Raw genomic sequence first — 144,179 nt, 5'->3', positions numbered from 1 at the left:
AGCCCTTTAATCCCAGATTTGGGACAACACAGCCACTCCACTGAATAGCAGGCTAGTGATTGCTTTGCAATGCTTGCAGTTAGCCACTGTCACTGATTCCTTCCAAACCACTCATTGTTGAATTTGCGATTTCCAACTTGTGTAATGTATATGTCCAATGGCCGATGACCACCAATACGTTTTATCTACAATTTCTCTTCATTATTTCTCTTCGTGTGGCAAGGATTGAAAAGGATTTGCCAGTAGATTGTCGACGTGATTCATGATGATGACTGCTAGCTAGATTTTGAAAGTATGATGTTGACATGATCAGTCCAATAAAAGGTACATATAATGTGATTTGATGTCATTTTATCTGTGGCCAATGACATTGAGCCTTCTTGGATGGGCACTTCTAATGTAACCCTTTGGCAGCACCCAAGGGGCTAACATTTTCTAGCTCTACCCTTAGACTTGGCGGTGAAGTAGTGTCCCCATGAGTGACAGAACACTGGGTGAATCACGCCGCAATGCTCCGTATTTTCTGCTGCCTTGCCCCACCACCACAGAAAGCACTGAGCTAGGCTGACACACCTGCATTTTGGAGCTGCCTTACTCAAGAAACTATAAAAGAGACCATGTTTGTAAGTGGCTTTATTTACTCAATTATATATATTTTTTCTTTATATTGTTTCCAAAGTAACATTCAAAACAGGAAAGCCACCCGTCTTCTTGGGTATGACGCTACAAGCTTGACACACCTTGTGTGCCTTTTAGGGAGTTTCTCCCATTCTTTTTCATTAACGTTTTTTTTAAGTTTTTTTTTTGCCCCTTTTTCTCCCCAATTTCGTGGTATCCAATTGTTAGTAGTTACTAACTTGTCTCATCGCTACTCCCACACGGACTCGGGAGAGGCAAAGGTCGAGAGCCATGCGTCCTCTGAAACACAAACACCGTACACCTAGCGACCTGGTCAGCGTGCACTGCGCCCAGGCCCGCCACAGGAGTCGCTAGTGCGCGATGAGACAAGGATATCACTGCCAGCCAAACTCTCCCTAATCCGGACGACGCTAGGCCAATTGTGCGCCGCCCCATGGGCCTCCCGGTCGCGGCCAGCTGCGACAGAGTCTGGGCTCGAACCCAGAGTCTCTGGTGGCACAGCTGGCACTGTGATGCAGTGCCTTAGACCGCTGCGCCACCCGGGAGGCCTGTTTCTCCCATTCTTCTCTGCAGATCCTCTCAAGCTCTGTCAGGTTGGATGGGCAGCGTCGCTTTTCAGCTATTTTCAGGTCTCTCCAGAGATGTTCGATCGGGTTCAAGTTCGGGCTCTGGCTGGGCCACTCAAGGACATTCAGAGACTTGTCCCAAAGCCACTCTTGCGTTGTCTTGGCTGTGTGCTTAGTGTTGTTATCCTGTTGGAAAGTGAACCTTCGCCCTAGTCTGAGGTCCTGAGCGCTCTGGAGCAGGTTTTCATCAAGTATCTCTCTGTACTTTGCGCCATTCATCTTTCCCTCGATCCTGACTAGTCTGCCTGTCTCTGCCGCTGAAAACCACGTCTACATGGTGCCAGGTTTCCTCAAGACGTGACGCTTGGCATTCAGGCCAAAGTTAATTCTTGGTTTCATCAGACCAGAGAATCTTGACCAGACCAGATAATATTGAGTCCTTTAGGTGCCTAGCTTGTGCCTTTTACTGAGGAGAGGCCGCCGTCTGGCCACTCTACCATAAAGGCCTGATTGGGGGAGTGCTGCAGAGATGGTTGTCCTTCTGAAAGATTATCCCATCTCCACAGAGGAACTCTGAATCTCTGTCAGAGTGACCATTGGGTTCTTGGTCACCTACATGACCAAGGCCCTTCTCCTGTGATTGCTCAGTTTGGCCGGGTGGCCAGCTCTAGGAAGAGTCTTGTTGGTTACAAACTTTTTCAAGAATGATGGAGGCCACTGTGTGCCTCGACACAATCATGTCTCGGAGCTCTACGGACAGTTCCTTCGACCTCATGTCTTGCTTTTAGCTCTGACATGCACTGTCAACTGTGGGACCTTATATAGACACGTGTGTGCCTTTCCAAATCATGTCCAATCAATTGAATTTACCACAGGTGGACTCCAATCAAGTTGTAGGAACACCTCAATGATGATCAATGGAAACAGGATACACCTGAGCTCAATTTCGAGTCTCATAGCAAAAGGTCTGAATACTAACAGTACAGTTTTTAATTTTTAATACATTTGCAAAAATGTCTAAAAACCTGTTGTAACTTTTTCATTATGGGGTGTTGCGTGTAGATTGATGAGAAAAAATATATATTTTATACATTTTAGAATAAGACTCTAATGTAGCAAAATGTGGAAAAGGGAAGGGGTCTGAATACTTTACGAATGCATTCACATCTTCTGTAGAATTGTGGAATAGGATGTTTTCAACTTCTATCTGTCCATTCAGCAATTGCTAAAGATACTCAGATTGTCATTAAACCTGCTGATCAGGGAGGAGCTATAGTTGTTCAGACTACTTTATAAGGCATAGGCCTATCGCCCGCTTGATGATGATCATTTCTATAGGAAAATCAGAACTTACTCTACATCTGACTTCCAGACAAAGATAACCAACTATCTGACATTTGATCTTGATCAGAACTGGATCTCTATGCATGAATTGAACTACCTTTATTGGACATTCCCTGTCATACCTGTTTTCTATAGACTACCTAAGATCCATAAGAGCCTATGCTAAGAAAAGGGCAGAACCATCATTGCCAGTATTGCCTCTGTTCTAGAGACTTTCCAACTTTGTTGATTCTTTCATTAAGCCTATTGTGCAAAAACTCACAGCATTTGTCAACGGTTCTACAGATGTGATTAACAAAATATCAGAACTGTCTAATCTGCCTGACAACATCCTATTGGCTACATTTGATCTAGAGAGCCTCTGCACCCTTCAAACTCAACTCTGTACCTTGAAGCCAGTTCCACTGCATGTTTTCGTTGTTCTCAGCTAATCAGGGACTGATTTAGACCTGGGACAAAAGGTGTGTACAATTAATTATCAGGTAGAACAGAAAACCAGGAGGCTTCGGACCTCGTAGGTTAAGAGTTGACATCCCCTGTTCTGCACGAATATCTCTCATGAAAAGGCTAGACGCACTGGAACATATTACCTACAGGATTCAGTGCTCTCACAGTGTGTCTTCTCTACAATTCCATGGCATTGAGAAGGTGGAAGTGTCACCAAGAGGAGGCGGCAACGGCCGTAAACTCTGCCAGAGAGAACTCTTCTATATTCATCCTTTAGGCGCCCTATAGCCGTTAGGACTTTTTTTGATATGAGGGTCATGTTGTAATTCCTCATTTTAGCTTCACAAACACACCCTGGTATTAGGATGTCCTGTATTCACCTCTATCTAGTTGTTTTCTAGATTTCTCCTGGCTCTATAGTATATAGTGTTGTATATATTTCACACCCTGGTATTAGGATGTCCTGTATTCACCTCTATCTAGTTGTTTTCTAGATTTCTCCTGGCTCTATAGTATATAGTGTTGTATATATTTCACACCCTGGTATTAGGATGTCCTGTATTCACCTCTATCTAGTTGTTTTCTAGATTTCTCCTGGCTCTATAGTATATAGTGTTGTATATATTTCACACCCTGGTATTAGGATGTCCTGTATTCACCTCTATCTAGTTGTTTTCTAGATTTCTCCTGGCTCTATAGTATATAGTGTTGTATATATTTCACACCCTGGTATTAGGATGTCCTGTATTCACCTCTATCTAGTTGTTTTCTAGATTTCTCCTGGCTCTATAGTATATAGTGTTGTATATATTTCACACCCTGGTATTAGGATGTCCTCTATCTAGTTGTTTTCTAGATTTCTCCTGGCTCTATAGTATATAGTGTTGTATATATTTCACACCCTGGTATTAGGATGTCCTCTGTCTAGTTGTTTTCTAGATTTCTCCTGGCTCTATAGTATATAGTGTTGTATATATTTCACACCCTGGTATTAGGATGTCCTGTATTCACCTCTATCTAGTTGTTTTCTAGATTTCTCCTGGCTCTATAGTATATAGTGTTGTATATATTTCACGCCCTGGTATTAGGATGTCCTCTATCTAGTTGTTTTCTAGATTTCTCCTGGCTCTATAGTATATAGTGTTGTATATATTTCACACCCTGGTATTAGGATGTACTCTATCTAGTTGTTTTCTAGATTTCTCCTGGCTCTATAGTATATAGTGTTGTATATAATTCACACCCTGGTATTAGGATGTCCTGTATTCACCTCTATCTAGTTGTTTTCTAGATTTCTCCTGGCTCTATAGTATATAGTGTTGTATATATTTCACACCCTGGTATTAGGATGTCCTGTATTCACCTCTATCTAGTTGTTTTCTAGATTTCTCCTGGCTCTATAGTATATAGTGTTGTATATATTTCACACCCTGGTATTATGATGTCCTGTATTCACCTCTATCTAGTTGTTTTCTAGATTTCTCCTGGCTCTATAGTATATAGTGTTGTATATATTTCACACCCTGGTATTAGGATGTCCTGTATTCACCTCTATCTAGTTGTTTTCTAGATTTCTCCTGGCTCTATAGTATATAGTGTTGTATATATTTCACACCCTGGTATTAGGATGTCCTGTATTCACCTCTATCTAGTTGTTTTCTAGATTTCTCCTGGCTCTATAGTATATAGTGTTGTATATATTTCACGCCCTGGTATTAGGATGTCCTCTATCTAGTTGTTTTCTAGATTTCTCCTGGCTCTATAGTATATAGTGTTGTATATATTTCACACCCTGGTATTAGGATGTCCTCTATCTAGTTGTTTTCTAGATTTCTCCTGGCTCTATAGTATATAGTGTTGTATATATTTCACACCCTGGTATTAGGATGTCCTCTATCTAGTTGTTTTCTAGATTTCTCCTGGCTCTATAGTATATAGTGTTGTATATATTTCACACCCTGGTATTAGGATGTCCTGTATTCACCTCTATCTAGTTGTTTTCTAGATTTCTCCTGGCTCTATAGTATATAGTGTTGTATATATTTCACACCCTGGTATTAGGATGTCCTGTATTCACCTCTATCTAGTTGTTTTCTAGATTTCTCCTGGCTCTATAGTATATAGTGTTGTATATATTTCACACCCTGGTATTAGGATGTCCTGTATTCACCTCTATCTAGTTGTTTTCTAGATTTCTCCTGGCTCTATAGTATATAGTGTTGTATATATTTCACACCCTGGTATTAGGATGTCCTGTATTCACCTCTATCTAGTTGTTTTCTAGATTTCTCCTGGCTCTATAGTATATAGTGTTGTATATATTTCACACCCTGGTATTAGGATGTCCTGTATTCACCTCTATCTAGTTGTTTTCTAGATTTCTCCTGGCTCTATAGTATATAGTGTTGTATATATTTCACGCCTGGTATTAGGATGTCCTCTATCTAGTTGTTTTCTAGATTTCTCCTGGCTCTATAGTATATAGTGTTGTATATATTTCACACCCTGGTATTAGGATGTCCTCTATCTAGTTGTTTTCTAGATTTCTCCTGGCTCTATAGTATATAGTGTTGTATATATTTCACACCCTGGTATTAGGATGTCCTCTATCTAGTTGTTTTCTATATTTCTCCTGGCTCTATAGTATATAGTGTTGTATATATTTCACACCCTGGTATTAGGATGTCCTCTATCTAGTTGTTTTCTAGATTTCTCCTGGCTCTATAGTATATAGTGTTGTATATATTTTCCTTTTCTTTATTTCTCTCTCTTTGAGACTATGGGTTCCTTCTACTAACACCACATTCCCTGTGTACATGTGTTTTGTTCTAGTAGAAATACATCTATAACATGTTCTTTTCTATCCTGTATTTCTAACTGATATTATGATATCTAGAGGCCCTTTTTGGTACTTGAGATCACCACAAGTATCTGCAATTACCTCTAGCTCACTAGGTGGCATTACCTGCCCGCTATTGTTTGTGGAGATATGCTCTGATGAAGGTCAACTGACCAAAAACTCAGCTATAATTAATTTTAATTTGCATCTGACTGGAAGTGTGACTTTTTCCAGTTTCTCCAGTTTTGCCTTTTGCCTCCAGCACCAAATCAGCTTTGGGTGTGCGATAGTCTATTGTCTGCCCCATTGTAAAATGTGTAGAATTGCAGGAAATTTGCTTTAAATCAGCACATTTTTGCTCAGCCTCATGGCAAAATGTGTAAAATAGCATGAGATGAGCTATACAACTGAACATGTTCATCTCTGCACCATGACAAATATGTTAGAACTGCAGGAAGTTAGCCGTTTTCCCAACAAACTAAAAAATCCCTGGGTGGGGCCTGTCGTGCCAAATAGTGTCCCCCTCTACGTCACAATTGGATTCGACGAGCTCGACTTTATGTTGCTAGGGCTGATGCTAGAATTTGCAATATATATATATTTTTTTTTTTGAATTTGCAATATTATGACCGATTTACAAATGAGCCAAAGCGTCCGTTGCTATGCTGGTTGCTTGGTTACCTCGTAGCGGTCTCGCAGGACGCAGGACCCCAGCAGTTTTAGTTCAATTGAACCTCAGAAGCGCTCACTCAGCCCGCGCAAGATTATTACCTCAGTATTGCTCTCCAAGAACTGTTTTTGACGGTGACAACCTGCTAACGACCTGCTGCTTCAGAGGACCGAAAAGACTGGAAAGAGAACACTCTTTCTTTACCATATATTTGTCTTCATATAAGAACATATTGTTAAACAGGAAGAAATCACTGAAGCTGTTTTTAGATATATATTGACATTGCTAACGTTTGTTGCTTATTTACCTCATCCAGTTTTATTTGGCTAACGTTATCTGTTAACTGTTATTGTAGGTGCTTTATGTTTATCTAGCAAGCTAACTGTTATTGTACTAAAGTAGCTGCTTTCTGTTTGTATGTACTAGAGTTTGCACTTCAATGGCATCTCTTGTTGAACACATGACAGAGATTTTCTTTTATCTTTCCAACCAGGCAAAGTACTGTAATGAAACAGGCAGGGAGCAGGTCTCGAACCCTCGACCTTCGAGCCCGAGGTCCGGCGCGCTATCCACTGTGCCGCAAAAACAGGCTCAGGCAGGAGAGTCGACATCCGCGCTTATAAACCTAGGGTCGTTACAGTACTATGGAGGCACCACTGATCCCGACAAGAGGCGCAACATTCGTAGAGGGGCAGAGAAATTCACAATTCAGGGTAACGTTAAGCAGTTCATTTCTATTACTGTTAGATGGCTCTGACTTAGAATACGTGGACAACTACAAATACTTATGTGTCTGGTTAGACTGTAAACTCTCCTTCCAGACCAATATCAAACATCTCCAATCCAAAGTTAAATCTAGAATTGGCTTCCTATTTCGCAACAAAGCATCCTTCACTCATGCTGCCAAACATACCCTTGTAAAACTGACCATCCTACCAATCCTCGACTTTGGCGATGTCATTTACAAAATAGCCTCCAATACCCTACTCAACAAATTGGATGCAGTCTATCACAGTGCAATCCGTTTTGTCACCAAAGCCCCATATACTATCCACCATTGCGACCTGTACGCTCTCGTTGGCTGGCCCTCGCTTCATACTCGTCGCCAAACCCACTGGCTCCATGTCATCTACAAGACCCTGCTAGGCAAAGTCCCCCCTTATCTCAGCTCGCTGGTCACCATAGCATCTCCCACCTGTAGCACACGCTCCAGCAGGTATATCTCTCTAGTCACCCCCAAAACCAATTCTTTCTTTGGCCGCCTCTCCTTCCAGTTCTCTGCTGCCAATGACTGGAACGAACTACAAAAATCTCTGAAACTGGAAACACTTATCTCCCTCCCTAGCTTTAAGCACCAACTGTCAGAGCAGCTCACAGATTACTGAGCCTGTACATAGCCCACCTATAATTTAGCCCAAGCAACTACCTCTTTCCCAACTGTATTTAATTTTATTTATTTATTTATTTTGCTCCTTTGCACCCCATTATTTTATTTCTATTTTGCACATTCTTCCATTGCAAAACTACCATTCCAGTGTTTTACTTGCTATATTGTATTTACTTTGCCACCATGGCCTTTTTGCCTTTACCTCCCTTCCCACCTCATTTGCTCACATTGTATATAGACTTGTTTATACTGTATTATTGACTGTATGTCTGTTTTACTCCATGTGTAACTCTGTGTCGTTGTATCTGTCGAACTGCTTTGCTTTATCTTGGCCAGGTCGCAATTGTAAATGAGAACTTGTTCTCAACTTGCCTACCTGGTTAAATAAAGGTGTTCTCAACTTGCCTACCTGGTTAAATAAAGGTGTTCTCAACTTGCCTACCTGGTTAAATAAAGGTGTTCTCAACTTGCCTACCTGGTTAAATAAAGGTAAAAAAAAAAAAAAAAAAAGATAACTGGAAGGATTTATGTATGATCATTTAACAACCATTTTTCATCTAGCTAACGTTAGTCATCTACATGTCGCAACGCTAGCTGACGTTATACATTTAGTTATTTCTGACACATTGAGGTACCTAGCTATAAGTTAACCCAGATCAATCAAATGGATAGGTGTAAACAATTATGATAACTCCAACTGCCCTTAACTAGGTGTCACTAGGTGACAGAGAGACCCATACAGAAAGAGAGAGAGGAAGAAAGTGACAGAGGGAGAGAGAGAGGTGGGAAGAGAGTGAAAGCCCTGACGCCCTACATTTCGGTGAAGCCCGTGAGACAACGTATGTTAAGCTTTGGTTGATATCGATCTACCATTCGATCTACCATTCCAGTGTTTAATTGCTATATTCTAATTACTTTGCCACCATGGCCTATTTATTTCCTTATCTTACCTCATTTGCACTCACTGTATATAGACTTTTTGTTTTCTTTTGTTCTACTGTATCATTGACTATGTTTTGTTTATTCCATGTGTAACTCTATGCTGTTGTATGTGTCAAATTGCACTGCCATATCTTGGCCAGGTCGCAGTTGCAAATGGGAACTTGTTCTCAACTAGCAAACCTGATTAAATAAAGGTGAAATAAATACAAATATTTGAGAAATCAAGAAATGGTAGTTATGCTGAGCTCATAAAAAATGTACCTCTTCAATTTCTCTCTCCAAATGACTTTAGGATCGTCAACTGTCCGAGCCCCCCAGGAGGTATCCCATCCACCAGAGCAAGTGAGTTCGGATCAGTCTGATTCTCTGTGCTCTGAGTCGGAAGGGGACCAGCTTGAGGTAGGCTATACTTTCAAAAGCTGTTGAAAAGTACATATCTCCTCTTCCATAACACTGCACTAATCCATCAAATGTTCTCACATGTGGCTTGTGTCGGACTGGAGGTACAGGTAAGGCCAGTCACTGGACTAGAAGACACTAGTGAGGTTCTCATCACTAGTGTCCAACAGGGACAGGTAAGGCCAGTCACTGGACTAGAAGACACTAGTGAGGTTCTCATCACTAGTGTCCAACAGGGACAGGTAAGGCCAGTCACTGGACTAGAAGACACTAGTGAGGTTCTCATCACTAGTGTCCAACAGGGACAAGTAAGGCCAGTCACTGGACTAGAAGACACTAGTGAGGTTCTCATCACTAGTGTCCAACAGGGACAGGTAAGGCCAGTCACTGGACTAGAAGACACTAGTGAGGTTCTCATCACTAGTGTCCAACAGGGACAGGTAAGGCCAGTCCCTGGACTAGAAGACACTAGTGAGGTTCTCATCACTAGTGTCCAACAGGGACAGGTAAGGCCAGTCCCTGGACTAGAAGACACTAGTGAGGTTCTCATCACTAGTGTCCAACAGGGACAGGTAAGGCCAGTCACTGGACTAGAAGACACTAGTGAGGTTCTCATCATCATGATGTTTTAAAATCTTACATAATGCCAGGTTGGTTTTCACAGCTGTTTCATAAGGTGTTCATTATTGTAAGCTGTAAAGTATCATTTGATGGTATGTATTTGTTCCACATTATTTCCTGTTGTATCCTAGGACCTACAAGGGTGTACCAATGAGCTATGCAAGATAAAACATTTTTTATCAGAATAAACTCAGCAAAAAAAGAAATGTCCCTTTTTCAGGACCCTGTCTTTCAAGATAATTCGTAAAAATCCAAATAACTTCACAGATCTTCATTGTAAAGGGTTTAAACACTGTTTCCCATGCTTGTTCAATGAACCATAAACAATTAATGAACATGCACCCGTTGAACGGTCGTGAAGACACCAACAGCTTACAGACGGTAAGCAAATAAGGTCACAGTTATGAAAACATAGGACACTAAAGAGGACTTTCTACTGACTCTGAAAAACACCAAAAGAAAAATGCCCAGGGTCCCTGCTCATCTGTGTGAACGTGCCTTAATGCATGCTGCAAGGAGGCATGAGGACTGCAGATGTGGCCAGGGCAATACATCTCTATGTCCGTACTGTGAGACGCCTGAGACAGCGCTACAGAGAGACAGGACAGCTGATCGTCCTCGCAGTGGCAGACCACATGTAACAACACCTGCACAGGATCGGTACATCCCAACATCACACCTGCAGGACAGGTATAGGATGGCAACAACAACTGCCCGAGTTACACCAGGAATGCACAATCCCTTCATTAGTACTCAGACTGTCCGCAATAGGCTGAGAGAGGTTGTACGTTCAAACCCCCGAGGTGACAAGGTACAAATCTGTCATTCTGCCCCTGAACAGGCAGTTAACCCACTGTTCCTAGGCCGTCATTGAAAATAAGAATTTGTTCTTAACTGACTTGCCTAGTTAAATAAAGGTCAAATAAAAAAGAGAGGCTGGACTGAGGGCCTGTAGGCTTGTTGTAAGGCAGGTCCTCACCAGACATCACTCGCAACAACGTTGCCTATGGGCACAAATCCACCATCACTGGACCAGACAGGACTGGCAAAAAGTGCTCTTCACTGACGAGTCGCGGTTTTGTCTCAGCAGGGGTGATGGTCGGATTCACATTTATCGTCGAAAGACTGAGCGTTACACCAAGGCCTGTGCTCTGGAGCGGGATCGATTTGGAGGTGGAGGGTCCGTCGTGGTCTGGGGCGGTGTGTCACAGCATCATCGGACTGAGCTTGTTGTCAATGCAGGCAATCTCAACGCTGTGCATTACAGGGAAGACTGTAATGTGGTACCCTTCCTGCAGGCTCATCCTGAAATGACCCTCCAGCATGACAATGCCACCAGCCATACTGCTCGTTCTGTGCGTGATTTCCTGCAAGACAGGAATGTTAGTGTTCTGCCATGGCCAGCGAAGAACCCGGATCGCAATCCCATTGAGCACGACTGGGACCTGTTGGATCTGAGGGTGAGGGTCGTTCCCCCCAGAAATGGGAACTTGCAGGTGCCTTGGTGGAAGAGTGGGGTAACATCTCACAGCAATAACTGGCAAATCTGGTGCAGTCCATGAGGAGGAGATGCACTGCAGTACTTAATGCAGCTGGTGGCCACACCAGATACTGACTGTTACTTTTGATTTTGACCCCCCCTTTGTTCAGGGACACATTATTCCATTTCTGTTTGTCACATGTCTGTGGAACTTGTTCAGTTTATGTCTCAGTTGTTGAATCTTGTTATGTTCATACAAATATTTACACATGTTACATTTGCTGAAAATAAACACAGTTGACAGTGAGAGGACGTTTCTTTTTTTGCTGAGTTTAGAGGACTACTGAAATGATATTATTTCAGTGTAGACAAGGGAAGGGCAGGTTAAATGACATGACAGCCAGACAAGCCAGTGTATGAGTCAAACGGATTTGCATATGAATGGAGTGGAAATTAGCTGACTTCCTGATCTGTAAGGTAAGTAACTTTAATGTGTCAAGCAGATTACAGGTTTTCTTTGACATTTCCGACATGGGTTTCATGTAACGTTAACAAGGTACCAAAAAGTTGTTAGAATAATGTTTACATTTTCTTAGCTAAACAAATCTTGTTGAAAATAGCGAAATTTTTGCGGAAATCAGCCTTGCTTGCATATTGATGATGAAAATAACGTAATTTAGGCTGTAGTGATCTCCAAAATTCTAATCATTAGGTCATCACACCATTGATAAAGCAACAGACGCTAATAGTTTATCAAATCCCATTGTGACGTAGAGGGGGACCCTATTTGGCCGAGGGACATTATTTGGCATGACAGCCAAAGGTAGATGCCCCGGGGCCCCAGATGCGGTAGTCCGGCCCTGATAGTAGATCAAATCATCTCCTGTCATTAACTTTTCTTTGTCTTTTATACCGAACACTTCCGTGAGGTCATTGGTGAGTGTTTTGCATCCTCTGTAATCATCATTCTACACTGTGCGAAAGAGGTGAACCATGCACATGTTGTATTTGGCCTGATCCTGTATTTAGGTTCAGTGGTCAGATGCATGTGTCAATCGTCCTTATAATAATATATGCTAAAGTCAGAAAATGAGGTTGCCATCATTTTGAATTGGAGAGATAAGAAATAAACCATCCGTAGAATCTGGCTCATCGTTTATGATTTGAATATCAGTGAATGTACCTGGCTTTTGCTTCGCAACCATCCCAGCACAGTCCAATGGCAGAAGTTCTGAGACTTCTTCATTATCTGTAAGGAATTATTGCCACCCTGTGGCATATGATGGTTAGTACAAGTTCTGTATATCACTAAGTCTGAGAAAGAGAGAGGAAGAACACAAAATATAAAATAAATATTGAAGTCTTTGTAATGTGGAATACACCTCAATATACCTCAGCCACGCTCAAGGTCCTAAACGATATCTTAAGCACCATCGATAAGAAACAATACTGTGCAGCCGTATTCATTGGCCTGACCAAGGCTTTCGTCTCTTTCAATCACCACATCCTCATAAGCAGACTCGATAGCCTTGGTTTCTCAAATGATTGCCTCGCCTGGTTCACCAACTACTTCTCTGATAGAGTTCAGTGTGTCAAATCAGAGGGCCTGTTGTCCGGGCCTCTGGCAGTCTCTATGGGGGTGCCACAGGGTTCAATTCTTGGGCCGACTCTCTTCTCTGTATACACCAATGATGTCGCTCTTGCTGCTGGTGAGTCTCTGATCCACCTCTACGCAGACGACACCATTCTGTATACTTCTGGCCCTCCTTTGGACACTGTGTTAACAACCCTCCAGACGAGCTTCAATGCCATTACGACTCTCCTTCCGTGGCCTCCAACTGCTCTTAAATACAAGTAAAACTAAATGCATGCTCTTCAACCGATTGCTGCCTGCACCTGCCCGCCCGTCCAGCATCACTACTCTGGACGGTTCTGACTTAGAATATGTGGACAACTACAAATACCTAGGTGTCTGGTTAGACTGTAAACTCTCCTCCCAGACTCACATCAAACATCTCCAATCCAAAGTTAAATCTAGAATTGGCTTCCTATTTCGCAACAAAGCATCCTTCACTCATGCTGCCAAACATACCCTCGTAAAACTGACCATCCACCGATCCTCGACTTCGGCGATGTCATTTACAAAATAGCCTCCAATACCCTACTCAATAAATTGGATGCAGTCTATCACAGTGCCATCCGTTTTGTCACCAAAGCCCCATATTACTACCCATCACTGCGACCTGTACGCTCTCGTTGGCTGGCCCTCGCTTCATACTCGTCGCCAAACCCATTGGCTCCAGGTCATCTACAAGACCCTGCTAGGTAAAGTACCCCCTTATCTCAGCTCGCTGGTCACCATAGCAGCACCCACCTGTAGCACGCGCTCCAGCAGGTATATCGCTCTGGTCACCCCCAAAACCAATTCTTCCTTTGACCGCCTCTCCTTCCAGTTCTCTGCTGCCAATGACTGGAACGAACTACAAAAATCTCTGAAACTGGAAACACTTATCTCCCTCACTAGTTTTAAGCACCAGCTGTCAGAGCAGCTCACTAATTACTGCACCTGTACATAGCCCATCTATAATTTAGCCCAAACAACTATCTCTTCCCCAAATCTACCATTCCAGTGTTTTACTTGCTATGTTATATTTACTTCACCACCATGGCCTTCTTTGCCTTTACCTCCATTATCTCACCTCATTTGCTCACATTGTATATAGACTTATTTTTCTAATGTATTATTGACTGTATGTTTGTTTTACTCCATGTGTAACTTTGTGTTGTTGTATGTGTCGAACTGCTTTACTTTATCTTGGCCAGGTAGCAATTGTAAATGAGAACTTGTTCTCAACTTGCCTACCTGGTTAAATAAAGGTGAAATAAAATGTTTAAAAAATAAAACACTTGCTCTATATGAGAAAGATGATAGTTTCAGGCTAGTGACAAAGACTATGGAATGGTTTGAAGGAGGATATCGCATGAGCCAGATCTTCAAGACTACATCACATCTCCAAAAGAGGGCAGTAGCAAACTTCGTACCAGTGTGCTGTTATTGCATTGTTGCTACTAATGTCTAGCTGCAGAATCTCAGAACTCTATCTTACCACTAGTATGATGTCTTTCCACCAACTTTTAAAAAAAGCTGATAACTGGTTAAAAAATAAGGAAAGCTGATTTTGTAACCAGTTACTCCCCCCCCCCCAACACACACAAACAAACAATCCAACCAGTTTGTGCATGTCCATACTCACCCATGTTAACTGAGAGGAGTTAGTCAACATGGATTCAAGTTGCTGCTAAATCAATAAGTAAATGATTAGGGTTAATGCAATGTCAGGATGCAGCCCCTGACACCACTTGACCCTTCCTCACCCCTGTCATAGTGATTATACCAGCAGAGGGACACCTCCCTAAATAGACCCCTACAGCAAAATATACACTCCCCTCTGTATTTATTTGGACAGTGAAGCAAAAATGTGTACGTTTGTCTCTGTACTCCAGCATTTTGGATTTGAGATCAAATGTTTCATAGGAAGCAAGGCGACAGTACAGAATGTCACCTTTTATTTGAGGGTATTTTCACACATAGCTGTTTACAGTTTAGAAATGAAACCACTTTATCTATCTAGTCCCACCATTGGAAAACATGTTTTTGCTCCAGTATTTGGACTATAGTGTGGATGATAACATGATTATGAATTGTGAATAATGATGAATCAGAAAGTTAAAAGAACAAAGCCCCCCCTCCTCACCATTACTAATGCTAACCTCTCACCATTACCAATAACAGGGGAGGTTAGCATTTTTTGAGCAATATGATCTTTGTTCCTCCGTAACTTTCTCACATATTAATTCACGATAATCACGGTAGCATCCAAATTAATATAGAAGTGTAGAGAAACATCTTCTATTCTTATTTTACAATAAAAGTGACTCCAAAATGATACAATACATTAGTCACCATTCAGTTACTACTGGCCAAAACATAATCTGAAACACACACAACCAAAAAAAACTACTGCAAATAAATCCATTTGTAGAGTCACAAGCGTGATGTAGTCATTTCGTGCTAGGAATATGGGACCAAATACTACACGTTTTACTCCTTAATTACACTAAGTGAATTTGTCCAAAATCTTTAAATAGGGGGACTAGTGCTTTCATTTCTAAATGGTAAAACAGATATATATGAAAACACCCTAATAAAAGATTTGACATTATGTACTGCCACCTTATATGAATCATTTGATCACAAATCCAGAATGCTGGAGTACAGAGCCAACTGTACACATTTTAGCGTCACTGCCAAAATAAATAAGGATGGAGTGTACACAGAGGTTTGGGTTACTAAAATGTGGATTTGGTACACAATTTCTAAATGTATTTTAGTTTATTTAATTGATTTAAAAAAAATAGGGATTACACTTCTTAAATATGAAAGGGCTCTATACATTGTGTAAAAGCAAGGTGTCACTCACAAACCACAGTGCACCAAAAAGGGACAAGAAATCAGCTAAACTGGCACTTGAAGAGGCTGTTTTCTTTGTTGTTAAGTGATTGTTTCCTGTTTGCCCATACCAGCTGTACTGGGCTCTATGCCCTGTTGTTGGGACAGACTGACTGACCGACCGACGACACAGACTTGCCCTTAGGGTGTTTTCTGTTTGCGTTCCAAAATGCACAGTGACCACTCAATACAATTACTCCCGTGATATCCAGAGAAGATCTAGAACACAAGTGCTCCAAGATGCATGGCATGGCCAGGTCTGGTTCAGGGCCAGTGTTCGTACGCTCAGTGCACCCTGTGCGCGCACACACACACACACACACCTTTCTGGCCTTTGATTGGCTTCCAGTTGGGTTGTTGAGGGTTTGCGGTGGAGGTTCAGAATGGGCTGGCGGGTGGATTTCAGTACACAGACGAATCAATGATAAAGATCTCTGGTGGAGAAATTTCAAGCAGATACAGACAGATGTGAACAACTCAGGAGGTCAGCACCTGCACTCCTTTGCCTCGCTCTTTCTTTTCATTCAGTTTGGGGTTTTCATTGTACCCCCCCCCCCTTTTGTGTTTGTGGAAAATGTCAGACAGCTTCAAATGTGTGTGGAGATTCTTATCAGTGGAGTTGGTAACATATTGAGTGTAGTTTGTGACCATATGAGGAAAAGTGAGTGAGGGTGTTTGTGGTGTGTGCCAAACACAAACGACGCTGGGCCAATTGTGCGCCGCCCTCTGGGACACCCAATCATGGCCGGATGTGATACAGCCTGGATTCGAACCAGGGACGATCCCTACTGTGACTAAGAGTCAAGTGGAACTTAACATGTCTTGTGTCTTATTTTAACACAAGCACCTTTATGCTTTAACATTTGAAGAGGTTATTTCCAAAACCTCTACCCACCAATTTTTTCACATTTGTGTTTTCACAAATGATTGCTACATACAGATCTCATATTACTGTATTGATTCATAAAAAATAAAAAACATTTGTACAGTTATCATTTGTGTAGTTATTTCTTACAATTGACTGTGTAAATCCTAGCTGTACTACTTATTTATCTGAGTGATGCAGATATACAGTGGTTCCTCCTGTATAGCCTTTTGCAACAAAAAAACATGATTATTCGTCCCTCTGAAATGAAACCATTAAGTCATAGATTTTGAAACATTGAACTACCCCATGCCATGATTAGATAGTGAAAAAAAACACACCAATCTCTTTCACAAGTTATTTAAACAATAAATGCTAATTTTCGAAATTTCTGAAAATGGATATATGGCGATTTGTAAAGAATCTCTTAATTTACAATGAGAGAAACAGGCAGTAACACAGCACTTCCAACAGGTACAAACCAACAACAGCAATGTGGATTAAAGGAGGTGTTTGACTGTTAATACATCAAATAATGTCTTTTGTACAAAATCTATTGGCATGTTCAAAACAAATAAACAACAACTCTAGATCAACAGTTATAATATCCCTCATGTGGATTACTCAATTCACTAATTACAAACTTTTAAACAAAACTGGAATAACGTGCATATTCGTTTACTTGTATGCATAATGTATTACTGGCAATAAAGATTAGTATAGGTGTTAGCTAATGTATACATATATTATATTTAACAGGATGTAAAAAAGTGACCATGTTCTAATGTGGCCTTGATCATCAACATTACATCACATTAACATGTACAGGTGATTACTATGTTCTAATGTGGCCTTGATCATCAACATTACATCACATCAACATGTACAGGTGATTACTATGTTCTAATGTGGCCTTGATCATCAACATTACATCACATCAACATGTACAGGTGATTACTATGTTCTAATGGGGCCTTGATCATCAACATTACATCACATTAACATGTACAGGTGATTACTATGTTCTAATGTGGCCTTGATCATCAACATTACATCACATCAACATGTACAGGTGATTACTATGTTCTAATGTGGCCTTGATCATCAACATTACATCACATCAACATTTACAGGTGATTACTCAGACAAAACACAGCATGCATGAGTTCTGCAAGAACAATGAGCAATCATTAGCTAATTATAACAGCAAGCCTTCTAAAGCGTTCTCACATCAAGTATGATAAAGTATAGTAGCCTACAAAACACAGCATACATGAGTTCTGCAAGAACAATGAGCAATCATTAGCTAATTATAACAGCAAGCCTTCTAAAGCGTTCTCACATCAAGTATGATAAAGTATAGTAGCCTACAAAACACAGCATACATGAGTTCTGCAAGAACAATGAGCAATCATTAGCTAATTATAACAGCAAGCCTTCTAAAGCGTTCTCACATCAAGTATGATAAAGTATAGTAGCCTACAAAACACAGCATACATGAGTTCTGCAAGAACAATGAGCAATCATTAGCTAATTATAACAGCAAGCCTTCTAAAGCGTTCTCACATCAAGTATGATAAAGTATAGTAGCCTACAAAACACAGCATACATGAGTTCTGCAAGAACAATGAGCAATCATTAGCTAATTATAACAGCAAGCCTTCTAAAGCGTTCTCACATCAAGTATGATAAAGTATAGTAGCCTACAAAACACAGCATACATGAGTTCTGCAAGAACAATGAGCAATCATTAGCTAATTATAACAGCAAGCCTTCTAAAGCGTTCTCACATCAAGTATGATAAAGTATAGTAGCCTACAAAACACAGCATACATGAGTTCTGCAAGAACAATGAGCAATCATTAGCTAATTATAACAGCAAGCCTTCTAAAGCGTTCTCACATCAAGTATGATCAAGTATAGTAGCCTACAAAACATAAAATACCAAGTAGTACAAATTCAACAATAGGACAAAGAACAAAATGATTGTTCCTTCAGACCCCTTCATTTTATGTGTCCATAGTCAAAACGTCTGAGATTCAGCAACATTGAATTCCTTAAAAATGTTCTTTTGAAAAACTCTCAGTAAATATTGGGTGCGACTGAGAGCTATTGTTTGAGCAGCGAAACACAAGACAATAATTATACACTCCTATGATCCCGCGATAATGTGATTGTAATCTGTTTGTTTTGAAAGGAAGGCATAAAACCAGAATTGCTCAGCTTTACTTGATTTGGCAACATTAAGTTTGGCGGATATGCATTATTCCATTGTTGTTGAATGTAGAATTTGTATATCCATATTACATCTCTTTTTCATGTACTGAATGCACTTGAAGGACTTTGCTTTAGGGAATAATTCTCAGTAGTACGCCTAAAAGTTGAATAAAATAGATAAGGCAATCATCACTTGAATAGAAAGACTAATATTTGAGCGATCACAGAACAACTCGGTAAAACAACAATGACAGAGAATGCATATGTGTGTGTGTGTGTGTGTGTGTTGTATGTCAAATGAAAACGATAGACATTCTTTATTTATTTGATTGTGTAATAGAATAGAATAATGAAGTATGATACTATTTTAACAGGACTAGCAGTGAGCAGCAGGAGAAAAAGATTCGTTAAAACAGAAGCTGTTTTTATTAGTAGTAGTAGTAGTATTCTTCCTTTTATAATTATAATTATTATGTAAATATAGAGGGCTATTAGGCCTACTTGGTCAATGGATGACAAAAATGTTATATTTTTGGGGGCCAGGTTATTGGAAAAAGATTGACAATAAGATTGACATTTATTTGGGAAGAAATTATGTGAATGGAATAAAACACCTCCAACAGGCAAGTATTGCTTTAAAAAAAATAGTTTGTTTGACAATATCCTGCACCACAGTGGATAGGCTGTGAGGGGCAAGCGCACGTCAGCCCACACCTTCACCTTCAGACAGAACAGGTAAGATGATTCTCTTTTTTTTTCACTCAACGGTTCGTTCACCATACATTTCAGCACTTTAAAGTTGCTGATCAATATGCAAAACAGCAACGATGAATATGCACGAGCCCGAGGGGTCTGGTAATTGCACGTCAGGGTGGCAGCACCGTAATTTGGCGGCTCCGGAATCCTGCAATCAGCGTTCTATTCATTAACGCGGGAGCCATTTCATACGCGGCCACTCGAGCCTGCCAATCACCCCCGCAGACACATGACATTAAAAAAAGCCAAATGAAAAGTTTCAATTACCAGCCAGGCCCGCGCGTGGTGTAATAACTCTAAACACTATATTTAGGCCCGCTTTATGTTGCTGAATGGTTCTTACCGCATCGTGAAAGGAGAAGGGGAGACAAACTTAATGAAACAACATCATCTCATACATTTACATAGACACCTTTATCTTCTTGCTGCGCTGCGGGGGTGCAACGGAGAATGTTATTTGGCCTGTGACGTGCATGGCCTACTATTTTTCTTAAACCAATACAACAATTGCCTCATAGCACACAGGAAATATGAAGAAAAAAACGAAAGGGTTGAGTGAAAGCTGGCACTCAAGGCTATTGTCTCAGGCGAGAGAGGGACATTCGACACTCTGTTGTTGGGGGGTGCCAGAGGGCAAGGAGGGTGAAGGCCAGCTTCTCTCCTTACAACTAGATTGGGTGAAGTAGTCCACTGTACCAACATAATCTCCATAATAAGATTTTGATTTCTATTATATCTTGAACTGTGGTCTATTTAAAAACCGTCTTGCTGATCTGCTGGTGGCTGCTCAATGCTCCTGTAGGAGCCTATATACACACATGTAGCATGTGTCCATGTTGACTCTCCCCATGGCAAGAAAACAGACCCCTCCTCTTTTCTGGCCTTCCTTATACGTCCAGTCTAAATGCCTCTCTCTGACCAAGAGACACTTGAGAGAAAGGGGAAGCCTGTAGTTGACATGCAGTCTGATGAAGGAGAGGAGAGGGCAGCGAACTCCCCTATCCTCTGCCTGCCAATAGCAACCCCAGAGTGGGCTGCGGCTGGGGGCGTGCTCTGCACCACAACCCCATGGACCAGAGCTCTGGTCAAAAGTAGTGCCCTATGTAAGGGAATAGGGTGTCCTTTGGGGACACAGGCTCTGCCTTTGCTCTGGAGGCTCCATAATGTGGAGGGAGGCTGCTAAAGCTATGTCTCAGAGTCTGATGGCATGCAGGCGTGTGCTGGGTAGTCTGGGCCTCAGCCCTACGTCAGAGGTGAAACACCTTCGCTCCCTCTGCCCGCTGAACAGGGGGTTGTACACCGGTCTTTTCTGTTCCTGCCAACACTGCAGCAGGTCAGGAAGGGAGTTCCCTCCCAACGGGCCCGGCGGTAGGAGAGGAAGAGAGGAGTTTTCAGGAGTGTAAGCTACAGACCAGGGGACGTGGGGCGCGCTGTGAATCCTCTATTGTTCCCTCTCCTCTGACACCGGGACCCACATTTCCTCCCTCATAAATCTGCCCCAGCGAGCGACCCTGGAGGTGTCCCCCCCCCCCCCATTGTCTCTGAAGAGGAAACCTGTATTGAAGGAGGAGGCCTGCCCTGGATGGACTTGTCTTCAGCCCCGTCAAAGGGCAGGGGAGCAGGGGGGTCGGCCGGAGAGAAAACAGGACAGGAGAAGTGACTTATAAGACATATAGGTGGAGGAGGCTTCTCCGAATGAGATAAGACATATAGGTGGAGGAGGCTTCTCCGAATGAGATAAGACATATAGGTGGAGGAGGCTTCTCCGAATGAGATAAGACATATAGGTGGAGGAGGCTTCTCCGAATGAGATAAGACATATAGGTGGAGGAGGCTTCTCCGAATGAGATAAGACATATAGGTGGAGGAGGCTTCTCCGAATGAGATAAGACATATAGGTGGAGGAGGCTTCTCCGAATGAGATAAGACATATAGGTGGAGGAGGCTTCTCCGAATGAGATAAGACATATAGGTGGAGGAGGCTTCTCCGAATGAGATAAGACATATAGGTGGAGGAGGCTTCTCCGAATGAGATAAGACATATAGGTGGAGGAGGCTTCTCCGAATGAGATAAGACATATAGGTGGAGGAGGCTTCTCCGAATGAGATAAGACATATAGGTGGAGGAGGCTTCTCCGAATGAGATAAGATACTGTCGATAGCTGGTGACTTACTGATTTTAAAAAAAAGAGTCACTGACTGAAATCACTGCTGAGATGAAGTTGTCGGAGTTTATGCTTGGATGTCAACCCCAATATACTGTATGTTCATGCAGTGGTGGAAAAAGTACTCAATTGTCATACTTGAGTAAAAGTAAAGATACCTTAATAGAAAATGACTCAAGTAAAAGTGAAGTTCACCCAGTAAAATACTACTTGAGTAAAACTCAAAGTATTCGGTTTTAAATATACTTAAGTATCAAAAGTAAAAAATAAATGTATGAATAATTAAAAATTCCTTATGTTACAGGTGCATTATGCAGAAATCAGTCCGCCATTTTCTGGAGCGGATGGTCGGGGGCCGGAATACAATTACAAATCATTTGTAGACTGCAAATTGACCGCAAGAAGCTCAAACAGGTATGTTTGACTAAAACATAATCATTTTAAACCTTGCTTACATTTGTATACGATCACATACTTGGGAACAGATTTGTTAAATGTAAATCACTTGGAGCTGATTTCCTGGTGTTTTCACAGTCTTTTATGTCCAACAGTGCAGATTCCACACCAAAAAATATTACTACATATCTTTTTTTTTGCTCAGAAAACTTGGGGGTCCAAATAAAATCACCATTGGTGCGTGGACCATTTTCCTGCCCTGCCAAGCACTCAAAATGTAACAAGTACTTTTGGGTGTCAGAGAAAGTACATTATTTTCTTCGGGAATGGAGTGAAGTAAAAGTTGTCAAAAATATAAATAGTAAAGTACAGATACCCCAATAAACTACTTAAGTAGTACTTCAAAGTATTGTTATTTAAGTACTGTGTTCAGGTTAGCAACCAATCAACTGCATTACACTTAAAAGCAGCTTCAACTACCACCACCGATTTCAATATGGCTAGCTGTGCTATCAGCTTGTACAAAAGGGAGTTAGCATTTCTAATCCTGAAAAAGACCATTTCTAATTATTATGCCGCGAAAACAATCAAATATGCTGAACAAAAATATAAAACGCCACAATTTCAAAGATTTTTTACCCTTGTTACAGTTCATATATATGGAAATCAGTCCATTTAAATAAATTCATTAGGCCTTAATCTATGGATTTCACATGACCGGGAAAACAGATATTTAAAAAAAAGTTGAACCTTTATTTACCTAGGCAAGTCAGATAAGATCAAATTTTTATTTCCAATGACAGCCTAGGATCAGTGGGTTAACTGCCTTGTTCAGGGGCAGATCAACAGATTTCTCCTTGTCAGCTCAGAGATTCGATCTAGCAACCTTTCAGTTACTTGCCCAACGCTCTAACCACTAGGCTACCTGCCTGCCCATACCTTAAATACCTTAAAAAGACACCTTCAAAAAAAGGTAGGGTCAGAAAATGAATCAGTATCTCATGTGACCACCATTTGCCTCTTGCAGCGTGACACATCTCCTTTGGAAAAGATTTGATCAGATTTGGTTGTGGTATGTTGTCCCACTTCTCTTTAACGGCTGTGCGAAGTTGTTGGATATGGGCCAGAACAGGAACACGCTGTCATAAACGTTGATCCAGAGTATGCTCAATGGGGGACATGTCTGGCGAGTATGCAGGCTATGGAAGAACTGGGACATTTTCAGCTTCCGGTAATTGTGTACAGATCCTTCCATCATGGGGCCGTGCATTATCATGCTGAAACATGAGATGATGGCGGTGGATGAATGGCACAACAATGGGCCTCACGATCTTGTCATGGTATCTCAATTTGCATTCAAATTGCCATAGATGAAATGCAATTGTGTTCGTTGTCCATAGCTTATGCCTGCCCATACCATAACCCCACCAGTACCACGGAGCACTCTTTTCACAACGATGACATCAGAACACCGCTTACCCACACAACACTATACACGTGGTCTGCAGTTGTGAAGCCAGTTGGACGTACTGCCAAATTCTTTAAAACAACGAAGGAGGCGGCTTATGGTAGAGAAATGAACATTAAATTATCTGGCAACAGCTCTGGTGAACATTCTTGCAGTCAGCATGCTAATTGCACACTCCCTCAAAACTTAAGGCATCTGTGGCATTGTGTTGTGTGACAAAACTGCACATTTTAGAGTGGTCTTTTATTGTCCCCGGCACAAGGTGCACCTGTGTAATGATCATGGTGTTTAATCAGCTCGATATGCCACACCTGTCAGGTAGATGGATTATCTTGGCAAAGGAGTAATGCTCACTAACAGGGATGTAATCAAATTTGTACACAAAATATGAGAGAAATATTTGTTTTGTGCATATGGAACATTTCTGTGATCTTTTATTTCAGCTCATGAAACATGGGAAGAACAGTTTACATGTTGCATTATATTTTTGTTCAGTGTATATCCAAATCAGATTTTAGTAACCACATTGTGGGCCTGTTAGACTACATAAATCATGACAGATTTTTACGAATATCCATTTTGTTAGATCAGATTTTTTTAATGGCTGTCAATGAAGTCATCCTTGCGCTTTCACCCACACACGGTCTGTGTTCCATTGACCTCTTAATTAACATTGACCTCTTTACCGCATACATAGATGGATTTCAACAAGCGCATATTGTGCAAATGTATTTATGTTTTCAATAAACGTTTGTAGACTATAGTAGACTACAGGGGGAGTACCAGGGAGACTATAGACAGGTGTGTTGTTTAGCAACAAAGCATCTTTGGGGCAAAACAGACGGGGATGGCTTCGATATAAGAATCATATCATATTGACAACATGTAAGTCTTCCACCCTGCCCTCCTCCTGTACCGCTCAACATGCCAGGGTACTACAGTCTAAGAGCAGGAGTGCTTATTAAGAATCAGTATTGTTTTCAGAACACAATGAATAAGGATACAGGGTACCACAGTCTAAGAGCAGGAGTGCTGATTAAGAATCAGTATTGTTTTCAGAACACAATGAATAAGGATACATGGGCAGGAGGGGGGGGGGGATCTGATTCTAGATCAGCACTCCTACTCTGACAAGCCCTCCATGGTAGTATTGACACAGTCCTCCTGCTGTACTTTTCAGCCTCAACCAGCCTGGCTACAGTTTAATCATGGCTCCCCTCTGGAAACCATCAACGGGAGCCAGGCCCCTCAATCATCCTCTAAATCATGCCCTTGTTCCACGTCACCGTACTGTAGCCACCGGGGCCTCAACCGGTGGCCTCTGAGAAAGAACTCAAAGTAAACAATACAGACATCAACAGAGAGGGAGAATGCTCACGGTAGCGATTGGAGGCCAGCAGGAAAGCAGGCAGTCTGGATGAAAAACTATTAAGATACTAATTAGGTGTATGGACGGAGTTGAGGTATTGAGGTCGTTGCCCACTAAAGTCAGATGTTGTGATGGGAGGGTTTATAAATGTTGTGTCTTTCTGTGGACAGGAAGGACTTGTCTCTCATTATCGGTTGTAGCTGATTAAAGAAGCCACTTAAGTTAGATTATTTTGATTTATGTGAACACAAATGTTTATTGTAGAAGGAATTGAGGAGCAGCATGCGTGATATTTACTGAATGGCACACGTGTGGGCCCTACAGTTTACAATACAGTAATCTGTTTGATGAATTTGTCTGTTGTGAATTATAAGGGCTATTTCAAGAGTAACTTTCATGAAGAAAAAAAAGTTTATAATTCTCCATCAAATCTGATGTTTTAGGCTTAGTTATAGTGAAACACATCAATTCTGATGTTTTAGGCTTAGTTATAGTGAAACACATCAATTCTGGCAGTTGGGCAGTTCATTTTGACAGTTCGTTGCAAAAGTGATATTTTGGTCTTTTAGTAGTAAATCTAGCTATTTTTGGCACTAGCGGTTCACACTCTACCATTGAAATCATGAAGTTGTGGCACCTTGAGAAGTTTCCTCTAGGTCATCTCAAGGAAGGGGTTCAGTATGAAATACACTCCCTTCTAGATGTGCTGGGTGGTACCACCTCCAGGCTTACTATAAAAGCAGGGAGGGGTTCGGTATGAAATACACTCCCTTCTAGATGTGCTGGGTGGTACCACCTCCAGGCTTACTATAAAAGCAGGGAGGGGTTCGGTATGAAATACACTCCCTTCTAGATGTGCTGGGTGGTACCACCTCCAGGCTTACTATAAAAGTGAGTGACAGCACACCTTATTTGGTAATGGTCTCTGTAAGTGGATTGTGCCAATATATTTTGCATGATGCTTCCTTGACTAGACAACTGACCTTACACAACATTCAAAAGGCAGTAAGGCACTTACCGTTTCATACACATCTACAGTATGTGCTTTTACGAAGAAAAACACATGTAGGCTATTGGGATTATATGTTTATATTCATAGCTACATCCATTGTAACAAGAAATAGATCATGGTGGCCATGTCAAAAAAAATAAAAAATCCCCCAACTGCTATGACTGATTACTGGCGCTCCATGGGGGATTCGAATTTAAACCGCAAGTGGCAATAGATATCAGAAACTCGGTGCATTACCACTGTGAGCTAAATCTTCAGAGTCGTATTTGATCGCGATGAGACAGAGCGTGCCAGAGCGTGCCAGTGGGCTTCCGGTAAGTATGCTTTAGTGAGAAAATGTTGGGATCAGGTACAACTACGTTCACCCATGCCCAAAATGAATATTTATGAGCAATTCCCCCCCATCAACAACTTCTCATCTGAAAACATTTTTTGAAACTTTGAAGGTGTTGGGCAAAGGCTGAAATTGGGCTCGAGTTATCCTTTAAACGATTGAATACACTGAGTGTACAAAACATTCCATGACCTAGTCAGACCAGGTGAATCCAGGTGAAAGCTATGATCCCTTATTGATGCTAAATCCACCGCAGTCAGTGTAGATAGATGAAGGGGAGGAGACGGGTTAAAGAAGGATTTTTAAGCCTTGATACAATTGAGACATGGATTGTGTATTGAGAGGGTGAATGGGCAAGACAAAATATTTAAGTGCCTTTCAACAGGGTATGGTAAGTAGGTGCCAGGCGCATCAGTTTGACTGTGTCAAGAACTGCAACGCTGCTGGGTTTTTACACTCAACAGTTTCCCGTGTGTATCAAGAGTGGTCCACCACCCAAAGGACATCCAGCCAAATTGACATAACCGTGGGAGGCATTGGAGTCAACATGGGCCAGCGTCCCTGTGGAACGCTTTCACCACCTTGTCCATGCCCAACAAATTGAGGCTGTTCTGAGGGCAAAAGGGGGTGCAACTCAATATTAGGAAAGTGTTCCTAATGTTTTGTACACTCAGTGTATACTTATGAGGGTATTTTGGGTGATTCTGGGTGATTTTGGGTGACCCCCCCCACATTCATGTGTGTGTGTGTGGTCACTGCACACGGACACAACTCTGTGTGTGTGCCACTGCACACGGACAACAACTCTCTTTATAAATCAAAAACACCATGACTATCCCTTCCACTTCAGTTGTGTCTGTGTCATTGGGAACCAGACTGGCAGCTGTCAGAACTCCACAATAAGGAGGTGTTTGAAAAGACTCCCTCCAGACGAGAGGAAAGGTGAGTTCCAGAAAAAGTGGGAATTTGTGACATTCCTTGTCCGTGAGTAACAAGCAGTACCCGAAATGTGTGTGAACAGCATGCCAGCTGTGTCGCAATACCTGGACGTGAATGAGAGCGCCTGCCGTGTCCACCACTGTACCTGTGGCAACCAGCTAGCCCTAGGCCCCTCCCACTGACACGCCCCGACTACCTACCTGTCATTCTCACCCAGCACAGTGGGTGGCAGTGGAAAAGGATTATTTCATTTGACAGCAGCTATTTCACTAATTCAAAACAACAGCTGTAAGGTAGGAATGAGTGTGCGAGGGAGGGTAGAGGGGGTTATGGGGGGGAGTTAGAGAGGTGAGGTGTGGGGAGGCACATGTAGGCCTAAGGGAATAGAACCTAACACTTGTATAAAAAAATTGACAGGGCAGACGAAGAAAAAAAATGTATGTGAAGTGTGAGAGAGAGAGAGAGAGAGAGAGAGAGAGACAGAGAGAGAGACAGAGAGAGAGAGAGACAGAGACAGAGAGAGAGAGAGAGAGAGAGAGACAGAGAGAGAGAGAGAGAGAGAGAGAGAGACAGAGAGAGAGAGAGACAGAGAGAGAGAGACAGAGAGAGAGAGAGAGAGAGACCCCACATTGGACCTTTCCTTGCAGCCAGTGAGATGTACCATAGCTCAGGTCCAAGAACCACACTTATAACATAAGTGTATGTATGTGCATGCGTGTGTGTGTGCTCTGTAGACCAGGTGAGGTCCGTGGTCAACCGACAGGGTTGCTGCTCATATTAGCATTTAGCCTCGGACACCGGAGACTGTATCAGAACAGGTGAAAATAATTACACTATCCGCACCGAACACTGAGGAGAGGGTCATTATACATCTGGTTAAGTTTTGGGAGAGAAATATTTTGTGGGGTGGTCTTCCTGTACAATACGCCTGCCCTGTTAACACAACAGGCCTCTGGAAGTCAAAGTGCAAGGTTGGATATTAGCATCCCGAAGGAAACCATGGCATTCAGTTCATTGTAGGCTGAATCCCTCTGAACCATGGGGTTCAATCCAACGTATTGTAGGCTATAATCACATTCACTCTATAGATAAGAGGTCATAAACACTGTATGATTCCAGAAATGGTTGCACATACTGCAGTGCCTAATACTGTATGCCTCTGTAGTATTCAAGAATATGTCTGCTTTGTCGTCCCATGGAGGATGTTCCTGATTGTAACTCTGATTCAACGATATAACAACTAGGTTTTTATCTGCGTGTGTGTGTGTGTTCATTCAGTTACTTTGACAGGTATCGGATTGTATAAACTGAGGTTGACTTGGGCGCTATTTGGCCAACATGGACAGCATCACTGAGTATTATAAAGTTAAATTTGGGACCACTGCAAGGCTGCAATATCGCACTATTCCCAGCCAGCACAGTGAACCTAGGAGGTTATTGTACTATGGAGCTGTGGTTTTTGAAGGCTTATGATACAGTGTATTCTATCAGTTTCCAATTAAAGATGATCTCCATGGCTTGAACTTCAAGGAAAGAAATGATGCCATTTGCGGTAATCCAACAGTTCCATGCCTTCCATGTTCCATCCAATTCCTCCCAATGACCTGTCTGAACCACAAGGTTCTCTAGCTCTACATTCCACTACACCGCTGCACAGACTCCGCTTCTCTGTAAGGTCTCTTCGGCCAAGAGCCGTTAACCTGAGAGTCTGTCTGGCTTTGAGACTTGGCTGTGAAGACTGGTTCCTGTTGGTTTGGGCTGGAGAAAACATTTCCAGAATGTTCCCTGACCATGTCTGGCTTCTTTCATCTTGGGTACTCAATGTCTTTTCAGATTCCCATAGTAATGAGACAAATTTCTGTTTCCTTTTTCATTGATGAAGTTTGCTGATGAGGGCAGGTAAACTCCATGTTTGGTCATGAATGCAGGCTGTCTTTGCCAAAAGAGACTAGTCTGCAAGGTAATGGACAGTGACAGTTTAAAACACAGCGATGTGAGTGATTGGTAGCCGAAGCCTTAAAGGGCTCGTCTCCGGTAACCGACAACGTCTCGACAGCATTACTCAGGTAACTCCTAAAAAGTTTCCCCTGAACACTCTGAGGTTCCAAAGTTCCAAGTTACAACAAACAGTCATGTGACCTGGGGATCTTTTGAAGACTGCCATTCAGATCTGATTGCGGGGGCTCAGTTGCCCGGGCAACCCACACAAAGCTAAGCAGCTAGTCCCTGCCTCGCCAGCGTCTTGACTCAGAGACGTAAGTAGCAACAGATGGCGATGTAGGGCTGACCTCCAGTCGCTTCCTGGAAACGCAAATTTGTCAAAATGGGGAAAGAAAAAAGGGGAGCAGTTAGTTAGGTTAATGCAGTCAGTAAAGGCTGAGGCTCCCTCTCAGAGTCGGGGTATATGAGCAGAGCAAGGTCACAGCAGTCCTGTGCTGTGTAGTTTAACTCGACATGTAGCTACATTTCTTCCATGTAGCACTGAGAGCGAAAAATCTAGACGCACTAAACTGCACTGTTAGTATAGTCCTTTATTTGACTTAAGGACCAGCCAAATAGACAGAAGGGCTTGTTTCTGTTTAGTGCATGAAAACCTTGCTCACCCCTGGAAATGCTTGGAATTGCCAACAAACCACACTCTCATTGAGTTTTATCTAGAAAAGATGTGATCTTACCATGTCTAATATAGTCCAATTTCCTGGTTGTGTAATATAAATGACAAAAAAACCACAGGATTGTAGAATGCTATTGTTTAGGTGGCTCACGTCCAGGGGTAGTTTGTCATAGGCTAGCGATAACACCATGTTTTGATGTGCAGTGTATGTTTGCACATTATTTAATGCTGTAATGCTTTGCGGAATCTACCACCGTCTTCCGATTCCGGAAGCAATCACGGTATCACAAGAACACTCCGACCACAGCATGATATCACCTTCTAAAATGCAGGAGGAGGAAACACCAGTACATTCATATGAGATCAATTATTTAACAGGAACGTATAGCAGAAGGACATTTGTGGAGCCATTAGCTCCCAGAGCTGGGTATCATACTAGGGATAATAGCAACCTCATAGAATAAACACATTTGGCTAATAGGTCACCAGGACCTGCTGTGTCTCAAATGGCACCCTATTCTAAGGAACCCTGCCTGATACAGTGCAATGGTCTGGTCAAACGTAGTGCACTATATAGGGAATAGGGTGCCATTTGAGAGGGTTGAAAAGGTGCAGTGGTTATAGGGAGGTTAAGGGGAGGGGAAGTGTCACTTTAGAGTTGCTAGTCTACACCCCCCAAGCGTGTGGCAGAATGAGACTCAAATCACCTCTTATTAACAGAAGTCAAAGTTTCTCCCCCCTAATTTCATGACCTTTAACCCTTGACGAAGTGCCTGCTACAAGCCATAACCCCCACAGCTATTGCAGTGCTATTGCAAACACAAAGCCACAGAACAGAAACTCCATTGAGATAGCCAGGTAATCTAGTAGTGTTAACTGCCTCTTTCCTGAAAGAACAGGTTTTGACTAAAAAAGGGACCCCTGGTCTGCGGGTGTGAGGTGGGTTGGACGTACTGCCAAATTCTCTAAAACAACGTTGGAGGTGGAAATTAACATTAAATTCTCTGGCAACATCTCTGGATGACATTCCTGTAGTCAGCAGGCCAATTACACAATTGTTGTGTGACAAAACTGGACATTTTAGAGTGGCCTTTTATTGTCCCCAGCACAAGGTGCACCTGTGTAATGATCATGCTGTTTAATCATCTTTTTGATATGCCACACCTGATGGATGGATTATCTTGGCAGATTTCTGCACAAAATGAGAGAAATACGCTTTTTGTGCGTATGAAACATTTCTGGGATCATTTATTTCAGCTCATGAAATATGGGACCAACACTTTATATGTTGCATTTATAATTTTGTTCATTATATATATTCGCCCACTCAAAAAGACAGCCATAATGTACTTGCATTTCCTATGTGTTATCACTATGCTTTCAACCATCTAAAACCACAACCAAATTCCAATGGAAAAACCACCCAAATGTCACTGCGCTTTCAACCACTTAAAAGCACAACAAAATTAAAAATGGGAATACGTCAGATATTGTTTCTTTATAAAACAGATGAATGCGTTATCACTGTGCTTCGTCTAATAGCAGAACTAAATCACCTCGATTGCAGTTGAGATTAAATTAAAATACATGGTCGAACGGATTAATGCCATATCCAGATTCTGCGACGATTTATGCATGCTAATTTGAATATGCACGCTTTGTATGACGACACATTTATAGTTACAGTAGCCTAAATGTGGCCATGGAAGTGTTACACATTTTCTCAAGGTTGAATGTATTACATTCTCACAAAACAAAAACAAAAAAAATGCTCACAACAAAGGGAACTAACAAAGAAAATGACTGACAACCAAACAAAACAGAAAGGGGTTCAAAAGAGTTTCTGAAAGGCAGCCATGTGGGTGCCCACCGAAAGTTGGCAAAGCTACTAGTAAGGGGTTTCTAAAAGACCGTGTATGCCCACTAGATTTGCCTCCGAAAAGACAAACTAAAAGAAAAACCCACAACAATTTAGGAAAGAGAGTAAAAAAGAAAATGGAGCAAAACAAATAGGAGAAGCGCCAACACTCAGGCTTCTTTCAAACTTAAAACAGGTTGAGTTTGAAAATCGCATCACAGCTGCCAGCGTGTAGCTCTCCCGCGACATCTCTCAAGCTCCAGTGGAACACTGGGCCAGCTACCCCTAAATAGCACCTGGGCCAACACAGGTGAAACACCTTCCCACTAATGAGATGGCAACTAGCACAGGTGTAAGAGATACTGACTGACGAGGTGACACCAATCGGTACGTGCTAACGAGCTATGCGCGCTAAAGTCCAACCTCAAAACGTAAATGGAAAATCAAAGCTCGTAACAAATGTTACATTAGATTGTAACATACACTATTTATTCTAATACAAAACTGTATTACAATTATGTTTTGGTTGTCAACCAAACATCAACATTTGAAGGAGATGGATCTTCTGCTTGGATAGTTCCATCTGTGCCACTGATTTAGGGCTGGATTCAATCTGTATTACAAGTACTGTAGCTCAATTGAAATTTAAAGGCAATGTTTCCATGTTCGCTGAAACTATATTCACGGGAAACCGCTGCATATCTGAAATTACCTTTACCTTTTAATGCGGATCTTCCTCGAGTCTGGCTTTAATTCCAGTCTACAAATTAATAATTGATATGTTGGATTCAAAAATCTAAGTTAAAGAATAGGTCTAAATCAAATCAAACTTGAAATGCACTTTAAATAAAGTCTGATTTAGTCCTGTTCTTTAACTTAGATGTTAGGTTGAGATGGAGACGTGAACACGTCAATTATTCATTTGTAGACCAACTGGAATTAAAGCCAGACTAAGTCAGTAGCACAGGTGAAACTATTATAAAGATAAATCTCCTTCAAATGTTGACAGCTGGTTCTGTTGACAACCAAACACAATTCAATATCACTGAATATCATTACATTTGAAATCACCCAGAGCTTGAAATCCTAGGTCTCTGTATTGTCTATTTCTAGTTGAATCCAGGGTTGAATTGAAACAATAGCTTTTGATGACTTTGAAAATGCTATATAGGCCTAAATAGCATCATTGATGATATGAGTGAATATTTATTCTCTAAAACCTTCTGTGTTATTAGGTGGAGATCTCTCACAATATTTACTTTTTAAATTGAGCATGTTTCTTGGCTCAAGCAAGTCTCTTCTTCTTATTGGTGTCCTTTAGTAGTGGTTTCTTTGCATCAATTTGACCATGAAGGCCTAATTCATGCAGTCTCCTCTGAATAGTTGATGTTGAGATGTGTCTGTTACTCTGTGAAAAATGTATTTCGCCTGAGGCTGGTAACTCTAATGAACTTATCCTCTGCAGCAGAGGTAACTCTGGGTCTTCCTTTCCTGTGGCGGTCCTCGTGAGAGCCAGTTTCATCATAGCGCTTGATGGTTTTTGTGACTGCACTTGAAGAAACTTTCAAAGTTCTTGAAAAGGTTCAAATTACTGACCTTCATGTCTTTAAAGTAATTGACTGTCGTTTCTCTTTGCTTATTTGAGCTGTTCTTGCCATAATATGGACTTGGTCGTTAACTAACTAAATAGGGCTATCTTCTGTATACCACAACACAACTGATTGGCTAAAACACCTTAAGGGAAGAAATTCCAAAAAATTACTTTTAACATGGCACACCTGTTAATTGAAATGCATTCCAGGTGACTACCTCATGAAGCTAGTTTAGAGGCCTAAGAATACCAAGAGTGTGCAAAGCTATTATCAAGGCAAAGTGTGGCTACTTTGAAGAATCTCAAATATAAAATATATTTTGATTTATTTAACACTTTTTTGGTTACTACATGATTCCAAATGTGTTATTTCATAGTGTTGATGTCTTCACTACTATTCTACAATGTAGAAAATCCTTGAATGAGTAGGTGTGTCCAAACTTTTGACTCGTACTGTATATACACACAGTGTGTATATATATATATATATATATATATATATATATATATATATATATATAAGTTAATTTTACTCAGAAAACTAGAGGGGCCAAATAAAATCAACTGCAGGACAAATTTGGACACCGGCCATCAGTTGGGGAACCCTGCTCTATGGCACTTGGAAACAATTGTACAGTGAAGCCTTATCATTACAACAATTGTTTTCTGGGAGATTTTTTTTCAAACTCCTGGTTGCACAGCAAAATATTTCATCCCACCTTGTGAGCAAAACATTTTTTAGTGGCCTCCCTCGTGACAGCGAAGAGAGGGGTAAAATGTGTTAAAGTTAATTTCCTGTAATTCTTCACATTTTGGGGTGAGGTTTTGCCATTTTTAAACTATACTGAACTAAAAAATATAAACGCAACATGTCAATGTTGGTCCCATGTTTCATGAGCTGAAATAAAAGATGAAAGGCCGAAACGTTTGTGTTATGTTTTTATTTATGCACTTTCTTGCACTATGATATATTCTTTGGGCACCATGATGTTTCAATAAACATCTTTATTTTGCATTCAAGCTGCAGTTTTTTTTGACAGTGTGCGGGTCTCTATTTCTTCCTTTCTTCCACACAAAAAGCTTATTTCTCTCATATTTTGTGCAGAAATTTGTTTACATCCGTTAGTGAACATTTCTCCTTTGCCAAAATAATCCATCCACCTGACAGGTGTGGCATATCAAGAATCTGATTAAGCAGCATGATCATTACACAGGTGCACCTTGTGGGAAAATAAAAGGCCATTCTATAATATGCAGTTTTGTCACATAACAAAATGCCGCAGATGTCCACCAGAGCTGCTGCCAGAGAACTGAATGTTAAGTTCTCTACCCTAAGCCACCTCCAACGTTGTTTTAGAGAATTTGGCAGTACGTCCAACCGGCCTCACAACCCCAGACCGCGTGTAACCACGCCAGCCCAGGACCTCCACCTGCGGGATCGTCTGAGACCAGCCACCTGGACAGCTGATGAAACTGAGGAGTATGTCTGTAATAAAGCCCTTTTGTGGGGAAAAACTCATTCTGATTGGCTGGGCCTGGCTCCCCAGTGGATGGGTCTAAGTCCTCCCAGGCCCACACCCCTGCCCAGTCATGTGAAATCCATAGATTAGTGTCTAATAAATGTATTTCAATTGACTGATTTCCTTATATGAACTGTAAAGCAGTAAAATCATTGACATGTTCATATATTTTTGTTCTGTATAATTTCCTGCGAGTCTACACATTTTTCCATAAGGCGGAGGCAAATGTTTGCAGTTTTTAATATGATACCTGATGTTCAAGGGGCCTCACCTCAGTCGGTATTTCGACCATGCTTACTACAAGTTTAGATAGCTGCCCACTAGACTAATTTACCAAGCTAAAAAAATGCTTTCTGACATGGGCTAATTGAGTGACTGCTGATGCACAACCAAATGTCGAAATTGCACCTAATGTATTGTATTATTCTAACTCTTAACAGTATGTTCAGACCCCGACTGAGTTCCAAAATAATAAATATATCATTATTTTAAGAAATTAAATACAAATTCACACTACTGAACTCTGCAAAACCAAGCAGAGCCAAGCTGAACTGCACTACCCTGGTTACACATCCACCATATGTTAGTTGCTGAAACTGCACTGAAAAGGACAACAACATGAAAGGAAAACTAACCCAGCCAGCACATTATGGTTTGGTCGGCACACTGGGGTAATGGGGATAATTCAATGATTCCCTGGTAAGTGCAGTAGGCTTCAGCTCAGCTTGGCCCAACTGGGCTCAGTAGTGTGAAAAGGGTAAAAGTGTATTGCGGTGCCCTGATCTTCAGGTCACATGACATAGCCCAGGCCTATAGCTGCAGGCCTGTGGACTGGAGCACTGGGCCCGTCCCAATATCCTGTCGTCTCGTCCTGTTTCTCTGTCTGTTTTTTCTTCTAGCAGCTCGGCCAACCCCCAGGCCCAAAGGAGCAGCGTTCTCATGCACAGACCAATTCTCCACAGAGTTAATATCAAAATAGTTTAAAAGGGAATCGTTCTGATAGTTCCCAGCGAACTGAGCCTGCGAAACGCTTCCAGATTCTCTTTGAAGGAAAATGTAAACACACTAGCAATGCTGGGAGAGAAAATAACAGAGTGACAGAGGGTAGTGAACCTGTTGTGTTCCCCTGTCCACAAATGGAGGGGATCCACGCCACTGGATAGAACCGCAGGTCACCTGGTTACACACACACACACATACACAGATCACCATCACATTAGCCCGGTTCCAGATCAGTTTGTGCTGTCTCACCAACTCCTATGGTCATTGCCATATGACAATGACAATAGGACTTGGCAAGACAGCATAAACAGATCTGGAACCAGGCTACCATCACATAACATGATGGTATATTTCCGCTTCAGCATTTTCAAGTAATTCTTATCAACAAAATCAAATCAATTCTTATGTCACATGCGCCGAATACAACAGACCTTACAGCGAAATGCTTACTTACAAGCCATAAACCAACAATGCAGTTTTCAGAAAATACCACAAAAAAAAAGTAAGAGATCAAAGTAAGAAATAATTAAAGAGCAGCAGTATAATAACAATAGCGAGGCTATATACAGGGGGTACCGGTACATAGTCGGGGCACCAGTGTTGAGGTAACATGCACACTAATGTTCAAAAGTTTAGTCAATTAGAAAATGTCCTTGTTTTTTGGTCCATTAAAATAACATCAGATTGAACAGAAATACAGTGTAGACATTGTTAATGTTGTAAATGACTATTGTAGCTGGAAACGGCTGATTTTTTAAATGGAATATCTACATAGGCGTACAGAGGCCCATGTATCAGCAACCATCACTCCTGTGTTCCAATGGCACATTGTGTTAGCTAATCCAAGTTTATCATTTTTAAAAGGCTAATTGGTCATTAGAAAACAATTTGGCAATTGAACTGGCAGCTTCATCAAATAGTAACGATGTAATGATGCTGGCCTTCTAGGCAGAGTTGCAAAGAAAAAGCCATATCTCAGACTGGTCAATGAAAAGAGAAGATTAAGATGGGCAGAATAACACAGACACTGGACAGAGGAACTCTGCCTAGAAGGCCAGCATGCCGGAGTCGCTTCTTCACTGTTGACGTTGAGACTGGTGTTTTGCAGGTACTATTAAATGAAGCAGCCAGTTGAGGACTTGTGAGGCGTCTGTTTCTCAAACTAGACACTCTAATGTACTTGTCCTCTTGTTCAGTTGTGCACCGGGGCCTCCCACTCCTCTGTCTATTCTGATTAGAGCCAGTTTGCGCTGTTCTGTGAAGGGAGTAGTACACAGCATTGTACGAGATCTTCAGTTTCTTGGCAATTTCTCACATGGAATAGCCTTAATTTCTCAGAAAAAGAACAGACTGACAAGTTTCAGAAGAACGTTTGTTGTTTCTGGACATTTTGAGCCTGTAATCTAACCCACAAATGCTGATGCTCCAAATACTCAACTAGTCTAAAGAAGGACGGTTTAATTGCTTCTTTAATCAGGACAACAGTTTTCACGACTGCCTTGGTGTGCCTGGAACATGTTTGTTTGTTGGTGATGTGGACGCCAAGGAACTTGAAGCCCTCAACCTGCACCACTACAGCCACGTCGATGAGAATGGGGGCGTGTTCGGTCCTCCTTTTCCTGTAGTCCACAATCATCTCCTGTAACGATGTTCTTCATCTGATGAGGAGTATGTAAGATCGGACCAAAACGCAGGGTGGTAAGTGTCTATTTTAATGAAATATAACTGAACACTGAAATACAAAAATAACCAAAGTGAAACAATGAAAATTGAAACGGGGAGTTGGCTCAGGTCTATCGCCTGACTCCGCCAATATCCCCGTGTGCCCCCCCTCTTGTGCCTGTTGCGCTGCCTTACCTCATGTCGCCGCCGCTCAGCTTTCGCTGCCTCCAGTTCTTCCTTGGTGCGGCGATATTCCCCAGCCTGTGCCCAGGGTCCCTTGCCGTCCAATATCTCCTCCCAAGTCCAGGAGTCCAGAACCCTCTGCTCCTGGTTACCACGCTGCTTGGTCCAGTTGTGGTGGGTAGTTCTGTAACAGCTGTTGTCGAGAGAAGAAGGTGAGGACCAAGGTGCAGCGTGGTAAGTGTTCATCATCATCAGACAGATGGGAGGGGTTGAGTGGAGCTGAAGGGTGGGACTAATAACAAGAACCAATGTAAAACATACAGGGTCTGTAAAATGTATATAGGTTCAGAACTGTTGTGAAATAGCACAGTTACAAATAGAAATCAAACTGGATGGACATCAGAAATAGAGGAAGGACTAAAACAAACAAGAGAGAACTATTGTAAAGTAGACTGTGTCTGTAGAATGTGTATAAGATGTATGGATTGAAGGTAAAAGCAGAAGTGTTTATTAGTTTACTCCAATTGGGGGATCGGCAGTAGGGTTTGCGGGGAATAATAAAGGTATATTCTTTAAAAAAGTATGTATGTCTATATAGGTATGTGTATGTATATATGTGTGTATGTATGTCTATATAGGTATGTGTATGTGATTGTGATTGGTCCGCACTCAAAAAATGTCTAATATAAATTAATATAACCATTTGAAAAAGAGACCTGTCCATAATAACCATTCAGAAGGTATTCCAGCCTGGGGGCCTCCCGAATGGCGCAGTGGTCCAAGGCACTGTATCGCAGTGCTAGCTGTGCCACTAGTAGAACCTGGTGTGAGTCCAGGCTCTGTTATAGCCAGCTGAGACCGGGAGACCCATGAGGCAGCACACAAATGTCCCAGCATCATCTGGGTTAGGGGAGGGTTTGGCCAGCAGGGATGTTCCTGTCCCATTGTGACGCCTGTGGCAGGCCAGACAGATGAAATGCATGATGACATAGTGTTTCTGCTGACACATTGGTGTAGCTGGCTTCCAGGCTAAGCAGGCACTGTGTCAAGAAAAAGTGTGGCTTGGCTGGTTTGTGTTTCAGAGGATGCATGTCTGTACAAGAGTTTCAGCAATGGGACAGGACTGTAACTACCAATTGGGGAGAAAAAGGGGTAAAAAATAATATCTAAATATTCATAATTATTGCATAAAACACTGTATGCAAGTGTAGCAATTTAGTCCAAGTTTATTTTTCCCTTTGTTAAAGCACATGTGAATGCTAACAACAAACATTTAGCTTACTGCAGCCAGCAAAATTAGGTATGCTCTTCTGCAGCATCCCATTTAACAGCCTGGTCTCATAGACTAGAGCCAACATGGGCGGCAGGTAGCCTAGTGGTTAGAGTGTTGGGACAGTAACCAAAAGGTTAGATTGAATCCCCGAGCTGACAAAGTACAAATCTGCCATTCTGCCCCTGAGCAAGGCAGTTAACCCACTGTTCTCAGGCCGTCATTGTAAATAAGAATTTGTTCTTAAATGACTTGCCTTTTAAATAAAAAAACATAGTAAATGTAAATCCTGGACACTCAAATTAGTTTGGTATGGTTACATGAGGCAATAACGAAAGAAGGGTGGGGTGGATGGGTCGGCATATAACATGAATGTCTAGCAACCCAAAGGTTGAATGTTTGAATCTCGTGGACAACTTTAGCTACTTTGCATCTACTTACTACTTTTTAGGTAGTACTAACCCCTAAAGCTAGCTAACGTTAGCGTTATCCACCTAGCTAACGTTAGCAACAGCCAATTGGAATTTGTAACATATCACAGGCTACGTTTGCAAATTCGTAACATATTGTACATTTCTCAAATTAGTAACAAATTTTATAAATTGCAATTGGTAACATACAGTGCCTTGCGAAAGTATTCGGCCCCCTTGAACTTTGCGACCTTTTGCCACATTTCAGGCTTCAAACAAAGATATAAAACCATCTAAATCACTGTGATTATATATATGTGTATATTTACAATAACAAAAAAATAGAACTTTTTCTGCCGTTTGAAGCTGGTGGACCAACATTGAAAGTACAAGGCTCAAGCATGAGTCTCTGTCACATTATGGGGAAATGGGATGTGAAGGAGGGGGAGATTTGTTTTGCATGCAGCCTAGTGCGGATGCATTTCACTGAGCTTCCACACCGGAGAAAATCGGAGAAATTCTAGGATAGCATTTGTCTCTCTACTCCAGCATTTTGGATTTGAGATCAATTGTTTTACATAAGGCGACAGTACAGAATGTTTTGTTTTATTTGAGGGTATTTTCGTACACGTTTTACCGTTTAGAATTGAAAGCACTTTATGTATCTAGTCACCCCATTTGAAAGTGTCATTCATATTTGGACAAATTCACTTACAGTGTATTTCATTTAGTCAAAAGTTGAGTGTTTGGTCCCATATTTCTAGCACATAATGACTACATCAAGCCTGTGACCGTTCAAACTTTTTGGATGAATTTTCAGTTTGTTTTGATTTTGTTTCTGATTATGCTGTGTCCAATAGAAATGAAAAATGTAAATAATGTATTGTGTCATTTTGGAATCACTTTTATTGTAAAGAATATAATGTGTTTCTGAACACTTCTACATTAATGTGGATGCACCCATTATTACAGATAATCATGAATGATGAGTGAGAGAGTTACTGATACACAAAAGAGCCCCCAAAACATGCTAACCTCTCACCATTACCAATAGTCCAGCGGATAGGTGAAATAATTGTTCCATTTTATGATACAAGTATCAAACTTGGTACACTTATCCGTGTTAGTGTGTACTGGAGACTAGTACACACTAACATGGAGGGTTAAAAAAAACTCATAATTATCAGCTTCCATTCAATAAGTGCATAAAACCGTTTCGTCAGACCAAATACAGTTGAAGTCGGAAGTTTACAAACACTTTGGTTGGAGTCATTAAAACTTTTTTTTCAACCACACCACAAATTTCTTATTAACAAACTATAGTTTTGGCAAGTCGGTTAGGACATCTACTTTGTGCAAGACACAAGTATTTCTTTCCAACAATTTTTTTACAGAAAGATTATTGCACTTATAATTCACTGTATCACAATTCCAGTGGGTCAGAAGTTTACATACACTAAGTTGACTGTGCCTTTAAACAGCTTGGAAAAGTCCAGAAAACTATGTCATGGCTTTAAAAGCTTCTGATAGGCTAATTGACATCATTTGAGTCAATTGGAGGTGTACCTGTGGATGTATTTCAAGGCCTACCTTCAGACTCATTGCCTCTTTGCTTGACATCATGGGAAAATCACCTCAGAAAAATATTTGTAGAGTCTGGATCATCATTGGGAGCAATTTCCAAATGCCTGAAGCTACCACATTCATATGTACAAAGTATAAACACCATGGGACCACGCAGCCTTCATACCGCTCAGGAAGGAGATGCGTTCTGTCTCCTAGAGATGAACGCACTTTGGTGCGAAAAGTGCAAATCAATCCCAGAACAACAGCAAAGGACCTTGTGAAGATGCTGGAGGAAACAGGTACAAAAGTATCTATATCCACAGTAAAACAAGTCCTATATCGACATAGCCTGAAAGGCTGATCAGCAAGGAAGAAGCCACTGCTTCAAAACTGCCATAAAAAAGCCAGACTACGGTTTTCAACTGCACATGGGGACAAAGATCGTACTTTTTAGAGTAATGTCCTCTGGTCAGATGAAACAAAAATAGAACTGTTTGGCCATAATGACCATCGTTATGTTTGGAGGAATAAGGGGAAGGCTTGCAAGCCGAAGAACACCATCCCAACCGTGAAGCACGGGGGTGGCAACATCATGTTGTGGGGGTGCTTTGCTGCAGAAGGGACTGGGGCACTTCACAAAATAGATGGCATCATGACGCAGGACAATTATGTGGATATATTGAAGCAACATCTCAAGACATCAGTCAGGAAGTTAAAGCTTGGTCGCAAATGGGTCTTCCAAATGGACAATGAACCCCACCATACTTCCGAAGTTGTGGCAAAATGGCTTAAGGACAACAAAGTCAAGAAATTATAGGGGCCATCACAAAGCCCTGACCTCAATCCCATAGAAAATGTGTGGGCAGAACTGAAAAAACAGGTGCGAGCAAGGAGGTCTACAAACCTGACTCAGTTACACCAGCTCTGTCAGGAGGAATGGGCCAAAATTCACCCAATTTATTGTGGGAAGCTTGTGGAAGGCTACCCGAAACGTTTGACCCAAGTAAACCATTTAAAGGCAATGCTACCTACTAATTAAGTGTATGTAAACTTCTGACCCACTGGGAATGTGATGGAAGAAATAAAAGCTGAAATAAATCATTCTCTCTACAATTTATTCTGACATTTCACATTCTTAAAATAAAGTGGCGATCCTAACTGACCTAAGACAGGGCATTTTTACTAGGATTAAATGTCAGGATTTAAATTTTTACTTGGAAATGTATTTGACGTATTTGTATTAGGTGTATGTAAACTTCCGACTTCAACCGTACATACGCTCCTTTCTTGAAACATTAACATCTTAGCAGCCTTTATATCTACAGTGCCTTGCGAAAGTATTCGGCCCCCTTGAACATTGCGACCTTTTGCCACATTTCAGGCTTCAAACATAAAGATATAAAACTGTATTTTTTTGTGAAGAATCAACAACAAGTGGGACACAATCATGAAGTGGAACGACATTTATTGGCTTTTCAAACTTTTTTAACAAATCAAAAACTGAAAAATTGGGCGTGCAAAATTATTCAGCCCCCTTAAGTTAATACTTTGTAGCGCCACCTTTTGCTGCGATTACAGCTGTAAGTCGCTTGGGGTATGTCTCTATCAGTTTTGCACATCGAGAGACTGAAATTCTTTCCCATTCCTCCTTGCAAAACAGCTCGAGCTCAGTGAGGTTGGATGGAGAGCATTTGTGAACAGCAGTTTTCAGTTCTTTCCACAGATTCTCGATTGGATTCAGGTCTGGACTTTGACTTGGCCATTCTAACACCTGGATATGTTTATTTTTGAACCATTCCATTGTAGATTTTGCTTTATGTTTTGGATCATTGTCTTGTTGGAAGACAAATCTCCGTCCCAGTCTCAGGTCTTTTGCAGACTCCATCAGGTTCTCTTCCAGAATGGTCCTGTATTTGGCTCCATCCATCTTCCCATCAATTTTAACCATCTTCCCTGTCCCTGCTGAAGAAAAGCAGGCCCATACCATGATGCTGCCACCACCATGTTTGACAGTGGGGATGGTGTGGTCAGGGTGATGAGCTGTGTTGCTTTTACGCCAAACATAACGTTTTGCATTGTTGCCAAAAAGTTCAATTTTGGTTTCATCTGACCGGAGCACCTTCTTCCACATGTTTGGTGTGTCTCTGATCATAAAGTACTCAAGACCTTAATAGGGGTCATATTGAGGACATTTTGACCATTGTCCAGCAGCTATGTGACATTTTTTGACTTTGTGATAGAGCCACCATATTTCACAAGGCTAGGGCATGTCTAAATAAGTATTTTTGACTATTTTGTTTTTATTTAACTAGGCAGGTCAGTTAACAACAGACTCGATTTACAATGACGAAAATAGGCAAAGAAACCCAGTATATGTAACTAGTTGGATAGATGTAACCAGGGGTACTCGCCTGGGCGCGAAGTCCAGAAAACTGAGAGAGTCAACAGGTGAAATCAACTTGGTTGATCAAGTTAATCTGAGTAGTGTGTTGCTCCACTCCGAGGGTTTTTGTACAGCTGCCAACCAGCTGCATGGGGCTGTATTGGACACGATTCAAATGGGCAAATCTCCATCAATATTTGCTACAGACAGCCCGATGATGACTTTAAATGTTTGAGAGGGTCTAGAAAACACACAAATGGCCCAAAGATGCCACATAATGCCTTCAGAAAACATCCCTGGACATATTCCACATTTTGTTGCGTTACAGCCTGAATTCAAAATGGGTAAAGAAAATGAAGAAACAAACCTCTCCCATCTACACACATTACTCCATAATGGCAAAGGGAAAACATGTTCTTAGACATTTTAGCATGTCTGTTGTAAATGAAATACAGAAACATCTCATTTACATAAGGACTCACACCCCGAGTCAATACTTTGTAGAAACAGCTTTGGAGGCGATTACATAGATATGTCAGTTTTGCACATCTGGATTCGCTTAACCCGGAAGCCAACCGTACCAATGTGTCGGAGGAAAACACCATACACCTGTCAGCGTGCACTGCACCCGGCCTGCCACAGGAGTTGCGAGAGCGTGATGGGACAAGGACATCCCGGCCGGCCAAACCCTCCCATAACCCGGACGATGCTGGGCCAATTGTGTGCTGCCTCATGGCCGGCCGGTCACAGCCGGCCGCGACACAGCCTGGAATCGAACAAGGATCTGTAGTGACACAGCTAGCACTGCGATTCAGTGCCTTAGACCGTTGCGCCACTCGGTAGACCCGAGCTGTGCCTGGTTTTCTCCAGGCATAGCGCTTGGCATTCTGGCCAAAGAGTTATATTTGTGTCTCATCAGATCTTTTGCCTTATGCTCTGAGTTCTTCACGTGCCTTTTTGCAAACTCTAAGTGGGCTGTCATGTGCCTTTTTCTCAGGAGTGGCTTCCATCTGGCCACTCTCCCATAAATCCCAGATTGGTGAAATACTGTAGAGACTATTGTCCTTCTTGCAGGCTCTCCCCTCAGTCAAGGAACTCTGTAGTGCTCATTGGCTTCTTGGTCACTTCCCTGACCAAGGTCCTTCTTGCCCGGTTGCTCAGTTTGGTCAGACAGCCAGCTCTAGGCAGAGTCTGTTCCATATTTGTTCAATTTTCCATGATGGAGACCACTGTGCTCTTGAAAACCTTCCACACTCTAGAAATGGTTTCATACCCTTCCCCAGATATGCCTCATCACAATTATATCTCGGAGATCTACGGACAGTTCATTGTACTTCATGGTATAGTTTTCTGCTCGGACATGCGCTGTCAACTGTGGGACCTTATATAGACAGGTGTGTTTCTTTTTCAATCATGTCCAAATAATTGAATTGGCCACAGGTGGACTCAAATAAAGTTGTAGTGACATCTAAAGGATGATCAAAATCAATTGGATGCACCTGAGCTCAATTTGGAGTGTCGTAGCAAAGGGGTGTGAATACTTATGTAAATGAGATCATTCTGTACTAAAATGTCTTACCGTGTTTTCTCTTTGTCATTCTGGGGTATTGTGTGTAGATGGGTGAGAGTGAAACATCAATTTAATCCATCTTGAATTCAGGCTGAAACAATAAAATGTGGGATATGTTAATCATTCCTTAAATAAGCTCCAGCAGCCCTACACCCCAGATTATACTCAGTTTTCCAAAATGACCAACAACTAGCTCCATAGGGCCATATTGGAAAGGATTTGCAATGGCCATATCTCCATAAATAATTGGCCCAATGACTGCTTCAAATGTTTGTGGGGGTCTGGAGCACACAATACAATTGCCCAAATATGCCATATACACAGAGTACACCAAACATTAGGAATACCTTCCAGATATTGCAATACCTTCCAGATATTGCGTCCCCTCCTTTTGTCGGCGCATGGATTCCCTGCGTTCCACAGGGATGCTGGCCCATGTTGACTCCAATGCTTCTTACAGTTGTGACCATTCTTGATATACACAGGAAACTGTTGAGCATGAAAAACCCAGCAGCGGGTGAACTTAGCACCTACTTCCATACCCCGTTCAAAGGCACTTGAATCTTTTGTCTTTCCCATTCACCCTCTGAATGGTACACATACACAATCCATGCCTCAATTGTCTCGAGGCTTAAACCCTGCCTCCTCCCCTTCATGTTCATCACTGGACGAAGTTGATTTAACAAGTGACGGCAATAAGAGATCATAGCTTTCACCTGGATTCACCTGGTCAGTCTGTCAGGGAAAGAAGCATATGTATCCTTTAAATATTTGTTTTGTAAAGTGGTGAACATTTTCAGTATTTTACATTTAAACACTGTCAAATGGTTGTTCCAGTCTATCAATTACAATGACATAAAATAAGATATTAGAAATGTGACAATAAACATCCCCTGTACTTAGAATGTTATTTATTACTTATGAAGAATGTCATTTATTATTTGTGTTATTTATGAATTATTTATGAAGATATGGCCATGTGAATCATGTCCAAATAGAGTGTAGCTGGTTTTGGCGGTCATTTAGGAAAACTTTTCTTTCAGAGTATAGGGTTATTAAAGGTTATTAAAGGTTATTAAATCTGCAATGGCATTATAGCCATTAGTAGTTGGCTCACTTTGTGTAAAGACTGAAAGGTACCATCATAATGGGTTACCTGTCTCTCTGCTGGACATAATACATTCCTATGGGACAAAATGTAGGCCACACATAATATCATGTTATATCATTGCAATCAGAGGACTTCAGGGAACACCCATATACTTTAAATGTAAGAGTGTTTAAATGTAATCTATTGGTACTAAGCATGAAAACATTTGCAAAAAACGGTAAATTGGCACACGTTTCCACCACTTTTCCACTAAAATGTTAAAGGATACGTAGAGAGTGCCCTGAGAAAGTATTCATATGCCCTAATTAAGGATGATTATGTTGAATGGTCACATTTTCTTTCACGTGGTGTGGCCAAAACATAACAGCGCACCCTAGCTCGGATGGAAACAGTACAGGAAGGCGAATCTGTAGTTAATATAATCTGCTCTGAAATCCGCTCAGAGTATTTACTCACGTCCCTCAAGAAGATCTAAATGCATATTCTCATGAAACCTGGCAACATCCCTACGGTGATGCATGGTGGTGGTGGCGGCGGCAGCATGCTGTGGGGATGTTTTTCAGCTGCAGGGACTGGAAGACTAGTCAGGATTGAGGGAAAGATGAACGGAGCAAAGTACAGAGAGATCCTTGAAAACTTGCTCCAGAGCACTCAGGACCTCAGACTGTGGTGAAGGTTCACCTACCAACAGGACAACATCCCTAAGCACACAGGCAAGACAACGCAGGAGTGGCTTCAAGACAAGTCTCTGAATGTCCTTGAGTGGCCCAGCCAGAGCCCGGACTTGAACGCGATCGAACATCTCTGAAGAGACCTGAAAATAGCTGTGCAGCGAAGCTCCCCATCCAACCTGACAGAGCTGGACAGGATCTGCAGAGAAAAAAAGGAACCTACAAAAATACAGGTGTGCCAAGCTTGTAGCGTCATACCCAAGAAGACTCGAGACTGTAATCCCAGCCAAAGGTGCTTTAACAAAGTACTGAATACTTACTGTATGTAAATGTGATATTTCAGTTTAAACATTTTTATAAATTAGCAAACATTTCTAAAAACCTGCTTTTGCTTTGTCACTATGGGGTAGGCGTTGCCGTGCCCTCTTCATGACTTGTGTTGGTGTGTTTGCACCATGATAGATCCTTAGTGACGTGGACACCGATGCTCTTGACCCGCTCCACTTCAGCCCCATCGGTGTGAACAGAGGTGTTAAGGCTGAACACGGCCGAACACACCCACACAATCGCTGCGCAAATGAAGCCTGTTATTATCATCAGCCATAACGGTGATGCATTTTCAATTTGCATGACACAGAAATAAATTGTTTTTCACCTGCATTTTGAGCTGAAAGACATTCATGTTCGAAGTCAGTATCAACTAGGGATATATAACATGGTCACTTCTCTTGATCCCAGAGCAAGCAGAATCATACAGCCTGCCTGTATGCAGTGGAGGTTCCAGGGTCAGATGGAAAGCATGATCTGTCTGTAGCCTTTTGCTTCCACACAAATCGTAATTCATTCGTCCAAATATGTTACATCTTCATCCCATATGTATTGAAGTGCAATGTTACAGCTATCTTTAGACATATAGCCAGGGCCGGTTCCAGGTGTAAGCGACATAGACGGTTGCTTAGGGCCCCAGGCCGCCAAGGGGCCCCAGACCAAAAGAAGAGACCTGTCAATCGGACAAAACTTTGTTCTTTCTCTAAAATCTGCGATCGTGACACATGGCGCTGCATGATTTACATCCCTAAGTTTATTAACGATTTATTTTTTACCTTTGTCAGCTCAGGGATTCGATCTTGCAACCTTTCAGTTACTTGTCCAACGCTCTAACCACTAGGCTACCTGATGCCCCAATCTAGCCAGCCAAGTCATGGCAAAATGTGTAGAATTACAGGAAGTCTGCTTTAACCTTTTCACATGTACCAACAAACGGGTGTGATCATTCTAGTGGTCCCTGCAGCGTACCCTCCAATCGGTGTGACTAGAACGCTTATTTAGAAAGTACAGCATAAGTCAGCATTTGAGCTAGCCACACTGTTTTTTCAGCAGAAACATTTTGCAGAAACGCAGTCCTTACAAAGTTATGTCCTGAATGTGACCAGTCTATTTTTGGATGCAATGTTGTAGACATTCACAGAAGTAGAGATGGCATACACAGTCATCCAAACTGGAAAATGTAGGCTAGAGATTGAAGTAACACAAGCATTCATATTTAGATAACTCTCGGCTGACAGAAACCACAATATGAATTAGCTAATAGCAATTACTATTTATAATTCATCACATCACAGGTGAACTCAACATTGATCTAAATAATTCAGCAAGACACTTTGTAGAAATGGAAAGTAATCCAACGATGAGTAGTTTGTTCGCCATGTTTTTTTTCTTCACGTCAACCAAAGATAAGATTAGACAAGATTAGTTTGGTCTGTTTGCAGTATGCATGTTGAAGGGGTGTGTCTACGATCATTCACCTCCGGAAGATAAGATTAGACAAGATTAGTTTGGTCTGTTTGCAGTATGCATGTTGAAGGGGTGTGTCTACGATCATTCACCTCCGGAAGATAAGATTAGACAAGATTAGTTTGGTCTGTTTGCAGTATGCATGTTGAAGGGGTGTGTCTACGATCATTCACCTCCGGAAGATAAGATTAGACAAGATTAGTTTGGTCTGTTTGCAGTATGCATGTTGAAGGGGTGTGTCTACGATCATTCACCTCCGGAAGTTTACTCGAAAGATGATCCATTCCTTCACCTCATTATAACATATTTGGTCTAACACACATTTACGTGACACTCAGAATGCATTGTATAATGTCAAAACACATGGCAGATACACATACAGTGCCTTGCGAAAGTATTCATCCCCTTTGGCGTTTTCCTATTTTGTTGCATTACAATCTGTAATTTAAATGGATTTTTATTTGGATTTCATGTAATGGACATACACAAAATAGTCCAAATTGGTGAAGTGAAATGGAAAAAATTACTTGTTTAAAAAAAAAAAGTGGTGCATGCATATGTATTCATCCCTTTACTATGAAGCTCCTAAATAAGATCTGCTGCAACCAATTACCTTCAGAAGCCACATAATTAGTTAAATAAAGTCCACCTGTGTGCAATCTAAGTGTCACATGATCTATCACATGATCTCAGTAAATATACACCTGTTCTGAAAGGCCCCAGAGTCTGCAACACCACTAAGCAAGGGGTACCACCAAGCAAGCGGCACCATGAAGACCAAGGAGCTCTCCAAACAGGTCAGGGACAAAGTTGTGGAGAAGTGCAGATCAGGGTTGGGTTATAAAATAATATCCAAAACTTTGAACATCCCACGGAGCAACATTAAATCCAATATTAAAAATTGAAAGAATATGGCACCACAACAAACCTGCCAAGAGAGGGCCGGCCATCAAAACACACAGACCAGGCAAGGAGGGCAGTAATCAGAGAGGCAACAAAGAGACCAAAGATAAGCCTGAAGGAGCTGCAAAGTTCCACAGCGGAGATTGGAGTATCTGACCATAGGACCACATAGGACCACTTTAAGCCGTACACTCCAGAAGTGTGAGTAGGTGTGTCCAACCTTTTGACTGGTACTGTAGGTGTTCATTAAAATCTATGCAATAATCAGAATGCATCAATTGTCAGCAGTACTTGAAAACCTGAATAAAACTGTAAATAAATTATGCTCCATACATACAGTGCATTCGGAAAGTATTCAGACCCATTGACTTTTTCCACATTTTAGATACAGATATATTGTATGTATGAAAACACCCTCAAATAAAAGGTGACATTGTACTGTTGCCTCATATTAAACATTTGATCTCAAATCCAAAATGCTGGATGTAGTATAGAGCCAAATTAAAAGTTTTAGTTTTAATGTCTAAATAATATGTAGGGGAGTGTTAATTCGGTTAAGTTGCTTGGCATTGCTTCAGACAGAGGATACAGCTCAAGTTTGTTGAATGTATGTTGAGGCTCCACCACAGCAGAGCTGTAGAAATTGTAACCATGACTGTACAGTAAGTAACAACCTCATTGCATCAGGTCCAGCCAGAGACTGGTCTCATATTAGTGTTAAAAGGAAGGCCCTGGGGGGCTTATGTCATTAGAGTCTGCTGTGGCTCGTTCATCCTAGCCAAGGTGTGGGTGACTGGGAGAGAGCAGACGGGGGGTTTTGCTGGACAGAACTCTGACCGTAAGTTTGATAGACACACTGCAGACACTTCCAAAACTTCCAAATGGAAAGCCTTCCCACAGATTGCTCACTGAAAATGGCATAATCAAAACATGTATATCAGGCCTCCCGAGTGGGACAGTGGTCTAAGGCGACCGGGAGACCCATCGTGCTCTAGCAACTCCTGTGGCGGGCCGGGGGCATGCACGCTGACACGGTCGCCAGCTGTACGGGGTTTCCTTTGACATGTTGGTGAGGCTGGCTTACGGGTTAAGCGAGCAGTGTAACAAGAAACAGTGCGGCATTGGCGAGTTTCGCAGGACGCATTGCTCCCGACCTTTGCCTCTCCCGAGTCCGTACAGGAGTTGCAGCAATGGGACAAGACTGTAACTACCAATTGTAACAAGAAGCTGTGCGGCATTGGCGAGTTTCGCAGGACGCATGGCTCCCGACCTTTGCCTCTCCCGAGTCCATACAGGAGTTGCAGCAATGGGACAAGAATGTAACTACCAATTGTATATCACGAAATTGGGGAGAAAAGAGGTAAAAAGTACCCCCCCCCCCAAGTGTAGCACTTGATGTTACAGTACAGATATGTTCAAATATTTTCTTAGAAATGACATATTGAGATCGTAAGAACACAGCAATACTCTATGAATCCCTTGTGTGTCTTTGAGATTTCTTAAAACAAGCACTAGTATGCACAATTTAGTAGTAGTTACCAGTGGAAACAGTACCGGAAACAATTATTAGGATCCCCATGCAGCAAATACATGACGAAGTACAGAACAGTTATAGACAAGAACAACATAATATATTACAATAAATTCTAAATAAAATAAGAGTTATACTGTATATAGGACAAACACCAAGACAAGAAAAATACTATTTACACACTATTCATAAGGCTATACAGTAAGGCTACAGTTAATACAAGTTTATACAAATCATTATAAAAATGGCACACACTATCTGACTTGAAGCTGTTCGAGTCATTAAAAATCAACTACACTCCACACCGCCACTGAAAGGTGCACTTAGACAGTTAAATAACTACTCATATCATTGGAAGTAAGGATCTCAGCCCATTGAGGTGCACTTAGACAGGGATTTGTAGCACGAGAACTAACTGCGGTTAAAGTAGAGAAAGGCATGATTATATCAGTCAAGAAATCAAATACATATGCCTACAAGATTGATTAAAAAAACATGATGTCATACACACATCCCTTATATAGCCATGTATAAAGGTCACGCAATACATTCACATTCAGGGGTCTTGAATGGTAATTATGGCGAATAACAGAGAAATTGAAGGTGTTAAGATTTGTTCTGTATATTTTCACCCCTGCAAAAGCTGTGATGAGAAGTAGTGTTTTTTGCAAGAGGTGGGTTCCAAGTCTTATCATCGCTCACCAAGAAAAGGTTTTATGAACTTTTCTTGAGCCAGGCGAGTCGGTTAAGAATAAATTGGTATTTCCAATGACGACCTGGTGATGGTTTTGTATCTTTATGTACCATAATCCTCCTCTTTAGCGACCTGAGGAAGACTGGAGTGAAGGTGGAGTGGGGGGTTTGGGGTGTGTGTGTGTGGGGGGGGGGGGATAGGGTAGGGGGGTTCGGGGTGTGTGTGGGGGGGGGGATAGGGTAGGGGTGTTCGGGGTGTGTGTGTGGGGGGGGGGATAGGGTAGGGGGGTTCGGGGTGTGTGTGGGGGGGATAGGGTAGGGGGGTTCGGGGTGTGTGTGTGGGGGGGGGATAGGGTAGGGGGGTTCGGGGTGTGTGTGGGGGGGGGGGATAGGGTAGGGGGGTTCGGGGTGTGTGTGGGTGTGGGGGGGGGATAGGGGGGGATAGGGTAGGGGGGTTTGGGGTGTGTGTGGGGGGGGGTAGGGGAGGGGGGTTCGGGGTGTGTGTGGGGGGGGGATAGGGTAGGGGGGTTCGGGGTGTGTGTGGGGGGGGGGGGGTAGGGGAGGGGGGTTCGGGGTGTGTGTGGGGGGGGGTAGGGTAGGGGGGTTTGGGGTGTGTGTGGGGGGGGGGATAGGGTAGGGGGGTTCGGGGTGTGTGTGTGGGGGGGGATAGGGTAGGGGGGTTTGGGGTGTGTGTGGGGGGGGGATAGGGTAGGGGGGTTCGGCTGGATCAGCAGAGGAACTTTCCACCGTTTCTTTCCTCCTTATTTATTTTTTGTCTGTGTTGTTTTCTCAGTATTGCAATGCATCACTTGACATTACCCAAGCAAGTTTGAGCTGCAGTGCATCAGCTGAAAGCAATTTGGTGCCGAGCACAGCTGCCAGGCGGATAAGACTTTCCTTCTTTCGTTTACTTTGAAATGCTGCGTTTATTTTTTACATCCAAAATACACAAGGCAGCCAAATTGCTGACATGTGTGTGAGGGGCAGCGAAACCCTGCATTCTTTCATGCCCCAGTATGCAAAACTCACCCTTGTTTATTTAAAGAATACAGAACACTTTAGCACTATTAAGAAACATGTCATATCGTAAACTAAAGGTTTCCTTCCAGGAAAAATCCCCATCCCATTTATTGTTCTTTGCAAAAAGTTATTTTAGTTTTGACTCACAAACTGCCTGGCAGTTCACAATTAAGCAATGGCGTGGTAATTGAGTTGTGTACAGGCTCTATGGCGGGACAATAACAGGCAAGGCAAACGTGGAAGTGCTGTGATTATTTGTCTGTGGATACACCCCAAATGGCACCCTATTCCCTATATGGTGCACTACTCCAAATGGCACCCTATTCCCTATTTTAGTGCACTGCTTTTCTTGGTGTAAGGAATAGGTTGCCATTTAGGATGCAGGCTGTGCGATGGGCAGGCTGGAGCTGCAGATGGCTGTGGACGAGTGCCCTTGCCCGTCACTCTCTCACGGAGTACCTGAACAACAACAACACAGCACATACTAGCTTGACAGAGGAAACACCGTGACACGGTGCGACTGTTTTCAACAAGATCTCTCTCTGTAATATTTCGCAGACATAGGCTACACAGTGGAGTCCAGAGTGGTGTGAAAACTCAAGTAATGGTGAAAGGTAGATGAAAGAGTATAGAAATGTATGATATTCAATATTTACAACAGAAGGCAGAACAGAACATGTCAATGTACCCTTCTACATAGAAAGATGCTTGATAGTACATTTTACAAATCTTAAAGGGACAATTCACCCTAAATTACATGTGAACTATTTGTTTAACATGTAGCCTTCTCAATTGTGTGGTGCTACTTCTTGGTTGGGATTTCACTGTTGATTCCAGCACTGATAAAAGAGCAGTGAGGTGTTTCTGTGGAGTAATAGGCGGACTGATATAGTAGACGGACTGACATAACATGGAGATATTACTGCACATTATGTTCCTTGGATGCCATATTGGAATCTGAAATGACACCTGCGCAATTCCCCAGAGGCTAATACAAGTCCATGCTGTAAAATCATCTACACACTCCAGCCATCAATATAATCTGCAACCAGTCTGCATTCTATTCTACAAACTTCCTGGATAACAAGTGATGTCATAGTGGAGAGAATGTGGCAGATTGCACCGGATGGTGTGTGAAGGCATTTCCACTCCAGACAGTGTTTCTGAGGTGCGAAATCCTCTCGCATCCCTGCCAAACGTGGATGCAGTGTGTGTGTGTGTGTGTGTGTGTGTGACTCAGCAGTGCTGGACTTTTTTCTATATCAGCCTGATGATGTGTGTTAATTCCACCAACAGGCGACAGCAGCTGCCAACCCATGGGCCCATTCAGTAAACAGGATTTCTAGCATCCCACACTATCCTGCTGTGGTTACCAGAAAAAAATATCTCCATCTCAACTTGTTGAACTTGTGGCTTGATCGCTGAGGGGGAGCTGAGGGCAAAGAATCCTAAAACAGGCAGATTCTGGATACATGTATCCGGACACTTCAGGTCTACCCTGGCAAGGGGGGGGCAAAATGAACAGTATTAAGAGAAAATGAATGGTCTATTTGTTTAGCCGCAGGTCAAAGGGAAGAGGATCAAATATGGCAGTGGAGAGAAAGACCCTCCGGGGTGCCACCAAAGAGGGGAGAGAAAGACCCTCCGGGGTGCCACCAAAGAGGGGAGAGAAAGACCCTCCGGGGTGCCACCAAAGAGGGGAGAGAAAGACCCTCCGGGGCGCCACCAAAGAGGGGAGAGAAAGACCCTCCGGGGCGCCACCAAAGAGGGGAGAGAAAGACCCTCCGGGGTGCCACCAAAGAGGGGAGAGAAAGACCCTCTGGGGTGCCACCAAAGAGGGGAGAGAAAGACCCTCCGGGGTGCCACCAAAGAGGGGAGAGAAGGATAAAAGGGGAGAGAGGAGATGGAAGAAAAGAGGGGAATGTGACGTGAACACCCAGTGAGGCCGGCCAGGGTTAGGGAGGCTGGGTGGGAGGTGGCCTGGGTCCGACAGTGTGACTGATAGCCCACCAAGGCCCCAGCAAGCAGAGACGCAGGGAAAGACTAACCCACCTTGACATGCATAGGAAACCCTAGCAGGCTGAGCCAGCAGTCAGATAGGAACCACCGGAGGAGCCGAACTGCGCTGCAGTTGTAACGTGCCCCTTTTAAGTACATCTGTTTAGATGAACGTACTGCAGAAGAATGCCTCCATATACCTCTTGGAAACCGCACACAGAACTGCATTAAAATGACATCGGCCAAAAATGCATGGAAATTGGGTATGAGGCAACTGGGCTAAAAGGATCATATAGCAAACATGTAGCACTGCCAACTAAAGTTCTGTCACTGAGCTTTGATTCTAAATGTGTGTGTGGGAACACGATAAAGGCTCAATGCAGTCAAAAACCTTGTTTTATATATATTTACACTCTATGATACTGTGAAATTGTTAAAATTATAATGCCTTTTTAGCATAAGAGCTGGTTTCAAAGACATGACATTTCAGCCTGCCTGGTGAAATGAGTTAATAGACCAATGTGAAACAAAGTTTCAAGTCCTGTCTCAGAGTTCTACGGACAATTCCTTCAACCTCGTGGCTTGGTTTTTGCCCTGACATGCTCTGTCAATAACAGCTAATGTTCTGTTTTCCCATCCCTACTCAGACCACTCCCAAACAGTTTTAGCTAAATTATTGCTTGATAAATGGCTTTTTGCTAAGAAGCTATTTTTGTTTATTTCTTACCATTTGAATTGAAAACAATCACAGTAAGGTACATCATTGTTACCCAGAAATGATTTGATACTGAGATAAAAACTGCTGCATTGGACCTTTAATAAGGATAGACGACAGCAAAAGTGGCTTTAAAAACAACTTCGCTTTAACTTGTAGACATGAAAATAAAGTAGGGGCATCATAGGATCAAAAGGTCTGTTGCTTATATAAATATCGGTTGGGTCAAATAATAGAAGTCGTGGAGAGGGAGGGAGAGAGCAAGTGGAATATGGATATGTAGAGGCACTCTCTCTTGGCCCTGGACTTAATGGAGAGAGAAACAACTTTTTGGGATTCTAGCTCTCGATGAATCATGGGCTGGAGTTTCAACAAACAATGCCGTATATGACAGTGGGGCTCTTTCCATCTCTCCAGGGTGGAGAGGAAAGAGAAATAAAATAATTTGGAGCTCGCACGCCACAGTGGAACAGTGCGGCGATGCAATAAATAGGCCTGAGGCCAGGACTGTGTCCCAATGGCACCCTATTCCCTACATAGTGCACATACTTTTAAGGGGTGCCATTTGGGACTCAAAACCCAGGGCTGTATGAGCGGTATCTCAGGAGGAGTAATTAAGGCCTGGGGCCAACACAAACACAGGCCAGGGCCAGCCCTGGAGGATCTGCAGCACCTCTCAGCTGGGCTCACAAACCAACCCCCGCTTCAAGCAGCCACACACCGCACACACACTCACACAGTTCATGCGTGTGGTCATGTGAGTAACGCATGCACGCATATACATCGTATCCATCCATATACCATTCATCTTTCAACAGCTGGGTTTATCCTCACTGACACTGAATCAAATTAGGTGTCAAACAACAGACAACCATTTTGTATCCTCTGTGTTTTGGACCCAACATCCAATTATTCTGTCAGTACTTTAATTCAAAATCTAATACAGGGGCAGACTGGGCTAAAAATCCAGCCCTGGCATTTCACACTGCCTGTGCTGGGTCCAGCAACATTCTAGGGTAACACTGTATTTTAAAGGGTCCATAATAAACCAGTTCGATGGCATTTACAGTTGCTCATCATTTATTAATCATCACTCCCATATTTGTAAAAGTTTTTTAAGCTAAAAACAGTTTAGACATTTTTGCAAATGTATTAAAATAAAATACATACCTTATTTACACAAGTGTTCAGACCCTTTGCTATGAGACTCGAAATTGAGCTCAGGTGCATCCTGTTTCCATTGATCAACCTTTAGATGTTTCTGCAACTTGATTGGAGTCCACTTGTGGTAAATTCAATTGATTGGACATGATTTGGAATAGCACACACCTGTCTACAGTATATAAGGACCCACAGTTGACAGAGCATGTCAGGGCAAAAACCAAGCCATGAGGTTGAAGGAATTGTCCGTAGAACTCTGAGACAGGACTATGTCGAGGCACAGATCTGGGGAAGGATACCAAAAAATGTCTGCAGCATTGAAGGTTCCCAGCAACAGAGTGGCCTCAGGCCTTTATGGCAGTGGCCAGACGGAAGCCACTCCTCAGTAAAAGGCACATGACAGTCTGCTTGGAGTTTGCCAAAATACATCTAAAGGACTCTCAGACCATGAGAAACAAGATTCTCTGGTCTGATGAAACCAACTCTTTGGCCTGAATGTCAAGTGTCACGTCTGGAGGAAACCTGGCACCATCCTTAAAGTGAAGCATGGTGGTGGCAGCATCATGCTGTGGGGATGTTTTTCAGCGGCAGGGAGACTAGTCAGGATCGAGAGAAAGAGTGGCGGAGCAAAGTACAGAGAGGACCTTGATGAAAACCTGTTACAGAGCGCTGAGGACCTCAGACTGGGGCGAAGGTTCACCTTCCAACAAGACTACGACCCTAAGCACACAGCCAAGACAATGCAGTAGTCTCTGAATGTCCTTGAGTGGCCCAGCCAGAGCCCGGACTTGAACCCGATCAAACATCTCTGGAGAGACCTGAAAATAGCTGTGCAGCAACACTCCCCATCCAACCAAACGTATGTAAATGTGAGTTTTTTTCTTTTTATACATTTGCAAAAATGAATAAACCTTTTTTGCTTTGTAATTATAGGGTATTGTGTGTAGATTGATGAGGAAAAAACGAAACGATTTAATACATTTTAGAATAAGGCTGTAACATAACAAAATGTGGAAAAAGTCAAGGGGTCCTAATACTTTCTGAATTAACTGTATATTACCTTCTAAAAGCCTGCCTTATTATTATTATTAATTAGTGCATGTCAAGTGTTGCCCTCCTACCCACTTAGCTACATGTAAGTGTTTAAATATTAGGCTACATATTCACTGAATAAAAATATAAATGCAATATGTAAAGCGTTGGTCCCATGTTTCATGAGCTGAAATAAAATATCCCAGACATTTTCCATATGCACAAAAATCGTAAATTTGCTCTTAAACTAACATCCCTGTTAGTGAGAATTTCTCATTTTCCAAGATAATCCCTCCACCTGATAGGCATGGCATATCAAGCAGCTGATAAAACAGCATGATTATTACACAGGTGCACCTTGTGCTGGGATTTTGTCAAATCCGACCATAATTCTATCCTCCTGATTCCTGCTTACAAGCAAAAACTAAAGCAGGTAGCAGCAGTGACTCGCTCAATACAGAAGTGGTCAAATGATGCGGATGCTACGCTACAGGACTGTTTTTCTAGCACAGACTGGAATATGTTCCAGGATTCATCCAATGGCATTGAGGAGTATACCACCTCAGTCATCAGCTTCATCAATAAGTGCATCGATAACGTCATCCCCACAGTGACCGTACATAAATATTCCAACCAGAAACCATGGATTACAGGCAACAGCGGGACACTAATCCGGACTCTTATAAGAAATCCCGATTTGCCCTCAGATGAGACTAGGCGGCAGGGTAGCCTAGTGGTTAGAGCGTTGGACTAGTAACCGGAAGGTTGCAAGTTCAAATCCCCAAGCTGACAAGGAACAAATCTGTCATTCTGCCCCTGAACAGGCAGTTAACCCACTGTTCCTAGGCCGTCATTGAAAATAAGAATGTGTTCTTACCTGACTTGCCTAGTTAAATCAAGGTCAAATAAAAACAAGAAAAGCGTCAATACAGGATTAAGATTGAATCTTACTACACCGGCTCCGATGCTTGTCGGTTGTGGCAGGGCTTGAAAACTATTATGGACAACAAAGGGAAAACCAGATACGAGCTAAATGCCTTTTATGCTTGCTTCGATGCAAGCAACACTGAAGCATACACGAGGACACCAGCTGTTCTCGACGACTGTGTGATAACGCTCTCGGCAGCTCTCGGGCAACTGCCCTTTCCCACCTGGACAAAAGGAACCCCTATGTGAGAATGCTGTTAATTGACTACAGCTCAGCTTTCAAAACCATAGTGCCCACGAAGCTCATCAATAAGCTAAGGACCCTGGGACTAAACACCTTCCTCTGCAACTGGATCCTGGACTTACTGACGGGCCGCCTCCAAGTGGTAAGTGTAGGCAACAACATGTCTGCCACGCTGATCCTCAATACTTGGGCCCCTCAGGGGTGTGTACTCAGTCCTCTCCTGTACTCCCTGTTCACCCACGACTGTGTGGCCAAACACGACTCCAACACCATCATTAAGTTTGCTGACGACACAACAGTTGAAGGCCTGATCACCGACAACGATGAGACAGCCTATAGGGAGGAGGTCAGAGACCTGGCAGTGTGGTGCCAGGACCACAACATCTCCCTCAATGTGAGCAAGACAAAGTAGCTGATCGTGGACTACAGGAAAAGGCGGGCCAAACAGGCTCCCATTAACATTGACAGGGCTGTAGTGGAGCGTGTCAAGAGTTTCCAGTTCCTTGGTGTCCACATCACCAACAAACTATCATGGTCCAAACACATCAAGACAGTCATGAAGAGGGCACGACAACACCTTTTCCTCCTCAGGAGACTGAAAAGACTTGGCATGGGTCCCCAGAGCCTCAAAAAGTTCTACAGCTGCACCGTCGAGAGCATCCTGGTTGCATCACCGCCTGGTATGGCAACTGCTCGGCATCTGACCGTAAGGCACTAGAGGGTAGTGCGTACGGCCCAGTGCATCACTGGGGCCAAGCTTCCTGCCATCCAGTACCTATATACTAGATGGTGTCAGAGGAAAGCCCCAAAAATGGTCAAACTCCAGTCACCCAAGTCATAGACTGTTTCCTATGCTAAAGCACGGCAAGCGGTACCACAGTGCCAAGTCTAGGACCAAAAGGCTCTTTAACAGCTTCTGCCCCCAAGCCATAAGACTGCTGAACAATTAATCAAATGGCCACTGGACTATTTACATTCACCAGGGTCTTGACCTGACTGCAGTTTGGCGTCGTAACCAACTTCCGTGGGCAAATGCTCACCTTCAATGGCCACTGGCACACTGGAGAAGTCTGCTCTTCACAGATTAATTCCGGTTTCAACTGCACTGAACAGATGGCAGACTGGGTGTATGGCGCAGTCTGGGCGAGCAGTTTTCTGATGTCAACATTGTGAACAGAGTGCCCCATGATGGCGGTGCGGTTTATGATATGGACAGGCATAAGCTTCAGAAAACTAAAACAATTACATTTTATCGTTAGCAATTTGAATGCACAATTTGATACCGTGATGAGATCCTGAGGCCCATTGTTGTGTTATTTATCCGCAGCCTCATGTTTCAGCATGATAATGCACGGCCCCATGTCGCAAGGATCTGTACACAATTCCTGGAAGCTGAAAATGTCCCAGTTCTTCCATGGACTGCATACTCACCAGACATGTCACCCATTGAGCATGTTTGGGATGCTCTGGATCAACATTTACGACAGCGTGTTACAGTTCCCGCGAACATACAGCAACTTCACACAGCCATTGAAGAGTAGGACAAAATTCCACAAGCCACAATCAACAGCCAGAATTTTTGCGAAGGAGATGCGAATTATTATTATTATTATTATTTGCGAAGGAGATGTGTCGTGCTGTATGAGGCAAATGGTGGTCACACTAGTTACTGATTGGTTTTCTGATCCACGCCTTCTTAAAAAAAAAGGTATATGTGACCAACAGATGCATATCTGTATTCCCAGTAATGTGAAATCCATAGGGCCTAATGAATTTATTTCAATTGACTGATTTCCTTATTTAAATCTTTGAAATGGTTGCATTTAGATTTTTGTTCAGTATAATAGAAAGTGGAGACTCTCACAAACACGATGATGTTCTTTCTTTTTGCGAGACTCGTCTAAAGGTAACCCATACAAATGAATGGAAGTATGGAGGTAGTTTTGTGTTCAGTGTAATTCAATTAAAGAAAAAAAGAGAGACTGCCAGTTCCTTAATGTTTTGGCTACATTAAGGAACCGGAATCTTCTATTGAATTCAATATACAACCTTCTACGTTTGTCAAAGAACGAAGCCGGGTCTAGTTCATGTGGATGCGGATAGATTTCCAGCGTTGTGCTTTGTTTGACAGTATCTTTCTGCCAAGAAGTGATGGGCCTTTCAGTGAATGAATTAAGCGGGAGATAGGCGGGATTTTCCAGCCTTCAGTGTAAATCCAATCCGACACGAGTCACTTGTTACTGCAGCTGATAAACCCACACGCTGGGCTGAAAAATTTATAAAACAATTCAAATACATAGACAGTCCCCAAATGGAACTTTATTCTAATACATGATGACTAGTGCTTAGTAAAAAGCACTGTATAAATGTCTAGTACAGTGTTTCCAAAACTCGGTCCTGGGGCCCCCCTAAAAGTCATTAAAAAAAGCAGGCCCATGAGCTACCGGCCATGTCCATAAATGTTTTAATATATATTTAAAAAAATAGACAAGCCACCCCATTAAAAGATGGTCCGGCCCATCTGGCATTTGCCAGAATTGCCAGACAGCCAATCCACCCATTAACTAATATTACTCAATTTCTCACATGGACAAATACAAATCCTCCTGATAGTTTATGAACAATACCCTGGGGTGTAGTAAGAGGTTACCAGGACCACACATGCATGCGGGCAGCAGGTAGCCTAACGGTTAGTGTGTCAGTGGCGATACATCATGTACGGCAGGTGGGGCCCCACCAATATCTAGGAGATTTGCATGCAAATGTGTTATTTAATGTCCCAAAAATATCATATCAGTAAACAAACAATTGTATTAAATTTAAAAAAAATGCTTGATCTAATAAAGCATACTTTCCTATTGTATTGTTGTTTTGTTAAATTGAGCTGAGTAAGAAAGCGCCAATATGCAGCTGTTTTAGCCTTACTCTGTGATTTCTGTGGTGGATGGGCAGACAGAGAAATTACAGAGCGTAGGCATCTTCTCTGGTTGCATGTGATTGGCTCAGGTCACCACAGCACCTGCTGGAAGACCTAGCCAGCAAAAGTCCATCTTCAGTTCATTGATTTACAATAGAAGCACAGTGCCCGCCCAAGAAGGCTCGTTGTCATTTGCCACAGATAAATCAACGTCTTATGCCCGGTAACTGATTGGACTGAAGTGTCAACTTCATAGCTAGCTTGTTGTTTACCCATGCACTGTTACCACATCTTCAAGCAAGGTAGCTTAGCTAGCGGATACATGTCGACTAGCTTAGCTACCTTAACTTTAAAATATGGGCCATCCATTGAAATGAAGCAAGCTGGAAAAGAAGACTAAAGTTGAGTGGTTGGTGGTGGATCATGGAGCAGTTTTGAGGTAGGCTAGATGTCTGTAATATCCTATACGCTACATGTCATATTGATGTTTGATGGCAGACTGTAATACCTTTGGAGCCACATGTAGAAGAAGGGTTAGTTAGAAATGTATTTGATGGAACTGGAACTGTGCAATAGATGAAGCAAGTGAATCATTGCATATTGTTAACCGGGCCCCTTTGTGTAAAAGGGAGGCATGCGCAGGTAGACGCACGCATTGTCACAATATTGCAGACCGATTACTAGCTAGTTTACTCTATACGAGTATGCTCGTCTCCCGTACAATAAAAGCTAAAGATATGGCGAGTAACCATAAACTGATCATAACCTAAATGTTATAACGTTTGTGTGTGTGACTCAAAACTCGACTAGTTTTTAGTGCATTCAATGTATAGCCAGTGTAGTGTACTGGTTTCAATGCACATGAGCTTTGTTTATGGAGTTTGCCCCACCAATATGCTCATGTTAAAATCACCACTGTAGAATGTTGGGCCAGTAACCGAAAGGTCGCTGTTTCGAATACCCGAGCCGACAAGGTGACAAAATCTGTCGATGTGCCCTTGAGCAAGGCACTTAACCCTAATTTGCTCCAGGGGCGCCGTACTATGGCTGACCTAGCCCGAGGTGTACTCTTAAGGAGCCTAACGTTACCGTTATTCCTTAAGGTCCAAGGCGGACCTTTTGTTAATTTTCAGAGGTAGACTGGCTCTGGCAGCCAAAACAACCAAATTCTCAATCTAAACGTACATCGATATTCAATTGCGATACGGTTCTTGAAACATAAAGCACTCTACTTTCATATCCCGTCAAATAAATTTCAGATGCAGAATATACACTTGCTGTACTGTTTTAACCGGCTTTATCACCGTAGCCTAAAGCATTTTACAGTAACAACACGTTTCTGGCAGCCTTCTTCCGGCGCGCACAAATGTTCTGAGACAATTCGCACAGGTGGTCCGTCTGTCGTCTGTAAACAAGCGCCATAACATGGAGATATGGCCGTGTGGGACCGCTAACCCAAACAAGGTGTGCATCAATTGAATGTTTTTACAGTACTTCTCGCTGATATGAAAGATCACGCTTCCAAATCCGTACGGCAACCGATGCGTGTGTTAATGTTCAGAACGAGCATCGATGCTCTTAACAAAACCACCCATTGAACAGAAGACGCCATATGGACTTTTTTAAAGTCTGTCAGCTTTTGTAATTCATTGTTTTTATCCTCATGTTTGTGTAGTAGATACGTTTTTATTTTCATCGTTTTTTCTTGTGATGCGCATCATGTTGCATTCATGTCTGAAATGTGCTATATAAATTAACCTTGATTTGATTTGGGATGCAGTACCACAACTCATGGAGTGCTAAGCAGTGCGACAACTTCCCGGGGAGAAATAGCAGACCTTTAGACAGATCATGTCATCGCCCACTTCACATTAGACCGATGCACAGATCTAAAAACACATTCTACTGATCCTGAAGAAGAGAGGTGTTAAACACTTACAAATATATTCACCAGCACAGTGCTATTCAAGGACCGAAATACAAAACTAAGCTACATTTGTTTACAGTAAATATATTCACCAGCACAGTGCTATTCAAGGACCGAAATACAAAACTAAGCTACATTTGTTTACAGTAAATATATTCACCAGCACAGTGCTATTCAAGGACCGAAATACAAAACTAAGCTACATTTGTTTACAGTAAATATATTCACCAGCACAGTGCTATTCAAGGACCGAAATACAAAACTAAGCTACATTTGTTTACAGTAAACATATTCACCAGCACAGTGCTATTCAAGGACCGAAATACAAAACTAAGCTACATTTGTTTACAGTAAATATATTCACCAGCACAGTGCTATTCAAGGACCGAAATACAAAACTAAGCTACATTTGTTTACAGTAAATATATTCACCAGCACAGTGCTATTCAAGGACCGAAATACAAAACTAAGCTACATTTGTTTACAGTAAATATATTCACCAGCACAGTGCTATTCAAGGACCGAAATACAAAACTAAGCTACATTTGTTTACAGTAAACATATTCACCAGCACAGTGCTATTCAAGGACCGAAATACAAAACTAAGCTACATTTGTTTACAGTAAATATATTCACCAGCACAGTGCTATTCAAGGACCGAAATACAAAACTAAGCTACATTTGTTTACAGTAAATATATTCACCAGCACAGTGCTATTCAAGGACCGAAATACAAAACTAAGCTACATTTGTTTACAGTAAATATATTCACCAGCACAGTGCTATTCAAGGACCGAAATACAAAACTAAGCTACATTTGTTTACAGTAAACATATTCACCAGCACAGTGCTATTCAAGGACCGAAATACAAAACTAAGCTACATTTGTTTACAGTAAATATATTCACCAGCACAGTGCTATTCAAGGACCGAAATACAAAACTAAGCTACATTTGTTTACAGTAAATATATTCACCAGCACAGTGCTATTCAAGGACCGAAATACAAAACTAAGCTACATTTGTTTACAGTAAACATATTCACCAGCACAGTGCTATTCAAGGACCGAAATACAAAACTAAGCTACATTTGTTTACAGTAAATATATTCACCAGCACAGTGCTATTCAAGGACCGAAATACAAAACTAAGCTACATTTGTTTACAGTAAATATATTCACCAGCACAGTGCTATTCAAGGACCGAAATACAAAACTAAGCTACATTTGTTTACAGTAAATATATTCACCAGCACAGTGCTATTCAAGGACCGAAATACAAAACTAAGCTACATTTGTTTACAGTAAATATATTCACCAGCACAGTGCTATTCAAGGACCGAAATACAAAACTAAGCTACATTTGTTTACAGTAAATATATTCACCAGCACAGTGCTATTCAAGGACCGAAATACAAAACTAAGCTACATTTGTTTACAGTAAATATATTCACCAGCACAGTGCTATTCAAGGACCGAAATACAAAACTAAGCTACATTTGTTTACAGTAAATATATTCACCAGCACAGTGCTATTCAAGGACCGAAATACAAAACTAAGCTACATTTGTTTACAGTAAATATATTCACCAGCACAGTGCTATTCAAGGACCGAAATACAAAACTAAGCTACATTTGTTTACAGTAAATATATTCACCAGCACAGTGCTATTCAAGGACCGAAATACAAAACTAAGCTACATTTGTTTACAGTAAATATATTCACCAGCACAGTGCTATTCAAGGACCGAAATACAAAACTAAGCTACATTTGTTTACAGTAAATATATTCACCAGCACAGTGCTATTCAAGGACCGAAATACAAAACTAAGCTACATTTGTTTACAGTAAATATATTCACCAGCACAGTGCTATTCAAGGACCGAAATACAAAACTAAGCTACATTTGTTTACAGTAAATATAAAACTGTTGATAAAATTCATGTTTGTTCTGATCATGAAAAAATGTTCATAGAAAGATATCGGCCCGGGGAATACATACACTTTTTTTATTAACAGTTCAAAGTGTTTATTTTTAGGATTCCCGTTTTCACGTATTGTACATAAGATACACTAGATCTATAGAGGCACCTGAGCCAGAGTGCCGTGGTGCAAAGGCTCACCTGTGCTGTCTTGTCTTTGCCCTGCTCACACCTAGCTCGCTGAAACACACACACACACACAGCAGTTGCTAAACGTTAGCTAAACCAAAACATTCATGGGAGTTTTAAAAACACTGGAGGTAAAAGTCCGTATGTAAAGCTACTAGAGTGCAAATGGAGATTGTCACTTTAAAATAGCTCTGTCACCAGCTACGATTCCATCTTTACAGGGCTCAGGTATGTGATCATATAACACATTCTTTTCTGACTAATTGTTTATTTTATATGGTATTTGTACACATCTCTAATATACCCAGCCACATTTCTGTATACCCAGCCACCTTTAAAAGGACCCTGAAACAACAAAACTTTGGAAGGTTAAGATCTGGCTGAAAAGTTGAAAAGTGTTAACTTGACTTATTAATTCATTAGAACAACAGGCCTCCGGGGAGACTAGGATCTTGAAGAAACAGTTTAGTACCCAGTAAAGTTCTTTCTCCTTTAGCCTAAACTGGCTTGGTGCACTGATTTCTATAATTGGCCAGGGGATCAGTGGTTTGGGTGGTTGTGTGGGGTTTGTAAAATAGGTCCCTCCTGTCAAACACATGACAGTAATCCCATTAAAATGCAAGAATTCTCCATCTGCTAATCATGTTCATGTTATGGTTCATGTTTTGCATTTCTCCAAAAATATGCCAGGATTTTTCCAACTTCAGCTGAAATAGATTAGGAGCTAGGGCCACTCTTTGGGCTTGAAAAGCACATCTAAAGTATTTGAAATGATTTCAAATGGTGTTTGAACCCAGGTCGGGGCTTAACGAGAAATAGGACCAGGGCTTATTCAGACTAGACTGATGGGGATCCAGTCTTCCAGAGCTCTTTGTACTCTATGGAATGACAATTCCCATGAGTGGCAGAGTCAGACTGTGTATTAAGAAACATGAAAGCTGAACTCCGCTCAACAGCATGTACAGATCAGAGAGCTCAACAAAAGACAAGAGGATAAACAAATCAAACACATCCGCTTGACGAGGTTCATAATGGTATTGATACTTTACATTTTTGCAAGACAGATTTTTTATTAATTCAATACCCTAATAGCTAGGAGCAATCAAGAAATGCCTCAAATCAAGATGATTATCTTGAGCAAAAAGTGATTTTGCAGGTGCATTACAACTAACAATGAATGATGGTCAGTTAATATACCAAACACTAAAAAGACCAAAGAAACAGTGTTGATGTGACTTCCCTTCATACCTCATAGAACCCCATCCCAGGGCTCCAACACAGATGACCTGATGGCTGGGAGAGAAAGAGTCGGGCAGCAACTGACTGTTTGTACCCACGAGCCACCACCACTTCAAATATTTATTTGATTCTGCCAAAGCGGTGGGCTAAACAATGGGAATATTGACAGTTGGGAATGTGAATTAGCTGGTTTGTTTAAGTGTTTTAGCACCGCAGTCTCCTGTCCCGAGCAGGCTGTTGCTAAGAGAAAGTCCTGTATTGTATTTCTTTCCTCTGCCAGAGTGGGTTTCCTGTCAACTGACGGTGACCCCACCACCTTTTCCTGTATGGGGCTCTTAGCCCGGCCCGTCACAAGCCCCGTGGCCCTGCTGCCTCGAGCATCTAGCCTGCATTAAGCCCCCCCCCCATTCAGCACCCCCTTCCATCCCTCCACCCACAGGCAGGCCCGGCCTTGTGCCACTCCATCCCCTCTCGACCTCTCCCCCTCCATCCCTGCTTAGTCCCTTCCCCCTCCATCCCGCTAAACATCTCCCAGGTCAGAACCACCGATGTCGGACGCTTCCTGCACGAGCCACTGTTACAGACCAGAAACCACACCTAAGGGGATCATCAGGGGACTTCTGCAGAAGACAGAATTGGCTCCGACAACAATTGAGTTTCCCTATTTCGGGGGGGGAGTGGCGTTCCAAACAGGGCAGTAGAGGAAAAGAGTGTAGCTATCACAGTCATGTCTTCCTGGTTTAAGAAGTCTTCTGAATTCAATAAATCTGGTTATCGGCCTGTATTTGGAGTGCATCATCTCCATACTAGGCTGCTCTGTCTGAAGTAGGCTATAGGTCTCATCTGTGAATTTGTTTTTTAGAGGATGGAGAGGAAACCTGTGAGAAAAATGTAAAGAATATACAGACTGTGTCCCCGCTACTCTCAAGATTGAAGATTGATTCATATTTTCACGTACGCAGTGACATTAGAATGTGGGTATCTGTAGATGTTAACATTTTACATTTACCCTGTATCAGTAGGATCACTTGGCCACAGGGTTTTTGGGAAAAGGCCACTTTACATAATTTAAAAACACCCCAGGGCCACATAGTTGCGTTGAAGTCTGAGACCTGTCAAACGTACAGTCCTATTGGTCCCTATAGAAATGAACCACATGGCATAGGTTAATTCTCAGAGTTGTGCCTTAAGCTTTAAGGGAACATGAAGTCAAACCACAAGGCCCACCCTTGAAACCCTTTCTCCCCTGTTCCCCACCTCCAACAGTCAGGGGGTACATGCTGATAGGTCAGAAGAAATAAATCGATTTTACAATGGTGGTGTGACAGGACTGAGTCGGAGGCTACGCACCGACTGTCTGCATCCCAGTGGTGCACTACTTTTGACCAGATATCTTTTAGGTCCCTGGTCAAAAGTACCAAACTATATAGGGAATAGGGTGCCATTTGGGACTGAAGCTAAGACTCAAGGAGCAGTGTTATGTTTCCCTTGATGTGATACCCTGAGCAGCCCTGGGGCTCTGAGGCCCGGCTGGTGCACTGTGATGCTGGTAATGTTCCAAATCGCACTCTATCCTCTATGTAGTGCACCAGAGCCCTACAGGAGCTCTTGTAATAGTAGTACACTATGAAGCGAATAGGGTGCTATTTGGGGTGCACCTCTGTATTCCTGGCAGACAGGCCCTCCCTGGTCGGCAAAGGCAGCCCTGCCTCTCCCCCTGCCAAAGAAACGTCAGGCCAAATCCACCAAAGACCTCTCAGACTCCACACTGCTCTGACATCAGCTCATACAGCTGAAGAAGGCAAGCTAGGGAAAGGGAATGACATGAAACCACTATTGACTAGTATGACGATGTAGGACCCTATCAAATGTTATGTCTTGCCCACACACATTGAGAAAAAAGTACAATATGGTGTCTTGGGTTCTTCCCCATGTTTGGAATGGTTTTAGCTAAGTATTTACACCTCACTTTGTATATATATATATATATATATATATAAATATATATATAAATACAGACCTTATGATAACATTTTTGTGAAAAGTTCAAAACAGGTCAGAGTAATATGGTGAATTCCCTGTGGGGACAAAGTTGGGTTGAATTGAGTACTCTTTTGTCCAGTGAAAGACCCCTTAAGACAGTTTTGTTCCAATACTCATTAAACAGTTTTCCTTTGTCAGTGTTAGTGTGGATAATGGCACAGTGGTGTTCTCTCCAAATGGCACCATATTCCCTATATAGTGCACTACCTTTGACCAGTTATTTTTGAACTGGCTGTCTTCCCAGGACCCTGAACCCAACAAGACAATTACGCAACAAAGTTGATGACTACACTTCCAAGATTTGAGGTGGGAGATAGACATTGTTCCTGTCTGCACAATCAACTTAGTGTCTCCTACCTACAGTTCGTACCAATTTAATTGTGTTATTTCTAACAAACTCAAGATGAAACATTTCAGCACAACATTTGCATGAAATGATTTGGGAATAGATACAGGCCAAGTTGTGCAATGGACCAGATCTAATGTGTGATATAATGTACTAACTACTAGACAGGACAGGAGAGTTCTAAACAAGTTTAAATTAAATATTTTTTTATTTCACAACAATAAACACAGGTTGCTTTTTGTTCAAACCTTAACATTTCTACAACATAGGGATCGGAGAGCTGTACGATGGCTGGTGCACAAAGAAGTCCCTTCCTGTCCGAAGAAGTCTGAAGATAGTGGGTGTGCTGGAGGAGACAGCAGGCAAGATGAGGCTCTGAAGGACTGCCTCTTGGTGTTAGGTGAAGTTGCTCCTAGATGCTGATCTGGGGTCAGTTTAGCGTTCTCCCCACAAATGGTTAAGGTTAGGATTAGGGGAGTGGAAGCTGAACTTAGATCTGTACCTAGGGGAACTCAACCCGGGAGTACTGACTACCTCCTTTACCAGCTCCAGAAGAAGAGTCGACTGCCGTGCTTTGCTGGCTGCAATTGGCCCTCGATGACAGGGTTGGGCTCCGGCCGGGGTCTTGAGTGGTAAGCATTCTCAGGAAGGGGCCGAGAGGTGTCCACCTTTGTCACCTGAGAAGAAACACATAAGGGTTTAAACTTCAGACAAGATGAGGGAGAAAAAAAGGCTGGTTTGTATACTATGCGTATGTAGAGTGAATGTTTTGCGCTTGACATAGAAAGCATAAACCAAGTAAATAGGCTCAATTAAAATATGTGTCATCAAGCTTCAAGCTGTTTTCAAAATGTGAGATAGTACTGTTTACCCTAACCTTAAAGGGATACCGCGGGATTGAGATTTAGGTCATTTTCCTACTTACCCAGAGTCAGACGAACTCATGGATAACATGTGTCTGCATGCAGTTTGGAGATAATTGAAGTTAGCTTAGTACAATTTCTGGTAGTCTCCAGGTACAGTAGCCAGCTCCTTTCAAAAGCAGGGAAATAAACATAGCTACTACCCCCACCCCTCTTGCTTCTGTTCTTTTCCGTTTGAGCTAATCAGTTGTTGTGACAGTGGTACACAGAAGACAGCCCTATTTGGTAAAAGACCAAGTCCATATTAGGGCAAGAACAGCTCAAATAAGCAAAGAGAAACGACAGTCCATCATTACTTTGAGACACGAAGGTTAGTCAATCTGGACATTTTCTTCAAGTGCAGTCCCAAAAACCATCAAGCGCTATGATGAAACTGGCTCTCATGAGAACCGCCACGGGAAAGGAAGACCCAGAGTTACCTCTTCTGCAGAGGAGAAGTTCATTAGAGTTACCAGCCTCACAAATTGCAGCCCAAATAAATGCTTGGGAGTTCAAGTAAGACATCAACTGTTCAGAAGAGACTCTGTGAATCAGGCCTTCATGGTCAAATTGCTGCAAATAACCACTACTAAAGGACACCAATAAGAAGAAGAGACCTGCTTGGGCCAAGAAACACGAGCAATGGACATTATTTCCACATTACACTGGTGGAAATCGGTCCTTTTGGTCTGATGAGCACAAATGTGAGATTTTTGGTTGAAACTGCAGTGTCTTTGTGAAACGCAGGTGTCCAAACACACACACACATATTTAAATTAAAGTGTTATTGAAGTATTGTGGTTGCAGGTTCACCTGCCTCATCTGAAGCCTATTATTTTAGGGTGTTGCTTTAAGGCCACCAACTGCTAACAGTCAGTATCCAGATAATGTGTGTGAAATGCTTGATAGTGTGATGTAAACAGAGGTTTATTTTCTGGGTGACTTGAACATTGACTGATTAGCAACTAGCTGTCCTCTCAAGAGGAAGCTTCTAACTGTGACGAATGCCTGTAATATGACTCAGATCATCACTCAACCAACTACAGTGCATCCCAATAGTATTGGATCTGTGACACACAGCACTGTAAGTATTGTTGACAAGCATGCACCTGTTTTTTATTTAACTAGGCAAGTCATTTAAGAACAAATTCTTATTTACAATGATGGCCTACCCCGGTCAAACATGGACGACGCTGGGCCAATTGTTTTGCTCAGTGAAACGACCTGTCCTGATTGGTCATAGACTCTTGCTAAAAAAAACTTTAATGAGCAAGCCTTCCTTCGTGGCCTCTGTAAAATGTTATAGAATCAGCTTGATCCTCCCACTCTGTAGACGCTTGGACCTTTTAAAAATATTTTCAGTGGTATTGTTAACAAACACACCCCCATAAAGAACATTTAAAACGGGTTCCGCCCCTGGTTCGACCGTGATCTTGCAGGGTTACTCCACCTCAAGAATTGCATTTGGCGAAAGGCTCGGCACAAGCATACTCAGGCTGACTGGCTCTCGTTCAGGCAAATGACAAATAAGTGCACTCTGGCTATCCGGAAGGCCAAAGTTAGTTACTTTAAGGAGTAGTTCTCTCTCTGTGGGTCTAACCCCAAGAAGTTCTGGAAAACGGTTAAAGACCTGGAGAATAAACTCACAACTGCTCATGTCCCTTAATGTTGATGATGTGGTTGTTACTGACAAGGAGCACATGGCTGAGCTCTTTAAAATCACCACTTCATTAAGTCAGAATTCCTATTTCACTCAGCCATGCCTCCTTGCCCGTCCAACATATCCTCATCTCCCACCCCTTCTCCCTCTTTTTCCCCTGCCCCGCTACAAAGTTTCTCCCTGCAGGCAGTCACTGAGTACGAGGTGCTAAAGGAGCTCCTGAAATGTGACCCCCCAAAAAACATCTGGGTCAGATGGTTTAGACTCTTTCTTCTTTAAGGTTGCTGCACCCATCATCGCCAAGCCTATCTCCAACCTTTTTAACCTGTCTCTCCTTTCTGGGGAGGTTCCCATTGCTTGGAAGACAGCCACAGTTTGTCCTTTATTTAAGGGGGAGATCAATCTGATCCTAACTGTTATAGGCCTATTTCTATTTTGCCCTCTTTATCAAAAGTGTTGGAAAAACTTGTCAATAATCAACTGGCTGGCTTTATTGATGTCTATAGACTTCTCTCGGATATGCAATCTGGTTTCCGCTCAGGTTATGGATGTGTCACTGCTACCTTAAAGGTCCTCAATGAGGTCACTATTGCCCTTCATTTTAAGCAATGTGCTGCTATTGACTTGGCCAAAGCCTTTGACACAGTAGACCATTAAATTCTTGTGTGCCGGCTAACGAGTATTGGTGTCTGAGGAGTCTTTAGCCTGGTTTGCTAACTACTTCTCTCAAAGAGTGCAGTGTATAATGTCAGAAAATCTGTTGTCTCAGCCACTGCCTGTCACCAAGGGAGTACCACGAGGCACGATCCTAGGCCCCACACTCTTCTAAAATTACATCAACATCATAGCTCGGGCAGTAGGAAGATCTCTCATCCATTTATATGCAGATTAGACTTACCCTCCCCAGATTTTGTGTTAAATGCTCTACAACAAAGCTTTCTTAGTGTCCAACAAGCTTTCTCTGGTAAGAAGAACGGTCCTCTCCCCACAGGTGTGATTACTACCTCTGAGGGTTTAGAGCAAGTACTTGGGAGTATGGCTAGATGGGACACTGTCCTCCTCTCAGCACATATCAAAGCTGCAGGCTAAAGTTATATCTAGACTTGGTTTCCTCTGTCATAATCGCTCCAGCTGCCAAACTAACCCTGATTTAGATGACTATCCTACCCAAGGATGCTCTCGAATGGCTAGATGTGCTTTACTATTTGGCCATCAGATTTGCCACCAAAGCTCCTTATAGGACACATCACTGCACTCTATACGCCTCTGTAAACTGGTCATCTCTGTATACCCGTTGCAAGACACACTGGTTGATTTATTTATAAAACCTTTGGCCTCACTCCCCCCTATCTGAGATATCTACTGCAGCCCTCATCCTCCACATACAAAACCCGTTCTGCCAGTCACATTCTATTGAAAGGTCCCCAAAGCACACACATCTATGGGCCGCTCGTCTTTTCAGTTCGCTGCAGCTAGCAACTGGAAAGAGCTGCGAGCAACAATCACTCAAACTGGACAGTTTTATCCCAATCTCTTCATTCAAAGACTCAATCATGGACACTCTTACTGACAGTTGTGGCTGCTTTGCGTGAGTATTGTTGTCTCTACCTTCTTGCCCTTTGTGCTGTTGTCTGTGCCCAATCATGTTTGTACCATGTTTTGTGCTGCTACCATGTTGTACTGCTACCATGTTGTTGTCATGTTGTGTTGCAAAGGGTCAGAAACTTGACGGGAATTTGCTTGACGGGAATTAGCTTATAACAGGGAACCTTTTGTGGGATACACATAAGGCATTTCTAGGTCTTGTGGCATATTTTGGTTAAACTATCCCCAATTCAATGGAATTGCAACCCTCTGCATGCACAATGCATTCGTCCATCACATGTACAGCTGATTCTCAAGATTTTGCACACGAATGAGATGCTATTGAGCCCACACTACTACACTGTCTGAGCCAAGGACTACATGCTTTCTTGTAAGTTTTGATTACAATACTGGGTGGGGTGAATATATTTTATGACATACATGATTTTTTGTTAACTAGTAAATAGTAGCCTACAGCAAAGTGTGTTTAAATCATTCTAACTTGTTCATTTCTGCTAGTTAGTTTTTGCTACCATGTGGGTTTTAGTTTGCTAACCGAGGAGTATTAATTCACCTGTTTCTATACATGTTTCATTTTAAAACATCTCAAAGGAGTTGTTTAATCTGCTTAACTATTTATCTGTACATGGAATTGTATTTGTTTGTTTTACTCATTTTTTTCTAATCTTTACAGGAAAATGGGCACTAACTGATGTGTGGAAACGTTTCACTGCAGCTAATGTAGAAGGAAAAGCTGTGTACATTTGCAAATACTGTGCCAAATCATGTGAAAAACGCAACATGCAGAATCATCTAGCCAAGTGCATAAAGTTCCCTCGGCGCTCACAACAAGCAACCTCTGATAAAAGTCAATTTGAGGTGAAAATGAAGAATCAGACACCTTATCGATAGCAACAGCTCATGGTCCTCCTGGAATTATACTTTTTTTTTTTACTCAATGGAGGAACGTAGTCAGAAATGCTGATGAATGTCTTGCTTGAGCTGCGTATGCAACTGGTTCACCTCTGATGCTCACAGGCAATGTGTATTGGAAGAGATTTCTGAATGTTCTTTGCCCAGCATACACCCCTCCAACCAGACATGCTTGTATCTACTATTTTGCTGGATGCAGTGTTCAACAGAGTTCAAGTGAAGGTCAAGCAAATCATAGAGAAAGTAGACTCAACCAGTATTCTACAAGAGCACAGACACACCGGTCTCTACATTGCAGATGAGCTGAAGTTTGCGCTGGTGACTGGGTAAGTAAAAAAAACGATCTAAATGTCAAACTCTCGCAGTATCCCTTTAACACTGCTGGAGGACTGAAAGTCAAGTATACCGCAGTATACAGCTAGTCATTCAAAAGCTAAAAATACTTCATAAGTGGATTAACTGTTGCACGTCAGGGGCATAATATATCAGAAATATTTTTCATTACAAAAGTTATTATTAAATGATTGCTAGTGAACTTGGGGCTTGGTGTCACCCTATGAGAGTTTGTCACATTCCAAAACAAGAAATCCACAACAACACGCTAGCTAGCTTATCTTGCACTGTAGGGTATATCTAACAACAGTAGATGTTAGAGACATCTGCTTGTACGTCCCAAACAGAGACTGTTGCACAGAAATGAAAAGCTAACGTTTGCTAACTAGCTAGCAAACACAAGCCAACTTTTTAATCCCAGACCTTATCGGGTTATTATTAAATGATTGCTAATGAACTTGGGGCTTGAGATCACCCTATGAGAGTCTGTTACATTAACGACATACCGGGTGTTACTGTCGAGTAACTTTTAAAATGCCTATAACTAACTATACTGCGAGGCGGGACTCACCTTGGACAGTTCTCCCAGGTTGGGTCTCTCCCAGCCAAGCTTGTCCAGCACACAGCTGTCAAAGGCCTGCTGATGCTTGCGGCACTGACGCAGCTCCACCAGGTTGGAGTAGTCCAGGCAGGTCCAATACTCTGTGAAGGACTCGGCACAGCTTCCTTTTATCTGCCTGGAGGAGAAATTGAAGCAAGCATTTGTTAAGGACATACTTTTTTTTTTGAAGGTGACAATTCAGACAATCACTTCCCTGGGCAGCTGTTGACTTAATTACTTAGAGTGACTCCCTTTGTAAAAATGGCCTATATGGCATCGGTGAGTCATTAACGGTTGTTCTAGTGTCATTTGACTACATTGTACAGTGCCTTTGAAACGTGTTCAGACTAGGGATGCACGATATAGTTGGTGAGAGTATCAGAAATCGGCCAATATTAGCCAAAAATGCTTAACATCAGCAGCGGCCCGATGTCTAATTTAACGCCGATGTTACAGCTGAAGTGCATACCTATATAGCGTAGGTAGGTGACGTAATGACGCCACGAAATACAGCGCTAAACGTGCAACACAGCATTCCTAACCTGGCCCACAATGTCTGCTGTGTGGATCTATTTGGAAGTTTCAGAGGAAGAAAAACAAAAAGGCAATGTTTGTGCTGCTGTTATTTCCTGAGGGGAGAAAGTGAAATCTTTCAATACCACAAACCTAATTACTCATTTGAAAGTGCATCACCCCCAGACGTTCATCGACTACTTGGAACAAAAGGAGAGTGCACTCTTCCAACAACTAAACAAGTTCAAGTCAAGCAGTCATTTGAAAGAGTAACTCAAAGTAACTCAGAGACAACTCAAAGGCGAAATCCATTAATGCCAAGATAATGGAATTCATTGCCCTTGACAATCAACCGCTCTCTGTTGTGGATGAGGTTGGTGTTCGAGCCCCGGTACACACTACCAAGTAGGCGCTATTTTTCAGATGTTGCCCTACCGGAGTTACAGTCTTGTTGAATCGCACATCCACAAGCTACTTGCTATGGGCATCACTGCTATTAGCTTTACGACTGACATTTGGACCAGCGATGTCAGCTCCATATGCATGCTGAGTCTGACAGCACAGTGGGTCGACGAGGATTTCGTATCGAGGAAAGCCATATTGCATGCTCAAGAATGTGCTGGTTCTCATACCGTTGCTGCCATTTCAATGGCATTTGAGAAAATTTTTGAAACTTGGAAAATCCCCAAGAACAATGTACACGCTGTGCTACGTGATAATGCATGGAACATGACAAAATCTTTGGAAGAATGTGGAGTTGCCAGTTTGCCATGCATGGGACACACACTGCAACTGGCTGTGAACGAAGGTGTTTTGGCCCAACGCAGCGTATCTGACATAGTGGCAACAGGTAGGAAGATAGTGGGTCATTTTAAACACTCACATAAGCATACAGCCGCCTGCAAGCAATACAGGAGCAGCTTGAGGTGAAAACAAAAAGGCTTAATTAAGCACGACGTTTCCACTAGATGGAACGGTACTTTTTACATAATCGAGAGCCTGCTGGAACAAATGAGTGCTTGGCGTGTACGCAGCTGACTGAGTTACCTGCAACAATCAGTACAAACCAGTGGACTCATTGAAAACATGAACACACTCTTAGCTCCATTCGAACAACTGACTTGAGAAAAAGTTCCTCAACTGCGTCTGCAGCAGACGTGATACCCTCGTCATGGCATTGAAACGCCTGCTCAACAACAACTTCCGACACAGACCGTGCGGTTAAGACCGTGCGTCTACTAGACGCTGTGAACAAGCGATTCGGTGGCATTCTCTCTGAGCTCGATGCTAGGTACAAGGACCGCTACTCCGATGTAGACAAGAAATAGGGTTTACGTGAAACGTTAACAGACACAGCTGGGCAAGATGGAAACGGACCCAGTGACGGTGCGCACCGAAGAAGAGGACCCACGACAGACAGGGATGAAACGTCACTGCTTGACATGCATGATGAAATACTGGTTGAAAATGAAACGACCGAACAAAAGAACAAAACAGCACAGCAAGTAAAATAAATAGGTTTTGATTATGTTTTACTGGTAATGGAGACATACGTAAATGCCAACAAAATAACTTTGGTTAAATAACTTTTGGTCAGTGTGTGTGTGAGGCGGTGTATTTTCATTTTCTGTTACTACACCGGCCAATGTTGATCTATGCCTAATGATCCTTTGGAATGCAAAAATAATGTATTAAATGTCCTAGCCCCCCCCCCCCCCCATTATTTGCAGATACTAGCATACCTGACAGAACCTACTATTCCCGGGAATGAAGATGCACTTGGACACTACAGAAGTAACAAGCACCGTTTCCCCATCCTAGCTAAAGCTGCGCGCATGTATCTTGGTGCTCCCTGTACTAGGGTGGACAGTGCAGCTTCACACATTGTAGACGAAAAAAGAAACAGACTCTCGTGACAAAGCCGAGCAGGTGCTCTATGTGAAGAAAAACCTCACCCAAATGTTAAAATTGTAAATGGGCAGTCCTATTGTAACCCAGCCATCTAGAGTCACTGGAAACATGGTTACTAAGCCGAATGGCTTTTCTGTCATTCATGTATTGGTCAAGATTTTTATTTAATACAAAGGCAGTATTTTTTCCCTAAATGAAAGATTAGATGTGTTGTAAATTTGCTCTCATTTTATTAATCAAATCAGCTGAGCACATTTGAAAAGCTTAAGTTGTGTAATTTATAGCAATTTGACAGCCTAGAGACAGTAATAAGCAGTTAAAGCTAAAATGATGAACTGCATTTTAGTTTAAACCAATATCCCTTTCAAAGCATACGGTCCAGATTGGATAGTAAGAAGAGCCACCAGCAACTTTAACCATCTTTGTAATGCGGGGCAGCTGAAATATTTGTCATGAATATCTGTAGTATGATAAAATACATTCATGGAGGTGTTATTTTTCTAATTGACAAGTTATTGAACTCATAATGACTCATCTGTTCCTAACTTAACAAAGGAACAGATGACATTCTGTTCTAACTATTTGACTGTACTAGAATGCTTAAAAGGCCGCTAAAATATCGGTATTGGGGCTTTCTTTTGGCAAAGAAAATATCGGATATCAATATCGGACAAAAATGTCATATCGGTGCATCCCGAGTTCAGACCCCTTGACCTTTCCCACATTTTGTTATGTTACAGCCTTATTCTAAAATGTATTAAAATTGTCCCCCCCCCTCCCCTCATCAATCTACACACAAGACCCGATAATGACAAAGCAAAAACAGTTTAGACATGTTTGCTAATTTATTAAAAATCTAAAAAGTAAATTTTAATATTGCCCTAAGTATTCAGACCCTTTACTCAGTGCTTTGTTGAAACACCTTTGGCGGCAATTACAACCTCGAGTTTCCTTAAGTATGATGCTACAAGCTTGGCACACCTGTATTTGGGGAGCTTCTCCCAGTCTTCTCTGCAGATCATCTCAAGCTCTGTCAGGTTGGATGGGGAGCATTGCTGCACAGCTATTTACAGGTCTCTCCAGAGATGTTAGATCGGGTTCAAGTCCGGGCTCTGGCTGTGCCATTCATAGACATTGAGACTTGCGTTGAAGCCACTCCTGCATTGCGCTTAGGGTCGTTGTCCTGTTGGAAGGTTAACCTTTGCCCCAGTCTGAGGTCCTGAGCACTCTGGAGCGGGTTCAAGGATCTCTGTAGTTTGCTCTGTTAATCGTTCCCTCGATCCTGACTAGTCTCCCAGTCCCTCCCGCTGAAAAACATCCCCATAGCATGATGTTGCAAACACCATGCTTCCCAATAGGGATGGTGCCAGGTTTCCTCCAGACGTGATGTATGGCATTCAGGCCAAACAGTTGAAACTTGGTTTCATCAGACCAGAGAATCTTGGTTCTCATGGTCTGGGAGTCTTTCGGTGCCTTTTGGCAAACTCCAAGTGGGCTGTCATGTGCCTTTTTACTGAGGAGTGGCTTCTGTCTGGCCACTCTACCATAAAGGCCTGATTGGTGAAGTGCTGCAGAGATGGTTGTCCTGGAAGGTTATCCCATCTCCACAGAGGACCTCTGGAGCTCTGTCAGAGTGACCATCGGTTTCTTGGTGACCTCCCTGACCAAGGCCCTTCTCCCCCGATTGAGCAGTTTGTCAGGGCGGCCAGCTCTACGTAGTCTTGGTGGTTACAAACTTTTTACATTTAAGAATGATGGAGGCTACTGTGTTCTTGGGGACCTTCAATGCTGCAGAAATGTTTTGGTACCTTTCTCCAGATCTGTACCATGACATAATCCTGTCTCTGAGCTTTATGGACAATTCTTTCGACCTCATGGCTTGGTTTCTGCTCTGACATGCACTGTAAACTGTGGAACCTTTTATATAGACAGGTGTGTGCCTTTCCAAATCATGTCCAATCAATTGAATTTACTACAGGTGGACTCCAATCAAGTTGTAGAAACATCAAGGATGATCAATGGCAATTTCAAGTCTCATAGTAAAGGGTCTGAATACTTATGGTACCTTTCTCCAGATCTGTACCATGACATAATCCTGTCTCTGAGCTTTCATAGTAAAGGGTCTGAATACTTATGTAAATAAGATTTTTATTTTATTTATATATTAGCAAACATTTCTAAAAACCTGTTTTCAGTTTGTCTTATGGGGTCATGTGTGCAGAATGCTGAGAATGTTATTGTATTTAATTGATTTTAGAATAAGGCTGTAAAGTAACAATGTGGAACTTCACTACTATGGCCTATTTATTGCCTTACCTCCTCACGCCATTTCCCCAACTGTATATAGAATTTTTCTATTGTGTTATTGACTGTACGTTTGTTTATTCCATGTGTAACTCTGTTTGTCACGCTGCTTTGCTTTATCTTGGCCAGGTCGCAGTTGTAAATGAGAACTTGTTCTTAACTGGCCTACCTGGTTAAATAAAAGGTGAAATAAATAAAAATGTAAAATAAGACTTTTTAACAACTTTGTAGACATTGCTTCAGTAAATGCTTTCATTCTCCACAAGCAGATGGCCAAGCTAAAGGTCAAACCCCTCTCTCCCAGTTGACCTTCGAGAGCAGCTGGTGTTGGAAATGGCTGAATTGGGGCCCAACGCAACCATCACAAGACCCCCCCCCCCTCCCACTCAAGGTGTGCGCCACTATCCAACACACATGTCAAAAGGAAGAACTGAAAGCATTGCACAGTGAAATGCCAGACCTCCAGTCCAAAATGTCAGTTCGCTTTTTGTTTCCTGGCAGAGAGGGACTGCTTGAAAGACTATCATGACATGCACAAGCTACGGTGAAAGTGAAGTCTAATCATCTACACCTGGGATGGAAAACAAACACGAATTCCATTTATAAATAGTTGAGTTCTATTTTTGCACCTTTTTTAGGGAAGGACGTGTGTGTGTGTGTATATATATATATATATATATCCAATGTATTGGTCCCACATACAAATGAACTGTTTACAGTATAAAAGCAACACACACACACACACACCTGTTGCTGTTGCTTTTATACTGTAAACAGTTCATTTGTATGTGGGACCAATACATTGGATATGCCTAGGCTAAATGTACGTCCCCTGTATGTCCCCCGACACCACCACGTTTGAGGGGTTGTTGTAGAAATGTGTATTTTTATTTTTATAGTGAACAATAACTTTTAGGCACATCCAGTGTGGAAAAACTGCAGACTGTTTGGAGAGGTTTAGGGACACCATGACCACACCTGACACCACTTACTAAAACATCTGCCCATTTCTAGTTAGGTCTATCAATCCCACGGTCTTCTGATATTGTTAACGTTGTGGAAGCCATCTGATGTGTTTCCAGCTTTGGGCATCAATGAAAAGGTTTCATCAGACCAGAGAATCTTGTTTCTCATGGTCTGAGACTCCTTTAGGTGCCTTTTTAAGCAAACCAAAAAAAAATCAATAAGTTATTTGTGTGTGCTTGATCTTGTGTTTTATGAACGATATAACTCCTATCTTCTGATCTTTTCCTCAATCTCCAAGATGTCTTCTTTCCAAATATAACATGTTTTGGCATGTCAGAATTATGTAATTACACAAGAATAGCAGTTACTTTGAGGTCTATTAAGGCGGAAATCTACATTTTGCCATTACATTTGAGGTTAAGACAACACATTTCAAATTTTTTTACTTGAGAAATACTGCACCAAACACCTTAGATGTAAAATTGAGCAACTAGATTTCTTGAGTTATCTTCATTTTGGGGACTTTGAGGAAGTGAAATAGGCTTCTGCGTCTACAGTGTCTCATGGAGGACAAACATCATTAACCAAACGCGGAATCGGTCAGGAAACATACCTCTAAGACAGGGTTTTCGTTGGGAAAATGTGGCGCCAGACCTCTGACTGGCAGCATTTTAATTTACCGGCATTTGAGGAACCTACCGGACCCATATGCAATGGGTGTATCACCTGATTAGGGTGTCCATCCACGGTGCTCAGAATGACAAATCACATTTAGATTATGGTAATTAATATTAACAGAACATGCAAGTCGAGGATGGTCAGCTTGTCGAGAAAGAAATGGCCTATTCCAAAACGGACTATGGAACAATTGTTGAATATTATACACTACCGTTCAAAAGTTTGAGGTCACTTAGAAATGTCCTTGTTTTTGTCAAATATATCAAATCAAATTGATAAGAAAAACAGTGTAGACCTTGTTAATGTTGTAAATTACTATTGTAGCTGGAAAAGGCAGATTTTTTATGGAATATTTACGTAGGCGTAGAAACCAATTATCAGCAACTATCACACCTGTGTTCCAATGGCATGTTGTGTTAGCTAATCCAAGATTTATTATTTTAAAAAGGCTAATTTATCATTAGAAAAGCATTTTGCAATTATGTTAGCACAGCTGAAAACTGATGTTCTGATTAAAGCAGCAAGGAAACTGGCCTTTAGACTAGTTGAGTATCTGGAGCATCAGCATTTGTGGGTTCGATTACAGGCTAAAAATGGCCAGAAACAAAGAACTTTCTTCTGAAACTCGTCAGTCTATTCTTGTTCTGAGAAATGAAGGCTATTCCATTCGTGAAATTGCCAAGAAACTGAAGCTCTCGTACAACGCTGTGTACTACTCCCTTCACAGAACAGCGCAAACTGGCTCTAACCAGAATAGAAAGAAGAGTGGGAGGCCCCGGTGCACAACTGAGCAAGAGTACAAGTACATTAGTCTCGTTTGAGAAACAGACGCCGCACAAGTCCTCAACTGGCAGCTTCATTAAATAGTACCCGCAAAACACCTGCCTCAACGTCAACAGTGAAGAGGCGACTCCGGAATGCTGGCCTTCTAGGCAGAGTTGCAAAGAAAAAGCCATATTTCTGACTGGACAATAAAAAGAAAAGATTAAGATGGGCAGAATAACACAGACATTGAACAGGGGAAGATTGGGAAAAGGTGTTATGGACAGACAAATCTAAGTTTGAGGTGTTTGGATCACAAAGAAGAACATTTGTGAGATGCAAAAAAAATGAAAAGATGCTGGAGGAGTGCTTGACACCATCTGTCAATCATAGTGGAGGTAATGTGATGTCTGGGGGTGCTTTGGTGGTGGTAAAGTGGGAGATTTGACCAGGGTAAAAGGGATCTTGAAGAAGGCTATCACTCATTTTGCAACGCCATGCCATACACGGTGGACGGCGCAGTGGAAAGATGTATTGGGTTTTCACCAGACATATTGTTTTGCGTTCAGGCCAAAAAGTTCAATTTTTAAAAGAAATCACACTCCGACAACTCCGTCTTACCCAGGCAACTAGAGTGAGTTCTAAATGTATCCCTTTCCAAGCACATGCGTTGACTTTCTTATTGAGAAATTAACAAGTGGGTTCATAATAATATAATAATGGAGCCAGATTCTGTTAAAAGACATTCCAGTACTACTATCTAGCTACGCCTAGGATTATTTAAATTTGCAATGCGAGTGAGCTACAACTGAGATGGGTGTAGGACCTCCAAAGCCTAAACAACCAGGTGTAATTATAAGTTTGTCAAATCTAGCACCATTACAATGATTACATGCATTACCATTCTCAGAAGCCCTATGTTTACATTCAGTGACAGCTACCAGTCACTGCAGAGGTGTGCCTGTGTGTGCACGCGCTCGTCCAGTTGTGTTATTAGTGCACAGCAGCCTTATGTAAACACAGACACCATGCCCAACAGTGAGACAACCCAGGCAGACCATTTCCATCTATATCCCAATTATGACAGAGAAGCAGCAGCCTATAGTTATCCTATAGCTACAGCCTCCCTCTCTTGACTCTTGTTGGTCAGTTGCAGAACAGAAGTGGAAAGGTAAACATGTGCTAAGTTTAACCCAAACATAACATACACGTTGCCTTTACAACGGTGAATAAGTTCATGTCAAAACACCCTGGTAGAGTTTCATTGGATGAAAACAAAGCGGGGAAAAAAAGATAAATCAAAACAGCAGACCTCAAAGATTAGCATGCTATTGTAGAGATGAGAGCTGAATGTGGATCAGCAGTTTCATTCATAAACATACAGGGGTAAAAAAAAAAAAACACAGAGGCTTAAAATCGCATCACAACTATCACTGATTCTTTAATGACACTAAGACAGCCTTGAAGTGGCTCAAGTTAAAAACAGACCTACCTTTATCACTTGGGTGTGGAGTCACTCAACACTATGATTGCCTACCTGAAGAAGTTAAGAGCACACTCGTTGACTTTCCTCCCTTCATTCAGACACTTTCTTGGGTCCTTCTCCTCCCAGCGACAGAGCATGAACTCCTTGTTGGCCTTGTCACACTGAGAGCCATAGTGGTGGGCAGCTCCCTTCAGCACCGCAGACGACACACTGATCTACACATTAGCAAGGGAAGAATATGACACTATTTGTATTTAGACACGTCTAGCCTACTTCCATATCAAACATTAACAGCCTAATCTAGTTGCCTATTGCAAAAATAATTCCACAACAACACGCTAGCTTGTTAGCTTATCTTGCACTGTAGGGTATAGCCAACAACCCTGGGCATGTTAGAGACAGCTGTGTTTGTACGTCCCAAATGCTAGCAAACTTTCTACCCAGATCTTATCGCAATCTAGCTATGCGTATACAATACTTTCCAATCACCACAAAAGCTAGCACACGAAACCTAGCTACTAAACCTATTTAAACCTAGTCTATTTAGAAAACGTTATAACTACCGGTTTCCAGCCTGCTAGTGCTATGCTAGCTGCAATTGCAGCTGATTTAGCTAACTAGCAAGCTAGCTAGCATTGCCAACCAGATTGTTCCTCAATACTATGATTCGTATTTACCTCCTCAACATTCAAGTCGTTAAAAGTGGGAACCTCCACCGAACCCGGCATGGTTCGGTTTATGTTAGAATAATCGAAATGAGAGAATAAAGTGCTGAACTCCTCAACACACTCAAGGTCCTCGTCTACCTTCAGGACGAACCCGCACAAGGAAGGTCAGTGTATTGCGCATGTCTGCAGGTTTCGAAGGCATTTCAGTGACGCAATCTCTTTGCGACACACAACTGAGAAAATGTGAGCCATTTCGTCTCTTTATTCGATTTTTAGAGCAATTTGCATTGTCTCAAGTATTGAGTTAACAAGCCTTGGATTTTTTCTCAGACAAGAGATAACATGCTCGGCTTCTTTAAGCATAATAAACTTAATGCAAATGGTGAAATTGTCAAAAAGACACAACCCTAGCTTCACCGTTTCCACGGAGACGTGGTCAAACAAACACCCTGCAGGCCTAGTTGCAGAAATTGGTTCCCACTAGATAGCACAGCCACAAAATAAAAATTGGTCAAATCGTAAAAGTGAAGGAAAAGAAAATGTGCTTTTTGGTCTTAAATTAAGGTCAGCGGTTAGGTTTAAAAATCACATATTAATAAGAGAAATTGTATAAATATGCGGGGTTTATGACTTTAACTAGTGACGCCCACAGAAACCAGACAGCTATTAGCTAGTTAGTTGTTCTATGTAGCTTTTAATAAAATAACAAATATGGAGTTCACAGGTAGCAGTTACACTGGAGGCTTCAAGAATGGCAGGTAAATGAATCCCTATTTTTGTCATAGAAATTTAGCAAACTGGTCTGTGTCAAAATTGTAATGTTGGGAAGCTAGCTAGCTTGCACCAGTTCTTGCACAAGTTGAAGTTCATTGTTCTCATCTCACCACTGGTGAATTAGATATGTCATTTTCTCTGTTCTTCAGGATGGAGGGAGAAGGAGAGTATAAATTCCCCACAGAGACCAGATATGTTGGGGAGATGAAGAATGACATGTTCCATGGAAAAGGTGTACTCCATTTCCCAAACGGAAGCATATATGAAGGAACTTGGGAGAAAGGAATATCCAAACAGGTGTGTAGCATACTGTGTGGGGGCGGGGGGGGGGGCTTCATACGTGTGTAGGTCTATGTGCGTGTTTCACATTGGTTATAGTGGACATTACATCTGGTCCCCTTTAGCAATGATATACATTAATTGTCGCAATTATTACGTTGCTATACCTCTCCCCCTACATGTGCTCTCTGCATGCTCCACACAGGAAATACATTCCTTTTTGGTCAACCGTTCATTCATGCGTATCTCAGCCATAATAGTAGCCAGTTCGATTATTATCATGATTACTACGCTCCATTAGACATGATCTAGCAAGCAAGCAAGCCCATGACCAAACACACCTTACTCCGAGCCAGCGCAGACCCTTTGTTCATGGTAAAAACTCCACAGGATATGGAACATAGCCTAGATCTCTTAACAAATGATGCATGATTAAAAGACAATTCAACCATATTGACATAGGCCTATGTTGTGGTAAAATGTAATTCCCCAATCCAAACACAAGTTTGTCTCTTTTTTGCCTAATATCCCTGTTTTGCCATTAGATGCAAGTTTCTGACTGAATATAAACAGTTTGATGCAGGGTACTACAGTGTTTAAATCACTGAAACTACAAAGTGTTTAATCCACAGGGAAAGTATACTTTCTCTGATGGACTGGAGTACCAAGAGAAGGACTGGGAGTTTTGTGATGGCTATGACAGACAGTTCTACACTGAGAGGTGCAATGGACTCAAACCTGCAGGTAAACTTTAGCTTATTTTTCTGTGAAAATCTTCCAGAGGGTGTATATGAACAGATTTTAATAAGATTTCATAGTGCTAAAACAGTGCCAGTTCATCTTTAATATAAACAGACTAAATCCTCAAATCCTTACAGTGGCAATATGTAATGTTTTGGGGCGACCTGACCAAACTCTCATAGAAATGTGAGTTATAGATATATCATTATATTTGAAAGTCTAAGAAACAGTAGATATGTTCTTTGTGCGCCATTTCTATACTTCCCATTCTTAAGTTTTGTTTTTGCGTCTTACTTTCGGTTTTGTACACCAGCTTCAAACAGCTGAAACAACAAATAATTTTGGTTATCGAAAATATATTTCACAGCTGTTTAGATGGTACAATGATTCTCCACACCAGCTTATTTTGTCACATGAACTGAAATTAGGGGAGCTATTAGAGTTTTAGCAACCAGGAAATGGCGGAGCGATTTCTGCATAGTGCAACTTTATTTAAAGAATTAGGGTAATCATCTATTTAGTCTCTATACCATAGCAATGGAATATAATATATTATCTCAATGGGTTTTTACCACAATCTGTCTGTCTTTCTTAAATTATGTCACTTATTTTGTTGTTGTTTGTCTCAATACATATAACCAGTCACTTACTCTCTCTCTATCTGACCTGGCAGGGGAGCCTCAGCTGACAGACTCATTGCGTGTCATCCCCAATGGCTGCTATGACTGTGGGGATGGATTCTATGACCCCAACGCCAGGGTCATCACTGACTATGAGCATCACTTTCTCAGAAATGCAGGTGAGTGGAGACTGTTGGAGCTCACTTCAAGGTTTTTGTGAGAACAGATCCTGGCGTCTTGTATCACATATGTTTCTAACCTCCAGCTCTTTAGAGCTCAGTGTGCCACCATGTCTCCATTACAATTTGACTTTGACATATGTCTTTCTTATCTAATTGTTGGGCCTTTCAAAGTAAAATGTATTCCTTTATCATAATGTTCAGGGTAGATATTAACCCATGAGTAAGCGTCGGCCACCGGGGAAACATTTCATACTAAACTGAAAGAATACTATACAGGTGGATTACTCAGATTCTCTAATATAGTAGATTATTTTAGTCAGATACTTTGCTGAGGCAGCCTTATTACTCTATAACTCATCCTCTGCTGGTCCTCTCAGCCAAGCTTGCTTCTCCACTGCAGTCATTTTAGTTTTGTTTTCAAAGGGAAAATGTAAAACACATTTTTTTCCAACCATTTGAGTGCCCAAATGTGGGATCTTTGATTTGAAGGCAATGAGGTATGTCAGGTTTTCCGATCACAATTCCAATACCCGTGCCAGTTTTTCGTAGTTTTGCATCACCAGACAATGTCATGGTTTAGGAATGGTTATGGATCTAGTCGTATCTCTGTGAATGGGATGTATGGTGCTTTATGGGAGACTGCCCAGCTGTGATGTCCTGTGAAATAATAGGCATACTGTATGTTATCTTTTGGCATAGGTTGCAGCCAAGGCAGCATTCTTTGGAAACAGTGAGTGTAGCCTGGCCTATACATACACACACACACACACACACACATACAAGAACTGAAAAACAAATTATGATTTGAACATTTATATTTATGATTTTTTTAGCACACCACAAACAAAGTGTGTATATTTGGATGATCGCTGACAGGCAGACAGCGGCCTATGATTTACTAGTGTCCCAGCCAAACATCATACATATAAGAATCCGCATATTAATCACTGTGTGATCCGGAGCATGGAAATCTAATTCATGTGTATAGACAAAAACAGACGAAGAGATGCACATCCTGAACAGATGTCTTGAACATACTATATGTAATAAGAATTATGTTCCCGATTTTCCTCGCTTTGGGTCCTTCATAACAGTTCTGGTATTGATCAATGAAACGGAGGGAAAGAAATGTAGAGTTGAGGAGAAAAATAGGAGGAGCTTTAAAAACAATACTGTTGTTCCAATAGTCTGATTCAGATTAATTGGGTCTGTCTGCTGTTTGTTCTGTGATTTTGCACAGGACATATTTAATTCATTTTGCACTGATTTGTGATTTCAAACTCAACATTATAAATCTCTCAGATCCATTATCATCTCCTTGATGGATTATTGGCCCCTTATCCAGATACTTCCATAGTGCATAATTAAAAATGTAATCTTCATATGTTTTTTTAAATGGAAACATCCAGTGTTTGTGTAAGAGGAACTGTGTACGAGTGGGATCATTGGGCTTCGGGCCCATATGACGTGACAAGGAAAACACTCTGTGTCCTCTGGATTTATTTTCATCTCTGAGAGGTTGAAGGTACATTTGTCAAAATGGGTGTGAAGACAGAATTTATTGCCAATGGCTTCCATCCAGGAAGGAGGAGAGCAGAGGGTCCCTGCACTTACTGTACATCCAGAGGAACTGCTCTCCCTGTGGGGACGACGTGTTTGGAGGAGGAGAGGAAAGAGTGCACTCACAGCTGTGGTACAGGACAGAAGAAGGGTTGTGTGCCAAATGGCACCCTCTTTCCTATATAGTGCACCACTTTGTGCACTATATAGGGAATTGGGTGATATTTGGGACACAATCAAGAACAGAAGGGAAAGATAAGAGGCAGGGGTAAAAGGGCAGGGGGACGGGGGAGCGGAGCAGGGCCCTCAGCCCAGAGAGCTGCTGCTGGGCCGGGAAGGAAGAGTCAGGGAAATGCCCAGGCTTTGGGCCAAGACCTGAGAAGAAGTACAAAAGCAGATGGGAGGAAGCCCTGAGGAGGAATCTCTGAGTCTTCACAGCAGCAGCGTAGGAGGGGCGGGGCGAGACAGATCATCTGGATGTGACCCAGAATCTCTCAGGTCGGTCCAGTCCGGGGAGTGGAGTGGTGGTGCGGGTGGAAGAAAGGAGTGTCCCCGTCCGCCTGACTGTCAACCAACGCCACATGGAGCCCACTGTTGGCTGCCTCCCAGGTATAATCGACTGTGTTGTTGTATCCTCCTCTTTACCCTGCACTACTCTCCCCTGTCCTGGCAACACACACACACACACACACACACACACACACACACACACAAACACAAACACACCCCAGCACTGCTCTGTCTCCAAAAATAAACAACCTAGGAATCACAGATATATAGAAATCGAAAGAAATCTTGAGACTTTTGCAGATGAAAGGTTATTTTTCTGAAACCAATTGGAACACCTTTCATAGTTAGAATTCGAATGAGTGCTTCTAATTCTATGAGGCCATATGGGCATTTCAAGGGGAAGTGTAGGACACTGGAGGCTTTGTAATCTGAAGACTGCTGTTGCCAAAGCCAAGCCCTCATCATTATCTTGATCATGTGTAATAACACTGGCTAGGAGAGCCTTGTGTATGAACGAGGTTTAGGAACTTCACAGAGCGTCTTGCATGGAGCAAACCGCACAGAGCCGAGGTGGCAGGCAGGCAGGCAGGCAGGCAGTGATCGACTGACATCCCAGCTAACAACAAACGTTCCCGCAACTTTAGAACATTTTCCCTAAAGAGTTTCATTAGGTCATTAACTAACGTTTTCATAATAATGTAACTCTGCTGCAAGGAATATTTCAAAGAGACCATTCCCTTAATGCCAGCAGCATACCACTGCTGTTGGTCCTGGTCAGTCTCTGGATGGGAGATCAGATACTGTTGGAGGGCCAGTAGGGGACACTCTCCCTTTGGTCTAAGGCGATCTCAATGCCCCACCACCTTTTAATTTAGTTTTGTCATTTTTATTTTTCAGAGGGTGGTTAGAAAATGGAATAAATGCATATAAAGATAACCCTGACCCATTCACCACCTCAGTCCCCACTCATCCACCCGCCCACTTCCTCCCTCTCCCCATCCAGAAACCATGCTTCCCACCCCGCTATGCACTTTACAATGTATTTCATAACTTTGCCCCAGAAGCATTTAACTACAGGGCACTCCCACATCATATGAAGGAATATGCTTACATGTTTAGGTGACTCAGTGAACAGTTGGGAGTTGGGGACAATTTCATCATAAAACATATTCCTGGGTGTTAAATACAGACTGTGAACAAACTTGAAATGTATAAATTGATGGTTCGGATTACGGGATGCCAGGGTTATATTTCTGATCCAGTTAAAGCATGGAACAGATTAAATTAGATCTGTAGACCATACTTCTTTAATGGCTAGCTCAGATATTATGTTTAGATATTGTAGAGATCAGTCCTTTCGGGAGCCCATGTAATTTATTTATAAATCCCATCAATGGATGTTTTGGTAGTTGGGTTTCCCAAGGGACTCCATAGGCCAGCATTGCTGACCTAAGTTCTAAATATAGAAAATAAGAGTTGCCCGTTAATGTGTATTTCAAATCTTGGAATGTTCTCAAACCATTACTGTCCATGATATTGGTAAGGGTACGGATTCCATATTTGGACGTTAATGTGTATTTCAAATCTTGGAATGTTCTCAAACCATTACTGTCCATGATATTGGTAAGGGTACGGATTCTTGGAATGTTCTCAAACCATTACTGTCCATGATATTGGTAAGGGTACGGATTCTTGGAATGTTCTCAAACCATTACTGTCCATGATATTGGTAAGGGTACGGATTCTTGGAATGTTCTCAAACCATTACTGTCCATGATATTGGTAAGGGTACGGATTCTTGGAATGTTCTCAAACCATTACTGTCCATGATATTGGTAAGGGTACGGATTCTTGGAATGTTCTCAAACCATTACTGTCCATGATATTGGTAAGGGTACGGATTCCATATTTGGACGATTGGGGGGTTCCAAAGGCATTATTATGAAATATTGGAGTATGGGCATATCACTGAAGGGAAATATTAAGGGATATATCACTGAAGGGAAATATTAAGGGATATATCACTGAAGGGAAATATTAAGGGATATATCACTGAAGGGAAATATTAAGGGATATATCACTGAAGGGAAATATTAAGGGATATATCACTGAAGGGAAATATTAAGGGATATATCACTGAAGGGAAATATTAAGGGATATATCACTGAAGGGAAATATTAAGGGATATATCACTGAAGACCACCTCTTCCAGGGCAATAGGATACACTATATTTCTCTTGATACTCAGCCATGGGGCAGAAGAATCTAAACCAATATTAGGATGGGGCAAAATGCTAGAGCCTGGAAATACAGCTTAAAGCCAAGACAACGCAAGAGTGGCTTTGAGACAAGTCTCTGAATGTCTTTGAGGGGCCCAGCCATAGCCCGAACTTGAACCCGATCAAACATCTCTGGAGAGACCTGAAAATAGTTGTGCAGCTACACTCCCCATCCAACCTGACAGAGCTTGAGAGGATCTGCAGAGAACAATGGGAGAAACTCCCCAAATACAGGTGTGCTAAGCTTGTAGAGTCATACCCAAGAAAACTCTAGGCTGTAAACGGTGCCAAAGGTGCTTCAGCAAAGTACTGAATAAAGGGTCTGAATACTTGCTGATATTTGTTTTATTTTTTATGCATTTACAAAAAATAAATAAAGCCTGTTTTTACTTTGTCATTATGGTGTATTGTGTGTAGATTGATGAGGGGGAAAAACTATTTAATCCATTTTAGAATAAGGCTGTAATGTAACAAAATGAATACTTTCCGAAGGCACTGTAGGCCTCTACGAGTCTGTATGCTGGAAAACCTTGGTTGCGTGTGAATTGTAGTTGGTTTTGTTAGATTTGTCCAGCATGTCCAAAATGGTGTTACTGTCTGTCCCAATAACCAGATGGCATTCAGTTAATTCTAACAATATGCTGTTCATCGAATACAAAAAACAGGGTCATATGAATTTGGAGCATACAGCATAAAGGCAATTTTCTTTCCATTATGGATACATTTAAGGAAAGTGATTTAGCCTTTTTGGTATTCCCCATTAATCCAGATGGTAAATTTGAGTTTCTTATGTATCAGTATTAGTGCTGAGCGATTAACCTAAACTTCTATAATGTTCTGTTTTTTTTAACAACTAATTGACCAAAGTCGGTTCAGTTATTTGAATTCCATTTCCCTAATTTCTTCCCCCTGTGAGCTCAATGCGCACATCACAGTTTCTCTAGAGATAAATCAGATCCAGCCTGAACTGTGAGGTTGTAGTTTCTGACAGGCCACCTTTATACTTAGTGTAATGAAACGGCAAAGAGCAGGTCTCGAACCCTCGACCTCCTAGCCCGAAGTCCTGCGCGCTATCGACTGTGCCGCAAAAGCATGCTCGTGCGGCAGAGTTGATTACGCGCTTATAAACCCAGGGTCGTTACACTACTCCCTCCTTTTCAAAGAGCGCATCCTCGCGCTAGCGAATCTACGTCTTACAGGAACGCGCTCACCGGGCATTGGTGTCAGAAGTGATCGGACCTCGCATCCACGACAGTGCGTGTGCTTGGCCGGTGAGCGCGTTCCTGTAAGACGTAGAGTCGCAAGCTAGCGCGAGGACGCGCTCTTTGAAAGGAGGGAGTAGCGTAACGACCCTGGGTTTATAAGCGCGGAAATCGACCCTGCCGTACGAGTATGCTTTTGCGGCACAGTGGATAGCGCGCCGGACCTCGGGCTAGAAGGTCGAGGGTTCGAGACCTGCTCCCTGTCTGTTTCATCACAATACAATCAAACTACCAATGGTAATGATCACAAGTCAGTCATAACATAGCTAATAGGCTAGCGTATCTATTTATGTAGCAAGCTAAAAACACGGAGCCTAAGGTTAGCTAGATAGCTAACGTTAGCTGCTAGGAGGATGTCATGTCATTCATTGGTGAGTGACTGACTTTTTCCCCTCATATAGTTTTTCGGTGGCTATACACATCTAGAGATGCATGTGTCATTTGGTTAGCTTGAACGAGAACTTGAACGACTGTTATCCAGTTAGCATATCTCTTGAGTTCGCAAATTCACTCTGGCTATCTACTCCAATTTCAGAGCACTCTCGTCTGAGTGTGCCAGAGCGCAGAATAACTGTTGAATTTACGCAACACCCGCTGAATATGACTGGTGTCAGTAAACGTAGGCAAAACAATAGTTAAGTTACGAACACTCTAGATAACATGTGAACAGCCTAGCTAACCAGCTCTGCTAGGGCGAGTAAAATTATTAGAGTGAGGTGTTCTCTCATTTGTGTCTGGAAGTAGCTAGCAAGCTAGCCAACGTTAGCCAGGCAGGTAAACGACAGAAGGACATGTCGGCTACAATTCCCCATGGTTTATCAGTGCAATTTTGCCAGCCATCCAGCTGAAAAGGTTTGAGAGGGTTTATCTAATGTTCCTTCATTATATTTTAGCTCATGTTGCTCTGGGTAGAATTAGTTGTTGATCTTGTTGTTGATTTGCTTAATTGAGGGAAAGAAAGCCTACATTTTCATGGTTGTTTGAGCAATAGGACTGTAAAGTTCCCAAATGTAAGAGGACTCCCATGGTATTGACATATTTGCAGAAATCCATTCAGGTGTATGTTTTGGCGAATGCGTTTTAATGATCCAAGTCGCGCTGTTGCAACTGCCTGTAAACACACAGTCCAGTTCAAATTGAATGATGGCAGGCCCTTGTAGCAAATGGGTTATTTGTGTCAAGGCTTATTGTAGCTCTGATTGGCTATGGTGCACCGGTCTGCATAGACTCTGTTTCTGGATGAGGCAGATGTTTTATTTACTGCAGTGTCTATTAACTGTCCAAATGCACGGGCGGTTTCCCACTCTATATTGCTATAGAATTTTCACAAATGCCTTAGTATACGTAATTCCCAAACATTCTAAGAATTTATGAAAACGTGAAAAAAAATGACCTTCTTCCTGGAGGTATATATGAACAGATATAAATACGATTTCACGTTGCTAAAATGCTGTCAGTTTCACTTCAATGATGTCATTATTATCTTTGCTATAAAGCCCATGGATGTGAAACAAAAAGCAGGACCCACAGGGAAACCCACCCATTGGTCGTTTCCCACCCAGAACCCCACCTCCCACCCAGTTCCTGCACTATAATAACAGGGTTGAAGCATAGTGGTGAGTGGGAGCCTGATCTATGGAATTTCAAAAGCAGCATATTTGTTTTATGGTCTTAAGGTATTGAGAAAAATATATAAAGTAAAACATAAAATGATTAACCATTTACCCCTTCAGACTTTTAAATGTAAGTATGCAGACGTCATGAATTAGGGTGGGTAATGATGGGGGGGGGGGGGGGGGAGTCGGCTAAATATAGGAACAGAAATGCAAGCGTAAACAATGAAATATCCTCATTATTATTATTATGAGCAATATGCTCTAAATGATCTTAAACATAGGAATAAGAGGAGAAAAAAACAAGCAAAAATGAATGGTGTGGAAGACTATATGGGACTGGTCATTTATCCTAAACAGTTTAGCCCATAGAGATGCAATGTGCTGTTAAATTGAACTCGCCCAGAACGTAGTTACCATGTTCTCAGAACATAAGAAATGGGGACGTTGCAAGAAAATGTATGTGTTTCCTTTTCGGAGGGTTAGGAGAATATGCCATCAACGTCCCACCAAACATACTCAGAACATAGGATATTAATGTTCTATTATTCCATCAACGTCCCACCAAACATACTCAGAACATAGGATATTAATGTTCTATTATTCCATCAACGTCCCACCAAACATACTCAGAACATAGGATATTAATGTTCTATTATTCCATCAGGGTCCCACCAAACATACTCAGAACATAGGATATTAATGTTCTATTATTCCATCAACGTCCCACCAAACATACTCAGAACATAGGATATTAATGTTCTATTATTCCATCAGGGTCCCACCAAACATACTCAGAACATAGGATATTAATGTTCTATTATTCCATCAGGGTCCCACCAAACATACTCAGAACATAGGATATTAATGTTCTATTATTCCATCAGGGTCCCACCAAACATACTCAGAACATAGGATATTAATGTTCTATTATTCCATCAACGTCCCACCAAACATACTCAGAACATAGGATATTAATGTTCTATTATTCCATCAGGGTCCCACCAAACATACTCAGAACATAGGATATTAATGTTCTATTATTCCATCAGGGTCCCACCAAACATACTCAGAACATAGGATATTAATGTTCTATTATTCCATCAGGGTCCCACCAAACATACTCAGAACATAGGATATTAATGTTCTATTATTCCATCAGGGTCCCACCAAACATACTCAGAACATAGGATATTAATGTTCTATTATTCCATCAACGTCCCACCAAACATACTCAGAACATAGGATATTAATGTTCTATTATTCCATCAGGGTCCCACCAAACATACTCAGAACATAGGATATTAATGTTCTATTATTCCATCAGGGTCCCACCAAACATACTCAGAACATAGGATATTAATGTTCTATTATTCCATCAACGTCCCACCAAACATACTCAGAACATAGGATATTAATGTTCTATTATTCCATCAGGGTCCCACCAAACATACTCAGAACATAGGATATTAATGTTCTATTATTCCATCAGGGTCCCACCAAACATACTCAGAACATAGGATATTAATGTTCTATTATTCCATCAGGGTCCCACCAAACATACTCAGAACATAGGATATTAATGTTCTATTATTCCATCAGGGTCCCACCAAACATACTCAGAACATAGGATATTAATGTTCTATTATTCCATCAGGGTCCCACCAAACATACACAACATGGTTGCCATGTTCTCAGAATATAAGATATCAATGTTCTAGACATGTTTCATGGGAACGTTGCAGGAACATTCTGTGTATAAGTTGTCAGGATGTCACCTGATGGTCCCAAAGAAATGTCCCCCCCCCCCCCCCCCCCCCAAAAAAAGTTGATTTACACATCACACCTTTTTACTTTTGTAGAGCTGATGATAAACCAATAAACCACATCCATTCATAGCTCTTTGTCTGTTGGCAAGGTTAGGGATACACACACACACAGTGCATTTAACATAGTGTTTTCAACTATTTGACATAGATGATTAGATTGTGAATGTTCATTTATACTGGTATTATGTCCTCACCTGGGATTTGAACTTTCCTACAGTACTCCGATCTTCGCTCTACGCCTCCATGTCAGTTATTGTTTAGTCTGGCTGTTCTAATCATTGATTTGATTGACTTATTTGAGTGATATAAGAGCTTTCTGTAAAGTTGTCTAATGTATAGTTGTCTAATAATATTTAGGGTGATTACCATAGCGGGTCTTAAACCCAGGACACCTAACCCTAACCACTGTACCAATAAGGGATATCTTTAGGACAAGTGCTTATTGGGCCAGTATAGTTAGGCCCTGTCCAGAAGAAACTTTCCCTTTCTCTTTCCCTAGAATTGTGAGCTGAGTTGCTCTCATTTCTCCAGCTCCACCAGACCTCCCATGAATAGCCTATTTAAACAGCTTTTTGATGCCAGAGACACATTAAGTACATGATCCATTGTATAACAGAATATACGCTACAAACTGAACAGAGTCGATAGTGGAAAACGGGAGCAGATTGAGCTGATACACACTACATCTCTGCACAGTCCTATCAGCACCGAATTCTTCGCTATCTTTTGTTTCTGTTGGATTTTCATTGTTGATATGTTTCACCCTGGCTGATTCGTTTTCCGCGGGGCAGTGGACATCGACCATAGGGAGTTTAAAATATATATTTTTCTCTCACCCATCTACACACAATACCCCATAATGACAATGTGAAAACATGTTTTTTATACATTTTTGCAAATGTATTTACATTAGTATTCAATACTTTGTAGAAGCATCATTGGTAGCGATTACAGCTGTGAGTCTTTCTGGGTAAGTCTCTAAGAGCTTTCAATACCTGGATTGTGCAACATTTTCCCATTCATAATTTTCTAAATTCTTCAAGCTCTGTCAAATTGTTTGTTGATCATTGCTAGACAACCATTTTCAGGTGTTTCCCTAGATTTTCAAGTAGATTTAAGTCAAAACTGTGACTCGGCCACTCAGGAAAATTCACTGTAGATATGGCCTTCGGGTTTTAGGTTATTGTCCTGCTGAAAGGTGAGTTAATCTCCCAGTGTCTGGTGGAAAGCAGACTGAACCATGTTTTCCTCTAGGATTTTCCTGTGCTTATTAGCTCCATTCTGTTTATTTTTTTTATCCTGAAAAACTCCCCAGTCCTTAATGATTAAAAGCATACACATAACATGATGGAGACACCACTATGCTTGAACATTTGGAGATTGGTACTCAGTAATGTGTTGTATTGGACAAAAAGTGAATTGCTTTGCCACATTTTTTGCAGTATTACTTTAGTGCCGTGTTGCAAACAGGATGCGTGTTTTGGAATATTTGGCATTCTGTACAAGCTTCCTTTTCACTCTGTCAATTAGGTTAGTATTGTGGAGTAACTACAATGTTGTTGATCCATCCTCAAGTTTCTCCTATCATAGCCATTAAAATCTGTAACTGTTTTAAAGTCACCATTGGCCTCATGGTGAAATCGCTGAGCGGTTTCCTTTCTCTCCGTTAACTGAGTTAAGAAGGACGCCCATCTTCCAATAGGTGCCCTTCTTTGCGAAAGCATTGGAAAACCTCCCTGGTCTTTGTGGTTGAATCTGTGTTTGAAATTAACTGCTCGACTGAGGGATAATTGTATGTGTGAGGTACAGAGATGAGGCAGTCAATTAAAAATCATGTTAAACACTATTATTGCACAGAGAGTGAGACCATGCAACTTATTATGTGACTTGTTAAGCAAATGTTTACTCCTGAACTTATTTAGGCTTGCAAATCAAAGGGATTGAATACTTATTGACTTGTGTTGTTGTTGCGGAACATAAATAGGCCTATAAATGTTGAAATGTTGGCTACAGAGGAAGTTGGTATGTTTTGAATTTCAAGTTATGAATTATGAAATGTAATTCAATTGTTTGCTCTTTTTGAGGGTGGTGGCGAGTGGGTGCTGCCCTTGTTTTTTAGCTTTTATTATCATTGCACCTGCCCCCCCACCCCCCCAAAGGTCTGCAAAGCCCTGTATCCCACTGCCAAGTAAAACACCCCTGGCTAGGCTACTGCCACTCTATTGTGAGTCCAGATGTGCATCCCAAATGGCACCTTTTTCCCTATAAAGTGCCCAGTTTTGACGAAGGCTCATATGGCTCTGGTCAAAAGCAGTGCACTATAAGTAGCCTAGAGAATAGCGTGCCATTTGGAACGCAATCAAGCTGAAGCTTTTTCCAGAAGATACAATCAGTAATGTTCATGTTTGCTGTAATATCACAGGGTCCTTTACTGAATCCTGAAACTATCTCCTCTCCAATTGTAAATCCACTCAGATTATTTTCATTCCAACAAATAACCTCTCCCAGAATAATGACACTATATTCAGGCGTTAAGTAACTAACCTGGCTGGTTGGCTGATCTATTGGTCAAGCTGATCTGACAGGCATTACGTTAATTTACCACTGTTAAGTCTTTCTGCTGCATTAGTTGACAGGAAACACCGTCTCTTTTTACAAGGAGCCATTATCGTTTCCCTTTTACATTGCTGCTCGTGGGTGAGCCTCTCTGTGAGAGAGTTTGGGTAACGAGTTATATCCAGTTATAGACGCCACCAGGGCCAGGGGGGGAAAGGCAGAATTAGTATGGGAAGACAACCAACAAGAAAATATTTGTAGCATTAATGTCATGTTTATGATGTGCCAACTGACATTGAATTAAGCAATAAGGCCTGAGGAGGTGTGGTATATTGTCAATATACAATGGCTGAGGGCTGTTCTTAGGCACAAAGCATACAGTTATTAGTCATGGTATATTGGCCATATACCACAAACCCTCGAGGTGCCTTATTGCTATTATAAACTGCTTACCAATGTAATTAGAATAGTAAAACGTTTTTTTTTTGGTAATACCTGTGGTATATGGTCTGATATACCACGGTTTTCAACCAAACAGCATTCAGGACTCAAACCACCCAGTTTATAATATGCAATATAGTCTACATGTAGGGTGAAGTATGTATGAGTGGGACACTTTCTGGTGTTTTTATGTTTGCTCCCTCTCAAGTAATGTTTATTTCAAGTAAGGTCTTGTTCACATTTTTTGGGATGAAACAACTTGATCATCTATCACACCCATACTTTTGCTAAAGCGGGGCGGCAAGGTAGCCTAGTGGTTAGAGCGTTGGACTAGTAACCGAAAGGTGGCAAGTTCATATCCCCAAGCTGACAAGGTACAAATCTGTCGTTCTGCCCCTGAACAGGCAGTAAGCCCATTGTTCCTAGGCCATCATTGAAACACTATTAATTTGTTCTTTAACTGACTTGCCTAGTTAAATAAAGGTAAAATAAATTTGAAAAGCGTGTGTTAGTGGGACACTTTAGTAAATGAACTGGGACACCATTTGTTTCATTAGTAATACATTTGACACATCATCAAAAAGCCCTTGTAGAAGCTTGTAAATAACACTCTGTTTTAAACATTTTGTGACAAACTTTTCCTTTCCTCGCCTTGTGTCCCTCTAATTCCTTCCACCATTGTCCTATGCTGCTTATTTGCTATATATAGCATCTAAAATCGATTCAGAGCTGTTATGAACAACTAAAACAACATTTCAATGTATTTTAGAATATCTAATGTAGGAAATGTTTGTAAATGGATTGAAAGCTTAATTTGGTGCATTTGTTACTGCTGAAAAGTACTATAAATCAAATTTTCATAAAATATAACTGTTTCCATGAATGGTTATTATATTTGAAAGAACTACTAATAACTATTCATTTTAACACACAAAGCTAGATTGTGGATTTATAATTGACAGAATGACAACATTATCATTGTAGCATAAGGATTCATATCTATGGGGGTTGTTCATCAAATCACATGTATTTATAAAGCCCTTCTTACATCAGCTGATATCTCAGTGCTGTTTCAACTGGTCACCCCATCTAGGAAACCTGACCACACACACAAAACAATGATTTCACCCTAACCAAACCATTTTTTTCAGCAACAACCCAATACACATTTTTGTGTTTTGCAATATTACCATAGTACAGTATCTAAAACACAAATGTACCCACTAGGCCTACACCTAATGTCCCACTAATGCTGACATCACCTTAGTGTAAAACTTGTTTTTTCAAGTTCATCTTTCTTTCTTTTGTTACTTGACAGTCATGTGTAGACGAATGAACAAAACAATTCAACCATGCAGGCTAAAATCATTTGGATCTGGTGGATAATATTTGTATTATCCATTTGGGTTTTTTAAAATATATTTTTTACTTGTGTGTAGGCAAAATTATTTTCCCAATAATTAATATATGCAAATTAAAGTCCCTAAACTATTTCGAGTATTCATTATAGAAGGCTTTATTGCAGGTTTAAATAAGAAATCCACAGTAGGCAAAGAATTTAAAAACACATGAAGTGTTAAATGTTTAGATTCTGAATTTCCATTTATTTCAGATTGCATCGAACTATGGTGGCCACCTGTGCCCTCAAATAGAATTGTATTAAGGTATCAATTTAGCATTGACTTAAACGCTCTGTGAAGCGATCACAATCCTAAGAGGGGAAATTACAGCAAAAAAAATGAAAATGTGTGAATTCTATCTCATTACCATAAGCGCTCAGGGAAACGGTAATTGCAGTGCTAAGGCCTCGCCACCAACAGAAACCGGTGCAGAGGTATTAATTGGTTTAAAATAGTGATGAGATGTCCTTCTTGACGGTGACCTCCGTTGCAAAGAGGGGAGGCAACACAACGCGACAAAAAAAAAATGATGGATAGCCTTCGTTTCGTATGCAGCTGCTGTGGTGCCTGGTGCGGCTCCGGGCCAGGGCGCAACTGTGATTTCAATTGCCGAACGCGTGAGCCAGGTAGAGTGGCGAGAGAGCCGACGGAGTGGCTGTTAGGACTATCGCAGGCAATTACACACAATCAGGCGAGAGCTTCAGACCTGTTCCCAACAATGGGCCCGGCGCACACTGTTCCACAGGGTGAGCACTCAAGTGTGTGCAGCTGCGACGCCCGGATTCAGTCCCAACAGAGAAGCTGTAGCCTCCTAGTTAAGGCTACCCCGTGATCTGCAACGATTACCTCATTTCAGTTTTAACGATATGAAAACCAATATATTATCTGTTGTTTTGGTAGTCGAGTCATCCTTGTAAAAAAAAAATTTCGTACATTTCTTTGGTGTGTGTGATTTAAGAAGTTATTTTCTCCTAATTGTTACCTTGATTTGACGGAGATGTGAACGGGACTTATAAGTTGAATGTGTTCGTTTCAGAAGCTCGAATTGAATGACAATGATATGCTGCTTCCAGTCCAGAGGCGTTTCCCCCGTCTCCCTTGATTAAATGTTTAAATGTTTTTTTTATGAACTAGGCTATTAGAATAGGTTATTTGTTTATACTAGACTTGTAGTTCTTAGAGGAATTGACTGTTTAAAAAGAGTTTTAAAAGGTTGTTGCCTTATTCTGACCCTATTATTATTATTCTGACCTTATTTCCTGCAGATGACTATGAACATGAGTGGATTGTGTCCACTTGTCGGAAGAGCTGGGACGAGATCGTTGGACATCACCTGAAAAACTAGGCCACATTTCAGAACTGGACATTGAGTTGCAGGCTTGAGCGGAGAAAAACAATTAAAAGGCAGCTCATTTATGGAATGTTCAACTGTGGTGCATACAGGCCTACCTGTGAATTATATTTTGTGAAATCTGAAATATGCTACATGTTCGTTTTTATTTTAATTAGGTTTAATTTGACCAGATACATAAAAACAAAATTAAGGAAGTCTATTTCAGATGCACATAAACGCAGTGAAGCACATGTGAGCTACTGAAATGAAATATGTGGAGGAAGTCGTGCTAGAAGAATATACTCATTTAGTCAAACATTTTCATGCAGCGTGAGAGAACCCCCCCCCCCACCAATCCTTGATTTATAACTTGTAAACACTTTTGTTTACTTGTAATGTTCTGTCCTTAAATGTCCCTGCTCTGCTCTCTCTGCATGGTGCCGAAATGACTGTACTACCAGTGCAGGCCAATGTAATCAGTGTCAGATTGTTCTCTCAAGTGTCCTCGAAGACTCAGCAGCTTAATGGATGCAAATGAACATGAAATATGACTCCCTCTTATATATGCAAGATATCCATCAGCACAATATACTGTTTCCGATAGGCTTTGTTTCAGTCAGGCTTCTATTTAGGTGCCTTACTATATTTCTCATTATAAGGCTTTGGATCCAGTAATTGCATTTTCTACTATAATGTTGTGCTGTAGTGTTTTTGCCCAGGCAGACAAGCGTATATTTGCGAGTGAGACGTTTTAGTCTGTCTCGGCTAAAGCTGCCCTTTGAAACAGGACCTAGGTTAGAGGATCAATCTCACGATGCAGCCTGACAGTGGCTTCCTGTCTGTGATGGCGCTCAGCTGGGCTTGCCGGACGAATCAGCTGCAGAGTGGTGGAGAAGAAGAGGGGAGGAGATGAGTCATTACTGCGCACACTGACCCATGAAGAACCCGCCAGCTCAGCCATCGGCCTGTGATTGCTTCCTGCCCAGCGCCGGGCACACACACTTTTACACACAAATTGACACACCGAGACATGCAAGTATGCACACACACAACCAGGTACGTACCGGACATACCATAATACTTCAAATAATAGCCCGGCCGTTTATTTGCTTTTCAATCACTGAACACAACCGCCAGGTGTCTATTTCCTTAATGCACACAGCTTTTGCTCAGAAAAATTTTGTGAAGTCTACCATACTGTTTATTGTGACCGGTATAAACATTATAATAACACACCCATTGTCCTTTATCTACTTTTGAGCACTCTCAATGGTGCTCAATAAAGTTAACTCGTGAACAATAACATTTATTTGAAACAGCTGTTTATATGTTGACAACGTGTGCCGATTATTGGCTATTAAATGAGACAGGCGGCTATTTGAGACTGGAAATGCACACACACCAGAATGACCTGCAGAGGCCTACAGTGCCTTCGGAAAGTATTCAAACCCCTTGGCTTTTTCCACATTTTGTTACATTACAGCCTAATTCTAAAATTGATGAAATCGTTTTTTTCCCTCTTCAATCTACTCACTATACCCCATAATGACAAATGTTAAAAAAATTAAAACAGAACTGACACATCTACATAAGTATTCAGACTCTTTGCTTTGACACTTGAAATTGAGCTCCGCTGCATCCTTTCCATTGATCATCCTTGAGATGTTTCTACAACTGGATTGGAGTCCACCTGTGGTAAATTCAATTGATTGGACACTTTGGAAAGGCACACACCTGTCTATATAAGGTCCCACAGTTGACAGTGCATGTCAGAGAAAAAACCAAGCCATGAGGTTGAAGGAATTGTCCGTAGAGCTCCGAGACAGGGTTGTGTTGAGGCACAGATCTGGAGAAAGGTACCAAAACATTTCTACGGCATTGAAGGTCCCCAAGAACACAGTGGCCTCCATCGTTCTTAAATGGAAAAAGTTTGGAACCACCAAGACTCTTCCTAGAGCTGGCCCCCCTGCCAAACTGAGCAACCGGGGGAAAAGGGCCTTGGTCAGGGAGGTGACCAAGAACCCAATGGTCACACTGACAGAGCTCCAGAGTTCCTCTGTGGAGATGGATGAACCTTCCAGAAGGACAACCATCTCTGCAGCACTCCACCAATCAGGCCTTTATGGTAGAGTGGCCAGACAGAAACCACTCCTCAGTAAAAGGCACATGACAGCCCGCTTGGAGTTTGCCAAAAGGCACATAAAGAGTCTCAGACCATGAGAAACAAGATCCTCTGGTCTGATGAAACCAAGATTGAACACTGGTCTGAATGCCATGCGTCACGTCTGGAGAAAACCTGGCACCATCCCAATGGTGAAGCATGGTGGTGGCAGCATCATGCTGTGGGGAGGTTTTTCAGTGGAAGAGACTGGGAGACTAGTCAGGATCGAGGCAAAGATGAATGGAGCAAAGTACAGAATGATCCTTGATGAAAACTTGCTCCAGAGCGCTCAGGACCTCAGACTGGGGCAAAGGTTTACCTTCCAACAGGACAATGACCCTAAACACACAGCCAAGACAATGCAGGAGTGTCTTCGGAACAAGTCTTCGAATGTCCTTGAGAGGCCCAGCCAGAGCCCAGACTTGAAACCTGATCGAACATCTCTGGGGAGATCTGAAAATAGCTGTGCAGCGACGCTCCCCATCCAACCTGACAGAGCTTGAGGATCTTCATAGAAGAATGGGAGAAACTCTCCAAGTACAGGTGTGCCAAGCTTGTACCGTCTTACCCAAGAAGAATCGAGGCTGTAATCGCTGCAAAAGGTGCTTCAACAAAGTACTGAGTAAAGAATCTGAATACTTATGTAAATGTGATATTTCAGTTTGAATAAATTTGCTAAAAATTATAAAAGACAGTTTTTGCTTTGTCAATATGGGGTATTGTGTGTAGATTGATGAGGGGGAAAAAACGATTGAATACATTTTAGAATAAGGCTGTAATGTAACAAAATGTGAAAGAAGTCAAAGGGTCTGAATGCTTTCTGAGTGCCCTGTATATAGAAATGTACAATGAGTAGCAAAATACATAGCAAGCATACAGAGATCAGTTGTCCAGCCCCTCAGGATCATTTGATACCAACCACTGATTTCCCCACATCTATTTTCTAAATTGGCTCTAAATTGGCTCCAGTGTGTGTGGATTGTGCGTCCTTGCTAGTGGATTGTTTGGGATTAGGGGCTTTGTTAGTCAAAATAAAATACAAATGTCACATTTTAAAGTTCATTTTATTGCATTTAGTACACAAAACATTTATGTGATGCACAGTCAATCAAATAAACTTTCGATTTCATTTCTTTTTTTTTTATAAAACAAGACAAAGTTGACAATTTCCGGGAAAAAAAGTGCTTACAGGCTATTGTCTCAATAAATACGAGAACATTGAGGTCTTGTCTCCCTTAGTCCCTTTGTAAACACAGGATCCTATTCCTCACTGACTCCACTCCACAGCCAAGACACAAACGTTACAGTTTCACACAATCTCCCTCTCCCCAGGCTGACCAGCTAACAAACGTCTATATACACATCATATCCCCAGTCCTCTGTACCACATCTCAGTTCCACCCCATAGAAGTGAAGCACACAGGCTGGACTAATTGTAGAAGACAGCAACAAAAACACTGACTTGACATGGGTCCTGCACAGACATAAATGATAATTTAGTGACAGTACACCTGGTTAGAAAAAGGGTAGGGATTACATGTAATGTGACATGTATCGTCTTTTAGTCCTTTACAAGTGGAGGAAGGTTATCGGGTGACACATTTCAGACCTCCCTCTCTTTCTCTCATACTCAAATGTGATTGTTCAACATTTAACAGAGGTATGGCAATGCCAAACGCCTCACAAGGCTGTTACTGTAAATCCTAATTTTACAATTTGGAGTGTCAAATGATTGAAATATCCATATTATAATAATACATTTATATTTATCTTTGCACATGAGGATATGGTGAAAATTAAAATCACCCCCCCCCCCCCAAAAAAAAAAAAATTATAATTGTATTTCAATATTTTCACCAGTAAAAATGTAAAGTTACACCTTGCCACAATTTTTTTTTAAATCATCCTAATAAATTTGAGTTTTTCGTTTTCTTTGTGAATTGTGGTGTTTTACCTCAGCTGCCTGGAAATGAGTCCTAATTCAAAACAACTGTATAAGGGCCGTTCTGTTTGCTTATCATGGATAAGATAAGGCACACAATCTACCCTCATCTGAGGCTTATATCCTGTACAGAAGGCTGCTGATGACAGTGTATTAACGAAGAGCTGATTACCACATGATCTCAAATAATACCAATACTAACAGCTGTGACTTTAAAAAAAAAAATCGTACTAATTTTAAGTTCGAAGCAGATTCCACAACAAAACTCCATTATTTCGCATTCCTTCATGGTATCATCATAGAGAGAAAGGAGGGAGGTTTCTTACCTCCGTGTCCTCTGTAAAGCTCACAAGTCCAATCCCTTGTCGTTTTTTTCCCCCTCATAGGTAAATCTTCAGAAATTTGACAGCGCACATGTAGCTGTATTCCTGTTAGCCTGGTCCCGTCACCCCAATCGGAGGATGGAGAGAGGAGTCCTTTCAGTCCAGCTCTGCACAAGGAGCTCATAGTCTGGTTCAATGTGTCTTGGCCTTGAATAAGTCCCAGTGAGCAAAAGGAAGGGCTCACATCCTCCATGACAACAGTCAGACTGGCTGTATAATCATAATCCTGTTCGTGGGAAAAGAGTCGATGAGGCAGTCTCTCTCTCTTTCGCTCTCTGTCCGAGTGGTTAAGGGTGAGAGGTCAAGAGTAGAGAGCTTCTCAAAACTTGATCCTCTCCTTAAGTCATCTTGCTGATGGGAGGTCAGGATTCAAGGGTCGGGGGGGAGGGGGGGGGGGGGGGGGGGGGGCGGGGCAGCGTACATTAGTTAGCGGCTGAGGGGTAGCTGGGGCAGCGACATGGCTTGATGGGGGTTCAGGCTCTGTGTCGTTAGAACGGAGAATGGGTGGCCTGGTGGAACAGAAGAGAGGGACACACGTGAAATATTATAAGTCAGTTCAGCACAGTATCAAGATGGGGGACCGGTAAAGGAACTCAAGCACAGTACAATTTGTTTTATTGTTAGAAAACGTGAACTATTGACACAGCGAAACACAGCCACTACTGAGTAGACAAGGACAAATCCCTCCTCTTTTATCGTCATACCTCTATCCGTCTTCCTTTATTTCCTCGGAGACGTAAGGAGGAAAGTACTGAAAAGGGAGTTGGTGAAGCAGAGTAGAGGGCTTTGTGAGGATGTAGTGAAGAGACTAACCAACGTAACACTCACTGTCGATGTATCCGTGCAGGGCCACCATACGCGCCCTCTCAGGACTGCCAAAGGGGGAGTAATGCAGGTCGTCGGGCAGCGAAGGGGGCATCCGGGACTGGGGGTGGCCTTGCGAGGGTCCGCTGTGCTGGGGGGTATGCTTTTTGTGTCTTGCTCTGCAGTTTTGAAACCAAACCTATGAAAATGCAATGTTACCAGCTGTCATATGACATGTCGCTATATTCTCATTGTTTTTACCACCATGAGTCATGTGATACTTAGCATACACTCCAAAGCAACTTACAACTTATTTACATCATTGCTTTGAGACGGCGTGAACGGACCCTCACCTGTATGACTCTCCTGCTGAGACCCGTCATGTCCGCCAGCTTCTGCAGGGTCTGTGCATCGGGGTTGTTGTCCTGCGCAAACTGAGCCTGCATCACCTGGGAATTGTACATAAGTTATTAGAAATATATGACTGTCTCAGCTATTTTGTCTGTATATCAGCAAATAGCGGAGTATCAGCGTCCAGAAATGACAATGTAACACCACCGCAGAGCTAAACTACAAGGAGCCCGTTGAAATGAACGAGACACCAAACCACATCGGACAATGTTGCCAACGACGACCATTAGAAAGTCACTAAGACAGAGAAATCATATTCCCCAGCCTATTTGTAAAATAATTCACATTTGTTATTGACCTATTATTGGAAATAGAAAATGAGGAGACAGGGACATGTGGTTCCCTCCTCTGTGACTCACCTGCAGCTGCTCAGCTGTGAAGGAGGTGCGTGCTCTCTTGGCAGGCTTGGGTTGGCTGTCCTGCTCTGACGGCACTGCCCCCTCCAGAGTGATGCCGCTGCCTGAGACACCGGGGCACAGAGACAGGGGGAAAGAAAGGGAGGATAGGGAAGAATGAGAGAAAGACAGAAAAAAGAGAGAGAGGGGAAAAAGCTACATTTAGAGTTTTCCCAGTGAGAATTGTTATCCCCACAGTTACATCACAGTGTTATGTTCCAAAATAGTTTTTTGGGCTGTCCCCATAGGAGAAACCTTTTTGGTTCCAGGTAGAAATATTTTGGGTTCCATGTATAAATCTTTGTGTAAAGGATTCTACATGGAACACAAAAGGGTTCTACCTGGAACCAAAAAGGGTTCAACAAAGGGTTCTCCTATGGGGACAGCTGAAGAACCCTTTTAGGTTCTAGATAACACCTTTTTTTAGTAGCGTAGTGTATCCTACAGTGTTGTGTAGCTGTATACTATATAAAAGTGTACACATACAGTAAGTAGGTTATCGTTTTGACAGCAACTTTAGAGAGCAGGTTCTAGAGAGAACACTGAGATAGGACGCCCTAGACCAGTGAACCCACACTCAGAGCAGGTTTGAGAGAGAACACTGAGATAGGATGCCCTAGACCAGTGAACCCGCACTCAGAGCAGGTTCGAGAGAGAACACTGAGATAGGACGTCCTAGACCAGTGAACCCGCACTCAGAGCAGGTTCGAGAGAGAACACTGAGATAGGACACCCTAGACCAGTGAACCCACACTCAGAGCAGGTTCGAGAGAGAACACTGAGATAGGACGCCCTAGACCAGTGAACCCACACTCAGAGCAGGTTCGAGAGAGAACACTGAGATAGGACGCCCTAGACCAGTGAACCCACACTCAGAGCAGGTTTGAGAGAGAACACTGAGATAGGATGCCCTAGACCAGTGAACCCGCACTCAGAGCAGGTTCGAGAGAGAACACTGAGATAGGACGTCCTAGACCAGTGAACCCGCACTCAGAGCAGGTTCGAGAGAGAACACTGAGATAGGACACCCTAGACCAGTGAACCCACACTCAGAGCAGGTTCGAGAGAGAACACTGAGATAGGACGCCCTAGACCAGTGAACCCACACTCAGAGCAGGTTCGAGAGAGAACACTGAGATAGGACGCCCTAGACCAGTGAACCCACACTCAGAGCAGGTTCGAGAGAGAACACTGAGATAGGACGCCCTAGACCAGTGAACCCGCACTCAGAGCAGGTTCGAGAGAGAACACTGAGATAGGACGCCCTAGACCAGTGAACCCGCACTCAGAGCAGGTTCGAGAGAGCCCAGTGACTCACCGCTCTCAGCAGCCCGTTTGAGGTTCTCCACCATGGTGTCGTAGTGGATCCTGCAGAGCACCTTGTCCTCCACCAGGCCAAACTCCTCCCCCGTGGACAGCTGCCTCTTGCAGGAGAAGCAGGCGAAGCACGCCAGGTGGTAGGCGTTGCCCCTGGCCCGACGCACCCAGTCGCTGGCGTAGATCTGGCGGCCGCACCGGGCACACTTTGTACCGAACTTACTGTGAGAGAGAGAGAGAGAGAGAGGAGAGAGAGAGAGGAGAGAGAGAGAGACAGAGAGACAGAGAGAGAGAGCTGTGGCATCAATATTCTGCTATAGAGGAGGACAAAAAAAACGTCATTTAAAAAAAAGAAACGGTCTTTAACCAGACTTGTTGTTATGTCAACTTTATGTACAAAATATGACCATGTTTATAGCTGCATTGAACTAGTCAAATCCATGAACTTAAATGGATGCACAATGTGAAAAGCCACATTCGGACATTCGGACTGGACCTTTAATAAATCAGGTATCCCCACCTTCCAATGATTTGCAAATAATTCAATAAATGACCTCTTCCATATATCAACCGTAAACCTTTTTTTTTTTATAACTTTCAACACTTGTTCCACACTGAACCAAATCAGCTCTTCTGAGGGCACTAACATTACAGATGTGAAGCAGAGCCTGGCTGATTACATGTTCAGGTCTGATTTTAAGAGAGGGCAAGAGAGAAGAGAGAGAAAGACAGAGAGAATCATGCTGATTTATTTTCTAATAGATACTGTAGATCACTTAAAAAAAAAAAAAGGTCTGTCAATATTGCAGAATTTGGTTTTTGCTTGTTCAGTCCATCAGTTTACATTATGAGTTGAATGGAAGTGGAGAATTATTTAATTTCAAACTAATAGGTTCACTGCATTTCTTGGCCTCGCTATCCGGGCTCCATTTTTGCCAAAGTAAATGTTCCCACCGTCATGATTTTGACATGAAGAATATTTAGCCAATTTGATGTTTTACACCAATATCACAGCTGTTAGCCACGTAAGTATATGCAACGAGGGGCACATATGACAAACTAAAGTACTATCAATGAAGTACTACATTTAGTTGATCGTTTCTGACTGGCCTTGTCATAACCTTCATAAAAGAGGCTTTTGAGAGATCAGGTGTTAGTGTTAGTTTGTTTGAACTGGACATGTCCAGCCTGTTTAGATCCAGACATTCGGGTTGACCCAGTCAGTGTTTCAGGGGCAGGGCGGGGCCGATGTGGACGGACAGAGAAAGGCTGTACTAATGGTCTGCAGATGGCCCCTAGCCTGACCATCTGTGGGTGTGTCCACGCTTGCGTTCATGCGTGCATGACAAGGAGAGTCGAGTCAGTCTACTAAGAGGAAACGACCCCCGTCTCCAGAGCTCAGAGATCTCTCACATAAACACAGTGACATAAGCATGGTAACAACCCCAAAGGGCTAGAGATGAGGGGTGAAGGGCCAAGTATAAGGGGCTGGGGGAAGCCAATCACCAATCATAGCCGACCAGGCAGGGAGCAGCAGACTGATTTGGTAGAAGGCAGCATCTCCCCGGCTCAATGCCAGGCGTCCCAAATTGTGCCCTATTTCCTACACAGCGGCCCTGTAGGCCCCAGTCAAAAGTAGTGCACTATATAGGGAATAGGGTGCCATTTGGGATATCCCAGTTCCAGAATGACGCCATGAGGTTGAGTCGGAGTTCTTATGTGCCTGGCTTCCACGCTCCACTGACTCTAGTGCTGAAAGAGAAGCACTCTGGGATACGTCCACAAAGAAATGACACAACGACGTACTAAGACAGGTCTGAGACTGACTGTACAGACCTGGCTGGCTGGATGTCTCAGCCTCTTCCCTGGGAAAAGGTACCACGGTACACACACACACCTCTCCTTCCCTGGCCCGATCACCTAAAATGCTCTGTTCCAGCTACATCCATTTGAGCTCATAGATAGGACTACTGAATGATGAGGGTAAGGACCGGAGGCACAGTATATACGTCATTATGCGAGAATACACACCGCTCACAACAAAAGCCTACTCAGACTTTGTGAAACCATTCCAGAGTTTATTGTGTACTTTAAACCCGACTATCTATGGCCCTCTTTACTGAGAATACCACGTGTTGATTAATGATGCATTGTGGAGGACAGTTCAGAAATAAATGTTGTGGAACGGAACCGTAATCTACCATGACAGCTTGTCTGCCTCAGACTCTATGACACAACACAGAATGTGTGTGTGTGTGTGTGTGTGTGTCTGTGTGTTATTTTGCATGGCATACACGCATGTGTGTGCATATCATCATCTTTCTTCATCTTCACTAGCTTTGTAGTTAATTATGCCTTTGTATCAAAAAGCTGTTGTTTATTCTGGGTGCATGCCAATCCCCTATCACCTTTAGGAGAAACATTCTCTCCACAAAGCTTTCCTCCAGCCCTCCTCTCTGCTCCGCTCAGCTCCACATTCATCTACCTACAGCCGAAGAGAAGTATATTCATCCCCAAGATTATTGAGCTTGAACGTAGTACTGAAGATGGGCAAATTTCTTATTGAAATGTCCATGTACATTTTCTTCCACAGGTACTATTATGAAAGCATTCCAACATGCATTCCTTATGAAGACCAAAATTACCATTGTATGAGATATAGGCATATTTTCTTATCCAAACAGGATACTTACCCTATTTTCCTACCAGGTAAAAACACCTAATTTCCTCCTAAATCAGTAAAGGACAGACACATCCTGATGTCCTGTGTTTGTTTACCTTCCTGACTTCTCCTGTCAGACAATCTGACATCTCAAGTCTCTTTTGCCTCTACCAGGTCTGGTTTCACTCACGGCTTGCTCCTCTCAGTTTCTACGGAGACCTCATCAGTGCCTGGTGGGAAGCAGGCTGGCAGCGGGGCGGGTTGATGAGGATGGCTGGATAGGCTACATACGCCCCCCCCCCCCCCCCCAACCTCATACACGCACACGCCTTCCGTCCCCTAGCACCGCTGACCGCCCCAACCCCAACTCATCGGCGAGGACGGCCACTCAGGTTACCGTGTCAGCATCCCAGGGTGCCCCTGATTGGCGGTGCTTTGCAACTTCCTGTGTGGCCTGCGGCTCACGGCAGCTCACGGCTCGCTATGTTTCTGTTTCGGGGCCTGGCTGACAGAGGGGCTTTAGTTACTACAGCGTCTGCTCTGTCCCATGCCCCTCTACCCCTCTGCCCCTGCTCTTCCACCACCCCCCTTTAGGCAGAGTAAACCCACTCTGATTTCCTGCTATTACGCCCCATTACAACAGCTGTCAGTCCAGAGCCAGATGAGAGACTGACACAAATGAGAAATATCTCCTTGTTTTTCTCTCCAGAGCCAGAATGAGGAATGAGTGACGCCCAGCTCTTTCTGGTCCTCAGAACTCACGGCAGTCTAACCCTTCCTACAGGCCTAGCAAGTACACTGGTGTTGAAACACCACTGAGGTGGAATGTCAAGCTGCACAGTGGAAAAGGGAGAGAGAGGTTTCAATCGAACCCTCTCTGCAGCAGAGCAATAAATTCAGTTTGACGGTTTTGTACACACCTGACCAGTCACTGGTTAAGATGGTTGTAAACAAACGAACTCCGCATATGGGGATGCTTCTGGTCCCAACCACAACAATGCCCCATCATTCATCACTATGGCTTCCAACCATGTCCATTTCACAATACAAAATCCTCCATGTTTTATTTTAATTGCTGCCCCCCACTGGAGGGAATAGAAGTATTTGGGGTTTCAGGGTAAATGGGGACAGGGCCAAGGGAGCCTTATGCTGATATGGGTCACATATAACATTATTGTGTAGCAGAATGCATACACTATTTCCATGTTGTAAAAAAACTTCACCTTAATGACTGACGGCTGGTCTTTGTGTGGAAGTAGGCACAGTCAGTTTTACATAAGGCAGGCCCAAATTGGCAGGCACACACACACACGTGCTCGCACACTGATGCACACACACAACACACCCGTTGTGGACAGAAAGATCAGGCATTTTTCCTAAGCACCTTTTGGAACAGGAGGCTCAGAGACATAGTGATCCCTGTGTGTGTGTGTGTGTGTGTGTGTGTGTGTGTGTGTGTGTGTGTGTGTGTGTGTGTGTGTGTGTGTGTGTGTGTGTGTGTGTGTGTGTGTGTGTGTGTGTGTGTGTGTGTGTGTGTGTGTGTGTGCGTGTGCATGCGTGTGTGTGTGTGTGTGATGTATAGTGAATGCACGTGAATGCGTGTGTGCATGCATGCGTGTGTGTTCCTGCGTGTGTGACAGGAATCACATTCAGAAACACGTTGACCCAGACAACACTGGGTGCTGGGCTTGGGGCTTTAATTGCTGGTGATTATAAACCTCAGACCAGTGGCTCTGTATCAGGTTACCATCAGAACCCCCCCCCACATCACACCCCCCTGAGCAGGGTCACTCCCTTAACCTCTCTGGCGCAACCACACGCACCTGCACACACACACACCTCTCTTTCTGCAGGACCTGTTGCCATCCACTGAGGGATTGGAGTCCGAGCAGGGAGATGCCACCGTGCCCACTGACTATGACTTTGCCTAGGGTGCGAAACTTTTCACACACATGCACACACAAGCATGCACACACAAGCATGCACGCACACGCACATACAGAGATGCCGCTGTGCCCACTGACTGTCGGGATAAACCGTTCCCAGGCTCCCTCTCTAGTGCCAAGCTCCCTCTCAAGCTTGGAACCATTAAAGCCCTTTCACTATGTCCACAGTAATACGTTAGACAGTCAATCACATTCTGCCTCTAGTTATGTTCCCAACATGCCACCATACTCTGTGGCGGCGTCTTAAATGTAACCCTATTCTCTACAGTGCACTACTTTTGACCAGGGCCCATGGGGCTCGAGTCAGTGCACTACATTTGACCAGTGCCCATGGGGCTCGAGTCAGTGCACTACTTTTGACCAGGGCCCACGGGGCTCTAGTCAGTGCACTATTTAGGGGATTTGGTGCCGTTTGGCACATAATATTGCGTCCTTCACCAGGAAAAATGTGTCTTTAAGATGTGGAATTATTCCCGAATGAAATAAATAAAACTAGAAACGAGCAGTTTAGAATGTTTGGGGGAAATGATGAAGGAGAAACACTGGAGGTTCTGTGGGTTGCATTGTGTTCAGTGTTGCACTCCTCTTTCCAACAGCAGATGGGCGTAATGCAACTGTTAAGTTCCAACGTTTTTTTTGTTCAAGTTTTTGAATATCTTTTTGAACACCATAACACTACACGACCCGCATCTCACGTGAGTGGACACTCGTTATGAAGGAGAAATGCTGGAGGTTCTGCGCGTTGTATTGTGGGGATGTATGGTGGACTCCTCTTTCCTACAACAGATGGTCAAACTGTCTGTGTATGGCTTACCATATTAAACTTTACCAGATGAATGTCCAACATGTTTAGATCATCTGGAAAACCTTCCATAAATATCAACCAATATGTCAATTAGAATATTTCAACCTTTCGGCCAGTAAATTAAATTACAGGCAATATTAACTCAGACGAACATTACCTCTAGCTATTAAATAAGAAGCTATAGTCAGATAGTGTTTCACATTTATCCTGCATTATGAGAGACCATCTCATGGCTCATTTGAGCTTTGCAATCATAGTAGCTCAGTATCAATCATTTTCTCTTGTAAACATATTACATAATCATCATATTTACAAAAATATATATATACCACGTTTACACTCCCTGCATGTATCTCTGATGGTGTTCATCTATTACTAAACTCAAGTAATACATTCTTGGTTGACATTGACATCTTTTAGTTCTGTAGTCTAAGCCTTGATGCTGATCTGATAAGTACACTCCACGCCCGCATTGCCGATGTTCCTATCTCAATAGATCCACTGTGCTACACAGGGACCGGGTCTCTCTGTGAAGGGCTTTAGATGAAACATCTTGTGAAGCATCACTTCAGATTATTAGCCTAACACAGAAAACAAACCTTCTGAGGCAGCGGCTCCTAAAACACAGTATCGACTTTAAAGGGCCAGTCACTTCACATTGACTGGAAATGGATGCGGAGGAGAGGAGGCCTGGCCAATTGAGAGCTTGCATTCAGGCTCTGTGTTGAGTGCTCTGCAATCATGACACACTGGAGACGCGGATGCTGCATGAGACTTCACAGTTTAGCTTTAGCCGCGGAGTGTTATTCTTACTCTGCAGTGTGTGTAGTGTGTGCGTGGGTGGGTGCGCGCGCGCGCGTGCGTATGTATGTAATTACAGGTATTTGTAAATATTGTGTCAAATGTGTTATATGAATGGAGCTGGTGAAATATAAGTATATATAAATATATATAAATATAAGTATATATAAGTATATATAAATATAAGTATATATAAATATAGAATATTATAGAAAGTATAACAGCATTGGCAGCATTGAAAGCAATTATGTTTGATGTATATTTTGTGTCTGTTATATAATGTGGAAGAGTATGAAACTATCAACAAATATAATAGCATTGCAAGCAATGATGAATGGTGTTATTGTGTTATTGTGTGTAGGAACTGTAGAAATAGTGTGTAACAACATGCTATATGATAATAGCCCAACAAATTGTAGTCTTGGGGGTAGCACTGATTAGAATCGTTATCAGTAAGTGTTACTGTGAATATCTTCTCATGTCTTCATGTCTACACCTGTTGTGTTCAGCGCATGTCACAAATAACATTTGATTTTGATTCGATTTCTGTTAGACAATCTCATGAAATCAGTCCAGAGATTAGTCTTGATTTATATTTGGTCCTAACTCATACATGTTTGGGTATGTATTAGATTAATAAACAATAGAATAGCAGTTTAGATAAGAATAGAATAACAGATTGTATACTACAGTATCATACAAGCATTTCGCTACACACCCCCCCCCATAACACCTGCTAAATGTGTATGCGATTATATAATCAGATTGTTATTAGTTGATCTCTCTTTGCTTTTTGAATCAAGAAACAAGCTGAACTGACGATCCATGGACGATAATTTAAAAAGTGTAAAGCTGTACAAATTAACTCGTGTTGTATGTCGTAACATCATTATTACTGATGTGGTGTTGGCGTTGTTGTTATAAGGCCTAGTGGCCTAGGGCTTTTGCAATCGCTTATTGTTACTATTCTTTTTTTAGATGATTTAATACATTTGTTATTCAAAACTGCAAAGGCAAAGAATCATGGATATCGCCCAGTGTTATGCGCTTTTTAATTTGATTTAACTAGCCAAGTCGGTTAAGAACAAATTATTATTTACAATGACGGCCTAGGAACAGTGTTGTTCAGGGCAGAACGACAGATTTTTACCTCGTCAGCTCAGGGATTTGATCTAGCAACGGTTACTAGCCCAACGCTCTAACCACTAGGCTACCTGCCGCCCAATTGATGTCATCTTCATCATTAAATGCGCGTATAATATCCCAGCAATTTATAAATCCTGCAAAACACGTCTCACTGCACGCCCCATAACAAAAGCCTATACCAGCAGAATTACATTTATTTTACAACATCTCAATATTTAGGCCGACGATGTAGCCTCAACAATGGGATTCATAAAAAGTTAGTTAACTCCTACCCTTATTTTGCTTATAAGCTTTTGAATACCTTTTTAAACACCGACACATACAATTATGCGCATGTCCACTGTTACCCAAAGGAGAGGCAGGTTTTCGTATGGCATGCAGCAGGCGGAAGCATAATATTTAATATAATATAATATAATAATATTTTGAAAACAAAGTCAAAAACTTACCCTACCTGAAATAATCCATTTTACAGAAGATCTCTTTGTTTTTGATGTAACAACTGTTGTGTTGACGTAACGACGTCCGGCAGACAGAACACTCCAGACACCTCACGTGCCAGATCAAGTTATTTACCTGCAAAACAAAACAGTGGTAAAAGAAGCTTAAATAATAATAATCATCATCATCATCGTCATCATATTAATTTTAATTATAACAATATGTCTGTATGAAATCAAATTGAATCGTTCAGATGACATTATTGCTCAAATAGTAGCCTAGGCTAAACGATTTAAATGAATGAACATGTTATATAAGAACAACAAAATGAACAACTGTAAAAATAGCATAATTCATGTAGGCTATTATGCACTTTGCAATTGATTTTGTTCCAATAAAAAAAAACATCCATGACTTAGTTGATATTTTGGTGGAGCTACAAAGACAGTAGGACTTTTATAATAAATATGTTTCCCTCTATACGGTAACTTTCAATTTGATTGCGCACGTAAAAAAAATGTATACAACACGTATGGCCATTGGGCCATTTGACGTAAGCTAGACTGTATATTCACTCATCAATTGTGCATACATACGCAGACCAGGCAAAAGGTTTGAATATTGCCTTTAATGTTAAAATGATTCCTAAACCGTAACAGTTCGTTGAAGAATAATTCAAATGTAATGTCAATGTAATTAATATATCTTATAATTGTTTTGTTCTTCTCGATGTTTGCCCGTGTAACGTAGGCCCAGCCTACTAAGTAAAGGAAACTCATAAAGTGTCAACATTAAGATATACACAAATATTCTATTATTACTTCGTTCTCTATATAATAAAAATGTGCCATGTGCAAAATAAAGGGGTATGTCCTTGCAGCATTAGGCATATAGATTATTAAACACAAAATATATATACAGCGAGCTTTGGTGGAGTGGACCATTGGGTCTGTTCTATGAGTGAATTTCATTTTTTTTTTATAGAAGCAAAATGTTAAAATCATTTAAAGATAAATAGCCTATAAAGAAACGATTTCAAAAATGAATATAGCTATGCATTTAAAATAAACATGCATCGCTTCCTGATAAAATAGTTTCCACATGTATCGCTTCCATATAAAGACTTAAAAGAAATGGAGCACAGATAGCGGAATAATGATCTCCTTAGATTTAAGTAACACACACTTCCTGCAACTCTGAAAAACACTCCCAGGCAGTTTTTTTTTTTTTACTCCGGAGCACGCAGAGCGAGGCTGGGCGTTGTTCTTGATGTGAATTTGAAAGACAAAAAACATAACACGATGTATGACCCTGGCCTATCTAGGCTACTGCCTACTAAATTATTTCAGGGTTTCATAATTCGGAGCATGATTTCATTTATATTCGTATTAATATTTAAGGAAGATAATGAAGTCAACGTGGATGTAGCTTGGGCTAAATACATCAAACATGTTAGTAAAGTTGTAAAAACTAAAACAAGTCAAAGGGATTTTCCATATCTGTTTTACATTCGCAAAAACATAAATCCTATGCTCGTGCGGTTTTAGCCTTTTTCATGACCAATAACGCGCGCACTCGCACCTTGAGTAGGTATCTGTCCAGGATCTCCAAACCACAGCTCGCGCACACGTTCTTCCCGGTGGATGCCACCGAGGAGGCGGTGGAGATAGGCGAGCAGATATACGGGGTAGAGGGGGGACTCGGGGAGGAGCGCGTGTCCTCCCTCTCCATGTTCGATCGGTGCGATTCTCCGTCCGAGTGAGACTGCACGAGAAACAAGTCAAGAATAAGGACAGGGATACATTTTAAGCGCATCTGGACCACAATATTTGACATATTACAGCCTATAGGCTACTTCATGACCGAAGTCATGCTTTTAGCATAGAAAAGCATTTTCAGGCTCGCTATCAGCGTCACCATATATGTTGCATAAATACTTGACAGGCAATAGACAACTAATAGCAATAACATGACATTTTACGCATGGCAATCATTTAAGCTTCAGATGCTATAATAATAAACAGCAATGCACACATTGCAAATAATGCATTAAAACGTTTACATAACTTCTCACCATGACGTGTGTGTATTTGGCTTCCACGCAGCGCGAGGCACCCGGTGTACTCTGCGGCGTTTCTGGAGAAATCACCTACAAGACAAGATTCAACGGCAAGTCGAAGTCAACTCGCGGCTAACGTACTATCCATCTCCAGCCATGAAATCCTTCAGAGACATTGCAGCCCTGAAGCTATATAAAGCGTTCAAACAATAACTCCCGATTTGAACTGTTGTGGAGTATTTAGGGCCCTGCAACAAAAGCTGCGGTTTTAATGAAGCTATTTCAATTTGGATTGATTTTTTCTCTGCACTTAACCCATGGCTCTTAAAGTAATCGTGTTTTCCTCGCAATCCAGGGAACCGAAAAAAAACTACCTGCAATTACAAATAGCTTGAAATGCGCACGATAAGAGGAGACCCGGAGTGTCAATTTCAACTGTCAATCAGAAAAGGCAACGGGCCACCCAAAGAATGGCAAATTTGATTTTTAATGGCACTAATTAAAATCTAATTCTTCTCTGGCGAATTGGCATGTTGAAGAGGGTGGACTGCGAATCACACTCCATAATAGACGCGCTTGTCTCTTCATGGCGCGAGGCGCAGCTGATCTTTGTACACAACCAGTGATTCTTATGATATCAATTTAAGACACATAAAAACAGTTGCAGTTATGAAAGCAACATGATGACAGCAGATAGATTACCAGTAAGATCCTAGTGTAGTCTATACAATGGTATCAACCAATACTATGTGGGTATCTTAGACATGCATGCTAAACCAGAAATCAATCTTTCATATCCAAATGATTTTTACGCATATATTTTACGCATGTATCATTTATTATTGTAGGCTATGGTTTTCTTCACATTACCTGTTTTGAGGGAATTCCTTCGGATAAAAACTTATTTCCCTCTGGTAGAGGGGCCAAAACCTCATTTTTCCAATACATGAACGCACTTGGGATTCTGATAGAACGTAAGTCGAGTTCCCTTCCCTTCCCAAACTCGGAGTTTGAACTGATTTCACTTTCATGCAAGAAAATATGCGCATCTATTGTATTCTCCGTGCCATGGATTTGCAGGGTTAATTACACTTCTTGTTTTGAACCCACGGCGTGTTTTTACTTCTACCCACGATCGATGCAACGGCCTCCCAGCACACATGCGATATAAAACATGAGAAACAGGTATGGCATCTATACGATGAAGCTCGTGGGTGTTGCAGACGGACGACCAAGTGGAGGTTGCTCTTCAGAACGCCTTATTTAGAACACTTAGAAAATGCTTCCTTCCCTTTTTTTCCCTCTGTTAGGGATGGAATTGCTGACTACAGGAAGTAGATGGGTTGGCAGGTTTGCTCGAGATCTGCAAGAACGCGAGACACAACGAGTGAGAGCAGGTTAGGGTACCGTCTCTCCAAGCGCAATTCGTCTGGAGTGAAAGTTTAGTTGCGCTCCAGGATTGGAGGGGGAGGGTAAACTTGTTGTATTATGGCTGCGAATAGGGTACGGTTCATGGACACCAATTTTCTGACACAGCACCGCTATAATGGAGTTTTGGCACTTGTCAATTTCTGTTATGGGTCGTAATAAATAACCTATTTCCAAATTAAAGTAAGTCTGATGTTGGATAATGTGGGTTCAAGTCAATCCTTTATGATTTAGGTTGAATTGAAAATAACTATTTAGGTGTTGAATAGTTCCTTTTAATGTGTGTTTATTATGGCATATTTAGATTCGCCTATTATTTCTGCATTCCTCACACAAACCGTTATACAAAACAAAGTGTCTCCGGAAGTGATTTAACTGGCTATCTTTCTTGTAAAGTAATTCTAAAGAAGACAGTCATTGGAAACATAGCACCTCATCGAATCATGTTTTTATAAAAAAAATAATAATTGCAACATAATTATTCACCATAAAGGTTTATTAAGGTTAAATTATTCATTATTCATTCACTTTATTATTTAGGATTCTGTCACTTTGCGAGACTATAGGCGAGAAGATTTCAAACGAGACACACAAAATAAGGGTTGTTTATTTACAGTCCAATTTATTATTAGGCCTCTAATGTCAATGTATTATTATTATTTGATACCTTGACTATTATAATAAATATTAATATTAGGGATTGTTTCTTATATCCGATTACTGACGGATTAAAATCTAAACGGAAAAGTGTGATTCTGCAAGAGGATCTATGGAAAATTTGACACAAAATTAACATGATATCTCATTCTCACCCCAAATTTGGTCTTTCTAGGACCTTGAAGACAATTTGCTTGTCTCATTGACTCATGATGATCATCCTAAAAACGCATAGGCCTTTCTATCACAGCATCAAAAAATACCAACTAGCAGTAATTCATTTATTAATGATTGAAACGATGGATAATCATGATTTCCAATATACAGACTACTATCTTGAGACCCGCGCGAGTAACTGGAACTTTGGCAGTAAATATGTCACGGTTGCAGACATAACGCGCGGATCTCCCCTTCAAAATGATAACCATGTTGAATGATATCAAGAGTTTGTGATTTCCCGGAAGCTGTTTCAATCATATCAGGCGTTAGCTACGTCACTGTAAAAACATGTTCAATTCACAGGAACATTGCTAAATAAATCATATTGAAAAATGGTGCAAAAGGTCAAATATTCTGAGGTAGGCCTACTATTTTTCTTACAATTCAGGTTGCAGGCAGAGTAACCATGCACCACTCATGTGGGCATCAATCGGACGCCCACATTTCAGATACTTGCAACACACTTAATGGGAGCGGGGTGAAGAAGCCCAATGTGATATCAAGCTAATTTCTTGATTGAAGAAAATTCTATTAGTGTTTTTTTATTAGTCAGACTATGAGGACTAATATTATATAAACCTCATTGAAGATAGAGATGATATACCGTGCACACAATCGATGAGGAGTGGTAAATAGATATGGGAATCTCCTGCTCGAGTTGAACCAGATTCTTCTAAACATTTGGCAGATCTACAAATGATGGGATACCTAAAATAGCAATGTAAAAGCTTCAAAAACAACACGTAGACAACAATATAGGGCGGTATATTTACATTGAAATAAAAAAAATACAAATATAATTTGTTTTCAAAGACAATTTTATGATTGAACAATGTAATCTACGAGTTGAGTTGCAATGTAGTTTACTGGGTGTCATAGCATAAATAAAAATAGTTATATTGCCCAAAGTTGCTCAACATTCTCCACTTATGATGACCCTCAAATCACACTCAAACATAGCCACGTGTTATGAATAAAATACATTTAGCGTAACCTTCTTTGATCACAAGAAACACAGAATGGTGACAACCACTCCGTTTTAAAATACATGATTTTATGCCTTGCCTTCTTTTTTGTTCCAGACCGACATTATCGGTCCGTAGCTAATGATAACAAGTAACTCATGTGGGAAACGTATTATACTGTATTAACTACATCAGGTCAAATTGGAATTATGAAGGGTAATAATGTCAAACTCCCAACACTGAACGGCAAAGACAGAAATGAAGCACTACAATAACAGTGTATTTGAAAAAATACAAACAGAAAAACAATAGTAAGATAAATGGAAGGTGTGATATTCTACACATCATACAATACATATAGCCATTGAAAATAGTTTTGGCTGAAGTTGTAGAAAAGTAGATTACAAAAAAACAAAACCTTCCTTGACAAAAAAATTATAATTCCTCTTCCAAGTAAACACACAATAGGAAAAAAATTAGTGGCTTGTTGCGCCATCTGTCCAAACCTGAAGTCATACAGTTTGGTGGCCTGACTCCCACTATAGCCTGGTCCCAGATCTTTTTGTGCTCTTGCCAACTTCATTGCAGTCATTGTCAATGAGTGACAAGGAGTTGGGATAATAGCACAAACAGATTGGCATCAGGCAACTCCCACAACACTACAGTGTAATAATAATTTAACAATCTGAGCATATTCCATATATACGTTCGCATCATGGTAACGTTAATTAGCACTTCAATTGTCTTGGAATCTGTTAATGTATTACAGGAGACCGCTGTAGAGGAAGTCACTGAGCCAGTCAGGTATTGGTAGGGTTGCAAAATTCCAGTAACTTTGTCAAAATTCCCATGTTTTCCAGAAATCCTGGTTGGAGGATTCCAGATGTCCTGCTTATTCCCTGCTGATGCCGGGAATCTACGAACAAGGAATTCTGGAAAACCTGGGAGTTTGGGGAAAGTTACCGGGGGAATTTTGCAAGCCTAGGTGTTGGATGTTCGGTCCCCTGTGTGTCATCTCCTGAACTTGCGGAAGGGTCTGCTGTAAGGCTGTTGGCGTTTCTTCTCCGGAGGCTTGTTGTACATGTAGGCTGAGGGGCCCTGGTACTCCTCGTCTGGGTTCTCCTCCATCATCTGAAGCTTGGCCTCGATCGCACGAATCTTCGCACTCGTACTTTGTATGGGAGGGAGAAGAGAGAGTGAGTGGGTAGGAGAGAGCAAGAGAGGGAGAGAGTGTGACTGCGAGAGAGCTATAGAGTGAGTGACTGAGTGGGGAAGTAAACGAGGGAGAGCGAGGGGGGGGGGGGGGGGGCAGCAGGAATAAAGGAAACTCTTCCTCCACACTGACTGGTCTATGGTTGGTGAGTTTGTGTTATGGAAGTTTATGGTAAATTCAATTAAATGCACATTCCTGAGGACTCTCCCTTCAAGTAGAATTGAACTTTTTTACAAACAAATCTCATTTTCTGATGTAAATGAAAATAATTATAGAAGGGTCCAGACACAATTTTCACTTGTTTTTGAGAAACTTACCTGCACCAAATATGTCCTTTTATAAATGGAAATGCTCTCAGCAAGGTTCATACAGACAGTGACAAGTCAAATTCAAGGACTTTGAAGTACATTTTCATGCACAAATATTTATTTTCAAGGACCATAGGATAATAGTTCCTATTATGCAATTGTTTCTAGTCACCACCAGATGGCAGTATACTGCCACAACCAGATAAAAACAATAGAATTGACTAATCATCACTACCTTCCTTACAAGGTTTACTCAATATTACGTTTCACTACTTATGTATTACATACATACATACATACATGACTGGTAAGTCAGGACTGGTGACGTCGACTGATTTTCTTATATGAACTAGAACTCAGTAAAATCTTTGAAATTGTGGCATGTTGCGTTAATATTTTAGTTCAAAGTACCTGATAATATTACATTGTCTTTATATTTAAATGGTCTTTATATTTCACAAAATCTTAGGTCCCGCAGGCTGTCCCAACACATTAACATAAAAGTGAATTCTAACAGTGTAAAAGGCCCCTAGTCTACTCTCAAATGTTATATTCTATACCCATCTGAAGAGAAACAAGTTATTCATGTGTTTGATAAGATTGTCTCAGGGGACCATATTTAACATTTTAAAGAACCCCACATGGGTCCCCGACCCCAAGTTTGGGAACCACTGTAATACTAACCTCTCTCCTTACTTGCTTCAATGCGTCCTCTCTCTGTGGATCTCCTTTGCGTCCTTCCTTGCAGCCTCCATTCAACGTTAGCTTCTAACTTCATCCTTCTAGCTACCAGATTATCAACCAGAGCCCTTGAGCTACATAAGCAAGCAAGACATCTGACTGAAATATCAGCAACTATTTACCAGATGTCCACTCGTTCTTCCGAGTTAGGGAGGTTTTTGTTTGGAGGATGTCTGTTTACACAGCCGAGTTTCCCGTAGGACGGAGAGGTGAATGAATATGCTGCTAACAAGGCAAATCCGGGGGAGCAGGCGAACATAACAAGTATACATTCATGATTTGCAATTAGAAGGCAGATCAAGAAGGCTTCTGAGAATTGATCAAAGCTGGAAATGCAATAATAAGTGCGTAAACTATAATTAACAAAATAAAAAGGTGCTTAAATGGCGTTTACCTTCTACTACATCCCTGGTTGGGTCTGGCAAAACCCCTTCATAAACGTCAATATCTTGCCAGGCAGGATTTAATCTACATTTGACTGGCATTTAATCTATCGATGTGACGTTTGGTGGTGCTTGATCAGTCAGTTCTGTACCTGCCTGGCTGAGTGGCAGCGTGGGTGGAATACAGAGTGCCAAACTAACCCTGTCTCAGTACAGTGGTGGTCTTTAGATGTAGACCACATGAAATGATGTCATTCCGAACTTTGTCCGCGATGTAATCTTCCATTTTGTTTGCGACTCAAGCGATACCTCTCCGTCCATTCAGATGGAGCAGAAGGCTACACAGACAATTGAACAGCTGGACAAGTGTAACAGCTTCAAGTTGCATAAAATGGAATTCAATGTTGCGGATAAAGTTTGTAATGACAATTTCATGTGTACAACATCTAAAAAAAACCCTGCATGACAGCATTTCTAAAAGTATGCATTTAGGTGTTTTAGAGCATTTGTTCATGTTTTTCCAAAACCCCCGTACTACACAACAAGGACGACGAAGTGAATCGCTGGTTGGGGTAAGTTTCTAAAAAAATAAGTGAAATCACAAAAAGAAAATGTCTGGAACCTTCCATTTACATCAACAATTGAGATTTTGTTGTAAAAAAGCAAAGTTCTCTTTTCTTAGACATGGTTGTTTCATCAATAAAATAAAACAGTGTTGCATTTGAGCTCAAGAGGCCATTTGTTTTTATAAATGCTACTTTCCACGTTTTTCTGTATAAACCCACCTCAACCACTCCTGCACACTGAATACTGACTTGTATATACTGGCATTCTCGTGTTTCTTTAACTCACATCGTACTTCCTGTGGGGTTTTATTCTATTTTCTATTATTATCTACACTATATATACACACACAAAAGTATGTGGACACCCTCTCAAATCAGTGAATTTGGCTTTTTATATTTTTAAAAAATCTTTATTTAACTCGGCAAGTCAGTTAAGAACAAATTCTTATTTACAATGACGGACGGCCTACCCCGGCCAAACCCTAACCTGGATGACGCTGGGCCTATTGTGCGTCGCCCTATGCGACTCCCAATCACGGCCGGTTGTGATCCAGCCTAGAATCAAACCAGGGTCTGTAGTGACGCCTCTAGCACTGAGATGCAGTGCCGTAGACTGCTGCACCCCGTATTTCAGCTACACCAGTTGAAAACAAAACTAAAATGGCAACAGTGGAGAGGCAAACTTGGCTGATGAGTTATAGGGTAATTAGGCTCCCTCAGCAAAGTATCTGAATAAAATAATATATTACAGAATCTGAGTAATCCACCATTATAGCACTTTAAACATTTTTAGTATAACATGTTTACCAGGTGGCCAGAGCTTACTCATGGGCTACACATGCATTTTATTTTCCCACATTTTGTTACGTTACAGCCTTATTCTAAAATTGATTAAATAAAAAATGCCCCTCATCATTCTACACACAATACCCCATAATGATAAAGTGAAAACAGTTGATTTTTGCAAATTTATAAAACATTTTATTTTACAGTGGCCTCCATAATTCTTAAATGGAAGAAGTTTGGAACCAACAAGACACCACAGACACCTAGCTGCCTGGCCAAAGTGAGCAGTTGGGTGGCCTTGGTCAGGGAGCTGACCAAGAACCCGATGGTCGCACTGACAGTTTCTGACAGCCCAGTGTTTGCTAAAGGACTCTCAGACCATGAGAAACAAGTTTCTTTGGTCTGATGAAACCAATATTGAACTCTTTGGCCTGAATGCCAAGCGTCACGTCTGGAAGAAACCAGGCACCATCCCTACGATGAAGCATGGTGGTGGCAGCATTATGCTGTGGGAATGTTTTTTAGTAGCAGGGACCGGTAGACTAGTCAGGATTGAGGGAAAGATGAACGGAACAAAGTGCAGAGAGATCCTTGATGAAAACCTGCTCCAGAGTGCTCAGGACCAAGACAACACAGGAGTGGCTTCGGGACAAGTCTAAATGTCCTTGAGTGGCCCAGCCAGAACCCAGTCTTGAACCCGATTGAACATCTCTGGAGAGACCTGAAAATAGCTTTGCAGCGACGCTCCCCATCCAACCTGACAGAGCTTGAGAGGATCTGCAGAGAAGAATGTGAGAAACTCCCCAAATACAGGTATGCCAAGCTTGTAGGGTCATACCCAAGAAGACTCAATGCTGTAATCGCTGCCAAAGGTGCTTCAACAAAGTACTGAGTAAAGGGTCAGAATACTTATGTAAATGTGATAGCAAATGTATTACAAATGAAAATAAATAAAATGTCAAAACCTGTTTTTGCTTTGTCAATATCGGTTATTGTGTGTAGATTGATGAGGGAATATACCGTATTGTTGGGAAAGAGCTCTCGGTAAGAAATTCACTGTACTGTTTTTAACAAAAAACTGTGTCCGTAGTCGGCAGTCTCTTCTTTGTTGTTATAATATCGCAAATTGACGTGGCAGTTTAGGATTCCAGCTTTTAAATACATTTAAGTTAAGACCTTTAGGTGTTGATCATGAGTCTAACATACACCCTAATCTGGTATATCATACTGTAATTCATAGGCGTCTAAAATAGTGTAGGGAGGGATGGAGGGTGAGTGAGTGAAGGGAGAGTCAGAGAGGAAGGAGGGGCAGAGAGACAGATTGGACCAACCTGAGATTGGTTGGTAAGTCTAGTTCTGCGCTGCAGGACGGCTCCAGGCTGGCAGGACCATTCTTATCCCCTCTGAAACCCTCAAACCTCTGAAAGAGAGAGAGAGACAAAGAGAGAGATAGAGAGACGCAGACAAACAAACAGAGATACAAAAGCAAGGAGAAGAACATCTGTGAGACATGCAAGTAAAGTAACATAGGGCATGATGAGGTATAAGGAGAGTTTCTAGAGAATGAACTGCAACTTCCTCCCACATGGCTGGCTGCTGAGCAGAACGTGAGCTGGTAACCACAGATGGAGCAGAGCTTTGGGGCCCAGCTAGCTTACGGTACGGTCATGGTTGGACCAGGTAACCAGAGCGGAGCCCGTTTAGATTACGGTTGCACCATAGACCAGGGAGGGACCAGGTCACCCCGTTGGTCTGCTGCTGCTGCTTTTGGTCAAATCCCCTCACTGGCATTGTGATGCCCTTTTCTGAGGCATTGTGGGGGAAGGTGAACGGCACAGCAATATAACTGTGCATTCATTCCTCTCAAAACCGCCCCTCACAACTTCCCCAACGTGAGTGATGCAATGTGAACCTGTAGAGAGAAGAACGAAAAAAAACGCATCAACATACAAGAAAAGACTCATATTAGACTTACCAGGTCTAGTAATCAGTTAGGATCAATAGGATGCATTTTTAATAAGTGCCATGATCCCCATGGTTTCAAAAAGCATAGTGTCGCTTTCTGAACCAATATGAATGGATGAATGACATTATTTTTACATTAGTCAATTAGCAGACGCTCTTATCCCGAGAGACTTACAGTTGGTGTATCCATCCCAAAGGGATACTTCAGGAGGTTGGCGATGGAGCCCTTTATCTACCTCCCCAGAGTCAGAGTAACTCATGGCATTTCTATGTCTCTGTGTGCAGTCTGAAGGAAGTTGCTAACTAGCGTTTAGCGCAATTTCTAACTGGCGTCGGAGCAACGACTGGAAGTCCATGGCAACTGCCAGGATGCTAGTCGATACCATAGACTTCCAGGCATTGCGCTAATGCTAGTTAGCATTGGCTCGCTGAACTACCTCCAACTTCCTTCAGGCTGGGCGCAGAGATAAAAATGGTATCCATGAGTTCATCGGACTCTGGGGAAGTGGAGAAAGGGCCTCATCCGAAAGCGAATCCCAAAGCGTCCCTTTAAGATAGCTAGGTGAGACAACCACATATCAGTCATGAAAATGACTATTCCTCAACGCAACATGGAAATAAGTATCACAATGAAAGCAAACAAACGGGCCCTTGCTTTCTCACGCCAGAGTACTTAACAACCCACTAGTCATAATAGATGCTGAGGTCATTCATTTAGGACCATGATTAGGCGTCAAACAATGACCCTCAAATACTCCCTTCCCTCCATTTTTACAAGTCATTCTATAAGAATGCATCCTATACGTTCCGGATAGGCCAGCACCACAGGTCTATTTACTGCACGCGAGACCCGTATCACATTTCTCTCCTTAGATCAGTGCCTCTTCCCTCCATTATCTTTAAGTTCACAGGTTCAAAAAGGACAGGCTCAGAGGCATCTGGGGGGGGGGACATCCGTCCGTCCAGTGGTTGACGCATGTCTGATGACAAAGCTGAAGATCTCCAGACAGTCGGCCTGTCCATCCCCTCAGTTAAGCCATGGTGACTTTATACTATACAGAACATGGCAATGACAAGGAAAATGAAACCGCCATGCAAATGAAACCGCACGGATCCTTGAATGATGTGACCGTTTACTTAAAAATCATATAGAAAAATATAAAAAATGGAATCAAAATGATTGAATTCTATTGGCATTGATGTCACTCGATACAGAATGGCTCAGTGAGTCAGACATGGGATGTGGGAATAGACCAGACGCACACACGTGCGGACGGCCCAGTACGCCACTGGGGCCGAGCTCCCAGCCATCCAGGACCTCTACACCAGTCAGTGGAAGGTCCTAGATATCATCAAAGACTCCAGCCGCCCAAGACATAAACTGTTCTCTCTGCTACCGCACGGCAAGCTGTGCCGACGCACTGGAACCAACAGGACCCTAAACAGCTTCTACCCCCCAAGCCATAAGACTGCTAAATAGTTTGTTAAATAGTTAACCGATAGCCCGGACTATCTGTGTATTGACCCTTTATGCACTACCTCGTTTGACTCATCACGTGCGCAGCTGTTGCTGTTTGTCTATCCTGTTGCCTCGTCACTTTATCCCCTTTCTTAGTGTCCAACAAGCTGTCTCTACCCTTATCCTTGTTCTGAACACCTCCTAAACAAAGGTCATGTGGTTTGGTAAGAAGAATGCCCCTCTCCCCACAGGTGTGATTACTACCTCTGAGGGTTTAGAGCTTGAGGTAGTCACCTCATACAAGTACTTGGGAGTATGGCTAGACAGTACACTGTCCTTCTCTCAGCACATATCACTTGGTTTCCTCTATCGTCACCCCAGCTGCCAAACTAACCCTGATTTAGATGACCATTCTACCCATGCTAGATTACGGACACATAATTTATAGATCGGCAGGTAAGGGTGCTCATGAGCGGCTAGATGTTCTTTACCATTCGGCCATCAGATTTGCCACCAATGCTCCTTATAGGACACATCACTGCACTCTATACTCCTCTGTAAACTGGTCATCTCTTTATACCCGTCACATGACCCACTGGTTGATGCTTATTTATAAAACCCTGTTAGGCCTCACTCCCCCCTATCTGAGAGATCTACTGTAGCCCTCATCCTCCACATACAAAACCCGTTCTGCCAGTCACATTCTGTTAAAGGTCCCCAAAACACACACATCCCTGGGTCGCTCTCTTCAGTTCGCTGCAGTTAGCGACTGGAGCAAGCTGCAACAAACACTCAAACTGGACAGTTTTATCTCAATCTCTTCATTCAAAGACTCAATCATGGACACTCTTACTGACAGTTGTGGCTGCTTTGTGTGATGAATTGATGTCTCTACCTTCTTGCCCTTTGTGCTGTTGTCTGTGCCCAGTAATGTTTATACTATGTTGTGTTGCTACCATGTTGTTGTCATGTTGTGTTGCTACCATGCTGTGTTGTTATGTGTTGTTGACTTGCTATGTTGTCATCTTAGGTCTCTCTTTATGTAGTGTTGTCTCTCGCCGTGATGTGTGTTTTGTCCTATATTTACATGTTATTTATCTATTTATTTTTTAATCCCAGCCCCCGTCCCCGCAGGAGGTCTTTTGCCTTTTGGTAGGCCGTCATTGAAAATAAGAATTTGTTCTTAACTGACTTGCCTAGTTAAATAAAGGTTAAAATCCCTATATGTACATATCTACCTCAATTACCTCGTACCCCTGCACATCGACTCTGTACTGGTACCCCGTGTATATAGCCAAGTTCTCGTTACTCGTTGTGTATTTTTCTCTCTCTTCCTTTCTGCATGTTGGTCGGTTAGTCTACACCTATGGGTTTACGAAGCCTGTGCCAAATGAAATGGGATTTGTTATTCTTGATCTGTCTTGTGTGTGGGGAGCATGTCATGGTGGGGGTCTGGAACCAGTTGTCCGCTGCTTGTTATTGTCAAAGGAGGGCTGCACTGTTAACCTTGACCTGAACCTGGTGTCTCATTCCCCTCAGGGGAGAGTGGGGGACAGGGGGTGTACAGGAGGGGCGTGATTCGGCCCCATACAGGATTTCCTTAGTCCATACAGGCAGCTGCCTATTGTTAGGGACAGACCAGGGTTGCTGGAGTCCAAGAGATCCCCCCCCTGCCTAGAGGGACTGTCTGGAGCACTGTCCACTCCAGTCCTACACGCCTGCCTTTCTGCTACTGTTCTACACTCCTACCAAGTCCATTTGTGGCCATTTTGTTGTACCCAACAACACTCACACACACACACACCACTGACCAGACCACAGGCAAACACACTGCTGCACGCAGGACGCTTAGGCTTAAGTCCGCACAACTTCAGAACCTGATTTAGGCTAGCCTTTTTGCCCTAAGAGAGGGACACACAATGAATCACAGGCCATGCTGTGTGTGTGTGTGTGTGTGTGTGTGTGTGTGTGTGTGTAGTAAAGGCGAGAGGTTTAACCGGGTGACATTTACCTTTACCTGTGCGTGTGCCCAGCGCACCACCAGCTTCTTGGACAGGGCCAGCTTCCCATTCAGACAATGGATCGCCCTCTCAGCCTCCTGGAGAAAAAAGGGGTTTGATCCTCATAAAAATATAAACACATTTCACCATGAAAAACCAGGCCAGTATCATTACATTGTAGTCATTTAGCAGACACTTATCCAAGAGCTCTTACACAAATCAATATGTCATTATTCTCTATCATAAAGGGATAACAGAGACAGTAATGACTGATGGATCAGCCAGTCTGTGGGGCTCTAGTGGTGTGTGTGTGTGTGTGTGAGGATAATAAATACACACTTCCTCTGAATAACACCCCAGGGACAGCCTCCCATCACACTCGAGACACTCACAGTGAATAAGAGATCTTTATCTTAGCTTTGGTGGAGCCCTGAAGAGCCCTATAAAGTTTGAAGCAGTATCTTCACGGGGAGAGACGGGGAAACGGATGGCTATACTGTATCTTTTGTCTATGCCGTGTATAGCTTTTGACTTGCCCCAACTTTTCACTTTTGTGAGTTAATATTTATACAACGCACTTATCTCTCCCAATAAGCTTGACAACGACTTCATTTAGGAAACATTCACTTCACAACGAGTGTGAAATGTGGTTGTCTCGACTAGCGGTCTTCAGATGAATGCACTATTACGTCGCTCTGGATAAGAGCGTCTGCTAAATGACTCCAATGTAAATTCATATGGAGGTAGAGACTTATCTTTTCTTGGAATTGAAAGATGTGAAATGGATGGTGTGGCGTCGTACCTCTTTGGTGTGGAAGTTAACGAAGCAGTATCCTCGGGGCTGGCCCTCCAACGGTCCAGACTTGTGGAACAGGAAGTCAAACTGTTTCACCTTCCCAAACTTCTCCAGAAGCTTCACCAGGTGATACCTGCAGAGGAAACACACACACACATTTATACTGAGACTCACTCTAGCGCCTTTCATCTGCTGTGACAAAGTAAAAATCAAATGTATTTGTCGTTTTTGCATTGGATTTGCTTGGATAAATCCGGTCATGTATTACTTTGAAATAACATTTAGTGGTCATGCGTAATCTTCAAAACACATTATGATTAATATAAAGGACTAAATTGAATTACTGTAGAATAGGTTGAAACAAAATAAATGACTAAAAATGTCTCTTTCAATACAGGCAGGTCATTCAACGCCAGACTTCCACCATCAACTAAGATGACTCATAACAGAAATTAGCTGACATTCCTTTGTCACAGACAGTCCAACCTATTCATAAAACACCATGACTATATTTGCCTTCCCTGTCACCTGCCCCTGATTAGAATGACCGGTCTCTTACACCTTTTGAGCAGCAGTAAATCTTTCATCCACACAATACAGAGGATACAGCGGCAGGACAATGAGAGAGAAAAAAGAGGAAACCTGATTTCAAGAAAAACATTCACTACTGTACAGTGCACGGCTGCGTGCGGTTAACTGCCGTAACTGCCTCGGCCTGTTAGCCTACAATAGTCGAGGGAAATTGAACAAGTCCACCTTCCATTCAGAAGTTTATTAGCAGTGGGATTCATTGTCACTAACATCCAGGATCCATAAAAATTTTTAAATTGCTTGACCGTCTGACCCTTGAGGTGGTCTCGACTGTAGCCTCATTGCCCTGTTATCAAGTGCTAAACTATGAAGAGTCCCTTACAGCAGTACATACTGTACTGGCCCAGCTTTGTACCAATCAATAGATTCATTTGTCATGACCGTGGCCAACAGCTGTACCAGTGATTTAGAGGGAACTTGAGGTTATACCCCCTGACACAAGACTCAACATTTTGGGATAAGATTAAAGCCTACACTCATTCAACACACTGTGAAGTTCAAGTAGAAGGGATCACGAGAGTTCTCGCACACGTCATCTACTGTATATCAGAGTGAGAAGTTGGGACAACAGTAAAGATGATATATTTAGTCCAAGCTGTAATGGGAAGCAGTCTGAACAAGAAGCAGACAATTTCATATGTCCATGTCGACAGTCTGTATTGGTGGGCAGCCTAGCATGCAGTCTGTGCGTAGGAGAGTGCATTCTCTCTATTGTCCGTGCCAAATATCACTGTCCGTGCACGCCAATAGCCTATGCTGCATGCTAAAACTTCAGGGCGTTATCAGAAGAACATCAACAGTGTAGACTGGGCATGAACAGATGAATAGAAAGGCTACCTAGTCATAGAGTCACAATATACAGTACCAGTCAAAAGGTAGGACACACCTACTCATTTAAGGGTTCTTCTTTTTTAATAGTGAAGACATCAAAACTATGAAATAACACATATGGAATCATGTAGTAACCCCCCCCAAAAAAGTGTTGAATCAAAATATATTTGAGATTCTTCAAGGTAGCCACCCTTGTCCTTTATGACAGCTTTGCACCCTCTTGGCATTTTCTCAACCAGTTTCATGAGGCAGTCACCTGGAATGCATTTCAATTGACAGGTGTGCCTTGTTCCTTCTTAATGCGTTTGAGCCAATCAATTGTGTTGTGACAAGGTAGGGGTGGTATACAGAAGATTTGTTTAAAGACCAAGTCCATATTATGGCAAGAACAGCACAAATAAGCAAAGAGAAATGACAGTCCATCATTAAGACATGAAGGTCAGACAATGCAGAACATTTCAAGAACTTTGAAAGTTTCTTCACGTGCAGTCGCAAAAACCATCAAGCGCTATGATGAAACTGGCTCTGAGGACCGCCATAGGAAAGGAAGACTCAGAGTTACCTCTGCTGCAGAGGATAAGTTCATTGGAGTTACCAGCCTCAGAAATTGCATCCCAAATAAATGCTTCACAGAGTTCAAGTAACAGACAAATCTCAACATCAACTGTTCAGAGGAGAATTAGGCCTTCATGGTCGAATTGTTGCAAAGAAACAACTACTAAAGGACACCAATAAGAAGAAGAGACTTGCTTGGGCCAAGAAACATGAGCAATGGACATTAGATCGATGGAGATCTGTCCTTTGTTTTGATGAGTCCAACCGCTGCGTCTTCGTGAGATCCAAAGAAGGTGAACAGATGATCTCCGCATGTGTGGTTCCCACCGTGAAGCATGGAGGAGGAGGTGTGATGGTGCTTTGCTGGTGACAGTCTGATTTATTTAGAATTCAAGGCACACTTAACCAGCATGGCCACCACAGCGATACACCATCCCATCTGGTTTGCGCTTAGTGGGACTATCATTTGTTTTTCAACAGAACAATGACCAACACAACTCCAGGCTGTAGAAGGGCTATTTGACCAAGAAGGAGAGTGATGGAGTGCTGCATCAGATGACCTGGCCTCCACAATCACCCGACCTCAACCCAATTGAGATAGTTTGGGATGAGTTGGATCGCAAAGTGAAGGAAAAGCAGCCAATAAGTGCCCAGCATATGTGGGAACTCCTTCAAGACTGCTGGAAAAGCATTCCAGGTGAAGCCTGGTTGAGAGAATTCCAAGAGTGTGCATAGCAGTCATCAGGGCAAAGGGTGGCTACTTTGAAGAATCTCAAATATTTTAATTTGTTTAACACTTTTTGGGTTACTACATGATTCCATATGTGTTTTGATGTCTTCGCTATTATTCTACAATGTAGAAAATAGTAAAAAATAAAGAAAAACCCTTGAATGAGTGGGTGTGTCCAAACTTTTGGCTATATTCATGATCTCTTATGGATTTATAAAACAGGTAGTGGTTGTGTCATAGTCATCACAGGTATGTTGAAAGCATGACATTCAGCTACATTGGCTGACGTTGAATTCCACATAATGCAATAGAGTCTCAGGTCAGGCAATAGCCTAGGTCTAACCGCTATTTATTGATCTCAAGCTTAGGTCAGATACAACACAAAATGTTTCCTATGGAAGTCTAATCACTAAGTGTAAATACATATCTACATTATTTCACAATGTAAAACAATTACAATGTGAATGTCCTTTGATAGCCTATGTTACGTAAATAAATAAACAAAAACATGGGTGAGCCTTTATTTTTTTGTTCTCCCGGAGTGACTGCCTGGGAATTGGGTTGTGTACAAGTAGCCTAACAGAGAGGCTTGTTGCTTTCATACATTTGTCCAGCACAGTTATTTTTAAATCGTGGAAAGGTATGTAGCCTAGGAGCAGGAGTTGGGGGAGTACTAGGGATCCCGGGTTACGTCACAAATGGCACCCTATTCCCTATATAGTGCACCACTTTTGACCAAAGCCCTATGGGGCCTGGTCAAAATTAGTGGACTACATAGGGTATAGGATCTTATTGTGGATACACCCATGGACTGGATGTATTAATGTCTTTCCTTGGCCTCCCAGGAGCTTTCTTCGACAAGCAGAATTTCTCACTTTCCCAGACTCCACCCTCTGCAGGCTGGAATGGAGCGTCTTCCTGCGACATGCTTCTGGTACAGATTGAGGAATTGATAGTGGGCTGATACACCGGGAAGGACCACAGGAGGGGACGGGACCACGTCTGGCCTTTAACAGACCACAATGCACTTCTCCTGGGGGTTGTAAAACGTGCTGGCCGGCAGGAGGTTGAGGAGGGCAGCTAATGGTTGGTGAGGGGAGGAGTGATCTCCTTGCTCGAGGGGGTTCTTCTGTGAAAGCATGAACCCGAGCAAAGCTGGACATCTGTTAAATAACCATGTGGGGAAGCGGCCCAACCTGGTCCTAGAAGAGCTCTTTGTCACTTCCCACGAGCCGGGTAGTGACAAAAACTCACACTCATTATGTTTAATAAATATGTTGTAATGTGTGTGTGTGGCAGGCTTACAATGATGGCAAAAAACAACATTTGAGAGTGCGCTGACCCTGGTGCTAGAGGGGGTACAGCTGACCCTGGTGCTAGAGGGGGTACAGCTGACCCTGGTGCTAGAGGGGGTACAGCTGACCCTGGTGCTAGAGGGGGTACAGCTGACCCTGGTGCTAGAGGGGGTACAGCTGACCCTGGTGCTAGAGGGGGTACAGCTGACCCTGGTGCTAGAGGGGGTACAGCTGACCCTGGTGCTAGAGGGGGTACAGTTGACCCTGGTGCTAGAGGGGGTACAGCTGACCCTGGTGCTAGAGGGGGTACAGCTGACCCTGGTGCTTGAGGGGGTACAGATGACCCTGGTGCTAGAGGGGGTACAGCTGACCCTGGTGCTAGAGGGGGTACAGCTGACCCTGGTGCTAGAGGGGGTATGCAGCTGGAGGTTGAATGTACGAAGGGGTACGGGACTATAAAAAGTTTGGGAACCACTGAAACAGAAAATGTGTATGTTACAACACCTTGCTCGTCTCAGCAAGGAGCAACAAAATGTCCTCACGTTGTTAAGTCCATGTTACTGTAGAATCCGTTACAGCAGAAACAGACTCAACCGCACAAATGCCCAGCCAATTCCTTCTTCGGTCAGCTGCTTTGTCCACATTTGTTATTTTAACGGTTATCTTATTTTCATGACGGTCTTCATCCCTAATTGTCAGTTACACAGTTATACGGTAATTGTGCCAACTCTAGCCATGTGTGTGGTGTGTGTGTGTGTGTGTGGGAGATGTGCCTGGGCAGGCGGGTCGAGCAGGTGGGTTGGGGTGTTGTCCCTCTCACCTGATGACTGTCTCCTTAGCTAAAGACACACTCCTGAAACACAGTCAGGCTGGTGTTTGTCTAACGACAGAGACGGAGACTGGTGCACAACATGTTACGTAAGATATCACATCTGCTGCTATAAGAGCTCAGCTGCCTCTTCAAAAACAAAATGTGCCAAAGTGTTGATTCTGCTGCCTGAGATATGGGGAAGGTAGCAAAAGCATTCCCAGATGAAATGCAGCCTATATCATTCAAAGAATCATTCACAGAATCCAGACTGTTAAACGCCGATGATCTCCCAACTTCAGTTCAGCTCTTCTACCACTCCTTTAGTTTCTCCAAGAGTAGGGGGAAAAAAAACGGGGAATTGAGTAATCGCTCAGCATTGTCCTGAGACTGGATTCTTCCAGAGATCTGGAGGGCTCGAGATCATGACTGATGATGGTGCTGAGGATCTGACATCATTAAGACCTGTGGATTAATTAGCATGGAAAATAACGAGAAAATAAAAGGACTCTTGGCTGAGAGAGACAGAGAGAAAACAGAGAGAACGTTAGATTGACGAGAGAAAGAGAGAAAGTAGCCTAGTAGCAGTTGTGGAAACCGTGTGGTCGTGTTAAAAGAGTGTACAACGTTTCCCGCCAGATTTCAGAGTGCAACTGTAGTGCCAGATGCCCTGGGGGAATCTTCCAGTTTGGACTTCTCCTTAGAGAAATGAGTGATCAATGGCTCCTGATGCTGCAGCAAGCAATGAGTCTAAGACTTTGTCCCAAATGGCCCCCTAGTCCCTATATATTGCAATACTTTTTTTTTTACCATCTCCTCTTCAACACCACAATCAATCTCTCTGACAAAGACTACACATTAGCGGTAAAAACTAAGAAATTACAGCAGAGATTTGTACCTCACATCTCCATTACCCACTTATTTGATCTCCTGGGTCACTGTAAAAAGAAAAAGTACAAAGTGCCTGTAGCTGAATACTGACCCTCACTCAGAAAACAAGAACAGACCTCTCTACAGTGCTACCTGCCTGCATGTCACTTTACAGAGAGGAGCCCTGAAGTAGGTCTTGCTACAACAAACACTTGGAGCATGTGAACTAATTCATCTTACCAATCACCAGCCTGTGGGCATATTTTGTTGTTTTCCTTATACCCTATGTAGTGCACTACTTTTGACCAGAGTCCTATGGGAATAGGGTGCCATTTGGGATGCACCCCAGGTTTTTTAAAGGAAAACAGAGGGTAGAGGGGAAGGAAATGCCTGTCTAGACACCAGCCCCAGCAAGCTGTACATTTTCCAGGGGCCCACCAGCCAATCCCAACCTGTGCTGCCCTCCACCCCACTCCTTCTTCTGAAGCAAAAAGAGCAGCCAAGCAAGCTACAGGTTGACAGAGTAAACACGCCAGGTGAGTGAGAAATGATGGCAGCCCTTCAGCAGAACAGGTCGCCATGCCCGAGTGCCTCTCTTTCACACGCCCAACGTTGTCTGCTCATTCTCCAGCCCTCACAGACACACGGCTAATCAATCATACAGGCCAGTCACGGCGGTTGCTCCGCTGGGCTGTTGCTGCATTGCCTCCCTGGCAGGGAGGAGCGAGCGCCCCACCTCCCAGTCAGGGGCGGAGAGAGTAAAAGTTGCCCTTAACAACTAGCCTCGTACAACCAGCCTGATCTCGCAAGCTCACAGAAATGTTTCGTATCTGTGTAGCAAGCTGGTGAGATTAGGCTGGTTGTACGAGGCTACCGTACCACTAGTTCAGGGTTAAATACATGTTTAATCTACCTGATGGTTAAGGCAAGGATTTGAGAGTAGGGTGATCTGATCCTAGAGCTGTGGTTAGGAACAAATTCTACCTCGAGGTTCATGGACCAAGAGGATTCACTCACTCTGTGATTTTAGGATCGATGTTCCCGATCCACAGGCGATGGCCTTCGTGTGACGAGCTTTCTGAAATTATAGAGGCATTCTCCACGGTCTCCACTGCCAGCTGTGCTGTCGTGGGTTTCTTGCTTTCTGAAATGATAGTGACATCATCGTCTGCCGTCTCCACTGTAGAAGGTGTAGGCTTCTTGCTTTCGGAAATGATAGTGACATCATTGTCTGCCGTCTCCACTGCAGAAGGTGTAGTTTTCTTCCTTTCTGAAACTACGGTGACATCCTGGTCCTCCACGGCTGATGGTGTGGGTTCCTTCCCTTCTGAAATGGTAGAAGAAGGACGCTCCACTGTCTCTACTGCAGACCGAATAGGTTTCTCGCGTTCTGTAACAATGGGGGAACTCTCCGCTGTCTCCACTGCCGACTCCATGGGTCTCCTGAGAGAGAAAGAGAGAGATAGGCTTTTGGAGTGTGCCCTTCGTCAAAATAATGTGGCCCACAACTTGATTAAATACTGATAAACCCCTATGAAAAATTAAAACATCAAGTAGCCTAGCTAGCTAATCACAGGTCCTATTTTTTTGTGATCATACGTTTCACTGCGTTCACTGTTCAGACAGAAACATTAACTAGCCATCAGACTGTTAAATAGTCACCACTAGCCAGCCTCAGCCCAGTACCCTGCCCTGAACTTTAGTCACTGTTACTAGCCTGCTACCACCTGGTACTCAACCCTGCTGCCCTATGTACATAGTCATTGAACACTGGTCACTTTAATAATGTTTACATACTGAATGCTAGTAACAGCTCATGTTAAATAACTGCTGTTGTACACCTTTTCAATTCATATACGTTACTGTCCATAATGTCTATACACACCATGATATGCATCTATATTTTTTATCCCACACTATGACATGCATTGCTCGTTCTAATATTTCTGAACTTTTGCGTGTATTGTAGTGTAGGTATTACTGCACTGTTGGAGCTAGGAACATGAGCATTTCGCTACACCCGCGACAACATCTGCAAAATATGTGTACGCGACCAATACAATTCGATTTGGTTTAGCTAGCTAGTTTACGTTAACAGCAATCCAGTTAACTATCATTGGCAATGGATCTAGTTAGATGACTAAAGATAAACCATGATGAAATACACACACATATATATATATATATCAATAGTTTGTTTTATGTTTCTGTTCACTTTGCAACATGGATTTGTCAATGCCAAGAGCCCTCGACACAGACGGGTGTCAAGCTTTGCTAACGAAGTAAGCTAGTTATTATGCTAGAACTAAGTGTATGTATCAAACGTTTAATTTACCTTGTTCGGTAGAAACTTTGTCTGACGGTGAACGGCTCAACGTTTAGAGATTACTATATCACCAAAACGTCAATAGAATTCTATAATTGAGATAAAATACCTTAGTACACAAAGCTCCGGTGAGCTAGCTGCTAGCCGCAAGATAGCAAAAACAAAGGCGCCTGTGAATGACGTCTTACACAATCTCGCCCAAAAAGAGCACACACATTGATGACACCCAAAACATATTATTTGAATGAATATGAGGAATAACGCAAGCGCCGGCTCCAGCTATTGCTGCTTTCAAGACAACTGAGTATTCGTGAAAGAATGAGGTCAAATCATGACGTCAGTGATCTTTTAGTCGGAACTAAGAAACTCTGAAATGTCCGACTTGATAACTGGTTTTAGTTATACACGTGCCGCGTTCAACGAATCAATAAGTCGGATATTTCCGAGTTTCCTATATCCGACTAGCATCGGATGGCCGTTCAAAACGATTTTCCCCAGCCGGAGTTGGTTTTTTTCCCGAGGTTCCAGCTGTCACCCACTAAAGTCGGAAGTCAGGGATTTCTGTTCCCAGTTATATTGAACGCGGTATTTTTCCCAACGCTTTTCACTGCCGTGCGCAAAAAAAAACATTTTTACAAGATATAGCTAAGTAGTAACATTAAAATGCAACGAAGTAGTGCATGCATACAGTAGTTACAGTGTAAAGGTCTTTAAGCTTACTCGAATGCATGTCCAACGACCTTCCTTCCATATATGACAGATACATTCCACAAACGTTTTAACGTTAGCTAGTAGTAGCCATCATGCTAAGCTAGTTAGCTTTCGTGTCAGCGTGTCACATGCATGATTGATATTGATATGATCGATATGCAGTCAACTATCTAATACCCCTGGGCGTATAAAGGCTGGTAAAATGCTACAGTTAAATCTTTAGTCCTTGCTACATAATCTTTTGGACTAATACATTAATGATATACTGTAACATACCCATTGATCCTTGAAGAATACAATTTATAAATGACTCATGACCTTAGTTCAACTGTCATAACCCATCAGAACCCAAAATATAGGCCTAAGTTTTACTCCAATGTTTGTTAACAAGGTAACTATAAACAAACACTATAGCCTCTGAAGATGCTTAAAACTATATATTTAATATCATGGGTGATCAGTCTTTGCATCCATAGCTCTGTCAATGAATTTAGCTTTTTAGTGAAACATGGTCGTAGGATAGGCTTTGTAATTGTTTCAATTAAGAATTGTAGCTTTTTAACAACATAGGCCACCAATATTCAGTGATGTCGTACAATGTGGGCATGCCAGCTGAACTCTCGCAGTTTATGAAGAAATATCAAAGAGATACAGTATCCCACTGAACACCTGTGCTACAGTTTTTCTGCTTCACTTCACGTATAAAGACAGCCATCATCCCCCCTCTATCGCTTCCAGTGGACTCAGACACACTACCAATTGTTAAATATACCCTAGAGGTAACACAAAAGAGTCATGCTTTTCATCTTCCTATAGCCTTACCACCAGGCACCAGTCGTGCCTTTCAGTGAGCCTGCCTGCTGCTGGCTTTACAAGGGAGTGATAAAATCAGCCAGCCTGGGTTTATTTAGAGAATAAAGCACTTGTATGGTCTCTGCCTTCTGTCCCAGATATTATTGATACAGTAAAGCGCTGCTGACTGTAACAATACAGAGGTTGTAGGGGAGACTGTGGGCTGTTCTGGATTTTTTGTTAGTTCTTTTCACCTTTATTTAACTAGGCAAGTCAGTTAAGAACAAATACGTATTTACAATGACTGCCTACACCGACCAATCCCGGATGATGCTGGGCCAATTGTGCACCGCCCTATGGGACTTCCAATCATGGCCGGTTGTAATACAGCCTGGATTCTTACCAGGGCGTCTGTAGTGATACCTCTAGCACGGAGATGCAGTGTCTTAGACTGCTGCGCCACTAGGGAGTCCTAACATACAGCAACAATATACAGGCTGTAGATAGACATAAGTATCACCCTGCCTGCCTAGATCCCCCTGTCTTCTTGTGATGTACACTCAGTGGCCAGTCTATTAGGCACACCCATCTAGTACTGGGTCAGGCCCCCTGTAGCCATGAAGGGATGCACCTGGTCAGCAACAATGTTCTGATATGCTGTGGCATTCAAACGTTGATCAATTCTATAAAGGGACCTATCGTGTGCCAGGAAAACATTCCCCACACTGTTACACCACAGCCACCAGCCTGTACCGTTGACACCAGGCAGGATGGGGCCATGGACTCATGCTGATTTATGCCAAATCCTGACTCTGCCATCAGCATGACGCAACAGGAACCAGGATTTGTCAGACCAGGCAATGTTTTTCCACTCCTCAAATGTTCAGTGTTGGTAATCGCGTGCCCCCTGGAGCCACTTCTTCTTGTTTGTAGCTGATCGAAGTTAAACCCGGTGTGGTCATCTGCTGCAAAAGCTCATCTATGACAAGGACCGACGAGTTGTGCGTTCCGAGATGCCGTTCTGCACACTCCTGTTGTACTGCGCCGTTATTTGCCTGTTTGTGGCCCACCTGTTATCTTGCACAATTCTTGCCATTCTTCTTCGACCTCGCTCATCAGCTAGCTGTTCTTGCCCACAAGACTGCCGCTGACTGGGTGTTTTTTGTTTGTCGCACCATTCTCGGTAAAACCTAGACACGTGTGTGTAAAAAGCCAAGGAGTCCAACCATTTCTGAGATACTGGAACCGGCTCGCCTGGCACCAACGATTATACCACGCCTGGCACAAACGATCATACCATGCTCAAAGCCGCTTAGGTCACTGGTTTTTCCCATTCTAACATTCAATTGAACAGCAATTGAATGCCTTGATGCCTGTCTGCCTGCTTTATATAGCAAGCCACGAGCGAACCATTTTCGTGTACTAATAAACTGTCCACTGAGTGTATATCAGTATCCCATCTCTCTATACATACAAAGCAAGGTGGTATTATGACTAGGAGCCAAGCCTGAAGCTTCACACTTAGATGTAGGTTGCATCCCAAAATGGTACTTTATTCCCTATATAGTGTACTACCTTTGACCAGGGCTGAGCTTTGGTCAAAAGTAGTGCACTTTGTGGGGAATAGGGTGCCATTTAATTGGCACACAAACATACTGTTGAGGCGATTTACAAGGATGACATTGTCTATCCGCCTGGTGTGATAGTATATCGTGGTGCCCCATTTCTCTTGATGGTGTGTGAATTCATCACACACAATAGAGGATGTCATCCAGGGTATGATACATGGCTGGTTGTTCACCGGTTGATGATTGTTCGTTGTCAAAGATGATCTTATTTTCAACTATATTGCTCC

At 42.2% G+C, this 144,179-nt stretch overlaps 4 protein-coding genes across 9 annotated transcripts; 1 reads left to right on the top strand and 3 right to left on the bottom strand.

Moving 5' to 3' along the window:
* Positions 1 to 69,561: 69,561 nt before the first annotated feature.
* On the bottom strand, positions 69,562 to 84,877 carry ndufa8 (NADH:ubiquinone oxidoreductase subunit A8). The gene is made up of 4 exons (XM_020458136.2): positions 84,687 to 84,877; positions 84,061 to 84,224; positions 75,360 to 75,525; positions 69,562 to 70,053 (listed from the first exon to the last, which is right to left on the bottom strand). Exons 1-4 carry the CDS (start codon positions 84,735 to 84,737, stop codon positions 69,916 to 69,918), a joined length of 519 nt encoding a protein of 172 aa, XP_020313725.1. The 5' UTR covers positions 84,738 to 84,877; the 3' UTR covers positions 69,562 to 69,915.
* A 250-nt stretch (positions 84,878 to 85,127) lies between these two features.
* On the top strand, positions 85,128 to 102,137 carry morn5 (MORN repeat containing 5). The gene is made up of 5 exons (XM_020458283.2): positions 85,128 to 85,435; positions 85,601 to 85,748; positions 86,363 to 86,474; positions 87,145 to 87,270; positions 101,989 to 102,137. Exons 1-5 carry the CDS (start codon positions 85,389 to 85,391, stop codon positions 102,066 to 102,068), a joined length of 513 nt encoding a protein of 170 aa, XP_020313872.1. The 5' UTR covers positions 85,128 to 85,388; the 3' UTR covers positions 102,069 to 102,137.
* A 3,125-nt stretch (positions 102,138 to 105,262) lies between these two features.
* lhx6a (LIM homeobox 6a) lies at positions 105,263 to 120,752 on the bottom strand. 2 transcript variants are annotated; one of them, XM_031803293.1, is made up of 9 exons: positions 120,200 to 120,752; positions 119,345 to 119,419; positions 118,852 to 119,034; positions 117,284 to 117,405; positions 109,471 to 109,691; positions 108,117 to 108,217; positions 107,700 to 107,795; positions 107,356 to 107,545; positions 105,263 to 107,051 (listed from the first exon to the last, which is right to left on the bottom strand). In XM_031803293.1, exons 1-9 carry the CDS (start codon positions 120,275 to 120,277, stop codon positions 106,969 to 106,971), a joined length of 1,149 nt encoding a protein of 382 aa, XP_031659153.1. In that variant the 5' UTR covers positions 120,278 to 120,752; the 3' UTR covers positions 105,263 to 106,968. The 2 variants fall into 2 exon arrangements, with proteins under 2 accessions (XP_031659153.1, XP_031659154.1); XM_031803294.1 differs by having other exon boundaries at positions 106,944 to 107,051; positions 107,371 to 107,545.
* A 1,630-nt stretch (positions 120,753 to 122,382) lies between these two features.
* On the bottom strand, positions 122,383 to 141,624 carry rbm18 (RNA binding motif protein 18). Of its 5 annotated transcripts, none has more exons than XM_031802914.1 (6): positions 141,542 to 141,624; positions 139,513 to 139,938; positions 132,822 to 132,948; positions 132,031 to 132,117; positions 127,927 to 128,015; positions 122,383 to 123,769 (listed from the first exon to the last, which is right to left on the bottom strand). In XM_031802914.1, exons 2-6 carry the CDS (start codon positions 139,929 to 139,931, stop codon positions 123,610 to 123,612), a joined length of 882 nt encoding a protein of 293 aa, XP_031658774.1. In that variant the 5' UTR covers positions 139,932 to 139,938; positions 141,542 to 141,624; the 3' UTR covers positions 122,383 to 123,609. The 5 variants fall into 5 exon arrangements, with proteins under 5 accessions (XP_031658774.1, XP_020313358.1, XP_020313357.1 ...); XM_020457769.2 differs by lacking the exon at positions 141,542 to 141,624 and adding an exon at positions 140,831 to 141,368 and having other exon boundaries at positions 132,037 to 132,117; XM_020457768.2 differs by lacking the exon at positions 141,542 to 141,624 and adding an exon at positions 140,931 to 141,151.
* Positions 141,625 to 144,179: the final 2,555 nt, after the last annotated feature.

This window comes from Oncorhynchus kisutch, linkage group LG23, assembly GCF_002021735.2.
Source record: "Oncorhynchus kisutch isolate 150728-3 linkage group LG23, Okis_V2, whole genome shotgun sequence".
NCBI lineage: Eukaryota > Metazoa > Chordata > Actinopteri > Salmoniformes > Salmonidae > Oncorhynchus > Oncorhynchus kisutch.
The sequence above is the reverse complement of the archived record's forward strand: the minus strand, read 5'-3'. Positions and strand labels throughout refer to the sequence as shown.

Bases quoted from the DNA above. Each gene is read 5' to 3' on its own strand.
- ndufa8 (XM_020458136.2), bottom strand. From the start codon at position 84,737: ATGCCGGGTTCGGTGGAGGTTCCCACTTTTAACGACTTGAATGTTGAG. The intron at 84,225-84,686 runs GTAAATACGAAT...GCTAATGTGTAG, and splicing joins ACGACTTGAATGTTGAGGAG to ATCAGTGTGTCGTCTGCGGT. The intron at 70,054-75,359 runs GTGAGTCCCGCC...GTTTCTTCTCAG, and splicing joins ACCTGGGAGAACTGTCCAAG to GTGACAAAGGTGGACACCTC.
- morn5 (XM_020458283.2), top strand. From the start codon at position 85,389: ATGGAGTTCACAGGTAGCAGTTACACTGGAGGCTTCAAGAATGGCAG. The intron at 85,436-85,600 runs GTAAATGAATCC...TCTGTTCTTCAG, and splicing joins GGAGGCTTCAAGAATGGCAG to GATGGAGGGAGAAGGAGAGT. The intron at 86,475-87,144 runs GTAAACTTTAGC...CTGACCTGGCAG, and splicing joins CAATGGACTCAAACCTGCAG to GGGAGCCTCAGCTGACAGAC.
- lhx6a (XM_031803293.1), bottom strand. From the start codon at position 120,277: ATGTATTGGAAAAATGAGGTTTTGGCCCCTCTACCAGAGGGAAATAAG. The intron at 119,420-120,199 runs GTAATGTGAAGA...CTTGTCTTGTAG, and splicing joins AAGGAATTCCCTCAAAACAG to GTGATTTCTCCAGAAACGCC. The intron at 107,052-107,355 runs GTTAGTCTCTTC...CTGTTCCACCAG, and splicing joins CGACAGTGAGTGTTACGTTG to GCCACCCATTCTCCGTTCTA.
- rbm18 (XM_031802914.1), bottom strand. From the start codon at position 139,931: ATGGAGTCGGCAGTGGAGACAGCGGAGAGTTCCCCCATTGTTACAGAA. The intron at 132,949-139,512 runs GTGAGTGAATCC...TTTCCTCTGCAG, and splicing joins ATCGATCCTAAAATCACAGA to GTATCACCTGGTGAAGCTTC. The intron at 132,118-132,821 runs GTACGACGCCAC...TTTTTTCTCCAG, and splicing joins TTAACTTCCACACCAAAGAG to GAGGCTGAGAGGGCGATCCA.